Below are 128654 nucleotides of genomic sequence, written 5' to 3'. Positions count from 1 at the left end.
GCGGAATCAACTTTCTTTAGATTCCCTTCCCTCCCACCCCCGCAGCCGCCTCTCCCACCGTAGTCAGGAAACGGAGGTGGTCAAATATTTGTCCAAGGAACATCTGGAATTGTGGGGAGAGGGGCGAGGCTGCAGCTGTGTCTGAGCAAGCCACACACCCCAAACCCCACACCCCTCAGGCTTACCTGCTCAAGAGCAGTAAAGCCTACAAGGACCGCATGAAGCAGGGAAGGGGTACACAGTAAGCGCTCGGTACTGAAAAGAGACTGTAATCATGGCACACAGCTGTTCCCTTTTGTTCCTCGTGCTAGCCTTACCCAATTAGTCACCCAATTTCTGTTGATTCTGAGTCATAACTCCCTGAGAATGGGACGGTAGACCCCGCATCTAGTAAAGCTCTCCTAAAGGTAACGAGAAGTAAGGGGATGTTCTGTCTCACCAGAGGCAGTGTGCCAGGGGCACCAGGCAAAGGATATTATCACAACCTTAGACCCCTTGTGTTCCTATTTCACAGGAAGAAACTGAGGATCAGTGGAGTCATTTTCTGATTGTCACATGTTGGGTGGGAAGGACTGGGAGGTACTACTGGCATCTACTGGTGGGTTGAGCCCAGAAGTGCTGCTAAATGTCCTATAGTGCAAAGGACAGCCTTTCCGCAACAGAGCATTATCCAGGACTGTATTAGTCTGCTTGGGCCACTATAACAAAAGATCATGGATAGGTGGCTGAAACAAAGTTTAGGAGGATAGAAATATATTGAGGTGCTAGCAGATTGGGTTTCTGGTGAGGACTCCCTTCCTAGCTTGCAGGTGGTCACCTTCTCACTGTGTCCTCACATGGCCTCTTTCATGTGTGGAGGGAGAAATTTCCTGTGCTTCTTCCCCTTCTTATAAGATCCGCTTTATTGGATTCAAGCCCAACCCTTACTACATCACTTAACCTTCATTACCTATCTCCAAATAAAGTCATATTGGGGGTCACAGCTTGAACATTCGAATTTTGGCAGGACACAATTTCAGTCCGTAATGAGGAGCAAATGTCAGTGGTGCCAAGGCTGGGAACAACCTTGTTCTATTTGTTGTTTGCTTCCCTGCTGGATCTTACAAGGAGGCAACATCTGGTTGTGCAGAGAGCTGGAACCTCTACAAATAAAAGTAGGTGGTGACACCTTCTCAAATACCATTAGCACCTCACTTTACCCATATGAACAAAGGTAAGTTGAGATGTGGATGGCAAGCAGTGGTCTCAGCTCACTCACTTGGTTCTTCACATGTCCTAGTCCTTTGGGCCACCTGTGAATAGTTATAATTGCAATGTTAAGCATTCTAAGCCCAGGGTTTATTGTATATAAACTGAAGTAAAATGAAGTGTCTCTTAGAAAAAGATAATTCCATTAAGCATGTTGACCTTCCTATGAACTGAAGATTTTTCATCTGTAGCAAAAGTTTAATATCTTGAAAGTCATCTGAAAGAATGTGAAAGACCCTCACACAAACTGTGAAACTCTGGCAAAAGGTATTAAAGACCTACACAAATGACAAGACCACCCAGGTTCCCGGGAAGACACCTCTGCATTATAAAAAATGAGTTTTTCTTAAACTATACATGTAAAAGCTACTCCAATCAAAATTCCAATGGGGATATTTGTTGTTTTTATGTTGAGGAACTTAAATTTGATTCTAAATGTCTCCTGCAACTCTCTTATAGTTTTACTAAGACTAAAGGTACGATGAGGGATCAGAACTTATCTCACTGCTTAAAAAGAGGGACTTCCTTGGGATTTGCCTGCCTCTTCAAAGAAAGCTAAGAAAAGGTGTCACCCATCAATTCTGAAAATGACTTCTAAAAGCTGTTCATTAAAGAGGTAGGAAGTGCTAACACAGACTTGGAGATGGGACTTGGGGTAGCCACCTGGGAGCTTGCTGACCAGATCTATCACACAATATCACAACAGGTTAGAAGCTCTAAAGCTTCACCAGTGTGTATTCTATACTTAGGATACCTCAGTTTGGACTGGCCATATTTCAAGTGATCAACAGCCACATGAGCCCAGTGGTTATCCCATTGAGCAGTGCTGAATATAAAGTCCAGAGACTTGCATATGTATGCAAATTCAGTACACGATAAAGGTGGCATTTCGTTTAAGTGACAAAACCAACTAATAAATGCCACTGGGATGACTGGAAAGCCCCAGCCACCTTGCCCATGTTCCTGTATCCTAACAACTTCAGTGTCCCCACTTACCAACTGCCAGTGCAAGTCTTTATTTGTCTAAGGGCTTTTGCATGTATCTGGAGGCCACTGTGTCATCTCAGGGAATTCTCTCAGGAAGAGCCTTCAACTAATGCCTGACAAGTTGGCAAACCGATACTCCAGTTCCTTCCATCCTGGGTGGTGTAAATCATGCACTGATTCACAGTGGGAGTAAGCTCCAGTTGCCCAAAGAGACTGACAACACACACACTAGCTGTCTACAAGTCTACAGGCACTGCCTTCCCTTGCTTACTGCATTTCCCCAACCCCTACAATGCAAAGCGTTTCTTTTTACCTCCCCCAAAAATTACTTGCACTTGAATCCCTGGGTCTGCTTCTTGGAAACCCAACGTAAGAAAATATCCATTTAGGAGGGAAAAAAATTAGTTTCCTGTCCTCACATTATGCAGAAAATAAATTGTAGATAGATTAAACACTTAAACCTAGAAATCAGAAGCACACAAAAGTATACAGTAAAAGACACTGTTAGAGGATGATGCATTTATAATTAAGGAGTAGAGAATGATGACTCCCAAGAAATACATAAAACCCAGAAAACAATAAGGATATAATGAAAAAAGGAAGTTAAAAAATTAGAGGCAGACCTGGAGTAATACATATTTATATATAATTGATCCAATAGAAACACTCCTCTGCAAGGCAGCTCAGCTTGGTGCCCAAAGAGATCACAGTCCTTGATTTCTCCTGCAGGGGAAAGGGTGAGCATGCGAATAAGCACTGGCTTTCCCAGATGCATGGAGATGCTACCCAAGGGGCTCAGGTCTTCCCTGCCCTGTCCACAGTACTGAATTGTAAGCTACATGACTGGAGGGCAGCAACAGGCTGAGAGAGTGGCAGACAGCATTCTCAGGGGTCTTTAAAGGCATGCTGATCCTTCTAACTGCATTGTGGACTCCATTAGGAAACTCACCCATGAACCCCTGGGAATACCTCACTTCCAGCTGGCCCACAGACCCCCCAAGCGCTCCACATGCCTAACCCCACCACCCCCAGCTTCGTGTGCATGCTCCTGACAGTGGCAGCAGAGCAAACTTTGGTAGACAGCTAGTGAGCCCCACAGAAAGCTGGCCCCTCTCTGTGGGGCAGGGAGAGACCACAAACTTGGTAATGCTAAAGCTTTAGCACTATCTTTGTGAAAACAAAAGAAAAGGCTGTCAAACCCAGCCGGGTGCCTTGCAGGATCCAGAGGCATATAAGCTTAAGAATTCTGCCACAAGAGGGAGCAAGACACAGAGAGCTGTATCCATATAAGGTTTGAGATAGCCTCAGAATCCCTAGCAGGGCTAGCAGGAGGGATCTCGGAAGGAGGAATCTCCGAAGGCGGTTAGTAAAGACTGGAAGAGATGACTGCTACTTCAAAACGATAGACAACGATGCAAAACTTCAAGCAGCATGCAAAATCAAGGTAACACAACACCACCAAGGGATCGCAATAATCTTCTGGAGGCCAAAGCCGCAGACACGGAGATCTGCAAGAATTCATCCAGGTGTTTTAAGGAAACTCCATGAGCTTCACAGACAATTCACTGAAATCTGGAAAACAATACATGAACAAAATGAGAAGCTTAATGAAAAGATAGAAATCATAAAAAACAGATTCTGGAGCTGAAGAATACAATGAATGAAACAAAAAATTCAACAGAGCATCAGCAGCAGTTATATCAAGCAGAAGCATCTGAGATAAAAGACAGGAACTTAGAAATAACCCAGTCAGAGGAGAACAACAAAAAAAGAATGAACAAGAGTGAAAAAAGCCTATGTGGTCTATGGGTTCAAAAGAGCCGTTTTGTGAATTAATGGAGTTCCAGAAGGACAACAGAGGGAGAAGGGAGCGGAAAGGTTATCTGGCTGATAACTTCCTAAATCTGTGGAGAGATTTGGTTATCCAAGCTCCTGAAGTTCATAGGTCACCAAACAAAATCAATCTAAGGAGACTGTCTCCAAGACATGTTATAATAGAATGATCAATAATCAAAGACAAGAAAATCTTAAACACATCAAGAGAAAAACACTCAAGTGCATATTGAAAATTCTCTAGGATAGCTCATACAAAAGGTCACAAAAACAAGTATTAGCAAATTTAAGAGGACTGAAATCACTTGAGAATAGGCCTGGCTGTTACCCCATAAGACATACGCCTTCTTCCCAACTCCTGTCTAGAGTTCCATATGCCCCATAAGCAAGGAAAACAATGAACACATATTTGACTCTACTATCTGCATCATCCCTTGTCCAACTGTTAAGAAGAAAAATAGATATGAGTGGGGTGAAGAGAGAATTAAGGCCAGTACAGCCCACTAAAAGGGACTCAAAATGTTAACCAGTTAAAATTAGAAACTGAGAAAAGACTCAAAAGTTAATGAGTTAATCAGTTCAAGCTCAGAAGACCAGGAGCAAGTTGGCCTGAAATGTTTGAATATTCCCCAGATAAGGAAAAGTATTTGAGCCTAGCCCATGTCTTCATGTATCAATTAGATCATGCCATTGTAAGATTTACTTTGCCTGCTAAAAGGCCCAGCTATGAACAGCATAATAAAGACAGGAAAGATTCCACCTTAAAGCTAAAATTGCATTTTAAAACCCAAGAACTTAAGAAGTAACTTAACATACTCTTCAGCAAACAGACCATAACTCAGCCCACCCTGGAGGCAGAGCAGGCAGTCTTGACTGACAGGCTTCCAGACTGGGAAGCTGCTATCCTGGGAGGGAATCAGAGCAGTAAATTTCTTGTGTTAAGCTAATTTTGCAGAATTACATGGAGGACTGATAAGAAACTTAATGACTATAAACATCTTGAGACCACCTAACAGTTCTACACCCCTAGCCGTTTGTCACATTCCTGAAAAATCCTTAAAAGGGGGAATCCCCAATCTTTCAGTGGGCACCTCTTTCCGAGGTCGACCACACTTTTTAAGTATATAGACTTTCCAACCTTTCAGGGCACCTCTCCTCCCTGAGGTCGCCTGTACTTTTTCTCTCTTTGAGTAACTTTAATAAAACTTGTACTCTGCCCTTCAAGTCTTCGTTGCCGCGGGGACAAGAACCGAGGAAAACACACAACACCCCCCTAATATATTTGGGGTTGCGTGATTCAGATGGATTTCCATCCCCAGTAAGCCGAACTCTCCCCCCAACACAATCACCTACCAAGTCCTATTATCAGGTAGAACGATAGATCTGAGCAGCCAGGGAGGGGAAGACAAGACTCAAGGAAAAACCGCCCAGGTAGGGCATTCCACGTGAAGTCAACAAAGGCTTTGCAGGGGGATAACCTCCGCGCCTATCAGGATCAGCCCAAACCAGTCCCACCCAGTTCTCAAGGCAGGTGCAATGGAACAAAACTAAGAACTGCCCAAACTGCCCTTCATCATAATTTCATCAAAATAAAATTGAGGTTTTGTTCCTCCCTACCTCCATAGGCTTTTCTGTGTGCATTTTGGGAAAAGACAGGCGCACCAAGAGGAGCTGTTGTATAACCAGAGCTGTCAGTCAAATGACCTCACCCTGTCAATCAAAGAAGTGTCTCCAGGTTAGGTTGTGATAAACAGACCCTCCCCTTAAAGTACGGTGCCTGTGTCTTCCTTGACTCTGACCCCTTCTCTCTTGGAGTGTATTCAAATAGAACTTCAGCTCGGCTTCGCTGTTGTGTCTGCGCCTTTCAATTCTTTGTTTGGGTTGGGGGCTGAGGGGTGGAGCACACAAGAACTGAGGAGAACCAACTCGACACACAACGCTAATATTTTCTCCTTTGTTCAAAAATACTTCATTAAGAAATGAAATGCCACGTTCCATGCTAGGCTTCTTCAAGATGAAGAGGGCATAGTTCTACCCTCATGAAGCATACAGCCTGAGATGTAGAGAAAGATGAGTTAACCAGCTGAGTAAAATAAAGATTAAAATTTTTAATCTGGGTGGTCATTCCACTCTACTAAACTATTAACTAGTCTCTGAGGAATGTTTAAAGCAATGTTTTTCAATTTTGGTTGTGCATTAGATTCACACAGGAAGATGTTTTTTAAGAAAAGATGCCTGGGCTCTGCCCAACAGCAATTAAATAGAATATTTGAGGATGCAACCCAGGCATCAGTACTTGTTAAAAATTCTCCAAGTGTTTCTAATATGTAGGCAGAGTTAAGAATCACTGGCTTAAAGTATGTCACATCATTTGTCATAGTATGTTCGGGCATTATTGATGTAGAATAAACTTAAAATTTCCAAAATTTAAACACAATTACTTTCATGTTAGCTATTGGACAATAAACTAGCAGTTGTTCATACTTCCTGTGGTTAATGAATTCCCTCTTGGCCAAGAAATGAATAATCAAGTTATTGACAGTTAAGGAAGAAAATCTAATCTACAGTATGAAAATGGCTTCCTCTGAGAAAGTATGTAGTAATAATTACCTAATCAGGTGCCTCCCTCATATAAAAGAGCTGCCATGCCTTGGCATTTGAACAATCCATGTAAAATCCAATTGCATTTTAACATTTTGATTGCTGGGTGTGCTATTTGGTTTGAAAGGCTTTGATTTATATTCTTGTATAAGAACTACTTTTTACTATCAGGTCAGCAAATCAAGAATTTCTTTCATAAAAGTAATCACTTTTTTTTTCTGAGTAGTTACTCAAAAATATCCTGTGGCTGAAAAATACAAGCATAATTTCTTCTAAGCCCTGGACAATTTGAAGAATTTGAAAATCTTCTCACATAGTGTTAAACCTTTAGCAGCTCTTCATAAAACTTTTGATGTGGATTCTTTTAAACTTTTCAACCTTCAAAAGCTTCACCTGTATCAAGCAAAGGACCTTGAATTTTCTCACATCTCATGACAGAATTAAGCTTTGAGCCTGTCAGAGGACATACTGTTTAATTTTTGGTCTGTGATAGCTATTTTAAAATGTTGTTTCAGAATCATTCAGCAGGAATATAATGGAGAACAAGATAGATGTGGGTCCCCGGCTTCACAGAGGTTTCAAGCACTGTTTAAAACTTCAGACTATAAAAGCCACTGGGCCAGAGAGAACCTCAAGATAGTGTTTTTAAGCTGCCGCTGTGACCCAGGAACGAAATCTCCCTTGGACTTCCCTCGTCAATTCCACTTTCTTCACACCTTTTTGTCAGGCACCAATTCTCTATTCCACAGAGGCTGCCTTGGTTCCTGCTCTTAACACCCCTCTCCTGAAATACTGCCTGAATCTTAATGAATTGGTGTACCTGATGGCAGGCTTCAAGCTGCCGTTCATACTCCCTAGCAGGGCACTGTAAAAGGAAATCTGATCACATCATTCCCAGGTTTAGGGCCTTTCTGTGGTTTTCCTCTATTCGCAAAAGCCTTATTATGTCATGTCATAAACTCCTTGATGATCCAACCCCGTCTAGCCTCCTCTCTATGCCTGTGTGTCTCCACCCCATTTCTCTAGCACTCTCCCCAAATACACACACACAGGCACCCTTGTCACCCACATCAACCATACTGATCCACAAGCAGTTTCCTTAACGTGCCACAGTGTTTTCATTCTCCCTTGCTCACACAACTGCCCTACCTAGCTGAAAGACCCACTTCCTACGCCAGCCCTCCTTTCCCTCATTATTTATGCTTAGAACTTACAGCTCCAGTTCTATGCACTTTGTTTACCACCTATTTGCCACATTGTCCCTTGTATGTACCTCTAGTCCTCCAACACTTGTAAAACAAATTTGGTGCCATGTGACTCTCTCCATTAGCTTGTAAGCTTCTGTAAGCACTTGGCTCAAATGCATCTGGAGCCACAGCTCTCAGCCCATAGTATGTGTTCAAATGCTTGAAGCCTTGTAGTGTACAGATTTGCACCTAGCGACTGTCTGACCTTGAACAAATTGATCTCCATTTCTCAATTTCTTCCACAATAAAACACCCATAAAAACATACTTCATAGGATTGCTGTGAGAATTAAATGACAATGCAAATAAAGAGGTTAGAGATCATAGTACCTCACAAAGAGCATTCAAGTGAAGCTGTTGCTATTATCATAAACCTTTTAGTAGTATAAGGACATATATCTTAGTGTGCAAAGAATTTATGCAAACTTCTAAGAACTACAGAAGATTTTATGGTGAATTGGACTGACCAATTGGGTTAAAAACAAAGTGGGGTCAGGGGGCAGTGGTATGAACTTGGCATAGGGCCTCGTATTGGGGATAGCTCTCACCACTGAGAACTTTATTATAATCCAAATGGAAAACATGACTGTACCAAGCCTAACCTTAAAATGGGCACACAGAAAAAAGGAAACACTGGAGAATAGAACACAGTGTCTTTCTGGGAACAGTTAACTCCTTCTTGAAGAAGCTGAAATAAGTAAGAGAATGTGGTTGTTCTATTCCATAAAAAGATGGCTTGTGGTGAGTCTTCTTCCATTTACAGAGTTCTTACTGGGCCCTGAAAGTTAAAGAGCTGTAATTTTCTAGTATATCAGAAGTCCATTATATTTAGATATTAAAATTACAATGATTTTCTGCCATTGTTAACTATCCTATTGTTGATTTAAATAATAGCATGATTGTCACAGAAAAGAACTAATATACACTTTCTTTAAAAAGCCTATATAGTCTGGTGTTAAAAAACACAAAGGTATATAATTATCATATATTATATTATGGGTTTCGTCCATTATAGCTGTGTCCTACAAAGGTTCTCTTAAAAAGTTGGTCACCCTAGACTAGGAATAGATTCAGATTTTAGAGAATCTACTTCACTGATGTTCATGGCTGAACATTTTCAAAAGACTGGTTTTGTAAAAAAATGTTCTGATGGCAAGGTGATTCAGTTTTACTGGTTCTCTTATTCCAAAAAAGCTTTGTCTTTATTTTGTGTTCATGTGTATTTTTTTGGTAGTAATTCAACAGAATCACATATTTGCAAGTAAAAAAAAATTCAAAGATTGGAAGAATATAAACAGAATTTGTGACCACTAAGACTCAATATTGCATCATGTTTTCTAAAACAGAAGGGTTTAAAAAATACTCAGACTGATAGTTTACTAGGTGATGGTTAACGAGAGCAATAAAATTAGAGAAATAAGAAAGAAAGAATATTTTGCCAGCAATTTGAGATGTTGTTATGCTTTGTGCAAAAAATAATCTATCTCTTAGAGGATCACAAGCAAGTGTTGAATCCCTAGAATCTTCCCAGACTTCAATGAATTTATAGCTTATGATAATGCTGACATAGCTGATCATAGAAAGTGATCTGTGCCTTATGTGTGTAATAGAATTTAAAAGGAATTTATGTCAGTAGGAAATCTTGCTAGACCTGAAATACCATTGAGAATATAAGGAAAAACTCTTCCTTACTTTGGGATTGTAAAACAGATGCAACCCATTATGAACAAATATATGTCATATTATAAATTATATTCTCATTTAGAGTGTTGTCATAACAATATGAGAAATATTTCACTTTATTGAAGTAAAAATAAAAATCTTTACGTGGCCATGCTTAGGAAATTAGTAACTGGAAAAAGACGATATTGACATACAGGCCTGTGGCCAGAAAAATGATAACCGAGCAACTACGACTGTTATATTAAAAGGTAGAAGCTATCATTTCCTCCCCCCAAATAATTATCCCATGTTTGTGCCCTGTTCTGCTCATAATTTCATATGCAAAACTTCTGCATCTATGAATTCAAATATAATAACCGTTTAAAATATTTTATAAAGGACTTAAAAATTTTTTGCAAAAATCAATGAGCAGATGGGCTATTCTCATGTCTGTTCTAAAAACATTGTAAACACAGAAAGATACCCAATGGATCTGTAACATCTTTCTATGTTGACAGACAGTAACTGTACCAGTTGAGGGGAGGATTTAATAATGTTAGTAACTGTTGAATCACACTGTGTTGTATACTTGAAACCAATGTAATATTGTATATTGACTATACTTCAATGAAAAAAAATACACTTAAAAAGAAAAAAGGAAGTACATTTGCTGAAAAAAAAAAAGATACCCAATGGACATGAGGTTAGATACAATCAGGGCCTTTCCCAACACAAATGAACATTCATCAAATGCTACTATATATAAATCAAATAAAGGAGGAAATATGTTGTGCTAAAATCAAAAGCATCTTGGTGCAAACAGATCACACATTTTTATGCAACTTATCAGTGTGAGATGATATTTGAATCAAGTGAAGAAAATCACAACATTCTCCAATGAGAAAACCTGGCAATATATAAAGCTTTGTGCTTATCTGAAGTCCTATCCCCTTGCTTACAACAAAGGAAAAGAAACTTCTCAAGTATGCTTGGTATATCAGCAAAACAAACAAGTACACCCTCTGAATTAGAATATTAAAAAGTTAAGAAATTAGAAATGTATGAATCACTGGATTATATTATCAATTATTATGGGAATAGGCATACTTAAAAATATTAGGATGTTATAGATACCCTTGTTTCACTTTCAACATGTATAAAAAGTTCAACTGTCTTCAGATTTTAATTGGTGGAAAAGTATTTTCAATGAATACATCTGATGTTAACAAGCAGCCACTGACTTGACTCCCAAATGTTCTGGCGATTTAAGTCCTGCTGAAATTCCATCTTCAGTGATTTTAAGCAGCATGCAATATCAACAATTCATATTTTAAAAATCATCATCATGTGTGGTCTTCTACAAGTGAGTCATGAATTTTGCTTAAAGTAATTAAAAATTATTTAAGATAGTCACTGGCTTGTGAAAAATTGTAAAACATGGCAACTCTGCATTGTAAACAGAATACACTAAAAACTGTACTTTAAAAATATTACTGATGTTTGCTTTCACTAAGGCCAGGAATGTAAAACAGTAATAAATTCTGGTGTGGTTATAAATATTATAGTTAAACTTAAAATAGTATTGTGAGTTTTAACAGACCTATTTTTAATTTTCAGTATGTTTTTCAACTACTTTAACACTGTAGGGAAAATTACCCATTAAAAAAATTCATGAAGGTATGTATGTACAGGTGCACATTTTCACTTTCAATAAATTCAATAAATTTTTCTTTCTCCAGATCCCATATAACTTGACTGGCCACTGGTTGTCCCCTCCTTATTTTCCTGAAAGGTCCCAACATTTTGTATATTCATTTTCTCACTGAATGTATTTCCTTTCTCTAAATTTGTAGCAGGATTTCTCCCCAGAAACAATCCTGAGTCTGTAAAAAATGCTATAGCATGTTAAATTTGGGAGCCATCAAATACCTCAGTAAATGGGTACTTTTGCAAAATCAGTCTTGCTAAAATATCAAGGGAAAGAATAAAATTCATAGATAGGACAGTCCAGAAAATGAAAGGTTCAGTTCTTGCTATTGAGAGATATGCCTCCAGAGAAGGTTCAGAATAGCAGGCAGAGCCACAAGAAGAAAGCTTTTGACTCACTCTTGACAAGGTACCACACTGGTCCCAAAGTCCCCAAGGCACTTCTTCAGGAGGCATATCCTGCTACCACATTGACCTATTAATGCTAACTCAATACTAAATTGTGTTCTCTCTCTTCTATGTTGGTATAGAGGGGTCTTTTGTTGGCAGGATTGTTTTGTCCTCCCAAGAAAATAAAGGAGTTTCTATTATGTCTCCAATATATATACAAATATATATATATATCAGTACCTCTCAGAAATTTTCTAATCAGTAATCCCTAAATGTCCAAAGAAAGCAAGCCCCTATCCTGAAGATAGAGCACAAAGCTGTGTCTCCTGTTTTATTAAATGTATATGGATTTTCTATTCTACTCCATATCCCATGCCTATTTTGATTTATTAAAACATAGTAAAATATTTGAACATATAAGAAATAAAGTAAATATTTTATATAAAAATCACTCGTTTCTTACTGTGGGATTGAGTTTGTTCTCCTCTGTTCTTGTCCCCAGTGCAACAAAGAATTGAAGGGCAGAGATACAGTAGTGAAGCAGAACAAAAGTTTTATTCGAATACACTCCAAAGGTGGAGTGGGCTAGAGTCAAGGTAGGTAAAAGTAGGTTTATTTGATTACACTCCAAGGGAGGAGTGGGCCAGAATGAAGGGAGATAAAGGTAGGCTGCTTATTTTGAGGCTTCTTTTAATGGGGTTTTTGGCAAGGCAGAGAAATCCTTGATTGACATTCTTTGGCCTTGGGGGCTTGATCCGATTGGTGGATTGAAGACACGGGCTGCTCTGACATTTTTTTATCTGGGGAATTTTTGCTGTCTGTGGAGTGCCTGTGCCCTTCAAGTCGCTCTCAGTCCCTTTGGCTTCATTTAATTAGTCCTCAGGGTTATCTCTGACTCTGGTCTGGGGCCTTATCTGATTAACTCTCTTAGTTCTTGGTGGGCCCCACCCTCTTTTCATCCAGCTCAATCTGTCTTTCTGCCTAACATTACCACTTAGCAACTGAGGTTCCTGGAAGATCAAATTTATATACACTAAGACTTGGTGTAGGCGGTGGCACATTGACTATCATATTCCTGAATACCTCACAGGGAATAAACTCATGTCTTGGGTTTTCAGCCCAAAACTTATGCTTTCTCATTTTAGATTCTATTCCATACTTAATATAAAAAAAAACCTGACATGTTTTTATCTTGTGACATCAGGTACCCTTGGCATACTTTAAGGGTACCCAGCTTCAGAAGTAGTCTGTTTGGTTTAAGTTCGTAAAATGTTGTTTCCTAAACTTGTAGAAACACTATAAAGAGAAGCGTGGAGCTTTGTAATGCATTTTAAAAAGCAAAGTAGGGCTAAGGGTGTTTCCAGGCATAGAGGAAGTCTCCATATCATCCTTGCAACTTTTCTGTAAATCTAAATCTCTTCTCAAATTAAAAGGCTATTTTTAAAAATTCCACCTTTAACAACTGAGGAGCCAAGGGCCAGTACATGGCTATGACTAGTAATATAATCTGAATGACACCAGTTCTTAAACTTCTTTCTTGTGCTTAAGCTACTGTAGTTTTTGGGTTCCAGTTTGTCTATTTTTGATAGTTTTCCTATCTTGACCCTGTTGGGAATAATGGGAAAAGCAGTGTTGAGGCATTCCCAAGGACCTGGGTAAACAGGTCTACAAAAGAGGTAGCAATGAAAGGGAAGAAACTGGAGAGGGTGGGAAAACCCTGGAACTCACCTCTAGGCCTGCAATTCACTAAAGCAAGAAAGTAATGGTTCAGTAGCTACAGGGCAAATAGATAAAGTCGGAAAGAAAGTCTAACAATAGACCCTAATCTGGCCGCTTCTCCACCAAAACAAAGGAAAATCATTAACTCCTCAGAATGTGGGGCCAAGCTATACTCCAGAGACTGGAAAGTTACTTAAGTGGGTCTTGGGCGCTTGCTCTCTGGCGGGCTCGCCTTGGGGAGGGAACACTGCGCATGCAGAGAAGGCGGCCGAGCGGGCGACGGGGCGTACTGCGCACGCGCATCTCTCATGGGCGGTGTCTTTTTTTTTTTTTAACTCCCGGCAGGTGAGAGGGCCTCTCGCCCCGCCCGCCGCGCGGCCCACCCCCAGGGCGTTGCCATGGAGACCCTGCGGCCACAGGCCGCCTGTGGCAGCGCCGCCCGCCGGGTCACGTCTGCGGACCTGGCGGCGGCCACGGTGGGAACTCATGGAGCTTTCAAGAACCTCCGTGGTCAAGACCGAGAGGCGGCCGGGCCTGGGCCGTTGCAAGCATTTCTTTTGGCTGGGCGTCGTCTTCGACACGGTGGGTGCGACCGTGCTGTTCACCGGCGTCTTCGCCGACCTGCTCTTCAGCGACCTGCTGCTCTACCTGGGCTCCATAATCATCTTCCTCAGCCTCCTCTGGTGGATCTTCTGGTACACCGGCAACATCGAGCTGACTACTGAAGAGACCTTGAAGGGGCCCTTACGCGTGCCCTCGGCCAGACCGTTGGAAGCCCTGACCCAGTCCGTCAGCCACCGCTTCTTCACCATCGGCAACGTTCCCACCACCCTCCTGCGGATGCGGCAGCAGCGCCGCCGCCGGCGGTTCCTTCAAAGGACTGCTTCTCTGAGTATGACGGTCTCGGGCCAGGTGGAAAGACAGATGGAAAAGGAGGACCAGGACAGAAACGGAATGAAGAGTGTCCAGGAGAGCGGTGACGCCCAAGAAATTTGCAGAGAGGGTCTGAGCCCCAAACCTAAAGCCGTCAAAAGTTCAGAGGGAATTCCCACCCCAGGCCCTGGTGATTGTCCTCTGGGCCCTGAGGCTGGTCTGCCAATGTTTATTAAACGACCACCGACACATCTGGTGCAGCCTGAGTTCACGTCATCTTCTCTGGACCAGCCTCTGCATCCAGCCATCCTCGTTTCTAAGAGTCAGCCTCTAGTTTCTTTGGCCTCTAGGAGCCAGTTTCCTCCCATCACTTGTGTTTCTACAGGTCAGTTTGCTGTTCCCTTATTCTCTAGGAGTCAGCCTCTGGACATCCTTACCTCCAAGACTGCAGTGTCCCCAGCCTCACAGAGCCACCTTGTGCCTGTGGCCCCTGTGAGCCACCCCTTGGTACCTGTGGCCTCTGAGAGCCACCTCTTGGTGCCTGTGGCCTCTCAAAGCCACCCCTTGGTACCTGTGGCCTCTCAGAGCCACCCCTTCATAACTGTGGCCTCTCAGAGCCACCTCGTGGTGCAAGTGGCCTCTCAGAGCCACCCCTTGGTGCCTGTGGCTACACAGAGCCAGCTCCAGAATCTTTCTCAGGCCTCTCAAACTCAGCTGCCACCTGTTCAGGCTTCCCAAGCCCAGGCTCTGGCCACCCCGCCTTCTGTGATCCATCTTCTGCCCACCCAGTCTTTTCAGACCCAGTCTGTGAGCCCATTCTTTCCTCCAGCTGTCCAGAACTTGCAGACTCTGCTTCACACCCAAAAGACCTCCCGAAAAAGCTCTTTAGTCCAAGAGATTTCTCTCGGCCAGTCTTCATCTGCTCAGGAGTTTTACAAGAAGCCAATTGCTCAAGCTTTTGAGACACCAGCAGATGAGAAGCAAAGTCAGGAGGCCCCTGAGTCCCACGCTCCAGCTGCTCAGGCCCAACAGTCAGTGTCCCCCGAGAGTGCACCCCTCCCCCGCTCCGGAGAAGAGAGGTCGTCCTGTCTAGTGCAGAACCAGACACCAGCCATCTGAGTGCCGCTCAGGCCTATGCCAAGTAAGTACCTTTGGAGGAATCTTTAGCTAAAGTATTGCCCGAGTGTTTCCAGGTCTGGGTTCTGGTGTTTTCTTTACCCCCTCAGTTCAAAAAAAAATCTAGTGTTGATGAAGTGGTCTTTTCCTTCAGGGATTAGGATTAGATCTTTTGAACTTTGGTAGGTTTTTGAAACTAGTGCTTTCAGTGAATAAGTGCTGGTAAGGTTTTTTACCTCCTCTTCCAGACAGTGAGATCGGTTTCTTTTATTTAGGCTTAGTACAAGGAGGTATTTTCCTCCCTCCCTTCCTTCCCTTCTCCTTTGCCTTCCTCTAAGGTTGCGAGGGAGGAGGGGATCTCTGTAGTGTTTCTGAAACAAGATGATTTTAGGCGGTACAAGGACACAGCATTCAATAGCAATGAGCCTTCCTCTAGGAAAGCTACTCCCTTTTCAGGTATTTTTCAATCTTTTTTACTATACCAAGAAGAATGTCCTTAGCTTGGGGTAGTGACTCTAATACCTCTCTAATACTTTGGTAGGTAGCAACTGCACCCAGCTAGTATTTAATAGCATTTGTATTGACAAAGTTGTTTCAACAGATAAATAATAGTTATGCCAAGTACACAGTTTTTCTGTTTACAGTAGTGATGGTTGCTTTTAAAAATACCTTTATTTAAGTTAAACATTTTACATGAGTCAAAGGTTAAAATTAATAGTACAGTATAGTGAAACTTGGAATATTCTGAAGTTTGGAAAACATTTGGCTACTTGTAGTTTACACAAGACCCTTTGTGCTAACCTGTTTGATGAACTTCAATTTACTTACAGTCCTCTCCAATTCTCCTTTAAAAGAAAGTATATACACTCTCTAGGTGTACACACACACATATTATACAGATAATCTGTGGGGCAAAGCATTTTGGTTCTTTAGTTTTGTACAATTTAGGTGCTTAGATTCTAACGTGAAATACATTTAATTATTTATGTTATTTTCTATTTTAAAAAGAAAAAAAAGAAAAAATCAAAACACTGATGAACCATAATAGTCCCAGAAGGAAAGGATTTCATATTACTAAAAGAGATCATTAATTTTTTTCCCATTCATTCTATTCTTTCAGATACTTTATATGATTGAAATAATTCTCCATGTAATTCCTGAAGGACACTTGAGCCCTTAAGTGCCAGGAATAATGATAAACATATATAAAGACAAAAGGAGGCAGACCTTGCCATCAGAAAGCTTATAGACTTTGTTCTGTAATTCAGAGGAATGACTCTAAAGAGGAGAAAATTTTAGACAAGGAAGGAGAAGAGGTAGGTTGTTGTCTACCTAATAATTCTTAGTGGAAGAATTTTTGACAGTAAGAGCCATGCAGTGCCCTTCACATATCTAACTCATCGACCAGATGTTCATTGAATTTTTAGCACTGCCAGGCATTGTATTAGGCACTGAGACTTGGAGCAACATAGGATGCCCTGCTGTCCAAGCCCTCACTGTTCATCAAGGGAGACAGACGTAGGATAACTAACAGTGTGCTGTGAGAAGTCTTTCAGAATACAAGTGTGAGCTGGGTGAGGGAGTTTTTTGTTGGATCCTAAAGTAGGTGTTCACTGGGTGAAGGAGATGGGAAGAACATTCCATGGGAAGAGAAAAGCATCAACAAATAGGCAATGAGGTGTAACCGTCCATGGCTTTCTGGGGACACTTTTGGGAAAGGATAATCGGGGTGGGGGGTGGTGTAGGGATCTTTGAAGGCTTTCTAAGCAGAGTAACTTGTGTTCACAATTCTACCTGTGGGCTTTGTTACAGAGTAATGGCAATAGGCCAGTAATTAGAGAATAATTGCCCAGCTCTCACCCAGTTACCTCGAAGCTGAAAACAGACTGCTCAGGTGCTCCCCAGTTTCTAAGCAAAGTGTAGGCTCCATGGGTATTCATCATGGAAAACACTCTCAGGTGTTTATTTAGTTGTACATAACATTTTTTTTTTTTTTTGCTACAAAGATAACATCAGGTAGAATAAACACCAAATATTAGGACACATTCCTTATATTGACTGTAAATTAAGTACTTATCCAAAATAGGGGTTGACAGATTTTTTTTTTATAAAGGCCCAGATAGTAAATATTTTTAGGCTTTTTGGGCCAGAAGGCAAAAATCAAGGATTTTTTGTAGCTGCTTGTATACCAAGAGAGGAAACTGCATGGGCACATGTGTACATGTGTGTACGCAGGCACACACACGCACACACCTTTGCCTGGGGTACTGTGTAAGCTACTTTGACTCCAGGTGAAGTCATTTACCTGACCAAGAGCAACTGGCCTGAGGGAGAGAGGGAGAGGGGCCTGACAGATCAGGCCTACAGCCAACAAGGTATATTTCACTCTGCCCCAGGGACACCTAGAGCCAAGGGTGCTATCCTCTTCTCTTGGAGAACCTGGCCATCTCATATTGGTCCAGGCCTGTGGAGAGGTGATATGCCGAATCTCTGACTCCCAAATTGAAATTCCGCCATTTGGTGCCTGGCATATGCCAGTAGCAGAGTCTAGAATGTGTAGGTGGTGGTGCTCAGGCCCGGAGCAGACTGCTGACCAGACAGACAAGCACTGGTTTCTCTTGGGGGAGCAGGGGTCGAAACTAATGCCCAGGCTTGATCTTTGAGGCTCACAGTGCAGGCCCACAGCAATACAAAAATGCAGAGTGGGGAGGGGTGTACTGGCATATACTGGGTAGAGGCCAGAGGTGCTGCAGAACACCCTACATGTACAGGCCAGCTCCTCGAAATACAGAATTATCTGCCCCAAATGTGATTAGTGTGAGGCTGAGAAACCCTAATCTAAAATACTAAATCGTTTCTTTATAGTTCATGAGGTTCTGAAAAAAGATGTTATTTTGATCCTCAGATAACTCATTGCCTCTTAAATAGCATGTTATCCCTGCTAGGCTGTGAGGATCCTATTCATCTTTGTATTCCCATTTTGTATAATTTTGAATCAACACACACATATGGGGCATTTATTAATAATAATAGCCAACATTTATTGGGTATTTACAACATACTACACTACTGTATACTACTGTATTAACTAATTTACAGGCATTATTTCATTTGTCAACAATAATTAGGTCTCTACTTCAAGGAGGGTAGGTTTTTCTCAATGTCACACAAATGGAGGAGCTGGAATTAATGTGTAATTTATTATAAGGTGTATATTATAAGTTTCCTTCCAAGTTAAAGTTATTAACGTGCCTTTTTCTTACCTGTTAATTGTAACTTGAGCTGTAATACTTGAGATCATTCTCAGGGTTACTTACCTATTTAAAGCTTTACTCCCAGAGAGAGAACAAAAATCAACAACTCGTAAATATTTTGTTCTGCTCTGTTTATAAATATCATCTCAAAAGTTGCTTTCTTCTTTCCAGACCTCACCAGTGTTGCTCCAGACGTAAGTGCCAACTTTATAAAGCACAAGTATGTACTTTAATCTCATTTGGAAACCTCCTTCTGGAGTCCTGACCTAAGTCAGACCAGCAAACTAGACTGCCTTTACCAAGTATACATGTTCCAGTATTGGGAAGAATTTTCCAGCTTTAGATAATAAAGTTATTTATTGCCAGAATTTTAAGCCATAATAAACTATGCAATGCCAAATGAACTCTGTTTTAAAATAAGTTGGTTTTTTAAAATAGACTTCTTTAGTGAAAGCATTCCAGCGTTCCAAATGGAAAATAATGTCTCCCATACACTGGGTGAAGATGTAAGTACAGTTCCCAAAGAAATGGGCATTGAAAAATGTAGCTCCTTGTATTTAAGGATACTTTGTGACCACGTTAGCTATCAGAAAGGTTAACACAATCAATGCAATAAAACATGCTACAGTTTGTATGTTTATCTGATTTTGAGTTTCCCTTTTTCCCCAAGGACTTAAAATTTGCTGACTTGATTGCATATGTTAATGATAATCAAGTAAAATTCACCGGGGAATGCCCTCCTCCAGTGTTCTTCCTTTGTATCAGTGGATTGTTTATATAAGTCGGCTGTACTATTGGGATACTTTTCTTTTGAAATGTCCAGTTATAGGAAGGGGTATGATTTAAGGTGGTATGATACTTTTGATCAAAACTTCTAAAAATGTTACCTGTTTTTGTATTTCTTCCCTTTTTCTGTGCTGTGCTTCAGTATTTCTATATTTATAATTAAAAAAAATTAACTCAAGCTGGAAGGCTTTATGCACTGCACACTTGGAAAAAAGAAGGGTAGAAGGATATCATGCTAAGTGAAATAGCAGTCACAGCAAGGCAAATATTCTTTGATTTCACTTACATGAGATTTCTTATGTGAGAGAATCAAATTCATAGAGACAGAAAGTAGAAGATAGAATGGTGGTTGTCAGGGGTTGGGGGAAGTGGGAAATGGGGAGCTGTTTAATGGGGAAAGAGTTCCAGATGAACAGAGTTCTGGAGATTGGTTGCACGACAATGTGAATGTACTTAAGGCTGCTTAACTGTACATTTAAAAATGGTTAAAATCGTACATTTTATGTGTATTTTACCACAATTTAAAAATTAGTGGATTAAGCCAACAATTTATAAATTATAATGGTGTTTATGAATTCCTTTTTAAGTAATAAATACACACAACAGTTGAGTTTCTATATATATAATTCACCAGGTAAACAGTTGTTTTAATAACTCAAGACCTATTGTTAGGAACTTAGAGAAAATTCACCTTAATATAGCACAAAGCAAAGGACTAGATAAGTGCAAAGGACATTGTAGAGGGCTGTATGTGGACATGTTTTGCAGGAACCTACAGAAAAGCCTTTTATCTTGCAACAGGTAACTATGGTTATGATTAGGTTTGATATAAGTCGAGGTGGTCCTTAAGAATGGTGATTGGTGAACCTCAAGTGCTATCTACAGTGCTTAAAAGCAGATGGTCATCTTAAAAGAAAAATAGAAACAGCTTTAATCATCTTAATATAAATGTTTATGTATTTTGAAAACACTAAACTTTTCTGGTTTATGTTTTCCATGTTTTAAAACAAGTGTTTTTGTAGGATAACCATTTTTAAAACTTGTATCTTTGACTAGGTAATATATTTCCATATTATAAAACATAAAAAGCATCAAGTGGCACATAGTGAAGTCTCCCTACAACCCTCAGCACAGTGCTAGTGATAGACATAAAAAATGTTATTAGTTTCTTATAAATCCTTTCAAATATTGTATAGTATATATCCATTATATATATATCATTCATTTATAGATAATAAGGTGCTTTTATATTCCAGTGTTTCTTTACATACTGTTCAGCACTGCATTTTTTACTTTCCTGTATCTTGGAGATCTTTCTGTTTTGGGAGTTCAAGAGCTTTCTTTTTTTAATTTAGTTAATTAATTAATTTTTATTAATTTTTAAATTAAGGTATCATTGATACACACTCTTATGAAGGTTTCACAAGAAAAATAATGTGGTTACTACATTCACCCTTATTATCTAGTCCCCGCCCATACCCCATTGCAGTCACTGTCCATTGGTGTAGTAAGATGCCACAGAGTCCCTACTTGTCTTCTCTGTGCTATACTGTCTTCCCCCTGACCCCACACACACCATGTGCACTAATGATACCCCACAATCATCTTTTCTATCCCTCCTCACCCGTCCTTCCCCACCCCTCCCCTTTGGTAACCACTAGTCCCTTCTTGGAGTCTGTGAGTCTGCTGCTATTTTATTTCTTCAATTTTGCTTCGTTGTTATACTCCACAAATGAGGGAAATCATTTGGTATTTGTCTTTCTCTGCCTGACTTATTTCACTGAGCATAATACCCTCTAGCTCCATCCATGTTCTTGCAAATGGTAGGATTTGTTTTCAAGAGCTTTCTTACTCTTTTTTATGAACACCTAATATTTAGTGGATGTGTCATAATTAACGTGTTTCCTATTGATGGACATTTTGGTTGTTTCTAAGTGTTTATAAGCAATAATAAATTTAGACCTAAGAGATAGGGACCAGTCAGCTACTAATGATTGACAATTGACTTTAAGAATCCCAAAGGCCAAGAGTCTAGTCCCTCACCCCTTCCCCCATAAAACAAACAAATAAAATCACAAGTGACCTGCCCAGGATCACATAGTTAGTGGTAGAGGTTGGACAAAAATCTGACAGCCCTGAGTTGTGTCCACTTTCCAACAAATCAGGTAATTATCATTTCACTGCATTCTAAATACCCTTCTTAAAAAGACTATCATCTTAGAGGTCTGAGTTTCTGCTCAGGAAGGATAATGAAGCATTTTACTTTTCCCTAAGCACTAAAGCATTTTAACTTTTAAAAAGGTAATACATGAACATGATTTTTTAAAAAGTGAAGTAGTACAGTGAAGAATAAGTCTTCCTCCAACTCCGGACCCCCAGTCATCTGTGGCCCTTTCCCAGAAACAGTCATTGTTACCAGTGTCTGGTATACCTATCCAGAAAGTCTATGCAAAACCCAGCATACATATATGTGTGTGTGTGTACTTTAAAAAAAAAATGTAAATAGTGGTATACTGTAATAGTGGGATCTTGTTTTGTACCTTCTCTTTTTTTTGCCCCCTTTTAAAATTTCTCTAAAGTTGTTAATATGCAAGTTAAATGTGATTTTATAGGTTTGTAAACTTGAAGGCTGAAATCATCTCTCCCCCCCTTTTTTTTTTTACCCTATCACAGAGAATATAAAATACACTGACGTTTTTTGGACTTAATTTTATTCTTCTAGTAATTAAGGTCATCCTTGATATCATCCAATAACAATCAGCATATGTTCTGTTCAACACTATTCTAAGCATTTGATTTAGTGGCTCTGGTATAGTCAAAATCCTGTTGTGAAACGTTAGAGACAGTGACAGTGAAGAACAAAATAACAAAGTTCAAATCTTCTCTTGTTTACTTTTGGTCTTACCCAAGATTTCTCAAACTGGAGTTACTAAGATGTGCTTACATTGGTTTATTTTTTATTTAGTACATACTAAGTACTAGGTACTACATGGAACACAAAGAGATTTAGTTTCTGAAGAAGTCATTTCTTTTCTGTTTTACTATCATATTGCAAGAAATTAAGGGGCTAAATGGTCCATAGCTCAAGCCCTAAGTAGGCACTGGTTGCAATTTTTAAAATGAAAAGGTTAGAAAGTCATAGGAAACAAGTTATACTCTCAGTAATAGGATACAAAACATGCAAGATGTTACTGCTAGGCAATTAATAAACTACTTTTCTACAATAAATCCATCTCTTCATCTCACAGGACAGTTTTCACCTGACTGCAAGTACATCAATATTTACAGGAACTCTCAGTAACTGGCTGCAACTATCTCGTATTTACAGGAAAATAAATGGCAACTACTACTGCCATTTACTGAGAACCTACTCTGCTTGCTCACTGTGCCATACATTGTGGTCTGTGCTTTATGTGCTCTAAGCTAATCCTTAACAATAGCTCATAAATAGCTTGAAAAAATTAATTGTTATCCCCATTTTATAGATAAGCAAACATTCTAAGAACATAAAACATTTGCCCAAGCAACAGAGTAAATGACAAATAGGGATTTGAATCCTGCTCTGTGGGATTTCAGGCTTTAAAGGGTGAAATCTCAGCAAAATTCATGAAACAATTCCACTATAAAAACACTTAAAAATGAATCTTGTTAATGTGATAATTTATCCTTACCTCATTTTATATAAGTTAATATACTTCATTGCAGTAAACATGAAAGACTATATGGTTTTTAGTTATCTGCACAAAGGAAAGAAAACTGCATTTTGACATGCTAAATATCATAAATTACATCAGAGTGTAATTATAGACTGTATGTGGTACAACTAAGGCCTCCACTACTACAGGCCACAGATCCAATTTCCCACCATCTAAAGGTCTCCCATAGCTTGACTTCCACACAATGGCACAGGGGCCATTAACTTTTAGAAAAGTAGAAAGGGGCAGTAATTAAGAACTTAACCCTTTTTTTTCTGTAGTAGTCTGGATCAGAATGAGAATACTTTTCTGGTTCTTCTGATTGGGACTGAAGGGGATGAGGAGGCAAGTTTAACTCTAAGCTAGGTCAAGGCATACTGCTCTAGAGCCTAATGCTGTTTCTGCCATGCCATTCTCCTTAACGTGCATTTATGTCATACAGTATGTATTTACCATACTATTTTAATAAATGGGGAAATGGACCATACACTAAACACAGTTTTAAGGCTTTCCTTAGCCTCTGTTACAGAAGTAAAGTTTTGGTTAAATGATTAGGTTTGGCGAAAATTTTCTAGTATCATTATCGGATTATACCATGGTGAATTGTTAAACAATGTGTTGCTTCTTCCAAAACTTAACATCCACTCAGTTTAGATTTCTGTACCTTTGTGTCTTGTTTTGCAAAAGGACTAACATAGAATAATTTTAATATAAAGAAGGAAAAGGAATGAGTATTTGCATTACAATAGGATTCCAAGATGATCATGCATTTGTTCCAGGATTCCCATTGTCAATTGATCCTCTTCATCTCCATCAACACCAACCTTCTCCAAATGACTATCGCCTCAATCTTGAACTGTTAAACTAAAATCCTAACAGATACACCCTTTTCTACAAACTTTTCTACAAACAGATACACCCTTTTCTACAAGACACAGATGCTGCTCAACAGCCTCCTCCCCTCATAAAGTATTATCTGGCCCAAGTTATCAGTAGTGCCAAAGTTGAGAAACTTTGCTTTGTACTTGTTTGTACTGAGTCAAGGAAAAGTCTAAATGAGTGATCTTGGGGAATGGGGTGAGGAATACACACACACACACACACACACACACACACTAAAGATACACAGTTGAGATCTTGCATTAATGAATGGAGTTTTTATAAAGACAGTTGACTCATAAAACAACTGTTGGCTCTTTTTGGAAAGGGGAAAGGAACAAATGGGATGTCTACAATTGGTTTTGAAATTTAGAAATTGTTGATCTGGATCTTCCCTGCCATTCAACCATTTGAAAACAATTTTTGAACATTAATAACGAACCTCTCATCCACTGCAAAGATTCACTGGAAGCCGTTTGGTACAATATGACTTCACCTCACTATATTAGAGAGGATTCGAGGAGGGCACTTGACTCAAAGCTTGGCCAATGAGCAATTCTTCTCTGTTGCCTGAAGATGTCCCTGTATCTTTAGGACAGATTCTCCTTTTCTGCTTGGACTAGCTCAAGATCATCACTTTCAGGCCAAGAGGCTTTAACCAAGAGAACTGCCCTAGGGATGATTGTAAAATTTATCTCTGGGGAAGACTGCTCTTTTGAAAAAACAGTTTAATGGGTCTTCTGGGTATATGAAAGTAAAGCAAAAATTCATTTACAATTACAAACAACTAACAGTGATGTAAAAGGGATGACCGTATCATGGGCAAGGCTGCGTCTCTGCTGGCAGCATGTTAGTGCTTGTTTGCTTTTTTGTTGTTCCTGAAGGAGGACTCTTTATTCAATGATAACTGAAGACAAAAAGAGATGAGACTCTGAGGAAGGGAAGACTGGAAAAGCGAGGCTTTTATCCTGGCAAGATTTGGCCCAAGGAACAGAGTGAGTGAGTAGAGGATCCCCAGTGAAGGGACATGACCAAAGAACTCAAAGAGTGAATTACGTTCTTTAGTTTTAAGATGTGAAAAAAAAATTTTAACCTGGAAGCCTAGTCTTAGCTGTGCTTTGGGAAAAATAAGAAAGGAGCTGTGTTCAAGTTTAAGGAGAAGATAGTGCTGGCAGTGCATATTGGCACAAGCACTTTGGAAAGTTCTTTCACTGTGTCCTGTATATCCTCCAAGCCAAAAATTCTACCTGAGAAAAATTGTTGCATGTATGACTTAAGAGGTTATACAAGAATATTCATAGCATTGTACATAATAGTTTGTGTATGTGTGTGAGAAATCTAAATGTTGGTGATAGGAAAATGGATATATGAATTGTGGTGTATTCGTAAAATGGAATGTTATCTGGAAGATAAGATAAAACACAATTACGTTAAACAGGATGTATTCTGGGAGCATAATGTCCATTGAAAACAAGCAGCAATATAATACAGCATGGAAATAATTTTATCATCAAAATACAAGCAAAAGTAAGTAGTACAGTGTTTAGAAATATATAGTGCAATTATGCAAAGAAAAGTTGAACTGATTTTTAAAAATCAGGGTAGTGATTACCTTTGGGAGGAAACAGAAAAGGTGGGATCTGGGTGGAGCACACAGGGAGCTTCTAATAGCACATGTTAATGTTCCTTTTTGAAATTGGGTGGTACAATCACAGATATTCATTTTATTGTTTCATAACTTAGATGTATTCTTTTGTACATGTGTGACTTTTTAAAAATGAAAGAATAAAATAATTGTCAAATTATTTCTTACTGCACCCAGTCAGAATGGCTACTATCCAAAAGACAAGGAATAGCAAGTGTTGGTGAGGATGTGGAGAAAAGGGAACCCTTGTGCACTGTTGGGAATGTAAATTGGTGCAGCCACTGTGGAAAGCGGTATGGAGTTTCAGCAAACAACTGTAAATAGAAATACCATACAACCCAGCAGTCCCATGGCTGGGAACTTAACCAGCAGAAAACAAAAATCTCTGATTTGAAAAGATATTTGCACTCCTGTGTTTACTGCTGTATTATTTACAATAGCCAAGATACAGAAACAATCAAGTGTCCATCAGTAAATGAATGGATAAATAAGCTGTGGTGCACACATACAATGGAATATTATTCAGTCATCAAAAGAAAAAGCAAGCTTGCAATAACATGGGGGGACGTAGAGGGTATTATACCAAATAAAATAAGCCAGGCAGGAAAGACAAATACCATACGATTTCACTTACATGTGGAATCTAAATTAACAAAACAAATGAAAACAGAAATAGACTCACGGACACAGACAAGACTGGTGGTTACCATTGGGTGGGGGTATGGAGGTAGGGGAAAAGGTGAAGCGGATAAAAAGCACAAAATTAAAACAATAAAAAAATAATTGTCAAATTGCTCGACAATACAGTTAAACTTCTATTAACAGTGTATGAAAGTGCTGATGAGTTGTGATTTAACTTCTTTTCTATCTTTGGGAATGGAGTGGAAGAAAGTCCCCTTAAATATCTATCTTGAAGCATCTTTGTGAACTAGGGTGCAATTTCCACTACTCTCAGGACATTGATGATTTCTGCCCAACATTCCGCAGGGACTTTATGGCAATGAGGGAAGAAATGGTGGGACCTTATGGACACAGCCGACAATTGCTGATTTTACACTGTTGCAAAACAGAACTTATTAAATGTAACAAATTGCTATAGTGTTTTAATGTCCTTTTGCTACTTCTATATAGTATCCAAAGGTTGCAACACTTTCTCTTCTTCTGAACTGAGTGAGGGGCAGTCATTTCCTTCTGCCTCCTTCCTAATTACCAGGCGTGGCACGTGCTGTTCCCTATCCCCTTAGGGAGACCCTTTGCTGCTTTGTTGGTCTGTCTGACTCCCTTAAAATTTTAAGTTAAGGGCTAACTCCTCTGGGAAACTCTTCGAAAGCTGATTTCTCATTCCAGCAGCACCACAGCTCTGAGGTGTTTTGGGAGTCTTCATCAAGCATCAGTTTCCGTGCGGATGATAAGGTCAGCTTGGGTGGCTGTGAGGATGATGCCGTGGGTATAGAGCCCAGGCCCTTGAGCCAAGCAGCCGAGTCCGAGTGCTCGGCCCGCCCCATTTCTCTGGGTTTGGGCTGATCACAGGGCCTCAGTTTCTTCAGTCTAGCAGGTATGCCGTAACTCCAGAAAGCTAACGCTCGGGGAACCCCGCCGCCGCTTAGCACCTCCCACGTGTCCCCGCCCTTTTCTACGATCTCTCTGCGCCCGGTACTCGGGCCGCCCTCCCCGCGGCCCCTCGCTGGCAGGAGAAAGTCCTTTAAAAGGCTGAAAGGACCTGATGCAGGGCGGGGAGGACAAAGGTTGGCGTGGTAGCCCGCCGAGATCGCCACGCTTTCCCCACATGGGGCTCCTCATTGGCTGGAGGTCGCCGCTCGCCCGCGCGTCTTCCGGGACAGAGGCGGGACTAGAAATCACGACTTCCGGCGCGAGGCCAGTCGTCGCACTGGTCAGGCCCAATGGCGGCCCCGCTGCTCCACACGCGGTTGCCGGGAGATGCGGCCGCTTCGGCCTCCGCAGTCAAGATGCTGCGCGCATCGACTGGGTAGGGGTCTAGGACGCTTCCTTATGCGTGTGTGGGACCAAAGCCCAGGACCGGGGTTAGGGATGCGCATCTGAAATGTGGGACAGCTAATGGGAATCAGGGAGAGCAAAGGGTAGCGCGTCATCTTAGGGTCTCAAGAGTGAGCCCCTGACCCGAATGGGTAATAACGGTGGGAGAGCGGCTGGAAAAAATGGGTCTGTTCAGTTTCACTGGTACCCTTTTCTCCTCGCTGGGCTCCCTCACAGCGTCCCAGGCCTGGCGCTGCCCTCTGCTCCTTTCCTCTTCCCTCCTGCTTCGTCTCGATTTGGAGAGTTCCCCGGTTTGTTTCGATTGTCAGCCGAATGCTGCCACTGATGGCAAATTTAATCTTAAAATTTTTTTTTGTTTGAAATTTGTTTCAAGACACTTCTTTAACCGTCCATCTTGCTCAACTTTTAAAGGTCCTAACCCCCATAAAACCCTTTGAGAGTCATTAGCAGGATGCTCGTTTCACCCCCACTAATCTGCTGTGTCTAAAAGAAATTTTGTAAACCCCTTACCGTAATATCATTCGTAATATTTATTAAACACCTTTTTTGTTGTTGTTAGATACTGGTGGACGGGGGGCAGTATATCTAAAGGGAGAACATCCCTGCTCTCAGCAGAGCTTACAGTCTTAAGGGGGGAAAGACAGTAAATAGGCCAATAACTGAAAGAACAGCATGATTTCAGATAGTAATCATTTCTGTGAACAAATAAAAACAGTGGTGGGAGTGGGAAGGGAGAGGATGGGGATGGGTACTTTAGATTTCTGATGGGGAAGGCCTCTGACATTTGAGCTTCAACTTGAATGAAGACAAGAATCCAACCATTGACAGGTCTGGAGAATGAGTGTTGCTAGTGGAGGGAACAGCAAGTGAAGTGGGAATCAGCTTGGCACTTTTGAAAGGATGTTATGGTGGTGGTGGTTAGTAAGTGATTAGGGATGAGGTCAGAAAGGTAGACAGGGCCTAGGACCTTGAAGACCAGGATAGTTTAGATTCTAAGTGAAGTGGGAGAGTAGAGTAGCATGATCTCTAGTTTCTGAAAGGTCACTATTATATCACTAGGTGAAGACTGGATTCTTGGGGGATTAGAGTGGAAGCAGGCCAGTTAGGAGGCTTTAGAAGTAATCCTTCTGATACTGGTTCAATAAAATTGGCTGTTAGAATTTTTATTTTTATCTGTCATGTGCTCAAAGGCTTGATAATATTGGTTCTACAGGCTGTCAGATATGCTTGCATTAGAAAATGATTTCTTCAATTCTCCCCCAAGAAAAACTGTTCGGTTTGGTGGAACTGTGACAGAAGTCTTGCTGAAGTACAAAAAGGTAAGAGGAGGTAACAGGTGAGATTCAGTTTTTTTTTTCCCAGCCGTATTGAGATAATATTTACATATCTGAGGTTTGTTTTTTTTTTTTGGTCAGAGTACATTTATAGCCATTATACTAAAGACCAGTATCAGTCTTAAAATCAGATATTTAATAACAGCAAGAGGCTGTCAGCTCAGAATTAGAGTAGTAACCTCTGCTGAGGTTTGACATCTTCCAATGCTTTTTCGTAGTATCTTTTAAAAACTTTTGCAAGTGTTAAAAAAAAAAATTCATTAGATCAGATAATTTTATTTCTTGAAGAATTATCTAAGCATTACTTTGGGAATATAAAACAGTTCTATTAATAGGGATTTTTTGATTTTGTGTTAGTTTAGAAATGATTCTACTAAATCTAAACAATGGAGGGAAAAGAGTGTCTATTTGTATATGTAATACATATTTATATCGACATACATGAGTGGATAGTATATTGGGGTATTGACTATTAACATTCCATTGTTAGTACCCAAGTATACCTAATATGAACGGCCTTTTTGTTGTCATTTTCTTTTTTGCAAAAGTTTTGCTGTTGCTCTTTAGCAGGAAACCAAAGCAAGCAAAATTTTCTTCTTTTTCCCTTCTTGTCTTAAGGGTGACACAAATGACTTTGAGTTGTTGAAGAACCAGCTGTCAGATCCAGACATAAAGGTAATTAATTTCATGTTTGATCATCAGCAGAGCCATTGCCACTTTGTACAGATGTTAGTTAGCACCTTTGGTCTATAGACAATCTATAGAAGGATTGTCGATTGTTCTCTCTATAATGCCTTCACACTTCTGTGGCTTTCACCTAGGGCCCTTTGGTGCCTGAGGGCACATTTGACAATACTGGAGACATTTTTGGTTGTCACAACTGTGGGAAGGGAAGGGTGCCACCAGCATCTAGTGAGTGGGTGACTGGGATGCTGCTGAACACCCTGCAAGGCACAGGCCACCTTCCACAACAAAGAAATGCCAAGGCCAATGTGTCAGTAGTCCCGAGGCTGAGAAACCCTGCTTTCATCTTTCTTGCTAGGACCTCTGTCCTCTATGCTGAGTGAAAATCTCCTGTCTTTTCAATGCTGAAACAAAACAAATCCACAAAAGAGAAAGTGTTCCAAGCTATTCCTCCTCCAGCGTTTTTGGAAATGGTTTAAGATACAACCTGTCATGTAGTAACAACTCAGCGTTTGTCTCCCTTTTATGTTGCCCTTAATGTTTGTGTTTACCATGGTAGTGGGAGTCAGCTTGCCTGGGATAAAATCCCAACTCCATTGTTTCCCAGTGTGTGCTCTTGGGCAAGTTGTCTAACTTCTCTGTCTCTGTTTTCCTCTTTGTAAAACCAGAGAAACAGTTGGGATTTTTTTAAATGTCGAGGTTTGTAGAGAGTCCAATGAGTTAATATATGAGAAGCATGTAGAACAGCCCCTAACTCAAGGTGAGGTGTTAGGGGCTGTTCCTGCTGCAGTCCGCGTGTTCTCGTTTCCCACTCCGCTTTAAATCTACTCCACTCATTGCTGTGACTACCGTGACAGGTTACAGTGCTGTTTTTACTTGCTGATTTCAGTGAACTTCTTTTCCAAGCCTCACACCAATTCCTTGTAGGAGTTGCCGCTGTTTGTTGGCTGCTCACTTTTTAAAACCCTTCCTTCAGTTTCTGTGATCTTCCTGTCTTATTGCTTATCTCTAGTCATTCTCTCAACAGGTTCTTAAACGTGGTGTTGATTGGGTTTTCAAACTTGACCCTTTCCTCATTCCACAGATTGTCCCTGTGTGATCCCCTTAGGCCCCAATGGTTTTGAGATTTACCTGTGTCCTGACTCCCAAATTTGTATCTGTAATTCAGGTTGCTCGTGGGCACCAGACATTTTTCTTAACTGTCAACTCACAAGTGTTAGAGGCACCCCAGACTTAGCCTCCTCACTCTCTCAAACCTGCTCCTTCTAAGCCTTTTTATGTGCTTGACTGACTGCTTACTTAGTTCTTGAGTTGGGAACAGCCCCTTGGACCTTGGAGTCTCACTGGACTTTATCACCCCTCATAACCATGGAGTCACCAGGTCCTTTGAAGAAAAAAACCTCTCAAGGCTTCTTGTTCTGTTGGTGCTCCCTTGTCTGTATTCTTCCGATAACCTCTTTCCTGGGCTCTAGGTTCCCGTTCTCCTTTCTCGCATGACCTCCTGCCCAGTGTATCCTCAGCAGGGCAGCCTAAATAATCTCTAAAGTATGGGTTAAATGCGCCATTGCTCTCAGAAAAAAGGCTCAGGGAAGCAGGAAGGATCAACTTCTTAGCATGGACTGCAACTTTTTTTTCCATGTTCAGTCTTACTAGATACTTTATTTCACAAATTTGCTACTTCTCTTCATCTTTATGCTTTTGCATGTGCCTTTTCTTTTTGGCCAACAGGTCCTCTGTATCCACTTTGTTAACCAGCTTGAGCTGTGGTTGCCTGGCTACATGGCCTCTTCCCTCCTCAGTTACTAGCTTTGTGACTGGAGGTGAATCATTGTACTCTGGATCTCCATGCCCCCCTCTGTAATGTGGAGACCAGTGGTAGTACCTCCCTCATGGAGTGATTGTAAGGATTAAATTAGTTAATGTAGGTTGAAATCTTAGAAGGTTTCTGGCATATTGTAAGTACTGTGTCATTTCTACAAAATTCCCATGCTTTGCGATCCAGCTGAAATGTTATCTTCTCCAAAGATAAGAGCACATGGTCGTTCATTCAGTCCACTCCCCACATTTCCAGCAGATCTTTCTTATTATAAATCTAGCTGAAAAGGACTTCAACAATTTATGTGGTCCCCTTTGCTCCCCAGATTTATCTGTTGGCTTGCTCACCCTATACTGAAGCTGTACAGAACTGCTTTGGTTTTCTGAAAATGTGCTTTCCCCTCTGTAAGGAGTACAGTCCCCAGAGAATACTCACTCTGTCCAAAGACAGCAGAAGCATTGCTTCCCGTTTAAAGCTTTCCCTGACCTGTGCCTTCTTCACAGGTCCGAAGGACCATTTTCTTTTTGTTCCACTGTACTTTGTATCAGCACTTCTCATTCTTGGTATCTTAACATCAGTTGTGTCTGTTAGTTCTGAGGGGTATTGCAAGTAATTTGCTTCTAATAACAGTTCATTACCAAGGCACTGACGACTGTAGCTGGTTTACTTTTACTTTAGAAAGTGAAGCTGTTTAAATGTTATCCTTTTAATTTTGTTGTACCTTTTTTAGTGGGAAAGGGATAGGATAGAGCTAACTCATAATTATTTGCATGTAATTTAGCTCGTCTTCTGTGCCTCAGGCCTTGGTGAGCCACCATTAATGTTAGCCTTAATGGTTGTGGATAATGTGAAATTACCATAGTGCAAATAAGTTATGATTTACTTTATTTTACTGCCAGTTTACTTGGGGTTTCATCAGAAAATAGCCCCATTGAAGTTTGTCACAATAATGATGCATAGAAAGCACTCAGTGGTTGAATGAGGGTGAGGACAGAGGTGGTGAGCTCCTTCTGTGTGTGGAGCAAGGCATTGTGGGAGAGTATGTGGGACATAGGCTTAGACTCAGATTTGAACCTGCTTCTTTATTGGCTTCTTGGTTGGACAAGTGCTGATTAATTTCTCTTAGCTGGTTTCCTCAACTGTAAACTGGGAGTAACAGAAATCTTTTTGGAGGGTTGTTACGTTTAGGAAAAGGTGCATTATGGATGGCATTGAACACCATGCCTGGCACCTGATGTGCTCTCACTAAATGGTACTCTGTAAGTAGTCTGTAACTGTAGATACAACTGTCTGTCACTATAGGTACAACACTATTGCTTCTGTTTATGTATCTCTTTCCCATATGGAGGGGTTAATCAGCATTAACTATTTTTCCAATTTGGGGGCTTTTTAGTTTTTTCTTGTGTATGTTCTGTATATGCACAAATACAGTCTATTTTACATAACTGATATTATATTGTATACATGGCTTCTTTTCTTTATTTAGCAATTTTTCCCATGTCACCAAAAGTTACGAAAAGTAATTTTATTGCCTGAATACAGACTTTGTTGAATAGTGGAACATCATTTATATGTAACACATCTTACCATTTAAAACGTTAGATTTATTGATGACTAGTTAATCAGCTTAGACTGAATGTCATCTGCGTGCTTGTACATGAGCACGGTATAGAGGAGAGAGAGGTACTGTTGGTCCTTGTGGTCTTGTATTTGAATCTGCTATAATTCTGCAGTTTAAAAACTCAGGTGTCAGCATTTGAGTTGTTTTCACTTTTTTAGGGCAAACAAAAATGATTAGAAGGAAATATTCAATTTCTTTTTTTTGTATATGAGTTACTACATTACTTTTTCTTAAAAACAGGAAAACCTATTATAATTTTTTTCCATTTTGATACAGACATTTTCATCCTAATTTGGGCTTAAGTCCAAGTTTGTGACTTTTTCTCCCTAATTTTAATATTATTGATAGGTGACTGATGCAAGATAGTATCACTTCTTTGTTATTTAGAGGATTTGTGATTTTGAAAGTACTTTTCTTTGTCTAACTTAAGGATGACCAGATCATTAACTGGCTGTTAGAGTTCCGTTCCTCAATCATGTACTTGACCAAAGACTTTGAGCAGCTTATCAATATTCTGTTGGTAAGTTCACCATTCGTTTCACTGACTAGTATGTGATTTAGTACTTTGAAAACAGTATATATTGTATCATTAAATTGTTTCTTTTATCCTTCTCTCCTTCCCACCTCTAGAGACTGCAGTGGTTAAACAGAAGTCAGATGGTGGTGGAAGAGTATTTGGCTTTTCTTGGTAATCTTGTGTCGGCACAAACGGTCTTTCTTAGACCATGTCTCATCATGATTGCTTCTCATTTTGTACCTCGTAAGTGATTCCTCTTGGCTTGCTTAGATTTTTCATATTTTAAATATCCCTTTATTAAAATTCTGCCTTCCCAGTACACTTTAGAGATTGTGCCACAACAGAAGATTCCAGGATGTATATTGGCAGTAATTCTGGTACCTGTCTCTTCTCTGTAATGGCCTTTGTGGAAATGTCTACATTTGTTTGTTGCTGTGATTTTTATGGGTAATAATTTGCTTTAGAATTCAGGAAATTTTTAGATGTTTAAAAACTCTGAAGTTACTTGATGAAAACCTCTCCCCCCCCATTGTAAATTTAATCATCACACTAAGTTTGGACAATGGAAAAAATCACTTTTTTGTGTAGCTGTTGATTGTTTAGGTCAATGGCAGAAGAATAACATATTTTGTTTTTCCCTCAAAAGCCCGAGTGGTCATTAAGGAAGGTGACATAGATGTTTCAGATTCTGATGATGAAGATGATAGTAAGTATAAAGAGGCCTCTGCAGGACCTATCTTTATATGGAGGTTGTAACAAATGAGAACATGTGATGAAATCTTTTTGTTATATATAGCATTAACATGCAAGCAGTTGCCCTTAATGCATTATTTATATATAGTTGACCCTTAAACAACACAGGTTTGGTCCACTTACAGGCAGAATTTTTTCAGTAAATATACTGGAATTTTTTTTTTCGAGATTAGTGATAATTCGAAAAAACCTTTTCTCTAGCTAGCTTTATTGTATAAATACAGTACATAATGCATATACAAAATAACATGTTAATTGTTCATGTTATTGGTAAGGCTTCTGGTCAGCAGTAGGCTATTAATAGTTAAATTTTTGGGTTGTCAAAAGTTACGGATTTTTGACTGTTGGGGAAATGGGGTTCAGCATCTCTAACCCCTGCATTGTTCAAGGGTCAACTGTAATTAGTCCATTTAGTCTTCATTAATAGTTGGTTATGGAGAAAAATCTTGACATTATTTTGCTGGTAAATGATTGTTTTGGTTAGCAAGTGTTTTTAGCTTCCAAGTACATACCTTTTAAGTTTTCAGTTCTATTTTGATGCTCATACTCTCACTTTTCACCATACAGATCTTCCTGCAAATTTTGACACATGTCACAGAGCCTTGCAAATAATCGCAAGATATGTCCCATCGTGAGTATATACTTTTGTTACTTACTTTTAATCATGATATTTAAGTCTCAAAATTATAATCAGAAAATTACAAAAACATTAGCATCAAAATTCAAAGTTGTGTGCTACATGTTTTTGTATCTTGTTGATATAACATCACATTCTACAGAAGAAATGGCATTTTAGTTCTCTATTCATTGTCTTTATTTATTTTTCAAAACTTGTGTGCGAATTCTTCCCCAAATTTTGTATAGTGGTTGGAATTTTGCTTTTATCTCCAACAGATATGATATCCAAAAATTTTCAGTGAGAAACTTCAGTGTGTTTGTGTCATGCCACCTAAATAAAAATTGCAGTTCTAAGAAAAGCTTTTAAGGTGTGTGGGTTTCTTTTGGAGGGGTGGACTTAAAGTTCCCTCTGTGTATTTATTATTTGCTAACTTTGAAAAATTGAAGTTGATAATTGTTTCTCCTTTTAAGAAATAATACACGTGTATAGTGGGAAATTTTAAACTGGTTTAAACTGAAATTTTAAAGTTTAGATTTTAAACTGACACTCTTTGATGTTTTTGTTGAAAAAGAATTTCCCTTAATTTGATGTTGATATGAAAGTTAATAGAAACTTATTTTCCCCTAAGTTATTATAGATTTTCGCTGAAACTATGCATTTAAGTTCCAATTGTTTGAGGTAGGATTCCCCTTTGCCTCCTGTATTTGTATTTGCTCTTAGAAAAGAAATCCAGTTAACATGGATGGGTTGATTTTTATTTTTTTATTTTTTTAAATAGGACACCATGGTTTCTTATGCCAATACTGGTGGAAAAATTTCCATTTGTTCGAAAATCAGAGAGAATATTGGTAAGAAATCTTTTCATGGGAAAATGAAAAAGTTTTGTATGATTTAGTTTTAGATGACAGTAGGTCTTTTTCTTAAAAGTTGTCTTCTAGGGTTTAAACTACAGACTAGGAATTTGACTTTCTTAGTGACTAAGCATCCCCAGTGCTCTTTTCTCCTACTCTGATGTACAAGCGAAGGGCAGAGTCCATTTCAGAAATATCTGGGTAAATATCTTAATGCTTATACAGGTAAAAATGAGTAGAGTAGTTCATATTTACCAATTATAAACATGCCTTATTTGAACATGAAGGCAGAGATCTCTGTAGGTGAATTATACTCAAGTTTTTTGTGCAGTATTTAGATTATGTGTGTAGTTTTCAATAACGAATAGTGGTTCACTCCTAAGCATCAATTATTTTTTCCTAAATGAGGTATTCCAAGTTTTAATAAGGGGTTAATAAGTTTGCTAATATTTGTGAGGGTATGCTTCAAGAGGAGTGTTACACACCCAGTATCTCTTAGGAATGTAGATGCAAAACATCTCAACAAAATACTAGAAAACTGAATCTAGCAACATATGAAAAGAATTATGCACCAGAACCAAGTAAAATTTATCCTAGGAATTGATTTAATACCTGAAAATCAATTCATATTAATATACCTTATCAATAGAATAAATGAAAAGAACCATGTGATCATCTCAAGAGATGCAGAAAAAGCATTTGAAAATACCAAAACCCTTTCATGACAAACACAGAAGGGACCTTTTTCAACTTGATAATGATTATCCATGGGAGGCTCCCAACTAACATAGTCAGTGGTAGAAGACTGAAAGCTTTCCCCGAAGGAACAAAACAAGGGCATCTGCTTTTGTTGCTTTTGTTCAGTATGTACTAGAGGTGGTAGCCAGGGCAGCTAGGCAAGAAAACGAAATGACATCCAGGTTGGAAAGGAAGAAGTACAACTGTCTCTGCAGATGACCTAATTTTAAATTCAGAAAAGTCTAAGGAAGGTACAAAAACACTAATAAATGATTTCAGCATGGTTACCGGATATAAAATCAATATACAAAAACCGGTTGTGCAGGAAAATTTAATGGGGGAAAGAATAGTCCTTTCAACAAATGGTCTGGGACAAGTGGATATCTACATGCAAAGAATGGAGTAGGATCCCTCCTCACCATATAAAAAAATGAACTCAAAGTGGATAAAAGACCTAAATTTAAAAACTAAAAAAATTCTTAGAAGAAAATATAGGTGAAAGTTTTTGTGACCTTGAATTAGGCAACAGTTAATACACATGACATCTGGAGCACAAGCTACTATGAAAAAATAAATCGAACTTCATCAAAATTGAAGTGTGTTTCACAGGATGCCTTCAAGAAAGTGAAAACATAACCCAAATAATGGGAGAAAATATTTGCAAAACATAAAATGGATGAAGTATTGTATCTAGAATATGTAAAGAACTCTTAGTAACTCAGTAATAAAAAGGCAAATAACCCAATTTAAAAATGGGCAAAAGATCTGAACAATGTTTCTCCAAAACAGATGTACAAATGGCTAATAAGCACACAAAAAGATCAATATCATTAGTCATCAGAGAATGCAAGTCAAAACCATAATGAGATACCACATCACACCCATTATGATGGTTGTACTCAACAAGACAGACAATAAGAAGTGGTGGTGAGAATGTGGAGAAATCAGAACTCCTTGTACCTTGCTGGTGAGAATGTAAAATGGTCAATGGTGCATCTGCTTTGGAAAAGCCTGACAGTTCTTCATAAAGTTTACACAAAATTGCCACATGACCCAGCATTTCCACTCATAGGTATATACCCAAAAGAAGTGAAAACATGTCCACACACAGACTTTTACATGACTGTTCAAAGCAGCATTATGCATAATAGCCAAAAGTATGGAAACAACCAAAGCTTATCAACTGATGAATCAACAAAAGGTGGTATGTCTATACAATGAAATACTATTTGGCAATAAAAAGGAATGGCTTACTTGCTACAACATGAACAAATCTTGAACATAATGCTAAAACATGACATATAAGATTCCTTTTATATGAAATGTCTAGGATAGGCAAAATCAGAGAGACATAAAGTAGACTAGTGGTTACCTAGGGCTGAAGGGAGGTACATTGCTAAAATACAGTTTTTCTTTTTAGGGTAATAAAAATGTTCTAAAATTGATTGTGGTGGTGGTACGACTGAGAATATAAAAGCCATTGAAATTATATAAATTCATACTAAATGGATGAATTATATATGAATTATATCTCAATGTTTTAAGAAACGACGTGGAAATATACAAATCATTGATGTAATCAGATTAATTATACTGAACATTGCATGCATAGAGAAACAGTATAGTTTATGCTGCTGGATAGTCTGTTTTTTCTTTTTAAATAATTGAAATTAAAGATTGTGTGATTAGTGTTTTTTGCTTACATAATTATGAGCATTTATTCTCTGCTGAAATGTTTATCTTTGTGTTTTAGGAATGTTATGTTCATAACTTACTAAGGATTAGTGTGTATTTTCCAACTTTGAGGCATGAAATTCTGGAGCTTGTTATTGAAAAGCTACTCAAATTAGATGTAAGTATTTAATAATGTTTTTTCCTTGATTTTCACTTTTTGTATTTTATTTGTTGTAATCAGGATGTGAAGCAATAGTAGCAACAATGGAAATGAAACCACAATTCTACTTCAATTCATTTCATTTCTTTGAACTTCATGATGTGCTGGAGTTGTTATCAGTCCCATCTTTCATGACAAGAATAAGGCATTAATTAGATAGTCACACAAATGTAAAAGTACATTTGTGGTAAATGCTATGAATGGTACACATGCATTCTGATGAACTAGAAACCCTGATACAATTGAAAGTCAGGAAGGCATTCCTCAGAAGTGATGTTGAGATTGTTTATACCGTTATTTAAAGAGGTCTGCCATGAGGTACAGTGGGAGTGGAAGCAAGTGGAGTCTAGTGACAGTGTGGTGGAAAGGTGAACTGGTCCTTAAGACTGGGTTGGAAGTGGAAGTAGGAGTAAGGGAAAGGAATCCTTCAAAGGTAGCTAGCTCCCTGTGGAGTAGAATCTCGGTGTTGCTGTTAACAGTAATATGAGAAGTCAGGAGAAAGGTGGAAGGTGGTGTGTTCCATTTTGGATGGATTGAGGTACAAATGGGCGAGCTGGATACTCCCTAGATGGTCGCAGGTGCAGGTAGGGGAGTGAGAGCAAGCCTGGGGCATCTCAGTTTAGGACAGGAGAGAGCGAGCGTGGCTACCTGGTGAGGATTTATAAGAAGGAGGGCTTTGTCCAGCAGTGTGAGATAACTGCTGACATTCCTGGGAAGATGGAAAAAATGAAAGTCCTTGGATTTGGTGATTAGGAGGTAGCCTGTTGCTGTCAGTCTGGAGGGGGAAGTGCATTTCAGGAGAGAGCCTGGGTGGTTACTAAGTGGGCTATGAGAGGCGTCGGTGAGAGTTTGGTATAAAGGGGGGATGCAGCAGGGGTGAAAGGTGCTTGGGGTTGGGGAGACTTGAGTGTTTTGGACTGAGCATGCAGAAGCTGATGGAGAGAGTGTTGACATTTTAGGGGAGAGACTGTGATGAGGCAGGTCCGGGAAGAGTTGGAGGTTGGCAGGCTGGCAGGTGGCTCACTTGGAGTCAAACCTCTGGCCAGTTGCATGATCTCTGTAAAGTCTTTTCTCTGGTATATACTCACAGGACATTTAGGAAGAGGGTCATCTATAGATAGTAAAAAAGGTATGATTTGAATGGTATACTAAAAAAGATGTATGAAGTTTATATACCAAAATCAGTATTCAAAGACTCAAATTTGACTTGGATTTCATCATTTTCTGCTCAGTTGATTGATGATGTGTTATGGTCTTGCACATAGTAAGAGTTGGGAAAAGTGTTGGATTTGTTGAAGCTATGTAATTTAAATCAGCACACAACAGTTCATGTTAATTTCATAAAAGAATATAGTAAAGAGGGCTTGATTTATAATCTTGTTAATTCCTTCATGACCCAGGCTGGTTTAAAGGTTTGCACCGTAATTGTGCATTGAGTCACAGTGATTTATAGGTGCTGATCTGGACACCTTTAAAGTATGTATATCAGATGCATTTTCAGTCCCCAAGAATGTAGCTGTATTTTAAATGCCTTCTTATTCTTTTATTGTTTTTCTTTATTACATTGTAGGTGAATGCGCCCCGACAGGATATTGAAGATGCAGAGGAAGCAGCAGCTCAAACTGGTAGTGGAAGAGATGCCCCAGAAGGACTGTTTAATATGGTCAGCATTTATTAATGAAAGCCCACGTGTGCAGTTCCTAATTGCAGAGGGTGGGAAGAGACAGCTGATGGCCTCTCATCTTTTTCAAGGCTCCCATCTTTTAGGTTAAAACAGTAGTTCAGCAAACTCAAGAATGATTTCTTAAATGAATAGTTTGCTCTCGTATTGCTTACTGCCCGGTAGAGTTTCTTTATTTCCAAGGCTTTGAATTTGGGTTTGGGGAAGTATGTTTTATTTTTATATTTAATGTTTGTTTTTGCAAGCCACAGATTGTTCATGAGGGACTGAGAACTAAAAACGTATCGGCTTGACTCTGTTTTACAAGTTGTATACCTTAAGGCAACACTTTTCTACCTGGGACAGTCTTTGTGTGGGTGCTCTGGAAGGAGAGCCTTTGGGACCAAGGGTATGAGGAAGCAGGGAAGGGCAGGAAGGATCTAGGTGAGAGTGTGGCCTCCCTTGGCAGCAGCTACAGCCTCATCCCACCAGCTGCAGCTCATCCCATATCTGAGGGTGATTTACCCCACAGAACTGGTCCCAGCTTGAGACCAGGGAGTTTATCAGTGAGTCGTCAGTTCTGATGGAGAGGGGCTGGAAGGAGGGCAAGGGCAGTTCTCTGGAGACGGGGGGCAGCTGTGAGCTGTTGTGGTCAACACAGCAGCTGGGAGTTGGGTGCCCTGTCCTGGGAAAAGAGGCCTGGCACCAGCAGTGCCCCCCACAGTGGGTTCCAGGGGCTGGGCTATGTCTGTGGTGTTTGCACGGCTGTACTCTTAAGTGGGTCTTGTAAATGAGAATCACAGGGGCTCTGAATCTGTGCTTTTATTTTGAATTTTTTACATGGTTCTGTTGAACAACTCTGGTTGAGAGATCCTTCCTGGAAAGCATCTATTAGTACGTTTTTGGTGTTTTTTTTTTTTTTTAATCTTTTAAAGGAAATAACCACCTTTGAGAGTTTTCCCACTAAACTACTCATACACTGGATTTGTTAACATCAATTTTTACTTTATCTTCACAGGATGAAGATGAAGAAACTGAACATGAACCCAAGGCTGATCCCGAAAGGCTCAATCAGATGGCACATCCGGTAGCTGAGCGCCTGGACATCCTGCTGGCTCTGCTTTTGTCCTACATTAAGGATGTCTGCTACGTAGATGGTAACAAGCTTTGTACATTATAGAATGTTTTACAGTACAAAAATACTATACTACAGTGTAAAAATATTATAATATCTAATACTGATAGGAATCTTGTAAAAATTACTATTTTGATTCTGAGGAAAAGAAGGCTTAGAGAGTATTACTTGCCACTGTAACATAGCTTGGAAATGGTGGGACCAGAATTTGACATTCAGGACTGGGTATTTGTCTCAGTGCACCTGATCTTTTCACTGACTATTGTATTAGAAGATAATATATGCAGTTTGGTCAGGCTTAGGAGATCAGATTACACTCAAGTTCAAGACACTTAAGAATGGTGTGGGGGACATCCATCTGGGGCATGGTGTGGCGTTGCGTGCGCAGGGTCTTGATGGCATGGCTATGTCATGTTCAGGTACTGCAGGACCATATCCATATGCTTTTTGCCCCTATGGGGTTTTCACTGTGCAGGTTTTGCCAGGAAAAAACAGCTTTTTTTCCAATCAGGTTGCTAAGATTTAAGAATGAAATTTGGCCACTCGGATAGTAGGATTTGAATCTGAGTTGACTATGTCTCTATTTTGACTTTTTTGCTGTTGCAAAAATAACTGATGTTAGAGAAAATTTACAAACTACAGGAGAGGATTAAAAAGGGCAATTTAAATGGCCACATTCCCATTATTCAGAGAACTGTTGTCAGCATTTTGATTTGTTTTCTTGCTGTTAGTGTGTGTATATGCATGTGTTGTTCAATGAATTTGGGGGTCATACTGTGCGCTGTTTAATAATCTGCCCTGTTCACTGTGAATATTTTCTCATACCATTCATTGTTCTGAAGTAGTTGTGGTTGATCACATGGATCTAACTGATCTGTTTTTATCCTCCCCCTTTTTTGCCATTATTATAAAATAACAGTGTAATGAACATCCTTTTACATATTTCTTCAATTATTTGCTTGTGATAAATTCCTAATAGTAGGGTTACTGGACCAAAGGGCTTCTGTTTCACGAACGGTAAAATTGCCTTTTAGAAGGGTTCCTGTTTAGGGCATCATAGCAGTGTGTGTTGGGGGAGGGTCTGCTTCCTTTCCAGTGCTGCATTATTATACTTAAAAAGGCAAATCTGTGCAAATGAAAGTGGCATTTTGCTTTAATCATAGCTGAATGGATGGTGTTGTGTTTCTTAATCGTATTGTTTTCTTTCTAAAAATTTGTTAAATGAAACTGATAGCTTGAAAATATATTGATAAAACTGAAATGCCAAATTATCTCTGTAGGTAAAATTGATAACAACAAAACAAAGGATTTATATCGAGATCTCATAACCATCTTTGACAAACTCCTGTTGCCCACCCATGCCTCCTGCCATATACAGTTTTTCATGTTTTACCTCTGTAGCTTTAAATTGGTGAGTATGTCATTACCATTAGCTTAGCTTATTTTATTCTTGCCCAGGTTTTCCCTTAAAAACTGGCAAGAGGGAGCAGGGAAAGGAAATCATGAGGTGACTAATTCTATTTCTGTGTTCATTCTCCAAGTACCTCTAATAAAATAGCATGCCCTTGTCGACCCAGGGAAAGTGGGGAGGGGGGAGCACACCAGCCAATGCTCTGACAATGTCATCCTGCATTTTCCACTAGGTCCACTAGGTGATGCCGTTCCCTTTAATTCAAGCCTTTCTCTATGAAAGTCTCACACGGGATATTTAACTGTTCTCTATGCACTCTCAGTTGATCTTGGGACAGTATTGGTCATGGGTAAGAGGGTTATACACAATCTGCCCCAAAGTATGTGTTAATAGTTTTGAAAAGGGCTATTTGGGAGAAGTTGTAGGTTATATTTTTTGTTAAAAAGAAGTCTAATCTGTCCTTTCTTCTGTGATCAGCATAATTAGTTAAACACCGATTGTACTTGAATCCATAGTTCTGTTTCTGGTTAGGTTTACTATGTGCAAAGACTGGAAGGAAACTTTGCACTGTGAAAGGTACTGCAGGAAGGGTTCCCTTGTGAGCGTGGATTATCACGTTTCCAGTTCTGGCTAACCGTCAGAATCCCTTGGTACAGCTTTTAAAATAGGCAGATTTCAAAGCCTTGTTACAAACGTACTGAATCTGTGTGGTTGCTTTTGATGCCTGGCTAGTTTGGGGATCCATTGGCTAATTTAACATTGAGGGATGCCTTTTGTTTTTAGTAGTATAGTCTCAAGGTGTTTCAAAATATAAGAACCATCATGACTACTCATTATTTATCTAGCAGCGTAATTGAGATATTAGAACCTTTCCATATTGGTGAGCTATCAAAACCTTAGGATTTTGATAGCCAGAATATTTTAAGCATAAAAAAGATCAGACCAACACCTTCTCTTTTTATAGGGATTTGCAGAAGCATTTTTGGAACATCTTTGGAAAAAACTACAGGATCCAAATAATCCTGCCATCATCAGGCAGGCTGCTGGAAATTACATTGGAAGCTTTTTGGCAAGAGCTAAATTTATTCCTCTTATGTAAGTAATCTAATCTTTAAGTTCTTTGTCATGTTGTGCTTTGAAAAGATTATAGCACCTTCACAAGTCAGAGAAATATCTGCCTTATTTCTTTGGTCTGATTTTAAAGTGAAAAAAAAAAAATCTCTTCCCCTACTCTCTGCAGGATGATTGTACGTCCACGAGGCAATTTTGGAATAAATTGTCTCCTTTTTTAGATTTTAGACTTCATATGCAAAGCTTTTATCATCCGTTCTGTATGGTTGCACATGAACATGAAGATCTGTTTGTCTTCATGGGTACTATACAATGTTGTATACTGTTTTGATTCTTTTTATAGGTTTGTCATTTTTCATTTGCATTCCAAATCAGTTGTATCTGTTAAAGCTGAAGAACAAATCCCTTTAAAGGTAATAGAAAGATCTATCTAGGAGGTCAGCTCTGGGCCTGTTTCTTCCTGTGATCCATGAAGATATGTTTAGGCAAGGATACGATTAAAAACCCGCAACAACTAAAAGCTGTGTAGCCATTCTGTCCTAAAAGGTTGACCACAGGACTTAATCAGAATCCCATAGGGCATAGTGAAATCAGTCAGACTGTGTTTCCCTTGTAACATTGGTAAACGTACCCTGTTCTTTGGCCATACTCCCTACAAGAGCTTGGAGGCCATTGGAGAAGCCTTTTTGAGTTGATAAGGAGAAATAATCTTAATACCTTGGGAATTGAGGCGTCTTTATGGGTGCTCTGCCTTTTAATCAGAAGGCTGTCTTCCTACTCACCTGTCCTTTTTCCTCCTTCATTTGTGTCTCCTCTTTGCCCACGGATAATATGGGCTGACCTTTCTTGGTTTGTAATGAGAGACAATTGTGTGTTTTTTTGTTTTTTTTAAATAATTATTTTTTATTGAAGGGTAGTTGACGCACAGTATTACATTAGTTTCAAGTGTACAACACAGTGGTAGAACATTTATATACATAATTCGAGGTTCCAGCTATCACCCTACCAAGCTGTTACAATATCTTGACTATATTCCTTATGCTATACATTACATCCTGGTTACTTATTTATTTTACCATTGGAAGTCTGTCCTTTTTTTTTTTTTTTTGTGAGGGCATCTCTCATATTTATTGATCAAATGGTTGTTAACGACAATAAAATTCTGTATAGGGGAGTCAATGCTCAATGCACAATCATTAATCCACCCCAAGCCTAATTTTCGTCAGTCTCCAATCTTCTGAGGCATAACAAACAAGTTCTTACATGGAGAACAAATTCTTACATAATGAATAAGTTACATAGTGAACAGTACAAGGGCAGTCATCACAGAAACTTTCGGTTTTGCTCATGCATTATGAACTCTAAACAGTCAGTTCAAATATGAATACTCATTTGATTTTTATACTTGATTTATATGTGGATACCACATTTCTCTCTTTATTATTATTATTTTTAATAAAATGCTGAAGTGGTAGGTAGATACAAGGTAAAGGTAGAAAACAGTTTAGTGTTGTAAGAGAGCAAATGTAGATGATCAGGTGTGTGCCTGTAGACTATGTGTTAATCCAAGCTAGACCAGGGCAATAAAACATCCACGTATGCAGAAGATTTCTCTCAGAACAGGGGGGGTGAGGTTCTAAGCCTCACCTCTGTTGATCCCCAATTTCTCACCTGATGGCCCCCCTGCGACTGTGCCTGTCTTAGGTTGTTCCTCCCTTGAGGAATCTTACCTGTCTCTGGCTAACCAGTCATCTTCCGGGGCCATACAGGGAAATGTGAAGTTGGTAAGTGAGAGGGAAGCCTTATTGTTTGAAAAGGTTAGCTTTTTACATCTTTGCATATTTATGCCCTGTGGCTTCTATGCCCAGCATTTGTCTTGAGGTATCTTTACCACTTGGAAGAATTATGATACTCGGTAAATTTGATACGAGGCACGAATTCTATTTAAGGGTTGTAATTAGGAAGGAAGAAGAAAAGCTGTAGAAGTAGCAGGCGGAAGAAAACATGGGAAGATTGATTATTTCTTTGACATATCTTCTTGTAGAGTACTTCAGCATGAATAGGTTTTAAGCTACTACTTAAATTGCGCACACACATTAACATAATAGGAGTATAGTTACATAACCAAAGCATATCTGTAATTACCAGCCATCTCCAGTGAAACCAAGAAAACCAGTTAGGCACCTTAGGCATTTGTGAAAACTTATCTATGACATGGTGGATATTGTCCAACTGAACTTGAACAGTCTGAGAGAAATCAGACAAATTAAAACAACCCATTCCTGGGGACTGTTCACATGCCATATGTTCTTTTAACAGTAAATAGTCTGTAGTTGTAAGACTTTGGAGCGGTACAATTTGCACTTCTCCAAATTCTTGGTTGAGTTCCAACAGTATAGATCCAGTCAAATTTGTTGTTTTACTGTATGCACAGGCCAGCTTAGATATCTCCTTCCTCATTCCCATGGCAAGTCCAGGAACGGGTGGGATGAGTGCATCTACAGCTGTTGCAGTGCGTGGATCTTTGTTGGGGTTTTTTGATGATCATCTTCTGGCATGAGTCTTCCCGAGAGTGCTGATGTTGGAAGTTCTTTTTCATATCGTATCTTAGTTCATTTTTGGGGTAGCCCAATTAGGCTTTGATCCTCTGTATAAACACAAACAGACCCTTTGCCTACACTTTTATATGCCCTTTATACCCTTGTGTAGAACTCGTTGGAGGTTACCACACAGGAACTGCCCTTTTTTTTTTTTTTCTTTGTTTTTGGTATCACTAATCTACACTTACATGACGAATATTATGCTTAATAGGCTCTCCCCTATACCAGGTCTCCCCTATAAACCCCTTTACAGTCATTGTCCATCAGCATAGCAAAATGTTGTAGAATCACTACTTGCCTTCTCTGTGTTGTACAGCCCTCCCTTTTCTCCTACCCCCCCATGCATGTTAATCTTAATACCTCCCTACTTCTCCCCCCCTTATCCCTCCCTACCCACCCATCCTCCCCAGTCCCTTTCCCTTTGGTACCTGTTAGTCCATTCTTGAGTTCTGTGATTCTGCTGCTGTTTTGTTCCTTCAGTTTTTCCTTTGTTCTTATATTCCACAGATAAGTGAAATCATTTGGTATTTCTCTTTCTCCGCTTGGCTTGTTTCACTGAGCATAATACCCTCCAGCTCCATCCATGTTGCTGCAAATGATTGGATTTGCCCTTTTCTTATGGCTGAGTAGTATTTCATTGTGTATATGTACCACATCTTCTTTATCCATTCATCTATTGATGGACATTTAGGTTGCTTCCAATTCTTGGCTATTGTAAATAGTGCTGCAATAAACATAGGGGTGCATCTGTCTTTCTCAAACTTGATTGCTGCGTTCTTAGGGTAAATTCCTAGGAGTGCAATTCCTGGGTCAAATGGTAAGTCTGTTTTGAGCATTTTGATGTACCTCCATACTGCTTTCCACAGTGGTTGAACTAACTTACATTCCCACCAGCAGTGTAGGAGGGTTCCCCTTTCTCCACAGCCTCGCCAACATTTGTTGTTGTTTGTCTTTTGGATGGCAGCCATCCTTACTGGTGTGAGGTGATACCTCATTGTAGTTTTAATTTGCATTTCTCTGATAATTAGCGATGTGGAGCATCTTTTCATGTGTCTGTTGGCCATCTGTATTTCTTTTTTGGAGAACTGTCTGTTCAGTTCCTCTGCCCATTTTTTAATTGGGTTATTTGTTTTTTGTTTGTTGAGGCGTGAGAGCTCCTTATATATTCTGGACGTCAAGCCTTTATCGGATGTGTCATTTTCAAATATATTCTCCCATACTGTAGGGATCCTTCTTGTTCTATTGATGGTGTCTTTTGCTGTATAGAAGCTTTTCAGCTTAATATAGTCCCACTTACTCATTTTTGCTGTTGTTTTCCTTGCCCGGGGAGATATGTTCAAGAAGAGGTCACTCATGTTTATGTCTAAGAGGTTTTCGCCTATGTTTTCTTCCAAGAGTTTAATGGTTTCATGGCTTACATTCAGGTCTTTGATCCATTTTGAGTTTACTTTTGTATATGGGGTTAGACAATGGTCCAGTTTCATTCTCCTACATGTAGCTGTCCAGTTTTGCCAGCACCACCTGTTGAAGAGACTGTCATTTCGCCATTGTATGTCCATGGCTCCTTTATCAAATATTAATTGACCATATATGTCTGGGTTAATGTCTGGATTCTCTAGTCTGTTCCATTGATCTGTGGCTCTGCTCTTGTGCCAGTACCAAATTGTCTTGATTACTATGGCTTTATAGTAGAGCTTGAAGTTGGGGAGTGAGATCCCCCCTACTTTATTCTTCTTTCTCAGGATTGCTTTGGCTATTCGGGGTCTTTGATGTTTCCATATGAATTTTTGAATTATTTGTTCCAGTTCATTGAAGAATGTTGCTGGTAGTTTCATAGGGATTGCATCAAATCTGTATATTGCTTTGGGCAGGATGGCCATTTTAACGATATTAATTCTTCCTAGCCACGAGCATGGGATGAGTTTCCATCTGTTAGTGTCCCCTTTAATTTCTCTTAAGAGTGACTTGTAGTTTTCAGAATATAAGTCTTTCACTTCTTTGGTTAGGTTTATTCCTAGGTATTTTATTTTTTTTGATGCAATTGTGAATGGAGTTGTTTTCCTGATTTCTCTCTCTGTTGGTTCATTGTTAGTATATAGGAAAGCCACAGATTTCTGTGTGTTGATTTTGTATCCTGCAACTTTGCTGTATTCCGATATCAGTTCTAGTAATTTTGGGGTGGAGTCTTTAGGGTTTTTTATGTACAGTATCATGTCATCTGCAAATAGTGACAGTTTAACTTCTTCTTTACCAATCTGGATTCCTTGTATTTCTTTATTTTGTCTGATTGCCGTGGCTAGGACCTCCAGTACTATGTTAAATAACAGTGGAGAGAGTGGGCATCCCTGTCTAGTTCCCGATCTCAGAGGAAATGCTTTCAGCTTCTCGCTGTTCAATATAATGTTGGCTGTGGGTTTATCATAGATGGCCTTTATTATGTTGAGGTACTTGCCCTCTATTCCCATTTTGCTGAGAGTTTTTAACATGAATGGATGTTGAACTTTGTCAAATGCTTTTTCAGCATCTATGGAGATGATCATGTGGTTTTTGTCTTTCTTTTTGTTGATGTGGTGGATGATGTTGATGGACTTTCGAATGTTGTACCATCCTTGCATCCCTGGGATGAATCCCACTTGGCCATGGTGTATGATCCTTTTGATGTATTTTTGAATTCGGTTTGCTAATATTTTGTTGAGTATTTTTGCATCTACGTTCATCAGGGATATTGGTCTGTAGTTTTCTTTTTTGGTGGGGTCTTTGCCTGGTTTTGGTATTAGGGTGATATTAGCTTCATAGAATGAGTTTGGGAGTATCCCCTCCTCCTCTATTTTTTGGAAAACTCTAAGGAGAATGGGTATTATGTCTTCCCTGTATGTCTGATAAAATTCCGAGGTAAATCCATCTGGCCCGGGGGTTTTGTTCTTTGGTAGTTTTTTGATTACCGCTTCAATTTCGTTGCTGGTAATTGGTCTGTTTAGATTTTCTGTTTCTTCCTGGGTCAATCTTGGAAGGTTATATTTTTCTAGGAAGTTGTCCATTTCTCCTAGGTTTCCCAGCTTGTTAGCATATAGGTTTTCATAGTATTCTCCAATAATTCTTTGCATTTCTGTGGGGTCCGTCGTGATTTTTCCTTTCTCGTTTCTGATACTGTTGATTTGTGTTGACTCTCTTTTCTTCTTAATAAGTCTGGCTAGAGGCTTATCTATTTTGTTTATTTTCTCAAAGAACCAGCTCTTGGTTTCATTGATTTTTGCTATTGTTTTATTCTTCTCAATTTTATTTATTTCTTCTCTGATCTTTATTATGTCCCTCCTTCTGCTGACCTTAGGCCTCATCTGTTCTTCTTTTTCCAATTTCGATAATTGTGACATTAGACCATTCATTTGGGATTGCTCTTCCTTTTTTAAATATGCTTGGATTGCTATATACTTTCCTCTTAAGACTGCTTTTGCTGTGTCCCACAGAAGTTGGGGCTTAGTGTTGTTGTTGTCATTTGTTTCCATATATTGCTGGATCTCCATTTTGATTTGGTCATTGATCATTGATTATTTAGGAGCGTGTTGTTAAGCCTCCATGTGTTTGTGAGCCTCTTTACTTTCTTTGTACAGTTTATTTCTAGTTTTATGCCTTTGTGGTCTGAAAAGTTGGTTGGTAGGATTTCAATCTTTTGGAATTTTCTGAGGCTCTTTTTGTGGCCTAGTATGTGGTCTATTCTGGAGAATGTTCCATGTGCACTTGAGAAGAATGTGTATCCTGTTGCTTTTGGATGTAGAGTTCTGTAGATGTCTATTAGGTCCATCTGCTCTACTGTGTTGTTCAGTGCTTCCGTGTCCTTACTTATTTTCTGCCCAGTGGATCTATCCTTTGGGGTGAGTGGTGTGTTAAAGTCTCCTAGAGTGAATGCATTGCAGTCTATATCCCCCTTTAGTTCTGTTAGTATTTGTTTCACATATGCTGGTGCTCCTGTGTTGGGTGCATATATATTTAGAATGGTTATATCCTCTTGTTTGACTGAGCCCTTTATCATTATGTAGTGTCCTTCTTTATCTCTTGTTACTTTCTTTGTTTTGAAGTCTATTTTGTCTGATACTAGTACTGCAACCCCTGCTTTCTTCTCACTGTTGTTTGCTTGAAATATGTTTTTCCATCCCTTGACTTTTAGTCTGTACATGTCTTTGGGTTTGAGGTGAGTTTCTTGTAAGCAGCGTATAGATGGGTCTTGCTTTTTTATCCATTCTGTTACTCTGTGTCTTTTGATTGGTGCATTCAACCCATTAACATTTAGGGTGACTGTTGAAAGATATGTACCTATTGCCATTGCAGGCTTTAAATTCGTGGTTACCAAAGGTTCAAGGTTAGCCTCTTTAGTATCTTACTGCCTAACTTAGCTCGCTTATTGAGGTGTTATATACACTGTCTGGAGATTCTTTTCTTCTCTCCCTTCTTGTTCCTCCTCCTCGATTCTTCATATGTTGGGTGTTTTGTGCTGTGCTCTTTCTAGGAGTGTTCCCATCTAGAGCAGTCCCTGTAAGATGTTCTGTAGAGGTGGTTTGTGGAAAGCAAATTCCCTCAGCTTTTGTTTGTCTGGGAATTGTTTAATCCCACCATCATATTTGAATGATAGTCGTGCTGGATACAGTATCCTTGGTTCAAGGCCCTTCTGTTTCATTGTATTAAATATATCATGCCATTCTCTTCTGGCCTGTAGGGTTTCTGTTGAGAAATCTGACGTTAGCCTGATGGGTTTCCCTTTATAGGTCACCTTTTTCTTTCTAGCTGCCTTTAACACTCTTTCCTTGTCCTTGATCTTTGCCATTTTAATTATTATGTGTCTTGGTGTTGCCCTTCTTGGATCCTTTCTGTTCGGGGTTCTGTGTATTTCCGTGGTCTGTTCAATTATTTCCTCCCCCAGTGTGGGGGTTTTCAGCAATTATTTCTTCTAAGATACTTTCCATCTCTTTTCCTCTCTCTTCTTCTTCTGGGACCCCTATAATATGGATATTGTTCCTTTTGGATTGGTCACACAGTTCTCTTAATATTGTTTCATTCCTGGAGATCCTTTTGTCTCTCTCTATGTCAGCTTCTATGCGTTCCTGTTCTCTGATTTCAATTCCATCAATGGCCTCTTGCATTCTATCCTTTCTGCTTATAAACCCTTCCAGAGTTTGTTTCATTTCTGTGATCTCCTTTCTGGCATCTGTGATCTCCTTCCGGACTTCATCCCATTTCTCTTGCGTATTTCTCTGCATCTCTGTCAGCATGTTTATGATTCTTATTTTGAATTCTTTTTCAGGAAGACTGATTAGGTCTGTCTCCTTCTCTGGTGTTGTCTCTGTGATCTTTGTCTGCCTGTAGCTTTGCCTTTTCATGGTGATAGGAATAGTCTGCAGAACTGGGACGAGTCACGGCTGGAAGGACTTCCTTTCTTGTTGGTTTGTGGCCCTCCTCTCCTGGGAGAACAGCGACCTCTAGTGGCTTGTGCTGCGCGCAGACAGGGTTTGTGCTTCCTGCCCGGCTGCTATGGAGTTAATCTCCGCTGTTGCTGAGGGCGTGGCCTAGCTCGGGCAGCTACTCCAAAATGGTGGAGTCGGGTTGGAGCAGGAGCTGCTGGGAGGCTATTTATCTCTGTAAGGGGCCTCTCTGCTCCCTGCAGCCCAGGGGTTAGGGTGCCCAGAGATCCCGGATTCCCTACCTCTGGATTAAGTGACCCGCCCTGCCCCTTTAAGACTTCCAAAAAGCACCCGCCAAAACAAAACAACGACCACCGAAAAAAATTTTTTTAAATTAAAAAAAAAGAAAAAAAAGGTGGTCGTTCGTTTTTCTTTATTCTCCGGTGCCAGCCTCAGGCCTCTGCTCACCGGTCTTTCTGCCCTGTTTCCCTCGTATTGGGGTCCCTATCCCTTTAAGACTTCCAAAAAGCGCTCGCCAAAACAAAACAGCAAAAAAGCAAAAAAAAAAAATAGTCGCGCGCTTTTCTTATGTCCTCTGTCGCCCAGCCTCCAGTGCCTGCTCACTGTTCTTGCTGCCCTGTTTTCCCAGTATCGAGGGCCCTGCACTCTGGCCCGGATGGCTGGGGCTGGGTGTTCGGCAGCCCCGGGCTCCGTCTCCCTCCCTCTCTACCTGCTCTTCTCCCGCCCGGAGCTGGGGGGAGGGGCGCTCGGCTCCCGCGGGGCCGGGGCTTGTATCTTACCCCCTTCGCGAGGCGCTGGATTCTCTCAGGTGCGGATGTGGTCTGGATATTGTCCTGTGTCCTCTGGTCTTTATTCTAGGAAGGGTTGTCTTTGTTATATTTTCATAGATATATGTGGTTTTGGGAGGAGATTTCCGCTGCTCTACTCACGCCGCCATCTTGCGCCCCCCTCTCCAATTGTGTGTTTTGATGTCACTCTGACTTTTTTATGAAGCAAGTGAAGTTGACCTGAATTTTTTTTTTCTCTAGTACTGTAAAGTCATGCCTAGATCTTCTGGTTAACTGGCTGCACATATACCTTAATAACCAAGATTCAGGAACAAAGGCATTTTGTGATGTTGCTCTCCATGGACCATTTTATTCAGCCTGCCAAGCTGTATTCTACACTTTTGTTTTTAAACACAAGCAGCTTTTAAGTGGAAACCTGAAAGAAGGTCAGTGATTTGGAATTGATGGGTGGGAACTGGATTTTCCTTGTAGACTAGTCACCTTGTAGAATGGGGATTCATTACTTTCCTGAGAATTTGATGGAACCTAAGGAGGTAGAGAACTGCACATGCACTGGAACTTTTACAGATAACTTCCAGCAATTTACATGCTCCTAGAATGACCGGAAGCCACCTCTTTAGCAGTGGGTGATTGGAGGCTGAGTGTGCCCTTTCTAGAGTAACTGTCACATGGGAAGGCACTCTTCATAGCGGAGGCTGAGCACTTGCTCTGTGTCTGCAGGGTGCTCAGAGCTTTCTGCACACCCCGCCTTGCTCTTGGAACTGCCCAGTGATGGACAGTGCCATTCCTGCCTTACAGAGGAGACCAAAGTGTGGGAAGCAATCTGTTGGCAGGGTAAGAAGTTGAAACCAGGTGAAGACAACTCTAAAGCATGTGGCCATAACAGTTAAGCCCCTCAATCTAAAGAGTTAACTGAAGAAATTATTTAAAAACTCAGTTTTGCTGTTTTCTAAGGATTGTTTATATAATTCAGATTTACCAAATGAAGCTTGTTTAGTGGGTTAGTGCATTTTAGTTGAAGATAGTCCCCAGGAACAATCTCAGTTAAATTGTTTTGTTTTCATGAATAATTCAAGTGGTTTAATAGGCAGTTTCCCCTAGCGTTTCAAACCTCTGCACTGCTGACATTTTGGGTGGATCATCCCTTGTGGTGGGGGCTGCCTGTGTGGTAGGATGGCCAGCTGCATCCCTTGCCCTCTACTCACTAGACTCCAGTAGCACCTCTCCCTGCCTTCTGTTGTGACAGCTGAAACTGGCCCCAGAGACTGCCAGATGTCCTCTTGAGTTGAGAACCATAACTCTGAACCGAAACTTGTATGTTTCAGTTGTATTATACGTAATACAGTTGTATTATACGTTGACCCTTGACACAACATGGGGGTTAGGGGTGCCGACCCCTGCCTCACTCAGTTGAAGATCTAAATACAACTTTTTTGACTTCCCAAAAAGTTAACTAAGAATAGCGTGCTATTGACTAGAGGCCTTAATAATAACATACAGTTTATTAGCACATACTTTATATGTCACATGTATTATATACTGTATTCTTACAGTAAAGTAAGCTAGAGAAATTAAAATGTTTTTCAAATTGTTGCAAATCTCCAAAAATTTTTCCAATATATTTATTGAAAAAAATCCTCATATGGGACACTGTTGAACACTCTGTTGTATACTTGAAACCAAGGTAAGACTGTATATCAGTGAAAAAAAAGAAAAAGAAATCCTTGTATAAGTGGACCCACACAGTTCAAACCCATGTTGTTCAAGGGTCACCTGTATTTACTTATGTCCCATATACTTTTTAAAAAGATAAGGGGTTAAAATCAATTGTGTGAACTAGTAGTAGGACAAGGTTTTATCACACGGTAAGTAAGATCTCTGCTTTTCTTTGTATAAATGTTGAGTCTTAGGTAAAGAGAGTATGTTTCTTGCAAGCCATGGCATTATCCTGTTTTTAGTTATTGTTATCAAAATGTACATCAGAGAATCTCCTGAGAAAATATACTTGAGCACAACTTTGCTTAACTCTTAAAATAAATATGCACCTTTGTTTTACTGATCTGGGAGACAAGTGTAATAATTAGCTCCAGGGCAGTGGGATCTGTCTAATTTTTCTTTTACCTCCATAGTTTCCTTATTTAAAAAACCCTGAAAAAAAAAAAAACTAATGCATACTTAAAAAACATGCTCAACTTCACTAATATTTTAAGATATTCCAGTCTTGCTAATTTTGCTTGCCAGTTTGGCATATACATACATACATATATATATATATATATATATGGAATTCAAGGAGGAGAAATTCAAAATTGTACTGTCTTTACCTCTAGGGAATGGAGACTCACTTTGTTGCTTCAACTTCTTAGTGATTTCATGATTGTTGGGTGAAATCAAATCACATGGTCTTTCTTTTTCCTCTATAAACTCAGCATATGCTGAGCTTACAAATACCTGAATTCCAGATTGTCATAAGCTTATAGCCCACTAGGAGTGTGTGCTTCTTCCTGGGTCTTTAATGGAATAAACTGTTTCTTTAGAAAAGTTCAGTTAGTCATAAATGAATGTGGGTAAGCCTAGTATGTTCTTCTGGGATCTACATTGTGTGACTGTCTATGTGGACCTTTGTTTAAAGCATTTCTGCGAATAACTTTTTTAAAATCCTTTTTTTAGTGTGTGAAACAATGTTGCTTAAAGAGATCCTAGACTGTTTATGTTTGTAACTTAAAAAAAAAAATCTTGATTTAATCAAAGGTTTGAGATACCTTCAGAGTCTCAATTTTGAACGTATAGTGATGAGCCAACTAAATCCTCTGAAGATTTGCCTGCCTTCAGTGGTTAACTTTTTTGCTGCAATCACAAGGTAAATTATTTGTTCTTTACTGGTAGAAGTTACTTAAAGTAAATTTATGTTAGTATTAGCATTGTAAAATTCCATTAAGTTTCTGTGAAATTATTCAATAAAATTAATAATGAACATTTAAGAATCAATAACCCAATAACTGCAGGAAAGTGCAGTGAAACGATTGTCCTTAATACTTTGGTGGTATTAGAAATGCTACTACTCTTTATCCAAAGAGAGTAATTCAACAGAAGCCTAGGTACTTTGAAATAGGTAAGGCAACTAGTAAGCTGAGAGGTACAACACAAAGGTGTTTATTAGAGTGACTCCTGTGATAATAATAAAAATAGACTGGACTTGAGAGAAATATACAACAATAGGAGATTGGTCTTGTGAGGGCCAAATTACTGCAGGCTTTGTAGCTATAGCTAATGCATAGCATTTACTGTGTGCTCAGTACAGTTCTAAGCACTTTTCCCAGAACTCACTTAATCCTCTGTTCTCTGTTGTTACACACACAATCCTCTGTGTGTTAAACAACACAATCCTCTGACTCTGTTGTTAAGCCCTGTTTATAAGTGGAAGATGGAGGCACAGAGAGGTAAGATGACTTGGGTGAAGTCAGCTAGACTGTGCAAAGCTAAAGTTTGAATGCAGGCAGACTGGCTCCTTTGTGAGCATTCACTGATTATTCTGCTTCAAGTAGAAAGTGAAATGGAGACCTTGAGCATTTAATCAGGATTGTCAGGATAGGATCATAGCTTAAAATCTTCAACAGATATGAGTCTGTTCTACTAGAAGACAAAAATAATTCTTTCATCTCTTAGTTCCCTTTAGACAGCTTGCTGCTCTCATTCTGCAAGCTTATTTTTTCTTTGATGGGCCCCTAATTCAGGGTATTTCTGTTTCTCCTGAGATCTCACAAATGATAATAAAGAATTAAGAAAAGGAATAAACCAACAAGCAGTAGCCTTCAGTGGTGAAAGATGCCCGTGTGTTGCAGGAAGGCAGGCAGGAGTAGGAACGGATGAAGCAAAGCAGAGGCACCCCAAGTAGAGGGGTGCAGTTGATGAGCAGACTGGTCCTAGGGGCTCTAGATTTGGGGTTGGGGTTAGCAGCAGAGGTTGGGGTGAGATGGGAGACTGGGCATAAGAGATGGAAATGAAGGTTTGTGCCCAGGGGCTTGTGGATTCATGTCTGTATCTGCTGCCTTTGCTTCCCTGACAGTCGGAGGAGATTCATACTGACTCACGCAGCTGTGTTCTGACTGGAACTGCTGCGTGATGCTCTGCTGGTTATTGTTCCTTGACTCTTCGCTGGGAGTCATGCTGTGTTTGTTTCCCAGCATTGGGGACAGCAGCGGAGTCACACTGTTGTGTGTCCTGTCACCCAGAAATGGAGCTGCTAGGCTGGAGGGACATGCACAGCTTCAGCTTTATCAGTCATTGCAAATTGTAATCCAGTGAGGTTCTGCCAGTTTACCTTCCCACCAGGAGTGAGGAGTCAAATATGATCCTTGGCTGATGAAATAGCAATCGACTTCTGTTGCTTGAAATTGCAGTTGTGATCTGAGAGCAAATCTGGAATGGATCCCATGGGTGGGAGGTGGGAGGTAGGGCGTGGCTGAAGTGGGCTAATCCCTCCTCTCAGAGAAGCCGTCCAGTGAGTGATCTTTCACACTAGGTCATAGGAGGTGGCCGCCAGCAGAACTGAGTGTAATCGTCCTCTTGGTTTTTATTACGAGTTCTTCAGTCCGTTTAACAGCATTCCCTCACTATGCCTGTTCCTTTCTTTGCCATTTTCTGAGCCTGTGACTCAGTCATCCCATGTCTCTCCCTCATTACAGTCCTATTTCTTCAACAGCCACTATCTCCTCACAGTATATATCCTGAGTCCCATTGTCACCAACCCCGATTCCCTCACAAACAGTAAAAATAAATAAGTCAGCTGTATAGTTTTGCAAGCTAAGAATTTTGCCTTGAACACATTAATTTTTAGTGAGTTGTGCCTATTAATACTCTAAGCCCACTCTCATATTCTTTTTTTTTTTTTATTAAGGTATCATTGATATACACTCTTATGAAGGTTTCACATGAAAAACATTGTGGGTATTACATTCACCCATATTATCAAGTCCCCCACATACCCCATTGAAGTCACTGTCCATGAGTGTAGTAAGATGCCACAGAGTCATTACTTGTCTTCTCTGAGCTATACTGTCTTCCCCGTGACCCCCCACACACCATGTGCACCAATCATAATACCCCTGAATCCCCTTCTCCCTCCCACACCCCTCCCCTTTGGTAACTGCTAGTCCCTTCTTGGAGTCTGTGAGTCTGCTGCTCTTTTGTTCCTTCAGTTTGTTTTTTTTTGTTATGCCCTACAAATGAGGGAAATCATTTGGTACTTGTCTTTTTCCGCCTGGCTTATTTCACTGAGCATAATACCCTCTAGCTCCATCCATGTCAATGAAAAGGTAGGATTTGTTTTCTTCCATTGTGTATGTGTACCACGTTTTTTATTCATTCATCTATGCCTACTCTCATATTCTTAAGGTGATAGCCATATTTTCTTTATCCTTAGCAGACTTGTAAACAGCAGGCCTAGGGAGTAGTGCCCTAAAAGCATTCTCTTCTGCTTGCTGTCTGTTATTTTCTCTCATGCTGGTTATGTTGGGCGATATCTCTGTGGTCAGTATAGTTGACAAACAGCCATGTCCATGGCAGAGTAACTCCAGCGTCTGAATCACTGTTTGTGTTGGTGGTGTTGTTTTACAGTAAATACCAGCTAGTCTTCTGTTACACTATCATTGAGAAGAACAATCGCCAGATGCTGCCAGTTATTAGAAGTACAGCTGGAGGGGACTTGGTGCAAACCTGCACAAACCCGCTTGACACCTTCTTCCCCTTTGATCCTTGTGTGCTTAAGAGGTAGGTACTCTTAGACAGTCAACCTGTTGGTGGTGAATTTAAATCCGTGTGTTTGCTTTTCCCAAGATTGGAATTTGTTTATTCGCTTCTCATGGTCTCCTTGCACGTTTCCCGGGCCTGAAGCAGTGCGTGCCATCAGAGGCTGCTGAGTGCCATGGGCATGCTTGGGTTTGCCGATCTCTGCCTCAGTGGGCACTCAGATTGACGCCAAGGGCTTTCATTTACTTCTTGTTTTTCCTTAAACATATTAAGGGGCTGGGGATAGAGGTGCCCAGATAGGGAGGGAGGGTGCTGCCTATTCATGGCTCTGCCAGGTGACTCATTCTCTCTGCTGGAGACCACATCCCTTACTGTTGTACAGGGTAAACAAAAACCAGTCTTGTATCTGGATGGGTAATTCTGAAAAATCACCAAGCCAGGCTTAACTTTGCATTTCTATAAGGAGGCAAGATTCTTATCACAGTTTTTAATTAATAATATGACTGTTTGAGACTATCTGGTCCCCCAAGTCTTGGTTGAGTGAAACCAGATTGGTCTTTTTTCCCACTTATTTTTAGTAAATTACTATAGGAATATAAAAAAAGAATTTCCAGAATTTCATTTTCATTTGGGCATATTGTAACTCACTGTCAGTCTTTGCAAAGTTGAAAAATAATTTCACTTAAAATGAAAAGATGAGAAATAGTAGTTTTAATTCTCTGTCTGTGAGTGTATGTATGTTGGCACCATTCTTATTTGAACCATAGTTTTCCTTCATCATTTTGGGGAGTAGGTCTTGTGAGAAAAGAGCTAAACGTCTTCTGACTTTCGCTGTAGTATTTACCTTTATTTTGATCTTTGTTGACAGGTCAAAGAAGTTCATTGATCCTATTTATCAGATATGGGAAGACATGAGCGCAGAAGAGCTTCAGGAGTTTAAGAAACCCATTAAACAGGTAAATTTGTGATTGAACACACTTCTGGGGATCTCCAATGAGGTTATGGATCATAGTCAGATAGTAAATAGCAGTGTTACACTTACAAAATACATTTTTAAATTCTGCCTTTACAAACTTCCAAATTCAGGTTATGTTCTTGTGGAAAGAAGTTCTGGGTTTTTCATGAATTGTTTAAACCAGACACATCACAAGCTGACTTAGGGAAATGAAGGTTAATTAAGCATCAGCTCAGCAAGTTTAGATCTTTATCACTTGATCATTACCACCAAGTAACAATCTCAGATTTACTCGTGAGGAAATCATCCCTGAAGTTAACATTAATTTTGTATCCTTCAGGAGTAGGTGGTGAAGACCCAGGCCTGCAGTTCACCCTCCAGTGCCTGTCAGGTGGAGCTAACTGCCGGAGAAGAGAATTAGAATCCGATAAAAAATGTCACATCCGTTTCTAGGTGGCACATTTATTCCTTATTATAAAGGCAGCTTTAATGTGCCCATCTCCTTTTTCATAAGGAATCATTCAAATGTTCATTTTTTGTCTTTACATTTTGCATTTGGAGGGAATCATTCGTTCATTCACATGTTGGTAGATACAGAGGTTATAACATTAAGCAAGGATGGAATAGCATGTTACCAGCCCTCCTTGAGATTAAAATCTGTTAAAAAAAATTAGACTTTAAATAGTGTGTGATGAGCAATTGTGTGGGTGATTCCTAATAAAGAAGTACATTAGGGGAAGCATTTGACAATTTATTTCCTTCACCCTCATCTTCCCAGAAGGAGCACATTCCTGAGGAGAAGCATTCTTGAAAGCTTTTCAAACTGCCACTTGTGATCTTTTTTGATCATCTCTGTTCTTTACACAGGAGGTGGTGGAAGATGAAGATGATGATTTTTTAAAAGGCGAAGTTGGGATTACACCCACCTCCTTTGACACACATTTCCAAAGTCCTTCAAGTAGTGTGGGCTCCCCACCCGTGTTATACCTGCCAGACCAGTCCCCTCTAACCGTGAGGATCTGTGACTGAAACAAACATTCTTCCCCATCTGGCCCTGCAGGACCAGGAGTCCTACTGTTTGATCTTCACATTGAACTGGAGTGAGTACAGGCGTCCTGCTTCCAAGTCAGACCTACTCTGGTGTCTGTACAGACATGTTTGGGTTTTTGGTTTTTCCTTTTTGCTCCCATACAAACAAAAGGAAAAGACTGAATATCTTTTCAGTGTGCACTGTTTTACAGTGTAACTGATGATGACTGCTGAAGACTTGGTCTGTTTGTTTAATGCATACATTCTGTGTTACAGCTTTTTGACATAATAATTGTGAAATTTGTAATACTGGCAAGACCCTATTTTAAAAGATTGCATTTTTAAAATAGGTTTTTGTCAGCCATTGTTACAGGTCTTTGTTGATTTGATTTCTGTGAAAAATCCTCTAGGACACTATTTGAAGTCTTTAGCATGAGTTTGTTTTGAATACATTGTTTACCCTCCTCTGTTACTGTACCTGGCTTCGGGGTGGCAGTGGGGTGCAGAGTGGACAGGAGGAAAGGGGAAAAGAGAAGGGGGATGGCCAGGGCTGGTCCCAGATGCTGAAAGTTGGAGCTGGCACTGAAGGACATCTCCTGGGACTTCAGAGTCAATAAAAAGCCTGGAGGGAAGAGAGAGGATTTAGAGAAACAGAATTGGACAAACTGTACATGGGTGAGTATAAAAATGAATTTAAAGAAAAATGGAGTTCCAGGTAAATGGAATTCATGTTGACTGAAAGTGCGGTAGAGCTTTTATGGGCCAGTACACAATATTGTACCTGGAGGTTCCCAGTAGTGCTGTAAGAACTGCAACTGCTTGCTGTTTGAAGTGGAATGTTACACTGAATTTTTTTTCTTATTTAATTAGAATCAGTTGGTCATCTTGAGAATTTCTTCACAGATGGTGGTGGGGTGGGTATTTTAGGGTATTTGGTGGGATGGTTTAGGCGGCAACAAGAGGCTGAGGTTACAGTTGCTGTCTCCATCTACTATTCCTGTCGTGGATTTCTGCTTAGTGAAGTCCTCCTCTGGCAGGGCTCTTTTTGTATTTTTATAACTAAACACTGAGGGAGAGGAGTCTAAACAACCTCGCTTTATAACGAATTTGTGCAGGCACTGCTAAGAGTCATTTTGAAGTTCATGTACATTTTAGCTTCATTCTTATTTGTGTACTTCTTTGTTACTTGTTCAAATGGACATCTTTAAACATATTTATTTTTCTACCACTTTTCCTATTTATTTAAAGGCAGGCAGTATTTTTCTTGATCACAAATATTTTGTAATGAAATAATTTCTCTTTCGTAGGGCTTTGTATGCTCTTGTATAATTATATTGGTGGCAATGTAGGATTCGAATTTCAGTCTGTAAATACGTTTTTGGAAAACATTTTTATTGCTTTAAAAAGTTTTGGATATTGGTGATTTTCTTTTGGTGACTTGGTGGAACCTTTAGGTTCTTCCTTTTTAACTGCTGAGAAAAGGGTGGGGTTTTTGTATACTGGATAAAATGAATGAAAATGTGTCCACAGAAGTTAACAGTGAGTGGGGTCTTTGTGGCTTGGGAAATAGTTTTAATGTAAAAAGATGTATTTACCAATGAGCCTGTTTAATTTCGAAGGGGTTTAACAAAAAAATCCATTGTGAAAATAGAACAATGACATGGTTAATCTGGAACTTTTGTTCTTATGTCAATAAAGGGAGGTACCCCAAATAAAGAGGCACCTCACACAAATGTTCTTTTGATTTGTGTGTTTTTTTTGATCTACTGTGTTTTAATGCACTATTTTGCAATAGAAAACACAAAAGATTTTACTGCATTTTTGTGTGATTGCAAGTGCTCAAAAATTAGTTTCATGTCAGTGATGAGAGTGGCTTCCAGGTGCATCTGAAGTGTCAGTGACTCTCTTTGGTCACACCCAGGTGGGAGTGACTGAGGCTTGAACTGGTCCAAAAGAAACAAACACTTCTTCAAAAACTTTACATACTTTGAAAGAACAATGGGGAAAAAAACCTGACATCTTGGAATTACATGAAACCAATGAATTTTCTGTCCCTCTTACTGAAAAACAGGCTTTTGATTGGGGTAGGAGCTCGAGGATCCATCCTATTGTCTGCTGTGACCAGTGTCGCAGTGTCAGAGCTGGTTTCTCTTTCTAACCAGCTTTGTGACCTTGAGCATTACCTAGCCTGTCTGCTCCACTTGATTGAGCTGTGAAATGGGAATACCTACTGTAGGGCTGTGGAGATGCCATGAAAATACATGAAAAGTCAGTTACTAGCTGTTAGGCTACCTTGTTGAGAAAGTTTAGTAGGGAGCACTTTCTTGAAAGGTCTTTTCCAGGCAAAGATAACCTCCATTTTATCCACATGACCTCGTTGGTACCAATTTAAGAAATTTCAGCTGGAGAGGAAGAGCGCTCCGAGCCCCTGCCAGGTGTTGCTTATTATGGTGGTTCTTAACTCTTGCTGCTTCCTAGAATCCCACTGGGAATTTTGAAAGCGAATTGGAGGTGGAATGTAGATGATGACATTGCAGTAGTTTTTGCTCTATGTGAGGTGACTTCTTGCCGGTAAAACTGCAGTATTTCCAGAATCTCTCACCAGGCCTTAGTGCAACTTCATACAATAGGAGTTTCCAAGGGGTAGAGAGAAGTCAATCTCCGTATCAATAGGAAATTACTAGAGCGAGCAAGGGTTTACCTGGACGGGAGAGGTTGGGTGGGGGCCTCTTCTGCAGCCAGTCGCGAGAGACTGGAGAGCAGAAGTGGACTGGACTGCCTGTAAGAAATAAACGGGTTTCTTCCACTTTATTCCCCCTTTGACTGATTTCGGTTTCAAAGGTATTTTGCCCCGGAATTTTCCCCCTCCCCCTGCCCCAGAGTTACACTTCCTCTTCATTTCACCACTATGTCCTTGTAAAATTACTTTTTTGTTCATGTATTGGTAGCACTGGGTCTATTTGAGTAATATTTCCAAGTTTTAGAAGAGCACCTCAAGGCGAGAAGCCTCGCACCAGGGTACCTAACACTCAGTAGGGACTGCACGGCCTCTTGCTGACCTTGACTCTAGGGTCCTTAGCCCACTATGAGTGCCCACTGGATGCCGAGCCTCAGATGTTGCTTTCTAAACGTGTGGGGCTCGCACAGTTCAGGCTCTATTTTCTCGGTTTAAGATGGTTTCATGTTTATTATTCTTTGAACCCGATCCTATGGAGCAGCACAGCAGGTTCCCAACTCCGGTAACTTCCTCGGGTCACTGTGCAAAGCAGAGCAGGTATGACGGAGTCGAGGCGTTCGGCCGCACGGCCGGCCCACAGCTGGGCGCCGAGGGCGTCGGCTCTCGCGGGAAGGGCAGCTGCGCTCCCGGCAGCTCCCTATGCTTTCGGGACTGCGTTTCCCAGCGCCCCTTGCGGAGGAAGCTAGCCGTGGCCTGTTCGTCGCGGGTGGACTGCGTTTCCCGTGGCGCCTTGCGGCCCCGCTCCAGATTTCCTCCGCCTCTTGGGGCGCCGCGGCGGCGGCCGGACCCGGCTTCTCGGCGGCCCCCGAGGCGGGGCGCGGCGCGGCTGGGCTGCCCGAGAGCGAGGGCGAGGTCGAGGGTGAGGGCGGGGGCGGCGGGCGGCCCGGGGCTGGAGCGGCCGCCTCTGCGATGCCGCTGCTCGTCGAGGGGCGGCGAGTGTGGCTCCCGCAGTCCGCCGGGGACCTCGTCCGAGCCCACCCGCTTCTGGAGGTGAGCGGGGCCCGGGGCTTCGAGGCTGGTCCGGGGGGGTCTGCCAGGCGCACCGAGCCCTCCCTCCCCGCCGCCGCCGCCCGCTCTCCCGAAGTAGGTGCTGAGCTTGGCCCAGCTGAGACGCGTGGGCGCCTGCGGCATCCGTGGAACTTTTAGTTCCTCGGGACCTTAGCGGGCACCTGCGGACGCCCCTTCTCCAGAAGAGGGGACGAGCCCAGAGATGTTAGGCGACCTGCCCACGGTCGCACAGCACCGCGGCTGTAGGACGGCCCGGACCCTGTGACCAGGCAGCGCGGTCCCATCCGGATCCGGACTTGCCCCGTGTAGGCAGAGCTGCGCGACCGCCCTTGCTCTCAGGCCCCCCCGGGGTCCCACCGCGGCGCACGCTGCCTTGTCCTCGGTGGGCAGGAAGCAGGGGGTTATCTCAGGGGAGGCGTGGGCTTTGGCAGCGGCGTCAGGGCCGGGCCCCTGCTCTTCTCCCGCGTTCCCTCGGGGCTGGGTCTCCTGCTTATTTTTAACCGGAAGAAAGGGCCTTCCGTGCCTTTCCCCAGCTGGGGAGAGCTGAGGACCACGCCCTGATGGAACGGTTTTGTTTTGTTTTGTTTTCCGGCTTTTGTCCTCGAATAGATCTTTGAACCCTTAGTTGATGCTTACGCAGACTGTGTGGAAAGGGGTTCTTACCGTCAAAGAAAGTTGGGACCAGCCCTCCCACTTGCCCCAGATCCAGCTAAGGAGGAATTAATCAATTCATTGATTTAAGGGGTACATATTGAGTTCCTGGTGTATGCTGGGTACCGTGTTCATTTCTACCTCCGCAATCAAGGCATTTGCAGCGAGCTAGCGGGGTTGGTTTTTAATAACAACAGCTCAAATGCCATAAACTGCTCAGTGCCTGCCATAAAGAAAATATGTCCCTTTTCACTCTGGGTTATGAAGCAGAGGCACCTGGTGGGTCTGTAGGCTTAGGTAAGGTGTCGAGATTGCCTGTGTAACCATTGCAGTTTGTAATTGTTTTGTGTGCATACTCTGTTTACTCTCCCTTGACCTGTCCCTCAGAGCCTGGGGCAGTCCTTGGCAATGAACCTGAGCTCTGTAAATATTTGTTACATAAATGAGTGAGCAAAATGTCCCCTGAAAATGACCCAAAGGATAAGGAGGGGTTACTGACAGAGGAAGAGGGGGGCAACTCTAGGTATTTCTCAACTTGCAATTCAAGAAAACAGTAGGGATATTAGGCAGCACACGCAGCGGGGGGCAGTGGCGCTGAGCACTGTGTTGAGACAGGAGGCATTGTGCTGAGTACTTTCCTTGTCACTGTCACACCATCAACTAAGGAGGTCAGAAGTGGGACTCACCAAAGGAAAAAATTTCAGCTGCCTAAAGAATTTAGGTGACACCCTTTTAAAAACTATTCAAGTATAGTTGATGCACAGTCTCCTATTGGTTTCAAGTATATAGCACAGTGCTTCAGCAGTTACCCACACTTATAAATCCTCACCCCAACTAGTGCAGTTACTCTCTGTCAGCACAGGAAGATGTTACAGAACTGTTGGCTATACTCTCCATGCTAGGTGACACCCAGTTTTTCATCTGTTTGAAAATTTCTATGATAAAAGATCAGTCTCACGGCTGCACACCAAGTGGTCCCATTTTACAGATGGGGACTGTGAGCCAGAGAGCTTGGGTGAGTTGCCTAAGGTCCACATCGTGGCAGCAGGGAGTCCTTTTGTCTCGGGAGCTGCACTACTTAGTACAGTAGCCGCTGGCCACACCAAGTGGTAGGGGCGTGTGGTGACACACCAGGTGGCCCACCTTCTTGAAGGGAAGTTTGGCCTGTTTAGGGAGATGTGGCCTCGAAAGGCAGGGTAGTGGAGACCAGTTTGCCTTGCAGGTGGCTGTTTACACTGGTCAATTCAAATTAAGTAAAATCTGAAAATCAGTGGCTCAGCTTCACTGGCCACATTTCCAGTGCTCGCCAGCCACGTCTGGCTTGCGGCTGCTGCATGAGACAGCTGGGGCAGAGTGCATTGCCGTCGCGGCAGTGAGTCCCTCTGGGTGCTGCTGTCTGGGCCTTTGCTTTTCCCCGGCCCCTGGATGCTCAGTAACCAGTCCTGCACATCCCGTTCAGTGGTTCCACAGAATTCCACCCTAAGAATGTACCGCAACTGAGTTCCTGCTCTTAGGCTTGCAGGATATTTATGACCATTGGCCATTATGAACATTCACAGAGCTAAATCTTTATAAGCCCCTGTGATTGTTCCTACAAGTTCCTGGACTAAGGTTTTGTAAGCAGGAAAGTAATGTAACAAAATCAGTGTTTTGAAGCAGTGACACTGGTAGCCATCAGGGAGGACAGAGTGGGCAAGGGGCTGGGGTCAGGGTGACAGTCCCCCTGCAAACCTGGCCTCAGCTGACCCTCACATAGCCTAAGGAGTGGCCATTGTCCCCCCATTTGTCAGAGGAGGAGACGGGAGCACAGGGGGTCAGCAGCGTGCCCAGGGCCTCTCGGTGAAGGTTGGGGGTCCCCAACCCCAGCACTGTCTTGCTCTGTATGGTCCACTTGTAACCCAGATGGCAGGAACTTAGCCGTAGATAATGAAGGACTGAGGTGATGTAGCGTGAGTGGGAGTGGGAAGGCGGGCCTCAGTTCTGAGAGCTGCACCTGTTAATTGTTTCTTACCACTGTGCTGTGCAGTTCAGAGCACTTTCTTGCTGCCCTGTGTTTGAAGTTTCTTACCACTCTGCTGTGCAGTTCAGAGCACTTTCTTGCTGCCCCGTGTTTGAAGGAAGAAGTGACACTGTGTAGCAGTGGGGAGTGGTCATCCTCGGGGGTACATCTAAGTGATCAGGGATCAGCACACCACAGCCCCAGGCCAAATGTTGGTGGATAACCCATGAGCCAGGAGTGTGGCTCTTACATTTTTAAACAGTGGGGAAAACAAAAGAATAACATTTTGTGATAGATGGAATTATGCAAAATTGAGGTTTCAGTGTCACCCATAAATAAAATCTGGGGGGACACAGCCCCCTCCATTTGTTTATGTGTTGCTGGATTGCTTTGAGGCAGAGCTGAGTGGCTGTGACAAGAGACCATATGGCCTGCAAAGCCAAACTAGTTACTCTTGGCCCTTCCCAGAAAAAGTTTGCCGAGCCCTGGTTCCAAGCACGGTGCTGTTGACAGTGGCTGGGAGAGGAGCATGAGGGGTGGCAGGGGGTAACTAACAGGAAAGAGGGTCTTCAGTGCATCTCAGTGTCCAGAGAACATCAGGAGGAGGAAACAAGGGCTCCTTTCAGGAAGGATGTGAGTTCATAAAGTGGGACTATGTTTTTCCACAGAGAAGTTTAGCTAAACTTTTCTTCCTTTCTTAAATTGGAAAACCAAAGCAACATACTGTCTTTGTGGCATTTTCTCTTCTGATCATTTATGTTTCTGCTTCTTGGGGAAAGAGTAGAAGCTGTGTGCTTGGGCGAAGCTGTGATTTTGGTCTGGGGTATATGCAAGTGATGGTTCACTTCTCACCAGTAGCTTTGCTGTTGGGTGGGGACCCAGTTTTGAACCCCCTCCTCCTCCCGCAAAAGAACAAACTAAAAGGTGAGTATTAAAGGATGATAAAGAGGAAGTTCTGCTTTCTTCTTTACCATGTTTTGAGAAACGGTGAGCTGAGACGTGGTGTGAAAATGGGGCGCGCTCGCGGACTTGGTCGCTGCGGTTCAGCCAGCCGGCAGCCCTGTGTGTCAGACTCCCAGCCAGCACAGCTGCCTGGAATTCCCCTCATCCTTAGACTGCCTCTGTTGAGGGGCCGGCCTCATTCTAATGGCTGCCTTGCTCCCAGTTAATGGAAGCTTATTAAAACAAGAAGACACTGGATAATTAGGTTGATCATTAAGTTTTTTTACATGTCCTGTATTTTGTTAACTAAGCACTAACCTAAATTAGCACCTGTCACAAGAAATGGCGAGATGCCTGTTGTAAGACTATAAAGATATTCTCCAGTCTAGACAGTACGAGCACTCCTTGCATTTACACATTTGGATAGGAATGGTTTGTCGAGGAATTAATTTGTTGCAAGTAAGAAGGAAATCTATTTTAGTCTATTAATTTGACACTTTTGAAAAAAATGTTCAGTTTTCATTAAAGAATTTACCTGTGCACTCTCCCCCGCAACAGGTTTACTGCCCAGGAATTTATACAAATATTCAGCTAGGTAAAATTTTGACTCCTACTGTTAACACAGCCTTCGGTAAGTTTGCTTATTTTTGAGGGTTTTGTTCTTTAGTTTAATAACGACGTAACTAGGTCATAGAACGCGTGCAGAACGGGGAGATGACGGCAGCAGGGTCACTCCCTTGTGTGGGAGATGCATTACCTCCCAGGGTTCTTTCCTGCGTGTAGCAGCATTTCACATTGCTGTATTACCAGCATATTTATAGCCTAAAAGTTTTTTCTTACACTTTTGTATCTTGTTTCTCAGTGAAACTATTTTCAAGACTATTTCCCCAGTCTTCGTTTTCCATGACTGTGCGCTTAGCAGTTGTGACTTGGTTCCGCATAATTGCTTCACTTTTCTGTTGCCACTCTGGCTTTTGCACCAGTGTGTGTGTCGGGGCGAGCGCATGTGGAGTTCTCTCCCGGGCACAGGGGTCCCGATGCGGGACGGCCACATGAGGGGCAGGGCCAGTCGGAACCGCCCTTCCTCTTGACGGAGAGTTGAGAAGGGATGTGGCATCCGAGCCACCTGCCCCCTCCACTAGTCCACATTATCTGATTGCCTTTACAATTGCAAAATTGTGAAGCGGCTCATCCTCTTTAGTAAAGAACTGTGGAAAGAGAGTTTTGCAGTTTATGTCAGAGGTACTAAAATCTTGTTTTTTAGTTTAAAAGAAGAACAGAGCTTCCTTGCTTCCTTCCCGTTGCCCACACGGTAGTTTCTGCTGCCTCATTCCCTTGGCCTTTCTGTCTGTTCCGCGATACACACACCTCCTGCCTTAAGGGGCACCTCCTGCCCACATCGCCAATCACTCCATCCTCACTAATTTCCATCACTATTTTTTTTTTTTTAATTAAACAGGAAAGAGCCAGACTTCTCAGAGGTCAGTCTGTTCAACAAGTGGGACCCCAGGGCCTTCTGTATGTTCAGCAAAGAGAGCTTGCAGTAACCTCCCCAAAGGATGGTAGGTTAGGAAGCAGTGAATTGGGCATTATCCTAAAAGGCTATTGGATATTTTATTTTATTTCTTTTTTAAACAGGCTCCATCTCCATTCTGGGTTCTGATGATGCCACCACTTGTCACATTGTGGTCCTGAGGCACACAGGTATGATGAGACAGACGAAGGAAACCATTCCGCACACTGGCCCCCCGCTGGGGGCCGTTGATTCCCCAACCCGAGTGTCCTGGTGTCCTGTGTGCAGCCTGGCTCTGCTCACCTCTGTCCAGTCTGCGTGGGCTCTCCTGCAGCCTGGTCAGAGGAGCTGGCTGGGCAGCACAGACTTCTCTGTTTTATTCCTCACAGGTACTCAGAGAGGAGGCGGTCCTAGTGGACAGGAGTGGGCACGCATTGCTCCCTGAGCTCGCGTCGGGAATAACAACTCATTCCACCCTTGTTCTCCAGGTAATGGGGCTACCTGCCTGACACACTGCGACGGGACCGACACGAAGGCTGAGGTCCCCCTCATCATGAACTCCATAAAGTCCTTTCCCAGCCACGCTCAGGGTGGAAGGTGAGCGCCACATTGCTCTGTTGTGTATCGAGAAATGTGCCCCGTCGCATAAAGGACACATCTGTGGACGCTGTGCCACAGCGTCACCATCTTAGTGGCTGGCTTGCTCCCCAGAGCAGGACTTGGCACAGCACTGGCCCCTCAGTAGCTGTTGAGAGAACGAACTGGGTGCTGGGTACAGGCAGGGCAACAACGGTCCTGGACTGTAAAGGGAATGTTTGACTTTGAACCTGTAGTCTTATCTTCAGTAATTACCAGGATCTTATCTTTAGTAAGTTTCATTTTGCGTTAGATATTCATGTAACAGACGTTGCCTTGTTACCCCCAAGTGCGGGGTGTCCCCTGCAGCGGATACTTGCTGAATGGGCCCTGTGAGCAAGCACTTGGAGGTGCCGAGGACAGAGGGGAGAACGGAGTAGACAAACCCACCTTTAAGGGGTTCATGTTCCAAAGCAAGGACACATTAGGCAAAGTAGGACGTGAATGGTGGAAAGGACTGTGGAGAAGAGCAAGGCAGGGAAGAAACACGGGGAAGGGGTGGGTGAGGGAGGGAGGGGCTGCAGTTTTGAATGTCAGTGGCCTCCCCGCAGAGCCGGTGCAGGAGCTGGTTTGGGGCCATGCACCGCAGCAGAGAACCCTCTGGCTGGTTCCCGCCAGCGTGACACCCTCCGCCTCGCGGGCGCCGATACAGATCTAGCTGCTGCGGGGTCACGCTGCTGGCTGCCAGCGGCTCAGGCCTGGCTGTGCATCCAGTGCCCACACGCCTCCCCTGCTTCTCTCCTTGGGCAGATGGTGCAGGTACCGCCTCGTGGTCTTTGATGTTTGAGGTGGCCCCTGAATGAGCTAGTTCAGTCAGCCACAGACTGTTAGATGCCCACGGATTTAATAAAAGCCTGTCAGTTTCACTAGTGTAACACAGGTCATTTTTTACATTTAGTTCTCTTTCTGCCTGGGTCCGTGACACAGGCGGGGCCCCTCCATGCGCCGCCGCAGCTGGCAGACGGCTTACTGTACACTGGGTCCCGCAGACTGCACAGCCAGACTGGGCCACAGCCCCAACTTCACAGTTCTCGGACTGTGGTTGGAGGTCTGCCGGTCCCTAGAAGGACAGACTTGGTCACTCTGGAAGGTTGTCTGCAAGTCCTGCCCAATGGGCAAGGACGTCCCCCAGGGTCTGGCAGTGCTGTGGTGGTCGTGGCTCCATCTGCTACTCAGTGTTTATTTTGAGGCCATGTGATACTTTGCCCTGTGCTGTTGCAAAGAAGCTTCTGGTTTGTTCTTCAGGAAGATTTTGTCTATTAATAGGCAGTATGAAATACAGCCCCACCTCCCCAGGTTGTCACAGGCTGTTGACAAGGGGTTTAGTGGACAAGTGTGGGAAACAGGGTGGGGCAGTTGGTTTTTAGTTGTCGGATGTCTTAGATCTTTGCTGGGCTGATGGGCACGAGACTGTCCCTAGGAAGCTCACGGTGGGCAAGGCTTCGCAAGCTTATTTCACTGTTAAGAAATTCTCCACCTCATGTGGCTGATGTTCGGGAACACAGACTTTGGGAAGAGCTGGTGTAGTGGGTAAGCCCAGGCCTTAGAAACAGACCCAGCTTCCTTGTCTGTGAAAAGGAGATGATTCTGCTCTCCAAGACAGCTGCCCAGTAGGGGGGACAGCACCTGCCCAGGTCCCCTTACATCCCCCAGCAAGGGCCTGTCACCAGCAGAAAGGCCTGTGTCCCTTCCCAGTCGTCTCCCTCAGTGCCTCGTAAGCTGAGGCATTTAAAGAGGCTTTTGGAAGTACCCTGCTTCCGGTGGGAAATAGTGTGATAGACTGTTCCAGAGCAGGATTCCTACCCTCTGCCTCAGGCAGCACCATATATGTGTTAGGAGGTAGGTCCCCTCAGTCCTCCGGCATCTGGGCGGGGTCCCCAGCAGCCTGCCAAGCCTCCGCAGCCTCTCTTGTTCTGTTTGGTCCCTGTGTGCTGCACAGATACCTTCCATCTGTGCCGTGGCCTGAGCAGGGCCTGCAGGTGCTTTGCAGAGCCAGGGCTCATGGAGGCTGAGCGCAAATTCCAAGTGCAAGCAGCGTGCACCTCTGACCACTGTCCCATCTCTTTGCCAGGCTGGAAGTGCACCTCGTGGGAGGCTTCAGTGACGATAGGCAGTTGTCACAAAAACTCACCTATCAACTTCTTAGTAAGTTCAGTTTTTTCCAAAATTCAGTAAAAATTCTACCTATTGTTGTTTAGATGAAAATCACAATTAGTATAAGACCTAAGAGGAGTAACATAAACTGCTCAGCTTTCTAAAGACTCACAGGCTTAGAGCTAAATTTTCAGGGGGCTAAGGTTAGGGGGACAAGATTTTAAGATAGCAGTTGTCGCATTCCAAAATAGGACATGCTCTGAGTCATGTAACCAAAGACCCTTCTAAGCATAAGAGTCCATTTTAATCAGCATTTTTTCCCTATTAAATTAGCAAGTATTTTAGGAAAAAAGGAGATTGTTCTGTGTTAATTAGCCATGAGGTAGTGAGGTGGGCATATTCACACAGTGCCGGAATATACATTGGTGCAGCCTATCGGGAAAGCAGTTTGGCATCACGACTTGTCTCGAAAAGGTTCCTACTGTTTGACCCAGTGGTTTCCTTCTGGGAATCTTTTCTAAGCAAATAATCTGAAATGTGCACAGAGACTTATGCCCAGAGATGGGCAGTAGGATAATCTAGTGTCTATTAGTAGAATAGTAGTTCTGTAGCCATTAAAAAATAATACTTATGAAGAGGTTTGAATTACGGGAAAATATGTATGTACAAAAATATCAGGATATATTATAAAATTTTCTACCTGATATAAGCTCAGCTATGCACAGAAAGATATGGAAGAAAATATACTGAATGTTAACTGCTAGAATTATGGGCATTAAACGCCCATCTACTTACATCATTAAAAACTCATGTACCCCTTATACTCTCCTGTATTTTCCAAATTTTATGATGATTTTCTCTGAGCATCAGAGAGAAGAGTTACTTAAGAGTAAAGAAATCCTGTGAGTCAGTCTGTCCCTCCAACTCCTCAGAGTGGACAGAAACTGGAACGCCTTGGCTGCAGTTTCCTTTGGGTTTGAGGCTGGGAATGTGTCAGTCACTTGTAGGCAGGATTCTGCAGCATCAGGTCATGCCGTCTGGTCTCTAGATTGCCAGGTTGTGGCCAAAAAGCAGTGGGATGGATCTGCTGGCTCCTGTCCCTCCGTCCCCTTCTTGACTTGCTCAGTTTTGCTAATTTAAGGAACTTTTTTGACATTCAGCTTTAAAATTCTAATTGTAGGTGAATTTGACAGACAAGAAGAAGACATTCACTTAGTGACGTTATGTGTGACAGGTAGGATCCACCCTCTCCCAAAACAAAGCGGTAGCTTTCAGGAACTTCTGCCCTCGCTGGTAGGGTGGGACCTAGCATCAGCCCATCGTCCTAGACACAGTCGGTCAGTGTGGCTGGCTGTCCCACTTGCCCATCTGCTGTAATGGCTTTCCCCTCATTTTGCAAGTCCAAATCCTGCTCAGCCTCTTTGAGAGCCTGACCCCCTTCAGGGAAACTCATCTTTCCTTCCTTGGGATTTTCAAAAGTCTCCTCTCCTCCTGGAAGGACAGAACCCTGGGGGAGCAGCCCCCACGTGTGGCTGTTGCTGAGTGTACAGGTGGCAGGGGCATGAACTCTGGAAGTGGCTGTTGGTTCAGTACAGACCTAACTGCCCCGGGACTCAGCAGGCCAGTGGGGAAACTGACTTTTTTATTTTCTGATTTTCCCTCTCTTTTGCAGTGGCTTCTAGCATAGAAAGTGAAAGCAATTGCTTAGTTCTTAAAAATTAGGTCTTAATTTTTTGTTTTGTTTTGTTAGAACTAAATGACCGGGAAGAAAATGGAAACCACTTTCCAATAATTTACGGCATTGGTAAGCAGTATGTTTCCTTGATGGTTGTGGGCTGGTCATAAGCAGAAGGCAGGCATTGGTGAAAGGCCAGTGCAGCCAACTAGTGAGCCTGTTGCTTCAGTACAGCACAGGCCCTAGGTTCAGATCTATTTGCTCAGGAGCCCTGGGTGAGTAGCTTTCCTTCTCTAACCCTTATCTACAAAACAGAAAATTTCCAGGTCCTAAGACCGTGAAAGCAGGTAGCAAACGGAAAGCACAGATGGTGCCTCCAGTAAAGGGAGCCGCGTAGTGTCAGAGGTGCTCTGCACTCCTGCGACTGGCTGCGCCTTCTCCAGCCAGTGCCCTGGGGCTGGGGTGAGGCGTCTCCTTGTACACAGGGAACCAAGTAAGGTTTTGACTGAGAACAAAGATCCTACAAAGGAAGGTGTAGAAATGTCAGGCTACGGTAAACCCAGAGCCTTCCCCTCTCCTATGACAGCCCTGGACTCCTGAGGATATAGGGTGAAACTGGCTGCAGAGGGCTTCTGCCATATCTGTGACGTTTATTTAGCTGGGTGGTGGGTACACAGGTGGTGTTTTAATCTCCATAGTTTTGTATTTGTCTTTGATAGTAAAAATTAAAACCACCAGACTCGGCACACTTCTACCCCCAGCCTTTGCAGACATGTCTGGTCACAGGGCTGAAGGGAGGCTTTGCCTCGCACCTGCCTGCAGAGAGGGTGTGCTGCTCACGTGTGGGCGGCTCTTGGTTTGGAAGTCTTACCTAGTCCAGCTGAGACCTCAGTTATTCTCACTGAAAGTAGCTTTTTTTGAGATGCTTGGCTAAAAGGGTCACATTTTCCCTTTCAGGGGAGGTAGTGGTGGGGAAACTACAGACAATAGTTTTTGTTCAGTTTCTATTCTCATTTTGAAGGAAACTCATCCATTTTCTTTTTTTATGGTGGTGGTAGAAAGGTAAGAGTGCAAACTTTCCATTGTGTCTTTTGTCAGTTCACAGTCATCCTGTTCTCTCTCACAGCTGTCAATATCAAAACTGCAGAGATTTACAGAGCTTCCTTCCAAGATCGAGGTCCAGAGGAGCAGCTGCGTGCTGCACGAGCTCTAACAGGAGGACCCGTGAGTTTGAATCATCTGTGTGTTAAGGGGTTAAGGAGAAAAAAAGGCATCAGAACTCCAATTCTGTAGACCTTAGGAGTGAGGTTTATGTCAGGGACCACCACATTCTCTCTCTCTCTCATGTAGAGGAATAATGTGTAATTTGGTTATAAACTCAAGAGCCTAGTTGTCTGCCTTAAAGGTAGAGAGAGAGGTAATGTGAACCCCCTGCATCCGATCCAAAGAGAATGAACCCTCTTGGAGGTAAAGTTCCCACAAAGGAAGGAAGCCAGAGCAGGAAGGGGGACCTAGCCACTGGAGAGCGCTGTGCTAAGATGTGCCCAATGCCTGATGACCTTAGGCTGCTTTTTAAATTAAATAACACCTTAATTTTAAAAGATAGAAAAATAAAACCTAAGTCATACATGGAATGGATGAAAGACTCCTTAGAAATTCTTAAAGTTGTGGGAAAATAGAAATAGGATTCAGAGCAAAAGAAATCTCACTTATGAAATGCTGACATTTGCATTGGAAAATAATGCTTGGATGTAGTGATCCATTTTGCCAACCTTTTCAGGGTTCCTTTTGTAGTTTCTTAGTAACCTAATAGCTTTGATTTGGCTAATATGCAGAACATACTTCAGTTTCAGTAACCAAAATCGAATGTTGCTGGTTAAGCTGAAAACTGTTAGCTAATTTGGGAATACAGGGAGTTGATCATTTGGCAAATCAGCATTTTTACAAATTGGTCTTTTGATCTGCATTGTGAACTCTTAAGTTGCAAGGCACTTAGTTGCTTGGGTATAAATAACAAGGCAGTGTTTTCCAATGTGATGAGAACCGTGGACTTCAGAGAACACGGAGGTCTGAGGTCAGCTCTGAGGCTTACTGAAGTGTGACGGTGGGCAGGGCCCCATCTCTCTGAGACTCACATTTTCAACCAGGATGGGGAAAATGACATCTTCCTGCAGAATAGGGGTCAGGATTAAACAAAATAGCATGTTACCCACAAAGTGCAGTACCAGACACGTTGGAAGTATTCAGTAAGTAGCAGCTTTTGCTATTAGGAGACAAAATTTTAAAGCAACTTATCATCCAGATAAATGCTTAACTGTTAGACCACACTGCAGCCTGCATTAATGGTATGGTGTGAGATGCTGGTAACATTCCTTAAGTTCTATCCTTGAAATGTTCTTTTTTAGATGATTAGTATTTACGATGCAAAGACAGAGCAGCTTCGTATAGGACCGTATTCCTGGATGCAATTTCCACATGTGGATTTCTGGTTGCAGCAAGATGATAAGCAAGTACTAGAGGTGAGAATTTACAGGTTGGGTAAAAAAATCTCTTGGACCCTGGTTTCCTCATCTGTAAGAAAAAAAGGATTTAGACTAGATAATAGCTGCTTTTCCTTCAGTGAGTGTTATTTTTATGATGCCACTGGCAGACCCATTTAACTTCTATACAAGGGATAAGTAGTATCCTAGACAGACATTTGCATAAGTGAAATAAGCATCCAATGGCTTCTTTCCTCATCGATCCAGTATATCTCATTTCTTACGTAATATTACAGTTTATATGTTTGTATAGGGTCTGAAAACATACACAGTTTAAGGAACACAAAGATACTTTAGCTAATGTCTTTATCCAAGTAGGGATCAGAGCAAGGTTCTTCTCTCATGCCCCAAATCTTGTTTTTCTAGAACCTTTCCACTTCACCTCTGGCTGAGCCACCCCACTTTGTTGAACATATTAGATCTACCTTGATGTTTTTAAAAAAATACCCGTCTCCAACTAATGTGCTCTTTCCTGGAAATAAAGCTCTACTCTACAAAAAAAATGAAGATGGCTTATGGGAAAAGATCTCTTCTAGAAGCTACCAATAGGAATTACCAAAGCAAGTGGCCTTCTGGCATGACAAAGACCATGGTGGGGGTTGGAGAGAGTTCATATTTAGAATGTACATCTGTTAAGTCTTAGGTCTCCCCCCTTACATCTTTCAAATGACTTTCATTCAGATAACTTTCAAAATAAAATCTTATTTTGGCAAAGACATTTGTTCAGGGTTTTTATTGACTAAGTTGACATCCTGCCTTTTTTTTTTTTTTTTTCTGTTTAGTAATAAGGGGCAGAGAAGCCACCTGTCTTACTGTTCTATAAGCAACTATTTCAAACATGCAGGTATCTTTGATTCTGCAAATTAGTGAATAAAAGAAAAGTATAAGTTAAAAAAACACTGTTTAAAATGCAGGGAGAGTTTATATATACTTCTTGGCCCCAAAATACTTCAGAAGCATAAATCCAAAACTGATTTTATATCTATATATCTATACTAGATGAATGAGTTAAAAGGTTCAGAAAGAAAAACAGGGTTCTCATTGTTCTGCAATATAATGATATGCTCTCCTGTGAGACTAATTTAACCTGTTAGACAAAGCCCTGATAAATCTAGTTTTTTAGGTGTAAGGTCATTAAAATGCCCAAATTGTGATTATTATGCAAGTTGTATTTTTAGAAACCTTTATTTTTCTGAAGCCACTATCCCAAAGGACATCACCTTGCCAGATTCATAGTAAGACTTACAAATTGAACTCACTGGTAACAATTTCAAGAACCTTTATTGAAACCAACATTCAAATAGTATCTCAAGGGTGAAATTCTGTTTCAGCAAAACCAATTTAACAATTCCAAATATATATAAAAATATTTAAAAATTAATCTTGTTAAAGGTGATAATTTCCCCTTTCCCCGTTTTATCTGCTGTACTTCATTGCACCAAATAGGGGAGACTAATCATCTGCACCAAAACAAAAAAAAAGGAAAGTTGCATTTTGACAAGTGCAAATGTCAGAATCACATCAAATCAGAGTGTGATTATAGGCTCCATGTGGTGTGACTAAGGCTTCCATGGCTGCAGCCCACAGGCCCCATGGGAAGGCCCCCTACGGCTGGACACTGCGGGACTCAACCACACGGGGGCCACCACCTGTGACCAATGAAGAGCTGCAGGACTTCTAGAAACATAGAGACGGGCAGTAACTAAGGGCTAACTTCCAGTTATTTCAGCAGTAGTCTGCCTTGAGCAGCCTGAGAAAGATTACTTTTATGGTTCTTGTTTCTGACGTGGGCCCAAGGGGTGTGCTGCTAGAGGAACAGGAGCTTGGCAGCTCCCAGGTGAACCAGGTTGGAGGGGTACTTACTGGAGAATTTAAACTTAACCAGGTGCTACACAGCATATTTAAAGTGAGGCTCTTAAAAGTAGCATCTATCAGCTTTTCATTTATTAAACAGAAATGAGCAGAGTCTGTACTGTGTGCCAATTTAAAAGCTTTACCTGCATTTAAAAATATACACACGTGTGTATATATATAGTCAAGAGCCTTTAAAGTTACTCTTAATACGGGAGTCCTTTGTTTACAAATAGTATATAAAGGGCGAGATGGACTTGTCAGACAGAAGCACTGCCCAGGCTAACTTGCTTGACCATCTGCCACAGAGTGGACATGAATGGACACAGTCCTTACTTATGTCTCCAGGGAAAGCAGCAGTTGGGGACGGCAGGAGAGGACTTCTGACACTCTTCTTTACAATCCCACTGAAACCCACTCTCCTTCCAGCTAAATACAATCCAGCTGTATATTGCAACACACTTCAACCCCCTGCCGACTGCAGTAGGCAGCAGAGAGTGCGGTCTGCCTCTCTTCTGCACCAGAACAGCAGGGACCTGGAGAGCTCTAAAGAAAACTTCTTAGCAAAAAGTTACTATGTGCACCCTAATAACTTCTTACACCTATGTTTAGAAAGATAAGAGCAAATGTTTCAAGTGGCAAGCACTTGAAATTCTAAGTGTTCTTTGTGAGTAAAAAGTGTTCATTGTAACTTGGGGGGAATGGTATTTCTATAGCTGGGTGACAGAAACAAGTTGGTTCTACATACCCAGAAAGTTAGACAAGTCAACATCCCTCCTAGAAAGCCTGGCTTCCAGGCACACATCTGTATGAAAACCCCAGGTAAGCATGAACAACATAACTTCTTTTGTATGAAGTAGTATGTGGCACAGTTCGCACTTGCAGTATAAACTTCATCTTCCCTGAAACAACATTCAGTACAGTCTCCAACCAAACACTGAATTTTATCTTAAGCTGTCAAGTTCTTCTATATGCGTGTGGCCATCATCTGGGCGCTGGGCCCGCTTCTGGGGGGCCCCCATCTGCTCGGTTTCCTGAGCGGGGGAAGCCCCTGGGGGCCGCTCAGGGCTGTCAGCCTCCAGGGCATTTTGCTCCAGCCCGCCGGACAGGTGCTCCACCTTTTCTAAGTCTTCAATGTGGCTGACTGAGCTCGTCTCACTTAGAGCATCGGAACCTCTCAGGGACCTTCTAAAAGGCTTCTGGCCTAGAGGAGGAGAACGTACAGTGCCGGGGCTCAGGAAAGGGTATGCGCAGCAAAAGCTCTGTGCGCCAAGCACAGACCTACTTCAGCAGAAACCTCTGGAGCTACTGGCTCTGAAGCACTTCAGTGATGAGGCGAGAAGTGGGAGCTGACAGCACACCAACCTGCCCCTAAGGCTGGGAACTTGTGAGGTCCCCTTCATCAGGAAAAGCTCAGGAGAGTAAACAGGTTAAATGTGGTGCCAGCTCTCAAGACCCTAAATTCCCTCCCCGAGTGCTAGCAGTACTTCTCCCAAGGCGAAAGCTCAAGGCCACTGGACAGGTTAAAGGGACAGTTGGTCTTAACTGAAGAGAAATAGGGCTTTGGGCTAAAGAACCAAGAGAACAGGAAAGCAGGCAACTTCAAAAAGGAAAACTGTTAGATGATGCAAAGGTCTATTTTCCCAAGAGAAGTAAAGCCAGTTTTTTCCAGTGCTAACAAACTCAAGCATGGAGATGTACTGTACCTGGGAGTCTCTGTTTAGCTCGAGTGCCTGAGGGGGTCTGAGGCGGAGTTACTCCTGTTCCTTGTGCTTTGTAGACATACGTGTGTTCTGTGGACTCGAGAGAGCCTGCCAGGGAGACAGCGGGGTATGTGGAAGCTCCCGGCACAGGCGGCCCTGGGAGATGCCTCCCACTCAGCCTCGGTCCCTAATGCGCTTCCTCTAGCTATTCAGCCTTGCTCACTGATGGAGACTCCAGTACTCCTGACACAGGCCAGGGGCTGGAGAAAACCATCTCGTAGCTGTGCTCATGAAAAAGCATTTCATCTTTGTCTCCCCAAGTATCCCGTGGACATGTGAAAACACTCAACCCAAGAGGAAAATACTTCAGCAACACGGAACAGATGCCTCTTTGCTAAAGTCTGAGGCTTGGTAGGTTTAAGTCAGAGCATCTCTTGTGGTCATATGATAATGTAGCCCTCATTTCCTGGAGACGGGGTAAGGATTGGGGCCCCAGGTCCAAGGAATTACTCCCCCTGGTAGAATAAGAAAGGAGGAATCCTGTAGTTGGATGTCATCTTCCCCAAATCCCAGCAACCGGTACCGGTAATACTTGGTGGTTGCCTGGTTTGAAATAAAATGGTCCAGTGTTAAGGGCTACAGTCTTCTAATTTCCCCCACAAAAGCAGCCCTTTGCTGGGGTGAAACTCTGAGGACTACAAGGAGTATCAACACAGAACCAAAATGCCAAGGCACACTGTCTAGACTGAATGCTGAGTGAACACGTCCTCACTGGACTCCAGGAGGCATGGGTGACGGGCATCTGCTTAGGCGCCCTTCGGGAGAGGGAAGACGACAGTCCTGGGCAGACAACTCCTGTCTCCTCAGAGTCCTGTACGCTCCCAGTACTAAGCCATGGGGTATGTACAAGGTGCCTCAGCAGGTGTGTGGGATCCCACAGCATCTGGTCAAAATGCTCATGCTTAGTGAGGCCTGGGAGGAAGTGAGTTGGTCCTACCTGCTGTTAGGTTGAAAGTTCTTCCCTTCTGTGAAGCTTGTACTGGAGAAAACCAATTCAGCACAGTTCCTACCACAGGGATCTGCCGCAACACTCCCTACAAAATATAACATTGCTCAGGACCATCGTGTTGAATCCAGCTCCCAGTCTGACCCAAGCGGGAGGCCATCTGCAGCCTTACCTCTTCCATAAGGCGCTCCTCGTTTGCCCTCTGCAGCTGAACCTGAGCTTCCTGAATTCCTTTCCGGACCACTTCGGTCATGTTTTCCAGAAGCTGTGTTAAGACAAAGAAAGGCATTACTAGGTTTCTTGCCTGGGGCCTAGAAGAACTATTAACACAGCCCTGGGGACAATCTTCAAAAGTATGTGAGTAAATGGAATTCTGCACTTTTTTTTTTCTTATTGACAGCTTTATTTATGTAATTCAAATACAATGCAGTTCACCCACTTAACATGTACAATTCAGTGGTTCTGGTATATTTAGAGTTGTGAATCATCACAATTTAGAACATTTCCATCAAACCAAAAAGAAACCCCATATTCATTAGCAGTCACTCCCCATTCCCCTAAGTTCTCCCAACCCTAATAATTTTTTTTTATTAAGGTTTCATATGAAAAACATTGTGGTTATTACATTTACCCATATTCTCAAGTCCCCACCACAACCCCACTGAATTCTGCACTTATAAACATCAGTATAAAAATAAATCGAAGAGGATAAAATCCTCAAGGAGATCTAGGCACATATATTGGTGACAAGCCTCATTTGCCAAGGAACAGAGAGGCTATTTCAACTGTCCCCTGATCTGAATGTCGTATAAATATAAAATAGACACACTGCTCAACATTTGTGGACACAGAAAACCACATGGCCCAGGTTTCTGTCTTTCAGGCCTGTGGGGCTTTGGTCCCTTTTCTCTCTCCTGAGTGACTCCTGGTGACTCAAATCCCTGGTTTGGAGAACATCCCTTAGGCCTCACAGCCTGGTCCTCCATGCCAACTGGCCAGTAGAAGCAGGTCTGTTACGGATGGAAAGTTCTGTGATCACAAACACATGCCTCATTTAGCCTCAGGAGTCAGCTACACCCAGGAAGTCCTCCTGACCCTGCCAGACAGGTGAATGTGTCCTGACTTCTCCATAGCACTGCCTACCTCACGTGGTTGAATGGATCTTTCCCACAGGCCCGCAAATCCATGGAGGGGACACAGGGTGTCAAATCCACCTGGCGTTCCTGACGCCTGGCACAATGCCGAGCTCACAGGAAGCATGTAAAAACTTAAGGGCAAAGAATGAATGAACAGACATTTCCTGAGGGTAGCTTCTTCCTTTGTGACTCTAGCTAGTTGCCCAGGGAAAACCCAGAAAAGGATGAGACACTGATTAGTCTTACAGACCCTTGAGTTTTCCTCAATTTCTCGGGCTGTGACTACAATGGTCTCCACCAGTTCAGTAACATCTAGGTCGTCAGTCGCCATGCCAATGTAGATACAGCTCTTCATGCTTTTATACTCAGGGCCTGCAGGAAGAGACAACAGACTGACCTTGGTCCCAAGTCCCCTGCTTGATTCAGACACAGCTGCTCTCCAGTGAAACGGCATGACCGTACAAAGGGGCCTCCAGTACAGGGCGAGGACGGTGGCTCCGATGAGGCCGTGGGCAGCCCAGAGACACTGCACGGGGGGAGGGTGGGGGTGACCTCCCCTGAGGAGAACCAGCCATTTCCTCCAAGGAGACAGAGCCCATTTCCTTAAGTCAATTAGAAGATGGCCTTCCAAAGTCCCCAGGAGACTTACAAAAGCAGTAATTACCCATTTTAAATGTAAGGTCAGATTCCAGTTCATTTAACTTTTTCAGGAGTCCAGCATGGATTTTTTCCCCTTCTGGATCTAATTTCAAACTGCTCTTATCATCATTAGCATGTTCATACCTATAAACAATACAAAATAACAGTATTTCAGTCTAAAAGAGCAGGGCTGCACACTCCAGTTTGAAAAAGACAGATACACCCCTATGTTAATCGCTGCACTATTTACAATAGCCAAGATATGGAAGCAATCTAAATGTCCATCAGTAGATGAATGGATAAAGAAGATGTGGTACATATACACAATGGAATATTACTCAGCTGTAAGAAAAAAACAGATCCTACCATTTGCAACAACATGGATGGAGCTAGAGGGTATTATGCTCAGTGAAATAAGCCAGGCGGAGAAAGACAAGTACCAAATGATTTCACTCATATGTGGAGTATAAGAACAAAAGAAAACTGAAGGAACAAAACAGCAGCAGAAGCACAGAACCCAAGAATGGACTAACAGTTACCAAAGGGAAAGGGACTGGGGAGGACGGGTGGGAAGGGAGGGAGAAGGGCAGGAAAAAAGAAAGGGGGCATTACGATTAGCATGTATAGTGCGTGGGGGGCACCGGGAGGGCTGTGCAACCCAGAGAAGACAAATAGTGATTTTACAGCATCTTACTACGTTGATGGACAGTGACTGTGAAGGGGTATGTGGGGAGGACTTGGTGAAGGGGGGAACCTAGTAAACATAATGTTCTCTCTGTAATTGTAGATTAATGATACCAAAAACAAACAAACAAACAAAAAAAACAGGGCTGCAGCGGAGCATCAGCCACTAGGGTTACCAGCTACAGGGAGTGAGACAGACGGGCAGGCACAGGAGCAGCGCCAGTGCCTCACCATCAAAAACTTTCAAGAATGCACAAGGAAAACCCAAGTCTCTAGGTCCATAATATTTAGAGAGAAAGGTCTGAAAATCTCAACACCTGTAATAGAAAAAGGAGGCTTCCCTCATCCTGAAGAGACGGGGAGCCACCAAGTCCCCCCCACCTCACAGGACAGAGGGGCTTGCTCCACTGGGGAGCTGGACTCCTTTCCTTGTGGTCTGTGATTCTTTAGACACCGCGGATAGTAACCATTAACCATCTGTCAGCCTCTCCCCTCATGTACCTTCTCCTGATAACCTCAAGCTGGCACAGAAAAAGAACAGCTCTCACTTCACTGAGCACCATGGCAGGCCATGATGCCTGCCGCTCTGTGCTTTGTAAATGCCCAGATCATCTCACTGAATTTTCTTGAGACGTGTACACTGGGACTGCACGTTCACCTGAGATCTCTAAGCTGGCTCACAATGACTCATCCATGGTGTCTGTACAGCAACAGGAGTTAACGTGCAGTGGCCACTGAAGCCATACCTGACAGCCCCTATGCCAGGCCAGTTAGGGTCTTCCACATGTAAGAGCCCTGCGGTTCCTGTCACCTCCTGCTTGAACTCCTCTCGCAACTGTAGTGTGCAAGTCAGGACTGGCAGCTTGCTCCGTATGCAGGCCACGAGCTGATCCACATCCTCTCCCCGAGTACCTAAAACTGAAAATGTTCACAGAATGTTGGAGAAATGCTTCAGGAATGGCTACAGATGAGATGGCAGTCTCCAACCTCTACCATCAGAAAGGTCCCCGGCTCTAGAGACACACAATTAGCTGGCACTGAGAAATTAAAAAAAAAAGCCACTAGATCCAGCTATGCAAGAACAAGTGTTAAAAATTAATACAGCTGGCTGTTCCAGGTGTAGGCAGTTTTTCTTAAACAGAGGACATAATTAGCCCCTCTGATTTAATACACAATGAGATCCATTGTAGAATCGGCTTCTCACAGAGACACTCTGCTTAAGTCAGGTTATAAACATACCGCAGGTTACAAAGAGGCAAGCACACGCTTGTCTCTCTACATTAACTTCATGAAGAGAAATGGACTTTAGTGGGTCTGTGGTGGGAGGCTACACGTCTCTTCTGAAGGTCAGCCCGAGGGAGCTCAGGGCCCCACCACCTTTCCCTGTGACCTCTCGAAGCCTCAACACAGTCTGCCTCGGGGTCCTCGGATGGCTTCTCTGGTTTCTGAGACTAAGCCCCTGGGGTGGGAGGGGCTTGGGCTGAGGAGGGGAGACGCCTACAGATCCGAGGCCACCAGCCTTCTTCCCAATGGCTTTTCTTTGCAGGACAAGTGTGTGCATTTCTCTACTTTGATGTCTTTGAGGAAATATCTTTCCAAAAATATTGAAAACATCTCATGAAAAACCAAACATTTTCTGAAAATGTTTAAGGCATCTCAGAAAAAAGCACAACCATATTTTTAATTCTTTTTCAGCTTATTGTTAACTCCTAGTATATAATATGCCAAGCACTATCTAAGGCATTTCGTATGTGTATCTCATTTTAATCTTCATACTGCTACCATGCGGTAGTGGGGAACAGGTCTAGAAATCAAGTTACTCAAGGTCCCACAGGTTATGAAGTGGCCAGGGGGATATGTACCCGGGATTTTGTTGTAAAAATCCATGTACTTTCAGTGTACTGTTTTCTCCAACATCTAAAACAGTGAATTTCAACCTTTGTTGGCCTATCTGAATCACCAGGAGAGCTTTGAAAAACACAGATGCCCAGGCTCCATTCCAAGTAAACCAGAATCTGTAGGTGGTGCCCAGCCTCTGGGAGTCCGCAAGCTCTGCAGGGACTCTAGTGTGCAGCCTGGACTGAGAACCACTGAAGAGAAATCAGAGGTCACAAGACATCAAAACACAGGAATTCAAGTGACTTCAGGGGTTCCTATTTCTGAGAAGTTATCCTGTAAGGCTAATTCACTTAGATTTAGCCCAAAAGAAAAGAAAAAGCCTCTCCAAGAAGAGAGGACAGACTATGACAAGGGAAAGCTGATCCATCTCAAACCCGCAGCCTGGACTTCAGCAGCCTGTCCCCGCTGTTCCCCAGGAGTACAGGCATCGGCCGAGCTCACTCACCCGCCGCTGTCAGCAAAGGGCTGAACCGCACGCACACACCCTCCACCTCCAGGTCCACGACAGTGAGGCCGCTGGTGGGTACCAGCTGTTTCAGCTCTTCTCCCAGCTGCAGGGACAAGGGTGGAGTGAATATGCTCCGCAGGAGGGAATCGACATCTTCAGACCTTCCCCCACCCACTTAGCCCAACCCAGGAGGCTCGTGGACAGCTAGTTTCCTTTAATTTTTTAAAAATTCTCTTTGAATAGTTATGGTAACTTAAAAATGGTGAATTTTACATTTTTTATTACTAAAAAATACAAGTTCATTGTAGAAAAATCTAGGAAATACTGTAAACCAAAAGAATAATATAACAGTTACCCACAATACATCTGAGAAACCCCCACTGTTAGCTGACATATGGTACCCACCCTGGGCCTTTATGTGTGTGTGTATATATTTTCTGTTGTCATAAAACATGACATTCTACATGCTGTGCAGTAACCTGCATTTTCTCATGTAATTTATGATGACCATTTCCCTTCTACTGTAAACATCCAGCTACATGGTTTATGCTATTTTGAATGTCACTTCTTGGATGTACCGTAACTTACTCAACAAACCCCTGAGGCTGGGTATGTCCCACATCTTGCTAGGATTGATACTACTGTGGTGAACATCCTTACATTGCTTAGAACATTCTTTAAACTAAAATTTTGGAGGTTTAATTTCAGTGTCAAAAGGTAGCTGAAGTGTAATGCCTTTGATGCGTACCGCCAGAGGTGTTCAGGGGTCTCTGGTTTACGTGCCTGCTGACATTGCCACGGGCGCTCATCAGAGTTCCCGCGTGGCTGTGTGGTTCCTATTCTGCAGGCTGTTTCACAGTTCAAACAGCAGCAAGGAAATGCTCACATGAGGACATGGAGGGAACGATGCTGAGAGGACTTGCCGAAGTCACACAGTGCAGGAGGCAGTGGTCTGATTAAGTAGCCCCCAGTGAAACCTAGCACCTTCCCATGAAGCTCCCGGACTCCTGCGGGTCTGATTTCCCAGACATGACCACGTGTCATCCCAACCATCTGGGAGGTAGGAAAGAGTTCACAACCACCATTCTTACCCAGCGATTCAGTGCATCACATGAGTGTCTCTCTCGGCCAACTGTGGAGGGAGCCATGCTGGGGACAGAGACAGCTTTAAGCCCTGGATCTGACACCAAAACATAGAAAGGGGATTCACTCCCAGAAACACAGCAAAAATATGCAGCTTCCCAACCCCATTTCACTTAGTGCCTAACGTTAATCCAAGAGAAAAGTCTCAAATGGTACAGAAATCAAATGTGTATCTCACAATGAATGGCTAACAAAATGTGGTCTACCCATACAAGGGAGTACTACTTAGCCTTAAGAAGGAAGAAAAGTCTGTCACATGCTCAACACAGATGAATCTTGAGGATATGATGCTCAGTGAAATAAGCCAGTCACAGAAGAACAAATACTGCATGACTCCACTATGTGAAGAACTTGGAGCAAATTCACAGCAACAGAGAACAGAGTGGTTGCCAGGGGCTGGGAGGGGAGGAAATGGGGAGTTCCTGTGTAACAGACACAGAGTTCAGATCCACACGATGAAAAAGTTCTGGGAAGCTGCTGTACAACAATGTGAATACACTGAACACTACTGAAATGTACAGTTAAAATGGTTAAGATGGTAATTTTTATTTTTTACCACAATTAAAAAAATGTGGATCTTATAGAGGGTTTAGTGTTTCCACATTTTCCTCATGAAAAATTTAACACTTGAATATTTTCACATGAGAAAAATTCTTAATTTCATTTAAAAAGTTTACTTTTCAAGGATTTTTGAGTTATCAACTATCCTACCAAGCACTGTGCAAAGTAAACCAGAGAATCCAATAGCATCCAGACTGGGGCTTCACGCAGAATTACCCTCCTGGGTGCCTACATGGGCCAGGCACCAGTCCAGGAATGTGGGAATAAGGCAGACAAGGTTTTTGTCACCTTGGTGTTTACATTCTATGGAAGAAAAACCATAGAGAAAGAAACGAGATCACTCTGTTCCGTTGTTAGTGCCTGAAAGATGGTGAGGATGCTAATGTAACGTGAGGGAGTCACTTTAGACAGGACGACACAGAAGGGTTCTCGGAGGCGGTGGACCCCACGGAGACCTGAATGGTGAGAAGGAGCCAGCCAGAAGCACGAGGGGAAATGAGTCTGGAGCAAAGGGAACAGTAAGTGTGAAGATCTTGCTCTAGGAAAGTGGAGTGTTCTAGAAACTCAGAGTGGACCAGTCTGACACAAGCACAGTGAGCAAGAGGGAAAGTGGCCTGAGAGGAAGTTGGAGAGGAAGGCAAGGGCTAGAACCCACAGCCCTACAAGGCCTGGTGCAGAGCCCGGCCCTTCTTCAGCTGAAACAATAAGATACCAAAGGGCTCTGGGCAGGAAGTGACACAATGTGACTTCTATTTTTCACCCTCACTCTAACTGCCATGTGGAGAGTGGTCTGGAATGGGAAGTGAGATCACGGGTTTGAGGGGCTGTGGCTGTCTAGGTGAAAAATAACAGTGCCTTGGACTAGCCAGGTGGCTTTGGGATGTTCTTTAAAGAAGAGGTTCCTGGATCCAACCTATGCAATCAAAGTATCTAGGTAGTAGTGCCCCCCAAACCGTATTTTCAGGTGACTCTTTCTCATTCATTCCAGCACTAGTCCAGGGACTACCATTTGGAAACCACTGGCTTAGTCATAGTAAAATGCTAAGGCCTTTAGGTCTGGAGTTCTTGTGAAAATTACTGATTTTTTTTTTCTGAAATGATGATTAAGGATTTTAGCATTCAAAATATTTTGTAGTATCAATTTAGTTTGAAATGGTTTAAAATTCAAAGCCCTTAAACATGGATAGAAAAAGAACGCATTTTAACATCACCTACCCGAGCCTGGCAATTCCTGGAAAAATCTGAACACCACTACTGGAGAACTGAGTTCATCTTCCACCTGAAAAATGGAATCTGATATTACCAAGTAATAGTAAATCCCAGATATCTATAAAATGAAGCAGAGAATTTGCAAATAGGCTAGAGGTGTTGTGTTTTCTTAATGGCACACAAAAAAGTTCAAAGGTTAACTTCAGTTGCTAGAGAAACAAAAATCAAGCACTTAGTACAATTCTTAGAAATCCTTATAAGCCAGTTCCAAGAATAAACTGCTGAATTATAGTATTCAACTGGTATAGTACTGGTACATTAAAATGAAAGGAGGAAAACTTAATAACAGGTCTAACATTCAAGATCAAAAAAAGGAACAAGTGGAACTAGAACCAGTGTTGAGAGCCAAAGATTTCAAGAATCCAGAAACTAACTCAAGCAGGAAGACTGGAACCATTTATACTCATAGAAAAAAAGCAAGCAAGCAGTTTCCTCACACTGTAAACTTTCAGACCAGGAGGCAAGTCCTACTGGCAATGCAGATAACCATGTAGTCTAGAAGTGAATATTTATTTTGTAAATCACTGAAGCAGTACTTATATTCAGGACGGGCATTGGACAACTTCATGACGGATTTTGTAACAGATGAGAACACTCCCTGCACTAAGCCAAGCCAGCACGAAGTCCACGCGTTCCACAGAACAAACGCTGGGGGGCCACCTGCTTCGCCATGGGTCAGGACACAAAGGGAGTGGCACTGCCCTTGGCAGATGGAAGTACTGGGGAGGGGAGGGTCACTGGGCGGGGGGAAGATCTCTAAGAACTCAACAGTCCCAGTACTACAAAATTCTAGTCATAAGACCTGCTTTTCAAGGCTCTGCATGTGATGTTTCACTCATGGAAATGCTAACTTGGAAAGACAGGAAGTAGGTAGCCCCAAATCTTCTCTACTAACTCTTCAAAGGACCATGGGGATATGATTCAGATCAAGCAAGTTGTACATTCAAATCTGCCAATTACTTATTGAGCTGATTCCTGTGCTTTCACATCTCTTATCTAACTTCACATAAACAAATCTATTAGTACTTTTGAAGTTAGAGGGACTTAAAATTCAAATCGAATGGAGTAAGCCCAATAAAGTAGGAACAAAGTGACAAACTTCTACACCCATTCCCCCATCCTGTTAGGATAAGGCAGAATGATTTGACTGCCAGACTTTTATGTATGGTCTAATATAATAAGTCTTTTGTTTCTTGTTTCCTTGAGCTTGGTGGTCTCAAATGTCAGTGTGCCTAAGAAATACTGCACAGGGTTATGTGCAAAGAATTCTGGTTCTAGCAAATACTGAAATCATCAATTCTAAATATCTGAAATGCTGGGTAAAACATAACTGATAAATAAAAAAAGTTTAAACCACTGCTAAGCTCACAAAAATGGTGAATCCAGACAGACGAGAAAACAGAATATGGTAAGCTGAACTGCAGGGTCTGAGGAGGGAAGCACACATGGGGCCTGGAACTTGGCTTCAAGTCCAGGGTCTTGGGTCTTAAGGCCCATGTGAAGGACAGTGGTGAGTGTGCATTAAGCCGGGACCCTCGAAGAGTATCCCTACCAGAAAGATGGGGAGAAAAACCACCCATCAATCAACAAGAAAGCTTAACTCTGTGTGAGGCTCTGTATAGGGAGAAAAATCCTACTGTCAGGTGTGCACTGCACCTGACTTCAGTGTCCTGTGTGGGGCAGGCTTCCTAGAGTTGTGAAATGAACTTAAGGAAATGTACCCAGGTCAGTCAGACAAGAAAAGAAATACCCAGGTCATAACCAAAGGCACAGCACACAAAGGGAGCAAGAATCAGTGGACACAGCTGAGGGAACGGTCTGTGTCCTTTAGATCTGAGAACTACAAGCACTGGAAACCGGCTCTCATAACCACACTTACACAGAGAAATGAAGGACCAGAAACCATGAAAGAGGATTAAAGAAGACAGAATGACTTGAAAAAGAAGAGAAGAACTGAAGAGAACATCCGGAAATGGAAAAGTAGTCAACCCAAAGTAAAGGCGCCATGAATGGGTTAAACAGCAGGTAGATGCGGCTCAGGAGCAAATTACTGGTCAAAGAGCTGGAGAAATGCCAAGGAAGGCAGCAAAGAACGATGGAAAGGACCAGAGATACTGACAGAAGATGGCACAGTGTTCAATACATAGTTAACAGAAATTTCAGAAGGTAAGATGAGAGAGAGAGGTCATATTTGAAAATGAATTTTACAAGATTAAAAAAAAAAATAAAGGTATCTTCAGGTTAAATAAGCAAAGTCCCAAGCAGGATTAAAAAAAAAATCTTCACTTTATCATTATATATATATATATATATATATATCAAATATATTATGGTGAAGGTAGAACACTAAGGACAAAGAAAATCTTAAAAGCCAACAGAGATGTAAACTGGCTCCACAGGAGCATTTGGAGATTTCCAGGTCTAAGGTGACAATATTAGCTTTTCTCCTTACATGTTGACTTTAGGATGTAACCCAAATGCTGGATGGGAGTACAGTAAAATAACAGCCAGTAGTGCAACTGCTGAGAAGGCCTGAACTGGTACACTGATAAGACAAGGTCACAAAGGCCACCCTCAGAGCCTGGAGAAGGCCTTGGTGATGCCGGTGGGGAGTGCGGGACGTGGGTCTGCTTCTGGGGAGGTGAGAGGCTCCTGAGGGCTCTCCAGATGGGAACTTGGAGAAGGGAATGACTGTGCTGTAGAGACAGTTGTTCTGTGAGGGCCTGGGTTCAGGTCTCAGCTTTGCCGCATACCAGTTATGGGACTCTGGACACATAACTCATCTGAGCAACAGAAAGGGGACTAACACTCTTCTAGTGACTTGTGAGGAGTCAAGGACTCAGTATCCATGGAAGTGCTAAACAAATACTGTGGTGAGAGCAAAGTGACTCCGACCATTACTTTTATGATGACTTACCATCTTAACTTTGCTTTTCTAAACATGATCTGATACACCCCTTGTAACAAGCCAAAAGCCACTGGACCAGTAATGTCCCCTGTAAACTAACCTGAGAGAGAATGGTCTGCTGGTTAAGAACCAGGGTTTGGAGTGTGAATCCCAGCTTTACCACTTCCTGGCTGCGCGGCCTGGCAACTCACTTAACTTATCTGTGCCTCAGTTTCCTCTGCAGTAAAAATGGAAAAGCTACTGCAGCCAACTCATTGATTAGGTTTAATTTATTCACACTTGAATACCTACTCTATACCAAGGACTATAGCTGGCATAGGACATAAAACCATATAAAAACACAGACAAAGTCCCTGCCTTTCTGAAGCTTCTACAAGAAAAAACAGACAATGAACAAACATATGAGATGACTTCAGGCAGTAGTAAATGCAGTGAAGAAGGGAAAACCCTGGGCATTAAGTGTGTATGGTGGTGGGGGTTGTTTTACACAGAATGGTCAGGGAAGGCCTGAGGAGGTGATATGTGAACAGAAATGTGAAGGATGAGAAAACAGGCATGAAAAGATCAAGGGGAACAGTGTTTCCAGGTAGAGGGGACAAGTACAAAAGAGGCTACTGTGAGGATTAAATAACGCATGTAAGGTACCAGCACTGTGCCAGGTACACGGGCAGCATTTACAAAAACAGCAGCTGTGATGGCCACAGTGACTGCCAGGCCACGATGCCTCAGGGTGCCTGCCATGTACTGTATCCCTTGCTGAGAAAAGCAGCCACTGGAAAGAGGGATGGAGCAGGGCTTATGTGGACCATATGTGGCCTTACAAAGATGCTCCAAACCAACTGGTGATTAACTAGTCGTCAGATCTTCCCTGTTTGGAGGAGAAAGAGAGAGGAGAGGCAACATGAGGAAGACCATGATGACTCTCAGCAAGGGAGGGACAGAAAGTACACAGGGCCAGCACTGCCCTGATTCCAACCAGCTGCTCACTCTTGTCCTGCTTTTGCGGTTCTCTGTGTGTAATCAAAGGAGTCTGACATGCCATCCCTGACTGCTGAGCTTGCAGGCTTAGGCGGCTGAGAGAATGACTCAATGTCCCAGGGCCCGCCATGGGAGGGCTGAAATTGGAGCCCAAGTCTCCCAACTTATATTCATCCCTCTGCTTCTTCAGTAGTCCTCTCTCCTCTTCCCAGATAGAACTCGGTCAGCTCCATCAATGACTAGGCACCGTGCCCCGACTCAGAAGGCCACATGGAGGCAGCCCCCTTTTCAGCTGCTTAACTGACAATGTGCTAACAGAGACAAACTGCACTAACTTGATCCCCAAATAAGCTCAAATAGTAGTTTTAAACATAACTGTACCCTGCACAATTGTCTGAGACAAAACATGAAAACATTCAAACCCAAAGTGATAGAACATCCTCATTCTACTGTCTAGTAATTATGCCTCAAGGAGCAATTTGGTAGATTCCATTGTCTTTTAAGAAGATACCAGGGGAAGACAGGAATAAGGGCACTTGTTTTCCTCCTCCTTATTCTCCTTTGTGCAAATGAAAATTCTGGGGTCAGAAGGCTTCAGAAAGAGTAGCCTGAGGCATCCTGAGAGATAAAATGATTTTTCATTTCAGGAAGATGAGCGTTCTAAAATCACTGGGCAGGTGAAGTCGATGGTGTTTATTAGATCTTTGTGTAACTGTAAGGAAGTTTTAATGGAATAAAACCATAAATGATTATACAAAAAGCACTGTATGGGTTCAGTGTATGATGTAAATTTCTAGTCTTTATGCTTCCTAAGGAATTAGGTCATCAGTACATGCATGATTCTCTTCCAAAGAATGTGGTTTTACTGGAGCTGCCACAATTCCACTGACATGCACCAAATCTGGAGAAAATCTAAGTTGATGTTAAAAGTTATTTACTTCAAAACAGCTCAAATTATATACTATACCAAGATTTTGATGTGGTTCACTTTCTTCAAACTTTCTTGCAATCGTTGACTCTGCAAATGATGAAAAAAGGCTATGTAATTTCATTAGACTGACACAATATATTAAGAAGTGGTTTTCCTAAGGGTTTTTGAAGGTCTGCAAACAAGGTTCTCAAGCAGATAAAGCCATATGCATCTTTGAGTTAGGCTGCCAATTTTTGTATTTCAACATCTGCAAATATTCTTCAGTCTTTCAGTTAAGAGTTATAGTTAGTGGTTCCAGAAAAGCTCTTTCTAATGAGACATATGTAAATTTGTCATATGAGCAATATAAGTCATTCATTCAAAAACTATTGAACACAAGGTTACAAAACCAGAGATAAGTGGGACTACATCAAACTAGAAAATTTCTGCACAGTGAAGGAAATCATCAACAAGATGAAAAGGCAACCTACTGAATGGGAGAAAATGTTTGCAAATAATTTATCTGATATGGGGTTAATATGCAAAGTATATAAAGAACTCTTACAACTCAACAACAAAAATGAAAAAACCTTCATAATCTGATTAAAAAATGGGCAGAGGATCTGAATAGACATTTTTCCAAAGAAGAGTCAGAGCTGGCAAAAAGTATATGAAAAGATGCTCAACATCTGTAATCATCAGGGAAATACAAATCAAAACCAGTGAGATATCATCTCACACGTTAGAATGGCTATTATCAAAAACACAAGAATAACAAGGGTTGGCGAGGATGTGGAGAAAAGGGACACTGTTGGTAGGAATGTCAATTGGTGCAGCCACCATGGAAGGAAATATGGAGGTTCCTCAAAAAATTAAACATAGAACTACCATACGACCCAGCAATATCACTTCTGGGTATTTATTTGGGAAACAAAAAACACTGATTTGAAAATATATATGCTCTTTCCTGCCCATGCCCACAGCAGCATTATTTTCAATGGCCAAGACATGGAGACAACAGTGTCCACTGATGGGATGAATGGATAAAGCAGCTGCGGCATATTTTTACAATGGAATACTATTTAGCAAAAAAAAAAATCCTGCCATTTGTGATAACACAGATGGACCTTGAGAGGATTATGCTAAATGAAATAAGTCAGAGAAAGACAAATACCATATGATCTCACTTATTGTATGTATTATCTAAAACAATTAAAAAAAACCAAGCTCATAGTTACAAAGAACAGATAGGTGGGTGCCAGAGACAGGGGGTGGGCAAAATGAGGGGAGAGGTCCAGAAGGCAAAAATTTCTGGTTATAAAGTCCGTCCTGGGTTTGTAATGTACAGTATGGTGACTATAGTTAATAATACTGTAATGCATTTAAAAGTTGCTAAAAGTCCTCATAAAAAAGTTTTGTTTGAACTATGCATGGTGACAGACATTAACTAGGACTTTATTATTGTAATCATTTAATAATATAAACAAATATCAAATCCTGTTTTATACCTGAAACTAATATAATGTTAAATGTCAATTACACCTCAAACAAAACAAAACAAAACCATTACTAAGTGCAAAGTGTGCAAGGCACGGTACCCAATGTTGGCGGGAGGGGAGGTCCTCATGAAAACTAATTCCTACTACATTGTTACAGGGGACCTGACAATCTAGTGAAGTTGAGGGGGGCACATGGGCCACTGTAGGTACAGTGCCTCCCAGTGCCTGGCACTGAGTAAATGCTCAGTGACTGTTCCCTCTGAAGATGACACAGATGATGAGGAAGAGGAGGAAGCTGACCTTTGCTCTCAGGGCACCTAAGACCTGTACACAGATAACCATATCTGTTAAACTTCCATGCCATTTAACATGTGCATTTAGCAGTGGTGAGTCACCAGGAGGACATCATTCAGGTCCTCGGGAGGGTCTGAGTGCAGCTGCAGTGGCTATTTGCAGGAGGTGCCAGAGCTGCAGCACCCTTGGGGTTTGGGAGTTCATGTTATCATTATTTTCCTGCACTCCAGAAGCCAAAGGGAATTGGAAAAACTCTCTCTTGAGTGGACAAACCTTCCCCAAATTGGTGAAGTTACTGTGGCAATAAAGTTACACAGCTTCTCCTTCCAAAGAACCAAACCACAAGAGGTGAGGCAAAAGCCCAGAGAGAAAACTTAGAAAAATGTGGTACTTTTGTGAATGAACATAATGAACACAAACCTTAAAATTATTTAATGTAAAAATCAAACTGCTTCATTTAGAATGCTTCTGTTACATTAGAATCTCACATTAGAATGAAGTCTCCTGACATGATGAACCAAAGGACTACAGCTACAGTAATAAGAAAGTACCACTTTTTTTAAATATAAAAAGGACACTTGAGGAAGTGCTAATTCCCAAGAATATATTTAAAACAAAGATTTCTTTTTAAATTTATTTGCCTAGCTTCCTATATGATTAGGCACTGCTATAAGAGCCTTACATGTATGGACCCATTAAGTCCTTGTAGTAGTTTTGTTATGTCATCATCCCTTTTACATGTATGAAACCAGAGGTGTAGGGAGGCACTTATCATGCCTTTTATATTCAAGCAAGACTGAGCTCTCAAATTGCATTAACAGGACATTTTTCGCTTGCTAAACTGCAGCACACCCCACCAGAACACCCCAAAAAGTGAAGCAGAACTGTCCCAGAGCCTTGCAGTTTGGGAGACCAAGCCAGCTGGTATTAAAAATCTACGTTATCTGTAATTCACCACCAACCTCAAGAGTCAGGCCATCCAGTGGGACACTTGCTTCATCTGGACACAAATGCTGGGACCACCCCAGAAGTTTCTCCCAGAACTTTGAACAAGAAGTGTACACATACAGGGCAATTAGTTTGCCTGCTTATAAGACAACAAGGTACTGGGTAGAGGTAAATCAATGAAGTATTTTTCTGTCTCTGCTTTTGCCATGGAGTACATATGACTCATTCAAACCTCAGGTTTCTACTTACCAGCTGACAGGCATGCTTAATTCTCTCCACAATCCCATCAAGTCCCAAATATTGTAAAGATAACCACAGTGGCAGGGCACGGAGTTTGTCTGTTGGCTTATTTGATGTAAGACCGGCAACTAAAGTCTAAAAAAGTCAGTATGGGTTTGTTAATCAAAGCCAAAGAAATAAAAAAGCAGAATTAACTTTTTACATTTACGACACACTTAGTACATGTCAGATGCTATGCCAGGCACTCGGCTTGTATTACTCATCTGATCATCCAACAAGCCCATGAAGTAAGTATTCCAGGCAACTTGGCTCAGAGACCTTGACTCGTCCAAGAGTTCATGGCTAAGACGTGGAAAAGCCAGGATGAGAATCCAGATGGGTCACATCCCAGAGCCAGAGCTCTTAGCCACTCAAGAGGCAGCCACTTATGAGGCTGCTCTGAGCATCCTTGAATACCTGGCCATTAGCAACTGAGCAAGACAAGAACTGTTCTAGCAAGAATCACTTAAAGTTTATTTTGCATGTTCCTATCACTGATTCACTATCAAAAACCACTGCTATGCTTTAAAAAAGTCACAACCTTCTAGACAATGCAGATAAAGCTTGAACTACTCCAACAGTAATACTACTTCTAGGAAGCTAGGCTAAGGAAATAATTTGGAACACAGAAAGATGCTCATTATTTGATGCTCATTATTTCATTAACAAAAACTTGAAAACACCATGAAAGTTCACAAATGGAGACTGATTAGTGTATTTAAGCGACAAGATATTATGCAGTCAAAATATCAGAACAAGTTCCTCGCTTGCTAAACTGCAGCACAATCATGTTTTTCACAACCGGAACACCCCAAACAGTGAAGGAGACCCAGAGCCTTGCAGTACGGGGAAAATAAATAGAAAAAATATACAGTACAAGTTCATTTATATTAAAAACATTTTTTTTAAGTCACAGAAGTGGCAAAGGAAATCTGTCACTTTTTCCTTTGCTTTCTGTTCTTTGGACCCAGACCTAATAATGACTAGCCACTCCCCTCTACCTCAGCTCACCAAGGCAGGGTCGTCATGTTTATACAGGGTGACTGCAGGGACAGCAGGCAGACCCAGCCATGGGCCCGGAGTCAGTGTCATGCTGTCACACTTGGTTGCGGCCTACCAGAGAGAGAACGACTTTTTGTTAGACTATCAGAAGACACCAAACCCAGCACCCTCCTCCATTCAAAAAAACTGTGAAAAGCCATCAGGGAGTAAGTGATACTAAATTCCTTGTTATAAACACAGTATTCAGTAAATCAACAACATACCAGCACTGATGAGGAGACGTAACCTAGAGCCAATGTTGCCAGATTCACACTAGAAGAAAAAACACCAATCTAAGAACTAATCATTTACTGCTGCTTATTCACTAAGTATATACTTAAAAAAAAAAAAAAAGGCTGTGCTGTTCCAAGCTGACATTTAAATGTCTTTTAGTTGTTATTAGCTTTTGTAACAGTAACAGAAAATGTGGATATGCAAATTTCAGGAGAACCTTGAAATGCATTTTAATCAAAACGTGTTTCAGGGGAGGCCTCCTACTTCGTCAGTGTACTATCGCGTTTTATGTCTTGCACAGCTATTTGTGTTCCAGTCATCGTTCATTCCCAAAGGGATCAAATGAAAAGAACCTCCCCATATGAGGGGCTGGGTCTGAGCTACTCTGGCCACCCTGCACCTTCTACCCTCTTCTCGGCACTCCCACAGCTTTCTGGGGACCCAGTGTCTGCTCTCGCAGACCACAGCTTTGGGCAGAGGAGACACCACCTATTTGTGTCAGAGGTGGGCAAATAGCCCAAACTGGCAGAGCATTACTTTTCCCTGGCCACAGTGACTGGTCCAGTATGAGGCTTTGCTGGGACTTCTGACCCACTGGACACAAACCTGGAAAGAAGGCTGGAGTTGCTGCAGCTACTTTGCACTATAACAGTGAAGTCTCTCTATGGACGAGCCAAAAGGGAGGAAATAAGGCCAAGTGATGGGGTAAGAGGCAGTAGGAAGACTCTGAGTCCTCCTGTGTGGTGCTGTACCTAAAGCCAATCCTAAGACTGGTCTTTTCAGTTATGGGAGCCAATAAAACCTCCTCTTGCTTCTGTCAGTTTGGGTTCTTTTGTTATCTGTGACCCCAAGAGCCCGTGGTGACAAACGCCTGACACGTGAGAGCCTGGATCTCTGCTCTCCACGAGAACTGCAGGCAGAGCCGACCTCAGGCCCCACTCACCCCTCCACGTGCAGCCACACGCCGTACTGCTCACACAGTTCTTTCAAACGCCCAATCTTATCCGTGTGCCCTACGGCTGCAGTTCCTAAGATAAAACACAAAAAAGGATACTGAAAGGGACAAATATTTTCTAAGTCTTTACATGACTTTTCCAAGTTATATTCACAAGCATTTGTAACTGTTATAGACTACATGAACTGCAATTAATATGAAGTCTGTTTTATCTCATACAGACAAGCTATAGTACTTTCATCCTGGTAGCACTTGCCCAAGATAGCTATTTCCGCTTTATTACGTTTTGTCACTTTCTGGGTTATTTTTATTTAGATGTGTCCTCTATAAGAAATACATATATAAATTTGGGGTTTTATTAACCCAATTTGAGGGTTTGTTTTCATACAGAATAGGCATTCTGAAGCCAGTTTAAACACATTAAACACTGGAAGCCATCCCATGGGGATCTGTTTACACTGGTCTTGCTGGGCAGATCCCTCTTCACAGAGCAAGAGGAAAACATGGAGCCATGGGCTCTCCCAATGTCCTAAACGTCCAGTTAGCAGAATCTCCCCTAGTAAGACTTTAAATCCCCACCAACCGCCTCAACAAAGACTACTAATGCAAGTGGGTCCTTCGCGAGGTTTTTCAGGGAAAACGTTTCCCCATACACAATTCTGTCTCAAATTAAAAAAAAAAAATGTAATGAACACATCTGGTTTAGCTGAAACAAGATCAAAGGCGAATGCAGGGTTGGGTCACTTGGCCCTTCCGTTCCATCAAAGCATAAGGCACAGGGCTGCATTCCAGTGACTTGACCACACCGGATTCTCTTCCTGCCTTTGGGCAGTCTGATGGCTCACCTCTGGGATGCACACTCTGGCAAGAGCAATGTAGTCACCATCAGGCTGGCAAGTCATCAGTCACATGTAAATTGAAGCCTCGCCCATCTATCAAGTGACTAAATATGAGTGGATTTACATTTCTTTTTAAACATACAATATGCCAAGTTATACCACAAGTGGTTTTCCTGCTAGCAATAAGATAGGTATGTTTTTTTCCCTGTTTATTCTTAATTTTAAAATAATCAGCTTTATTGGTTGAAGTTTATCTTACATAGAATAAAATGCTGCCTCGCCCTAGATAAACCTGACCTGTTTTCTGTCACTCTAGTTCTATCTTTTTAATGGAATCATACACTATGCAACTTGTTTTGTTGTCTGGCTTTTTGTACTTAAGAGTTTTGAAATTATTCAATCAGATCTCCCCATGTTGACATGTTGTTATGTATGTATATGCTATGACATGTGTATATGTTTATCAGTTATTCCCGTTAACCGCTTAGCATACCATGATATATACCACAATTTATCCTTTTACCAGATGAAGGACATCTGGATTGTTTCCTGTTGCATACAATTCTTTGCGTGAACATGTTTTCATTTCTCTTTGATAAATACCTAGAAGTGGGACTAATGGGTCATATGGTAATTTTATGTTTAACCTTTTGAGGAACTTACAGCTTATACTTCATATATTTTCTTTGGTGAAAATATCCAAAATCTCTTGTCATTTAAAAAATTGTATTGTTTGCCTAAATACTGAATTATAAAACTCCTTCATATATATATATATATACACACATGTATATATACACACATATATATACATACACATATAAAGATTTAAAAAATATATATATAAAGTTTTATATTTATTATATATATTTTAGATACAGCTTGTCAGAAAAATGTTTTGCAAATATTTTCTCCTTGTCTGTAATGTGCCTTTCCACTTTCTTAACAGTCTTTTGAACAACAAAAGCTTTTAATTTTTGACAAAGTCCCATTTATGGTTCATGCCTTTTGTGTCCTAAGAAATCTCTGCCTAACCTAATGTTACAAAGATCTTCTATATTTTCTTCTGGAAGTTTTGTTTTGGCTCTTATGTTTAGTCTATGAACAATTTATAATTAATTTTTGTATGCAGAGTTAAAGTTCAATTTTCTTCCACATGGATATCCAACTGTTCCAAGACCACTGGTGGGAAACTATCCTTTCGCTCTTGAAATTACTTGGGTATCTTTGTAAAAAATCAAGTGACTATATACATAGGAGTCTTTCTGAACTCTCCATTCTCTTCAGTTAATCTCATACTTTGCTTGATTATTTGTAGGTTTATAGTTAAAGTCTAAAAGTCAGATAGAATAAGCTTTCCAATTTTGTTTTTCAAAATTGTTTCAGCTATTCTTAGATCCTCTGTATTTCCACAAAAATTTTAGAATCAGCTTATCAATTTCTATAAGAAATTGGTAGGTGAATATTTTGATAGGGATTGAGTTGAATCTATAGATTAATTTGGGGAGATCTGATTGAATAATGTTGAGTCTTCCAACCCACGCACACTGCACGTCACTCCATTTATTTGGATCTTCTTGAACTTCTCTCAGCAACATTTTGTAGTTTTCAGTGTATAGATCTTGCATCTTGCCTATATGTTGTTAAATTTATCCATAAAGTTTTCATCTTTTGATGCTTTTAATGAATGGCATTTTAAATTCAATTTCAGTTGTTCATTGCTAGTATGATCCTGTAACCTTGATAGATTCTTATTTTTTCCAATGGCTTTTCTTTGGTTTCCTTAGGACTTTCCATCTATACAGTAACACCATCTGCAAATAAAGTCAGTTTGTTTTTCCTTTCTAATCTGTGCACCATTTAATTATTTTTCTTGCCGCTTTGCACTGTCTAGAACTTCTAAGTGCAATGCTGAATACAATAAGCAGAGCAGAAAGTGGGAGCTGACCTATCTTCAAGGTGGACTCTTCGTGTGACATTTACAAATTCAATTTAGAACGGAAACACTTATAGCCTAAGGGAAAACTTAGCACAAACAAAACAACTCCCAAAACAAATGATTAATGGGAATCAGAAGGAGCCAACTTTAGTGTGATTTTCATCAAAATGCTGATAGACTATCTTAAACATGTGGCACATTAACATTTCTTAAGCCATTTTTAAGCTAAGTGCCTTGTCTCTCTCTTATATGTCCAAAATGGAAGATTTGGGTTTGTGATACCTACCAGCATTTGCAACAAGCAACAGAGGCAGTTTTCCTTGTTCTATATCATCTTTAATCAGTTTCTCCAGGAAGGCAACATCCTGGGATTAAAAAAACAAACCGCAAAAAATAAGGTGCCAGCATAAAAGCTATACAATGAAAAACTGTAACTTCCAAAAGAACAGATGACTCTCAAAATAAATCACTCAAGTCAGTTCTTAATTCTTGATAATTCTTCCATTTCCTCTAGCCATAGATATGAAAATCAAATAGTTTTCTTTTGAGGACTAACTAGAAAAATCAGTAAATAAGATTAAAATTAAAACTTTATATATAGGACCAACATTTCTCTAGTTTTAAATACTCATGCTTAAGAAAATGATCTCTCAACTCCTCCAAAATAGCCAGAACCGTATCTGTAATATTACTCATTGATATATTTGAACCAGAAAACCCAACTACCTTGAAACAAAGAAACGCAGAACCCTAAACATCTCTTTTGCTTCTGGCTTCAGCACAGAAAGGCTCAACACTTGCATGTTTAAACATAAATGCAGAATCCAATTTTGATTACAATGAAGAACCTCATTTTCAAAATCTGCCCATTCATAAATCCAGGCAACGATAACCATTTCAAAGGATGCACTTTAGAAGGAATTTCTGGTGCTTAACTGGACGCCATGTTTCTACTGACAGCAGGCTATATAGTGATTACAAGGTTCTTTAAGGGCCAACCTTCATGGGCATTCAAACCTGGAAGCATGTATTATACAATGGAAAGATCTAAGCAATAAATGAATACACTAATAATTATCTGGAGGCCAGCAAACAGAACTTCAATTGAAGGAAGACACAATTTCAAAACACAATTCTGTATTATTTTTCAAACCAAAAGAACTCACCATCTGATGCTGGGATCCAAACATAGTGTTACAGGGCACACGACACAAACAGGGGAAAGGCAAGCCAAGCTGCAAGAAGAAACACAATTTTACAAGACAGACATTAGTCACCACTTACTTATGCCCCCCAAAGATTGTTGCTCTAAGAAAAGTCACAGTTATTCTTCCTAAATAATCTCTCATTAGAAACTCTTAATATTACATATTGATGTTAAAGTACATCTCTTAGTCAAGCCAAAAAAAGGATGAATTCCCAGGAGCTGAGATGTCTTACAAGAGGATACAGACAATGTAAAATTTCTAATGAGTTAACAAAGGAGCAACTATCAACTCATTTTCTAAATGAGTAACTATCTTTGCTATATTCTAGAATATACCAAAAACAAAAACACTTCCAAACTGAAAAACAAGTGAGCCCTGAGCATTCTGGGGGATGATTTAGGATCCTTCCTCCAAGCATGAGTGGTAAAGAACACCAGCGAATGGCATTCAAAGAACAGTATCTTATTTATGGGTCTACCCACTCCTAAAAAGCAGTAAATATGGACTAGCAGACTTACATTTTGTAAGAGAAATGAAATGAAGTCAGTGTTACAGATGGAGATAGTAATTGTATTTTATATTCCTCATTTTTAGCTTCCAAATCCTTGAGTTCATACTTTCAGGGATTTTTTTAAATGGTTACAGCATACTGCTCTGTATAACCAAGATTTGGTAGTATTTAAAGATAAAAAATTTAATAAGCACTTTATATACACTATTTACCCTTAAGGGATTTTTCTTGTAAATTATGAAAATGAAACTCAGGTAAAACCATTAAAAAAGAAAGAAATTAAGAGTGAAAGTGAGCCAATGTAATAATGTGCATAAACTACATTTAAAATAGAAAGGGAAAAAAGTAAAAATGCCCCCCAAAAGCCACTGATCCACCACTGTTCACAGTTTAGTATGTAACCTTCCAAATGTTTTCTAGGGGTAAACATATTTTTCTAGATATTAAAAGTATACCTATATATGTAATAAGCATGTACACATTAAAAAAAATCTGAATATGACCATCTTATATATACTGTTGTCACCTGCCTTTCTCAGTTAACAGAATACCTTTACTTATCTTTTGAAAACTGGATTACTGTCCCAAGACAGCCTGGGGTCCCTAAAAGCCTGGCCTTCAGTAGGTATTTAATAAGGAATTGGTTTCATGTTTCCACAGAGATGTTATAAAACTCCCTATTCTGTACACCCTCAAGAAGAGGACATAATTTCTTACCACCAGTGATCACAACTCAGAATCAACCTACATCCCCAAGTTTTCCCCCATAGGGACCTAAGTTTCTCCCCAGGATCCCTCCACCTTACAAAAGACAAACCCTCCAATTCTATGGGTTTTGCTTAAAACATTCTTGGCCAAGAGGCTTAACAATTTCTTGCTCAAGGTAGCCCCCTACATGCACCATGAACTTAAAAAATGGTAATGCTCTTTGATCTAGTAATTGTAGATTGACTGAAAATCTGTCTGAAGAATATAACCCTGAGCACAGAAAAAGCTTTATGCACAAAGACATCCATAACAGTGCTCTACAGAGAGCATTCACCTGAAAATGGTCATAGGAAGCAAAGAATACAAACACTCTAGCTGTCCTAAAGGGAAATAGTTAAAATAGCACGTATTTATTTGAAGGAATATTGTAAAGACATTAACAATAAGCTTTACTTTGAAGAATTGTTAAAACATGATATGCACCTGTTACAGTAGTAAGAGACAAAAGCCAAATATTACCATGTAAAAACACATGCTCTTTGATTAAAGTCTGGAAAGAAACAAAGTGAAATGTTGACTGTGGTTGCCTTTGGGCAACTTAGAAAAAAATTTATCTAAATTCATGAATATACATTTACATATTTTCTTATAATAAGAAACAAGCATGTAAGGAAACCACCTTTCTTTTCACAAAAAGAACAGCAGCTAAAGAAAAGAGTTTACCCACTTTAAAAAGTTCCAGGACAGAACAAAACATCATTTCTTTAAAATATCCACCTAAAACCACATTACCTGGTTACAAAGGTACTGGCCCAGGCCAGGCCTAGCAGCAGCACTGAGATATATAACGGGTTTCTTGTTACACAACACGTTGAAGCCATCCACTACAAAGTCTTCATAACGAGAATGAATGGCAAGCGTACAGATCTTGGCAAGTCCTTCTCTTTCTTCTTCATGGAAATAAGCACAGCCATTTTCATATCTGTTAAGACATCCACATATCAATATGTTATCTTGGTTAACTCTGATTTTATATCCCAACCTTACAATCACACAAGTACTCCTTTTCTTAACTTAGAAACCATCACCTAGGTGAGTGAAAGGAGACAGGAGTCACCCTCATCTTACACAGCTGACAGCTCCGTATCGCTAGAGGTTAGAAAGCACAGGGGCAATGAGCCTTCGTCCAAACCCAAATCTTTGAAGAGCAGACTGTGAAAACTAGCAGAGAACAGGAGTCCTTCAGATCTAAAGAGGCTAAAGATCATGGTTTTGGCTGATTCTACAAGAAGGCTAGCACTGGATAAGGCAGGCATGGTTTTTAGCAGAGTTTCAGCCCTAAAACATGCAAAGTAAATAAAATTATCAAAAACACTAGTCAGACTAAATTTTGCTTTTGCTATTATCTGCTTCGGGCCTTTTATTCTTTTTAATCTCCCAGGAAAGGGGAGAGAATTTCAATCACAGGTGTTGGATTTTTATTAGAATAGAAGAAATTTTCTCCTTGGTGACAGGCAAACTTATACTCTCGCCAGGCCAAGCTCTTTCTCAACATCTGAAAGTGATTCTCCCAAGCTCAATGTTCCAATGTCAGGCAAACAGTCCTTTTCCATAAGAGCAAATAGCATAAACACAAAAGTACTATTAGTCCTGTCTTCTACTGAATCCTTAACCTGCTGTAATTCCTTAATAATGCCAACTTTACCAAGAATAAAGCAAACTTCAATTTCAAAACACATACTCATTTTCCTTATGACAGCATTTCCCTTCTACTCAAGCATGAACTAATACTTTGATTAAAAACATTTGAATGATTCCACTGCTCTACCTTCTATCAACATGTGCCTGTTAGGAACCCTAAAAGTAAGAAATTGCAGACATTATCCAATACATCTGTGCTTATGTTCTCAGCTCTTTACATATATTAGTTCATTAGCTCATTTAATCCTTACAACAATGCCATGAAATACATATGAATGCTATCCCCATATAACAAATGAGGAAATTCAGGCATGGAGAGATTAAGCAACTCTTTCAAGAGGAAGGGGTAGAAGCAGATTTGAACACAGGTAGCAGAGCTCCAGAAAACAGATCCTTCACAGTCTATACCCAACTCATAAATATCTTTACTGGAAACTTGAAACTCATAATTTCTTTACCTGAAAATTCTGCATAGCCATAAAGTAGTGTCTGAAAGTATCCTAGTTGTAAGTTTCCTCAGTTTCTCTTTGTCCAGAGTTGAAATATAAGCTCCCAGACTATGTCCCAACAAAGCTATATGACCTTGTTCTCCAATATTCTGGATTCTGTTAATCAAAATTCATTGGATTTAAAAACGTATTAGTCAAAGCATAAATAAAGAAGTAAAACTCAGAGACACATTATTCCACAGAAATTTCTGTTGGACTTGAAAATCCACTTAATGGTCTAAATGGCAGAAACTCAGATAAATTTGAAATTCAGTGCATATAAGATATTGACAGTCTAGCACAGAAAAGTATTGTTAAAATTCAAGTCCTAGGAGAGAAATATCCTTTTTATCAAATACCTACTAAATACATAAACTGTTTTTGAATAATTTCCTAAATTAAAAAAAATTAAATATCATCTGTAAGAACTATGGAAGGTAGAGAGCTCAGATAAAACGTGCAGATATCAATTTTTTAAAGAATCATTAGGTGAAGATCGATACCCTGCATTAAACAGCTATTTGTAACAGTAGAGCAAAACAGTAGGAGCTAGACATTGTTTTACATGTAATTATAATGGATGGACTAATTTCCCTTATAAAGAATAACTATAAGTCAACTAGAAAAAGACAAAAAAATCAAACAGGATACTGAGCAAAGGAGATGATAGTTCATGGAAATATAAATGGGTCATATAGAAGACACATACAGAAAGGCACATGACCTGGTTCATAAAATGTAAGTTAAAATTATGCTGAAATATCACTTTTTACCTATTAGACTGGCAACCATCCTTACGCCTGCCAACAGGCAAATGTGGAGGGAAAGAGGTACTCTCATACACTACTGGTGGGACTATAAACTGGCACAATTCCACAGAGGGAAATTTGGCAATCTTATTAAAATTATAGGTGCACAAACTATTTGGCCCAGCAATTCCATTTTTAGGAATTTAGTCTCCCAGAAACACTTGCTTTTATGAAAACCTGACAGATGTACAAAGTTATTGGTTGCAGCAATGTCTATAATAGTAAAACACAAATAGGACAGTTAAATAAAATGTGGTCTATCTATTCAAAGTAAAACTAAACAGTTCTTAAAGAAGAAAACTCCTTGTGCATTGATATGCAACGAACTCCAAGACATAAAAGAAAAGGGCACAGACAATGTGCACAGTATTTATGTGCTGGAGGGAAGAGTATGGGCTTTGCTTGTGTACACATTCACATAAAATACTGCTGAGAATACATAAGAAACTGGCAATACCATAGATCTCTGTGGAGAACCAGTTAGGGAGGCAGAGGGAAGACAGAATATTGCCTTTGTATATCCTCTTTTACCTTTTGAAATTTTAACTTCTTGTTCAATGCATTACTTGTTCCAAAAAACTAAATTTAAAATAAAGACAAAATGAAACTAAATAAGTAGTTACATAGAGGAAAAAATAAAAATAAAATAGGTGCTTTGCAGACAATGTGGACTGCCATCAATCAGTTCAGCTGCTGCAATTCTTAGCAGATGCAGAAACACAGAGGCAGGAAAGCACACAGCAGTTATTTTCTAGTCCCATTGTCAGCCCCTCTCTAAGAAACAACACCATAAAAACTACATTTAGTTTTAGTAAATGCATTCCTTCTACAAAATACATTATCTAAAATATATAAAAGTCTCTCTACAAAGAAAAAAACAAGCATTGTTTTAGTATCATATGTAATGCTGAATGAAACATAGCTTATTATTTCAGCAACTTTTAAGAATGCAGTGACTATCAAAATCAAGAACACATTCTTTCAAAGAGAAGCTGCCAACCATTCTCCATTACCGGGCACTCGGGGGCTCCTCATCTTCATCTCCATGCATCAGATTCTGAACTAATTGGAGGATGCTCACCATATCCTGTCCACTGCAGAATAAAAAAGAGTTGGGCAGGTAGGACTACCACACATGCCCCACCACTCTATTTCTCTCATCCAAACTAGTTTTGGTAAGTTTTTTCCTAATTGAGTAACTACAAGAGAAAAGAATGTGTTTGAGATACAGAATACATCTTTAAAAATAAACCTCAGTATTTACTGAATTCTGAATACAGCTTTGTGATTAAATCTTCTACTAAAGATGAGATTAATCAAAAAAAATTTATCAGTACTGTTTTGGCAATATTTTCTACGTATTCATTTGAATCCTGAAGAATATTTAATAAGTGTGTTATAAGAGCCTAAAGAGTCCTTTTTAGATGCTGGAAGGTCACAGTAGCAGCAAAATATTAATGCCACTGGTACATCTAGCTTCCTTCCATGTAGGAGTGTTGTCTATTTGTTCTAACAGACTAAAAACAAATAACACAGGCATCATTTATTACCACCTCTTCCCCACCTGGGAAACTAAAGAGATCCAGCAGAACATAAACAGATTTACGTGTATCCAAGATATGTTACTAAATGCTCATTACAGAAGACATGAAAACCTAGGAAAAGAATGTGAATGGCTAAAGTAGAAAGCAATGGCAAGGCAACTTGTAACACACATGATGGAAAAATATCATCACTCCATTGATGAGAATATGACTTATAAAAAATTCTCTTTTTTGAAAAAGAAGCACTGTCAAAACAATGCCCCAGTATTCATCCTTCCCAAGGTATTGACCATCATGCGGGAGGGGCTCTGGTCCTTGGACACCGCGTGAAGGTTAGGCATACTTGGGTACTAGCCAGGTGACCGTGAGCAAGCTATGGAAACAGGCTAAGCTCCTATATCACAGAATCATGAGGCTGCAACCAGACCGTGCATTCAAAACATTTAACGCTGTGCCCGGCATGGTGTTCTCTCCGATGCGGGCTCACATTCCCTTCAGTAGGCCTTCTACAATTCATCCAGATGCACTTCTCAGCTGCAGAACATGCATCACATTCAGAGGGATTCAAATCAGCACCATCCACACTACAAGTAGGAGAGTCTATTTAAAAATATTAGCATCTGGGTGTTTAGACGTGACATTTATCAGCACATTGTGATCCCTCCTCCATTCTTGTCTTCTGCAACCTTGTGCATAATTAAATTCAGGTCAAAGGACAATTTAAGGGAGGTGTACTATTACTTATATGCAGTTTCCTGGTTATAAAACAAAAAAAATGTGCTTGTCTGAGGGAAGCTGGTCTGGGACTTTAATTCCAGATTGAGTGCTATCATTGTATGAAAATTTTAGTCAGATAGCTACTTATTTTTCTGATATTTTTCCCTTCTAGTCAAACCAGACTTGACAGATTTGCTTTAGTTGCCAAAAAATAAGTCACTGCCAATAAATGATTAAAATTGGCATTTTCCTTCATTTTAATATATTATAAAAATGATAAATCTCATTAAATTCTCTCACAATAAAGCTCAGTCTACTGAACAGATTATAGGTTTCAAGAATGAACTATGATAGTTGAGTTTTAATTAAAAATTTATGCATTGTTTTTGAGCAATGTTGTATTAAATTCTGAATGCAACGGGGAGAGGCAGGTAGGCTCGGCATTACCACTATCTAGCTAACAGTATTGCAGTTTTCTGATGTTTGTTACACTACACACAACTCTAATTTACTTTGTTTTCAATAAAACTAAATTGTAAATCAACAATGATAAAATCTTGGTTTAAAGAAAACATGTATCCTAACTAAAGGTACTTATCTTCACTGCCACCTACCTGCCTTGGAGTGGCCCTGGAATATCCCCTGAAATGAGCTTCTTTTCATTTTCTTCCTCTGTTCTTCTACTTTAAAATAAAGGAAATAAAAAACTGTTTTTGTTTTTATCATATCAAATTTCTAACATTTCAGCATGCAAACGTTGACAATGTTGCCTAGAACCTCTCAGTACTGATATGGGATCTGAAACACATTTATCACATCTCTCCCCCCTTCTCTCCCGCCAGCCCTCAGCTAGGGTGTATGAAGGTTCAGGAAAAGAAAACATGAAGGAGATAATAATCAATCCATTTCTTGGTTAGTTGATGCTCTCTGTATAGTTAGAAGTATTTATAGATGCAAATCAACATATTAAGTAAATGAAACTCGTAATAGGCAGAACTGAAAATTATTAAGTCCTGCCCCTCAATTTCAAAACCCTTTAATTACAAAGCACCTTCCACCCAAGGCAAACATCAACTTTAAATGAGCCAAAGCTAAGTGAGACATTCTGAAACCAAGAGGTGTTATTAATAGCAGGAAACCAGTGCCACCCATTTCACAACAGGTTGAACATGTGTAATGGGTCACTTCTGCTCCGCAGGCTCACCTCTGACTGTCCTCTAGCATCTTCATGGCCTCCTTCAAGTTTTTTCCCATTTCAGCTAATGTAGGGTCTGCTATCTGGGAAACAAATAAAAAAAAAAGGTCCAATTTTAATAGTCCCTTATTACTTCAATAATTCATCCAGAAAAAAATGAATGCAACTCCATTTTCTTCTGGATTTATTATAAATTCATGGATTATTAAGTACATTTGATTTAATTCCAGTAGTACAAACATTTAACAAATTCTACTGGCCCCACTCCCCAGGGGAAGCCACTTTTAAGTCTGACATATACTTTCTAAATTTTCACCTTACCCGTATGCACCTCAGCAACTTGCTTTTTTCTACTTTCTAGTGAATATGGTTTGATATTAGTATGTCCACTTCATTCTTCTTAGTGGTGACACCTTATTCCATTCTATGGATGTATCACTGTTTAACCAGTCCTGAATTAATGGACCCTTAGGCTATTCCAGTTTTCACTATTAGAAGCAATGTCAGAAAAGTATGCACAGTATGCTGCTGTAGTGGATGAAAAATGCCTCTCCTGCCCACAAGACATTCACATTCTAATCCTGGAATATATATTGCAGATGTTATGAAAGATCTTGAGAGGGCAAGATTACCTTAAATTCTTCAGGTGAGCCCTAAATGCAATCACATGTATTTATGTAAGAGAGGTAGAGGGAGACACCAACTGCCCCTCCCACCTCCCCTCACCCCCACACAGACAGAGAAGGCAGCTGTGTGAAGATGGAGCAGATGGAGATTTGAAGATGTGGGCCTTGAAAACTGGAGTGATGGGACCGCAAATGAAGGAAGGAGCACTGGCAGGCAACGTGAGCTTAAACAAGAAAGGGAGGGACTCTTCCCCAAGCCTCTGCAAAGAACTCAGCCGCGCCAACAATTTGGCTTCAGGCCAGTGGTACTAATTTCAAACTTCTGGGCTTTAGACTGTGAAACAATAGGTTTCTGGTCTTCTAAGCCATCTAGTTTGTGCTAATTGTTACAACAGGAACTAACTGCCACAGGAAACTAATATACTCATAAATCTGCAAGTGCTTCTGTAAACTGGACGCTTACACAAGCTGTAACAGTGACTCCCTGCACAGAAGGCCTCAGAAGTCTTTTCAGGTCACACCCGTTCCTTTAGTACCAAGTGGACATCTCTTTCCCATTCAAAAAAAACAAAACCTTAAAAATCCTTGCAGAATTAAAACACACACACTCATTTTCCTTTCTTCCTACTTAATCTCTGTAGCAATTTTTAGGCAATTTTGTTGCCTTGAATATATGATGAGTTGGGTTATAAAAAGTTATAGACGCTGTCTTCTGTTCCCTTCTTACTCTTCACATTTGCTGCTGTTTCTAGTAATACCTTATACAGAGTAGGTGTGCAATAAGCTGCATTACATTTGTTAATGCACTACCTTCTCAAAATTGTTTTTAAGAAATTCTACTCAGTTTATCAATGTAAGTATCAGAAAATGTTAATTCTAGAAGGGCCCTTAGACATCTGGCCAGGGATTTTCCACCTGTGCTCTGAGGCTTAAGACTCCTTGGAAGAATTTTGGGAAGGAGAGTTGGGTAGGCGGCTCCCTATGCTCACCCTCTGCCTCCATTAAGGAGATCAACTCTGTTTTATGATAGGGCTTTGAGTAAAGTTTCATTTGTAAGAAATTTCATTAAAAAGAAAAGAAAGTATATCAGGAAAAACATCTGATCCTGGTCTAACATTTTATAGGTAAGGAAACTTAAGACTTCGAGGGGTAAAGTGACTGGCCTAAGGTCATGGAGCTAATAAATGACAGAGCTGCACCAGAAGACTGGTTTCCTGCCTTCAGACCTCTTTCTAATCACACTGACTCCCACAGGGACTACAAAATAGTCATGTAGCCACATCCAACAGGATTTTTACACAAGGTAGAAAAATCATTTTAAAACAGTGTTTCCAATAAAACTTGCCATTTAAATGTACCCGTAATATGGGTTAGAAAGCAATCTACAAAGGTTTCAGGGCTCCTGGTTAATGACTGTGAGTAGGATGAGGAACAGATCGTGGTCAAGAGAATTTCTCTAACTCCTCAGTCTATGGATCGTGTTCCTTATTATCCTCATCTCCTGTGACACTCTAGTGTGTCCCCGATCATCTGGCCAAATGAAAAAAACAATTTTGCTTGGTCACTCACACCTCAACGTCTCGTGCTTGTAACACTTGTTCTGTGTGAAATGTTCTTGTGCCTTTTGTCTATTGCTAGCTACCTATTAAATCACAATTCAGTACTTCCAAGAAACCTTTATGGGTATTTTCACTCTTTCACATCTCTCTAATGTTACTGATACCATTCTTTATAAACGAAAAGTCTGGACTCAGTGCCTGACAAAAATGTCTGTGTTCATGGGGACAATGAACACTTGAAACTGGGGCCATTCTAACATGCAACTGCTGTTTATCCTCATGATTCCTTACTCCTTTGCTGTAAATTGCTTTACAGATGATCTTCCCAGTTCAGATACTCTCTTCAATTAGATTTTAAGCTTCTTGAAGGCAGCAACTCAGACTCCTACAAATTTTTTTATTAAAATTTTTTAAATTAAGGTATTATTGATATACCTCTTAGGGAGGTTTCACATGAAAACCATTGTGGTTACTACATTCACCCATATTATTGAGTACCCCCATACCCCACTGCAGTCACTGCTCATCAGTGTAGTAAGATGCCACAGAGTCACTACTTATCTTCTCTGTGCTACACTGTCTTCCTCATGATCCCCCCAACACCATGTGTACTAATCTTAATACCTCTCGATTCCCTTTTCCCTCCCTCCCCACCCGCCCTCCCCATCTCTCCCTTTTGGTAACCGCTAGTCCCTTCTTGGAGTTTGTGAGTCTGCTGCTGTTTTGTTCCTTCAGATTTGCTTTGTTGTTATACTCCACAAATGAGGTAAATCATTGGTACTTGTCTTTCTCCACCTGGCTTATTTCATTGAGCATAATACCCTCTAGCTCCATCCATGTTATTGCAAGTGGTAGGATTTGTTTCTTTCTTATGGCTGAATAGTATTCCATTGTGTACCACCTTTTCTTTATCCATTCATCTACTGATGGATTTCCACCAACAGTGTAGGAGGGTTCCCCTTTCTCTGCATCCTTGCCAGCATTTGTTATTCTTAGTCTTTTCAATACTGGCCATCCTCACTGGTGAGGTGATATCTCATTGTGGTTTAAATTGCATTTCCCTGATAATTAGTGATGTGGAGCATCTTTTCATGTGCCTGTTGGCCATCTGAATTTCTTCTTTGGAGAATTGTCTGTTCATATCCTCTGCCCATTCTTTAATCAGGTTATTTGCTTTTTGGTTGTTGAGGCATGTGAGTTCTTTATATATTTTGGATGTTAACCCCTTGTCGGATATGTCATTTTATAATATATTCTCCCATACTGTAGGATACCTTTTTGTTCTGCTGATAGTGTCCTTTGCTGTATAGAAGCTTTTCAGCTTGATGTAGTCCCATTTGTTCATTTTTGCTTTTGTTTCCCTTGCCCAAGGAGATGCAATCAGGAAAAAGTAGCTCATGTTTATATTCAAGAGATTTTTGCCTATGTTGTCTTCTAAGAGTTTTATGGTTTCATGACTTACATTCAGGTCTTTGATCCATTTTGAGTTTACTTTTGTGTATGGGGTTAGACAATAATCCAGTTTCATTCTCCTGCATGTAGCTGTCCAGTTTTGCCAACACCAGTTGTTGAAGAGGCTGTCATTTCCCCATTGAATGTCCATGGCTCCTTTATCGTATATTAATTGACCGTATATGGTTGGGTTTTTATCTGGGCTCTCTAGTCTGTTCCATTGGTCTATGGACATCTTGTGCCAGTACCAAATTCTCTTGATTACTGTGGTTTTGTAGTAGACTTTGCGGTTGGGGAGTGTAATTCCCCCAGCTTTATACTTCCTTCCCAGGACTGCTTTGGCTATTCATGGTCTTTTGTGGTTCCATATGAATTTTAGAACTATCTGCTCTAGTTTGTTGAAGAATACTGTTGGTATTTTGATCAGACTCCTACTAATTTTGACTTCTCTTCTAGGACTTGAGTGTCTAAAGTCAGCTTGAAACTTGGATTGCCATGTTACGGCATAATGTATATCAACACACTAGCTGTAAGTGCAATGCAGCTAATTTTTCCTAAAGGATTGGAACATATTTTTCAGTTAAGAACAAAATAGCTGACCTGGGTTAGAAGCCACTTATTATGAAACAATACTTATTTTTCAACACCAGAATCACATGTGGTGATGAGATGCTTACACATAAAAGGCAGGAGAGAAATGCAGCTTGCTATTCTCCCATCTGAATCTCTCGCCACAGAGCACACACTTCTTGAGAGAATGGCTTACACTGAAAACTGTTCTTGCTCCTACTCTCTTTTAGGGAGTGAAGTTGGGGGTGGGGTGGGGGGAGTAGGTGGGTATGGAAAATAACATTTCTAGTTAAAATTGAGTAAATTAAATGTGAATATGAAGTGATTCCAATGCTGCAGACTCTCAAGTGCCTGCTGTGTTAAGTGGCTTACCCCAAATCTCAAGCATTAGCAGGTGCAGGAAAATATTAGGCTGTAAGTCAAGGAATGCTCTAAGAAAAATTCGTTTATTAATTGTTTACTTAAAAATAAAAACCACCAAACTAAAAAGCATTTGTACAGCAAAGGATACCATCAACAGAACAAAAAGGCAATCTACAGTATGGGAGGACATATTCATAAATGATTTACCTGATAAGGGGTTAACATCCAAAATATATAAAGAACTCATACAAATCAACACCAAAAATATGCCCAAATAACCCAATTAAAAAATGGGAGGAGGACCTAACAGACATTTTTTCAAAGAAGAAATATAGATGGCCAATAGGAATGTGAAAAGATGTTCCACATTGTTAATCATTGGGGAAATATAAATCAAAACCACAATGAGGTATCACTTCACACCACTCAGAATGACCGCTATGCAAAAGACAGTAACAAGTGTCGACGAGGATGGGGAGAAAAGGGAACCCTCTCTTACACTGTTGGTGGGAATGCCATTTAGTGCAGCCACTGTGGAAAGCAGTATGGAGGTTCCTCAAAACATTGAAAATAGAAATACCATATTACCCAGTAATTCCACTCCTGGGAATTTACCCAAAGAAAGCAAAATCCCTGATTTGAAAGGAATATGCACCCCTATGTTATTGCCACATTATTTATAATGGCCAAGATATGGAAGCAACCAAAGTGTCTATCAATAGATAAAGTGGATAAAGAATGGATAAAGAAGATGTGGTACATATACACAATGGAATATTATTCAGCCATAAAAAAATCCTGCCATGTGCAACAACACGGATAGACCTAGAGGGTATTATGCTAAATGAAATAAGCCACATGGAGAAAGACAAATACCACATGATTTTACTCATTTGTGGAATCTAAAAACAAAATGAAGAAAATAGCAGTAGACTCATGGACACTGAAAAGTGACTGGTGGTTAACATAGGGGAGGAGTTAGGGTCAGTGGGAGGGGAGGGAGAAGGGGATAAAAGGGCACAAAAATTCACAATCATACTGTAAGGTGGTAACAGGGATAGTAGTACAGCATGGAGAATATAGTCAATGATTCTTTAACATCTTCCTATGTTGAGAGATAATATGCACTAGTGGAGTTGAGGATTTAATAATATGGATAATTGTTGAACCATGTGTGGTATATGTGAAACCAATAAAAGATTATATATCAACTATACTTCAATTAAAAAAAAAAGAGGGTGGTCCTTTGTCAAAACCCACTGGACTATACACTGAAGATGTGTGCACCTCAATGTATGCACACATTTTATTCCCTCAAAGAAAAGAACTTTAATAAAAAAAAAAAGTAAAAACTAAGCCTCCATAAGTTTCTAGTGAGAGCAGCCACTACTCTTCCTTATTCACACTTTGTGTCTTCTGTACCTGTGACAGTGGCAGACAGGGTGGCTGTGTGATAAATGTTAATAAACAGTAGCAGGGCAACAGAGACCTAAATGAGATAAGAATTAAGCTGTAAAAGGATAGCTTTTATTCAGTATTTAGAAGTATTTAGAAGACTGTTCTATGATAGAGGGAAGACAAAAACAGTATACTGTGCCAGGTTCTAGGAAGAATGTCCTATCATTTCTTTTAATCCTTAGCACCTAGCACAGGGTCTGGTGCAGAAAGATGGCTCAATAAGGTCTGCAATCCTTGATAATAGTACTAACACTTACTGGGTTGCTTACTATTTTCTAGGCATTGTGCTAATTAATACCTTAAACGCATTACTTCCTGACTGACCCAAAGGCACGGAGTTAGTATGCTTTAGAGCCAAAATTTAAGACAAAGTCTGTATCACCCTAGAACCAGTGCTCTTAACACTAGATAACACTTGAGCCTCAATTTTCTCAAACAAGTAAAGGAGCTCACCCTGAAAAAGCTCTGTTCAAGAACCATAGAGCTAAGGTCTCATTTTAAATACGAACCTCGCTTGCTTGTTTTCACAATATTTATATATGATATAAATAAACATATCAGAAAACTCTTCCTGTAAGTAAAATTTCTATTCTACAAATTTCTACAAACCAGATGATCATAAACTTATCCAGAACCATGGACTGTTCAGAGCGACAGGGAGTACTATTAATAATTAAGCCAGGACAATAGGCATCAACCAGGACTATCCTGGGCAAACCAGGTGGTACCATTACCCCAGCCTTCCCTAAAAAGTTTACTTCAGCTCTTAAACCATCATTCCAACTAGTGAAGCCCATGCAAATATTTTTGGTGAGGGTTGTTTATGAGTTCTAAGGTAAAAGGAAACAAGTAATTTGAGGGTCATGGACCAAAGTGCTGCTATTGCCTAGGCATCCGTCTCAATACTCAAGGAGCACACAGTATTGCTACAACGACTTCTTTTCCTGCCTACAAACATATCCGAACACATTTTCCCTCATTTACATTTTGAGTGAAGTGATCCGACTAAAATTCTGGGGTCTCCTAGAAACAATTTTTGGAAAAGGTCTCTTTATTAGCAAAAAAATTGGCAGATCCCAACTGCCCCTTTGAAGCTAGCTGGTGCTTGGTCTTAGCAAAAAAGTCGGCAAATCCCAACTGCCCCTTTGAAGCTAGCTGGTGCTTGGTCTTCTCCTTTCTTACTATACATAAGCAAGCCAACTCGGGTTGTATTGCACGTGAATGTGGTGATTTAAGATGCTTTTCTAGAAAAGGGAATGTAGACAACTCAGACTTCTGAGTCGGACACCCAGGACCTCCTCTCATCCTTGGTCCCTAAGGGTCAAGAGAGGCTTACAGCAATTATCCTGTTAAAAAACAGAACAGAAAAAGTGCAACAAAACATTTCTGGAGTATGCATATCCATACATATATTTTCTGATGATGAAACCACTATATGCCCATTAGTGACAGCCCAGAAACAATTTGGCTGTTAGTCATTAGGCTGCAAGTTTATAGATTATGTTTCAGCTACAGTTGATTCTGCTGCATAATGAAGCAGATTGGGTATTTCTGCTTTAATCATATCTAGCATAGATACATGGTATGGCTTAATGTAACTTCAAGGCTCCTAAGGAGAACCACTGAGCTGTTTGTACAATAACTCACAGAACAGAAACACTTCATTTTGTAATATAAGCCCCACCGTTTATCGTCTTATCTGCATCTTTTCAAGAATTGTTTTTATACTAGCTGATTTTCATCACTTTTAGTCAGTGTGTAATATTAAAATATCTTGCCACTATCAGAAGAAGAAATTTTACACTGTAATGTTAAAATAGCATTAATTAAAGTTTTCACAATTTAAATGTGAAGGAAGTCAAGAGTCAAATGTAAGGTAACACAACAAAGGAGGTCAGGGAGTAATTCTCAATTTTTCAAAAAATCTAGCAGTTAATTATAAATTTATCTGGAATAAGGCTGCATGGATTAATGAAAAAAATCACTTATTTTTGTTTTTGGCTAGAATTATACCAACTCAGTATGAGGTAACACTGGTACTATTCCTACATATTATTTGGAATACATTCTATGATTTTGTTCTATTTCACTTTATAAAAACTGCTGGTCATGCAACCTGCTAAACTCATATGACATCCCATATATACGATGAAATTTGCTTTGGAAAAAAAAAGCATGTAATGGCTGTTGGCAGTTATTAACAATGAGATTAACAATCATTTGTTAATAAAGTTAATAAACTAGTAAGTTGTTTATAATAACCTTTCAAATGCAGAAACTACAGTAGAAAAATACACATCTTAAGGCATAAGATTTGGGAGCTACTCAGCAGACTCATAGACTACAAGAAGGGACTAGCAGTTACCAAAGAGGAGAGGTGTGGGAGGGCGTGTGGGGAGGGAGGGAGAAGGGGATTGAGGGGCATTATGTTTAGTATACATGGTGTGGGGGGTCACAGGGAAACAGTGTAGCACAGAGAAGGCAAACAGTGAATCTGTGGCATCTTACTACACTGATGGATAGTGACCGTACTGGGGTATGCCTGGGGACTTGATAATATGGGTAAATGTAGTAACCACATTGGTTTTTCATGTGAAACCTTCATAAGAGTGTATATCAATAATACCTTAATAAAAAATAAAAAAAAAAGATTTGGGAGCTACTGCTTTACAGACATTTACAAAATTTTCTCAGCTTTCAAGCATGTTTAATCCAGCTCTCATCTACACCTCAGTCAAACCAGTTTACCAATGTGTGACAATTATGTATTTATTTTCACACAAATTAGGAAGAAATAATAAACATTACTGCTTAGCAAAATCTAAATTAAAAAGAAAAAGGCTCTTGGCTAGGAAGAATTAGTATCGTCAAAATGGCCATTCTGCCCAAAGCAATATACAGATTTGATGCAATCCCCATCAAATGACCAACAGCATTCTTCAACGAACTGGAACAAATACTTCAAAAATTCATGTGGAACCACCAAAGACCCTGAATAGCCAAGGCAATCGTGAGAAGGAAGAATAAAGTGGGAGGGATCTTGCTCCCCAACTTCAAGCTCTACTATAAAGCCACAGTAATCAAGAGAATTTGGTCCTGGCACAAGAACAGAGCCACAGACCAGTGGAACAGAACAGAGACTACAAACATTAACCCAAACACATATGGTCAATTAATATACGATAAAGGAGCCATGGACATACAATGGGGAAATGACAGTCTCTTCAACAGATGGTGCTGGCAAAACTGGACAGCTACATGTAAGAGAATGAAACTGGATCACTGTCTAACCCCATACACAAAAGTAAATTCAAAATGGATCAAAGGCCTGAATGTAAGTCATGAAACCATAAAACTCTTAGAAAAAAACATAGGCAAAAATCTCTTAGACATAAACATGAGTGACTTCTTCATGAACATATCTCCCCGGGCAAGGGAAACAAAAGCAAAAATGAAAAAGTGGGACTATATCAAGCTGAAAAGCTTTTGTACAGCAAAGGACACCATCAATAGAACAAAAACGTACCCTACAGTATGGGAGAATATATTCATAAATGACAGATCCAATAAAGGGTTGACACCTAAAATATATAAAGAGCTCATACACCTCAACAAACAAAAAGCAAATAAGCCAATTAAAAAATGGACAGAGGAGCTAAACAGACAGTTCTCCAGAGAAGAAGAAATTCAGATGGCCAACAGACACATGAAAAGATGCTCCACATTGCTAGTCATCAGAGAAATGCAAATTAAAACCACAATGAGATATCACCTCACACCAGTAAGGATCACCACCATCCAAAAGACAAACAACAACAAATGTTGACGAGGTTGTGGAGAAAGGGGAACCCTCCTACACTGCTGGTGGGAATGTAAATTAGTTCAACCATTGTGGAAAGCAGTATGGAGGTTCCTCAAAAAACTCAAGATAGAAATACCATTTGACTCAGGAATTCCACTTCTAGGAATTTACCCTAAGAATGCAGGAGCCCAGTTTGAAAAAGACAGATGCACCCCTATGTTTATTGTAGCACTATTTACAATAGCCAAGAAGTGGAAGCAACCTAAGTGTCCATCAGTAGATGAATGGATAAAGACGATGTGGTACATATACACAATGGAATATTATTTGGCCATAAGAAGAAAACAAATCCTACCATTTGCAACAACATGGATGGAGCTAGAGGGTATTATGCTCAGGGAAACAAGCCAAGCAGAGAAAGACAAGTACCAAATGATTTCACTCATATGTGGAATATATGAACAAAGAAAAACTGAAGGAACAAAACGGCAGCAGACTCACAGAACCCAAGAATGGACTAACAGTTACCAAAGGGAAAGGGACTGGGAAGGATGGGTGGGAAGGGAGGGATAAGGTCAGGGAAAAAGAAAGGGGGCATTACAATTAGCATGTATAATCTGTGGGGGGGGGGCATGGGGAGGGCTGTACAACACAGAGAAGACAAGTAGTGATTCTACAGCATCTTACTACACTGGACAGTGACTGTAGTGGGGATTGTGGGGGGGACTTGGTGAAGGGGGGAGCCTAGTAAACATAATGTTCTGCATGTAATTGTAGATTAATGATAACAACAACAAAAAAAGGGCAAGGGGAAGAGGGACTAGAATGTGGCAACAGAATGTAGATCTGGGGTTCACTGCAAAGGGGCACAGGAAACTTTGTAGGGAGATGGAAATGTTTCATATCTTGATCATGCCTATGGTTACATGACTGTAAACAACTGCCAAAACTCAAACTGTATAAATAGAGTGGGTATTTTTATTGTATACAAATTGTCCCTCAATTCAAAAAATGGATGGTGAATTGATTTAAAGTCAATTTAAAAGAAATTTTAAGCAAATAATTGTACAAATGGTACATTGATGTGGCAAAACACAAAGATGGTATGTGAATAATTGCTGTTTGGAAAATACAGAGCCTAAACCTTTAAAGAAAAGCAGCCTTCAGAAAAGAGGAAAAAAGGAAGTCTAAAATTTGATTTTAAAATATATAAATCACGACATTCATCAATAATAGAAGCCTATGATACTGTAGATTTAATGCACTGTTTATTCAAGGGAGGAATGTTCATAATTGGGAAGTCCTAGGGCTACTGATGGAAAAACTGAAGCATGTAAGAATACTGGCTGCTTGATCAGAAAGATCTTGGTGTTTACAACGTGTGCAACTGCCTTGCCAATGGGTTTCAGCCCCGGGGAAGTTCGCTATGGATTCAATGTGATCAAAGAAATTGACAACAAAACGTTCTTTGGGGTGAAAGGGTTTATTACCCGGCTTGTTTTCCCAGCGGTAGGTCAAGCACTAGCATCTCTGCCTCTGCCCAGAGAACTGGGCGGAGCTCTCTACATAGTACAGTAAATAGCTTACTGCTTAAAGGTGTGGAAGCGGTAGCCTAAGAAACAGGCCAGCTACATCATCAGGTGGTTTGAGTTCAGTGAGGATCCTGGCCATAGGAACCCCAACTTCCCCACAGGAACAAATCTATAGAAAAAAATCACTACCTTTCTTTGGCTACTGCACCAAATTGCTATGTTTCTAACATAACTGCTCTTGCCTCTGCAGCTTCCTAAACAAGGTTAATCTGGTTTGTGAGAATCACACAACTCTCAACTCTCCAAAAATCATAAATTTTCTCCCAGGTGAAAACAAACTGGTTAAACAAGAACCCCAACCACTACATGTCTCTGAGGAGCAGGTGCTCCAGGAACACAGCGTTGTTTATGAGCCAATAATGAAGAAATGCCAAGGATTCTCTACAAGGTTGATACAGTGCTTTGCAAACCTGGCTTACCTTACTAGAGACCAAATTTCTATATCTGTAAAAATTTTTGCCCGATTTCAACAGAAAATAATTAAGAACTTTTGTCTCTGTCTTCTAAGAATCAGATACTCTTGGAAAATCGTATTTTTAACTATCATGGACTCTATGCTTGAGTTTGTGAGAACATGAACACATACTGTAATTACTGGTTCAATAAGCATCATGATATTCCTAGTTGAAAGGGGATATGCAAATATTGCATAAAGTGTTAGTATTTAATCTTATGAATTCCTCAAGAAGAGGGGCAGAAAAGAACCTACAGGAAAAGAAAGGGGCAAAAATACACAACAAAATGGTAAAACCCTAGCACAGATAAGGAGGTAGCAGTAGTAACATGAGATCAAACCTGTCAGAGACGGACATATGTTGAGGGAAATGAAGGGCATTCGAATCATTTTGATTTAAGATGTGTTGAGAATCCAGGGACCTAAGTTTTAAAAAATGTATTCACAGAGACTACTACTTCTATAGAATCAATTCAGTGGGACATTATGAGTAAATGCCTCCCAACAACCACACAGATGGAAAAATACCATACATCAAGCAAGCTCTATTTCTAAAAAGTTTACTTGTTTATCTGGAGTCACACACATTCTGGAACAAAAAACTACTCAAACAGAAGCATGATATCACTGGAAAAAGTCTCTCACTGAGATAACACTTCTTATAAGGAGTGTTTTCCTAGGTCTTATTGGGGAATCAAATCAGAAAGACAAAGATATCCACTATCCTTATTGATACCATTCTTTCTAAAATTGAATTGGAATTGTGTAGGAGTAATGTTACCAGCCTTATCCTAAAAACAGTAAGAGGAATTCTGAGGAAAGGAACCCATCAATTCCTGAAGCCTCTGTGCATCCATTATCTTCTCACTTTTAAGGTTCAACTGTGTGAAACTGCCAATATTCAACTGTTTTTAATGCACAAAAACAGCAATTTCATATGATCTCACCTAATACAACATCTAGTCTAATAGGTAACTCAGTTCCCCTAAGATCCTGAAAAGCTCACTGTAGCTAAATATTCATTGTCACTGAGGTAAAAGCAAAAAGGCTTTATTTTTAGCTTCTTCTGTTTTTCTGTATATAGGAAAAAGGTTATATTAGTAAAGTTTATTCCTCGCTTAGTCATTTGAAACTCAGAACACATTTTCCACAGAAACAAAGAGGAGACAAGGCCCCTGGTTAGAACTCAAGGACTATCTAACCTGAAAGCAGCTAGATACTTAACACTTGCCACAAAGCAAAAAACTATTGCAATAGTAAGAGCAATTAACAAAAGCTTAATTCAAAATAATTTTATGGCCCTTGAATATTGCTTAGAAAGAGTGGACCGATTTAAGCTAGATAAATCAAATTTCTGAAGGGAATTTTTGGACATTTTCAAAGTGACTGGAGGTATCTTTTTTTTGTACTTGATTTAACTTAAAAAGATTAAATGGCTTTCCCTTCCTTTATGTTCTACAGGCAATAACACAAGGCACAATCATATCCTAAAGTAAAAATCTACATTATGTTTACAATTTTTAAAAACTCTAGAAAAGCCATGATTCTGAACTAAATATTCTACCTAAAGAACCTCTTCCACAAAGTCTTTCCTGGCCATCCACTCCATGCATTCCATTTGTTTCTTAATCTCTGCTATAATTTTTTACCGCTCTTTAGACAAGGATTGTCTATACATGTATGCCCCTTACAAGAACATAACCTCCTGCAGGGGTCATGTCTTACACACTGCGTCTCCCTCAGCACTCAGCCCTGAGCTTTGACCAAAGCTGCCTTCAGCAAAAACAGATGAAATTAAGACCAAGCAGCTCCTATCTATAACTCATAATCCTCGATAAGGAAGAACACGTAAGGGAGTGGAGACAGTCAGCAGCTCTGCTACTGACCACCTATGAAATCTTCAATAAATCAAGCACCAAGGCCATAAATTTTTAGGATCAGGAACTTTGTAACATGTTTACCCAGACACACAGCATTTGATAATCATTTACTACTTATCCACCCGGCACCTGTATGCAAAATCCTCCCATTCCAATGATACAGGGATCAGCTTTAAATGAACACTAAAATGACAGGCCAGCACCTGCTCACAGAAGTCTCCCTCTTCTATATAAGGGTGGGACCTTCAAAGGCATACCACAGAACTGGTCATTTCAATCTTGGCTACCAGGGATTCTTTTCGTAAGCTTCTGAAGTAAAAAGCTAGAGTAGAAATTCTGGTAGCCCATATCAAAATGATCAGAATGTTCCATTCATGCTTCTGCTTTCATAAACTCAAAAACAGTAAGGTTATAAAGAATTTTCCAAAATCATGTCCAAAGTGGGGAAAAACTTAGCTCAGGATGAGTACAAGAAACAAAAGTGGGTTGGGTTTTGATTATTTAGGCCAGAAATAGGGTCAAGGTTGCCTCTTGTAGAGCCAAGAATTAGATATGGAACAAATTGGCCCCCCTCTATAGCACTGTTCAATAGTGGTGATGAAAACATTTTTATCTGCTGTGTCTGGTACTGTAGCCACAAGCCACATTGCGACTGCTGTGCACTTGAAATGTGGCTAGTGTAACTGAGGAACTGAATTTTAAATTTTATTTAATTTTAATTAATCTGAAGTTAAATAGCCAAATGTGGGTACTGGCTACCATACAGGACAGTGCAGTTCCAGATTCTCTCAGAGGTTCACAACCAGAGATCCTCCTTCTCCCTCCCCAGGGGACAACTCCTTCATCTGGACTCGTTTCTGGCTGTGACACTACTGGGACAGGGTGCTACTGGCACCTAGTGGGTAGAGGTCAGGGATAGTGTAAACATGCCACAATGCACAGGACAGCCTCCCGCAAAAGAGAATTGTACAGTCCAAAAGGCCAGTATGCTTAGTTTGAGACAGCGTGTTCTAAGTTTACACAAGGTTGGAATTAAAGTACGTACAAAACAAACTGCAATACACCTTGTCTAAACACAATACCCAGGAAGAATGAGATTTTCCCAGCAAAAGGGAAAGGTCTGGGCTGGTCTACAAGTTTATAAAGTTGCAGGTTTTGACCAAAAAATGTATGTAGGTGTGTTGAATATTAAGATTTTCAGCATCAGAGTAATCACTTCCTGTGGCATTTGGAAAGCTTTAATATTAACATAGGCAAACACTGAGAGACTGTAGTATAGGGCCTTGTTTCTTATGAGCTGGACAGTTTTGGGAAGCAGAGGCGCCTGCTCCAACTCTTCCGGTTTGAATCCCTTGCCCTTTCAATTGATCTGTCTGGTTTCTTGAGACATCACTAATTTCAGATACAAGAAAACAGATATTATTGTGAAAGAAAAGCAAATCCAGACAAGAAAGTGGCTCTGTCCTCACAGGTCAGCCCAGCCACGTATTATCTAAAGAAAAAGGGAGGGTACAGAATTATATTTGAATCAAAGGAAAAGTACTGATTCTATTAAATGATGGTAGCATACTGCATTTTAGAGTGAGAACAATTACTTGAAATTAGAGGATGGGTATCAAATCACATTGTGGTTTCTGCAGCCACTATAAATTATGCAAGGATCAGTTTAAATGAGATCATTTCAGAACTGCTCAAACAGTTCTCAAGTTTATATTAGCAATGTAGAATTTGCCCCAGAATAGTCTGTTCCTCAAAGAAACAGGAATAACAGACACAATTCAATATTTTACCCTCAAACTTTTTCAGAACATAAAATCCTCAACATTCGTATTGCAGCAATGCTGCTTCTTTTCTGCCCACTTGGCACCAAAAGAAATTGTTCATTACATGTAGTCCTCTATTGCTTCAGAGAATATAAAAATGAGACACAGTCCTAGGTCTGAAAAACTTACATTCAAACTTTCCACACTGGCCTAAGGCAGAAACTTCCAGCCTACACACTCTGAATTCCTAAAAGATCACTAAAATTTCTGTGAATGCTCCAGCCTTAAGCATTCTGCAGTTTCAGGACCTGTGCAGATCTGCCTTTGGAGAGTTTAAAATCTTTCATCATGAATTTACAGTTAGGGAGCAACCACCACAAGGTACTAATAAAATACCAGAAAAGTCGTTTTTAAAGCAGGATTCCAACACACTCCGTTTTGCAGATCCTATAAAGAACTATGCTGGGAGGAAAGATCACCCCAGTTCTTCAAGTTCCTAACTAAAATGACACAAAGCCCGTCCCAACTTCTTACGAAACTAGAAAGGAAACAACACTGAAGGGACATTTTTAGCATAATTTTGTATTCAACCATTGGTGTTATACATGTGACCTAGGCCACGGGTTGAGAAGCTCACCACTACCGACTTTTTGAGCAGATAATTCTTCAGTTCGGGGACCGTCCTGTGCAATGCCAGATATCATGTAACATCCCTGGCCTCTACCCATTGGGTACCAGCAGCACCTCTCTACACCCCAAGTTGTGACAATCAAAAACTGTCTCCAGACAAGTTGCCAAATGTCCCCGAGGAACAAAACTGTCCTGTGATTGAGAATCACTGATCCAGACCCAAACTCAAAGTACCAAAAGGTAGACACTGCACTAACCAAAAGCCCAGAAAGACTATTCCTAGCCAGAAAGAAAACGTAACTTTACCAACAGGCGATGGAAGAAAAACATTCATCTTTTTGATTGCCTTCCCTCCAATCTATGAGAAATAACCCGGGGAGGCCTAGGCTATACCACTGCGTGCCCATGAAGACGTCTGGCTGAACTGGTATAATTAGTCCCTTCAACTCTTCAGTGACAAGCGAACACATCTACAGCAGCTGCTACATTGGAAAATGACAAAATCTGTTACTTCTGCCAATTAAAAATTAAAATAAAGCAGTCTTAAAACACTAGCATTGTTTCTACTCTACACGCTCGAAAAATTGGGTCTGCACAAGCAGACTCCCAACCCTGACCAAGGAGAAGGGCTTTGGGGGAGGGAGGGATGTCAGGTTCTGAAAACAGTTATAGAAAAGAAATCCAAGCACTGGCTGTCACTTACTAGCCCTAGATCCGGGACAATTAGAATCCATTTTATATGCCAGAGCAGTTGGCCAGGGACATCACGCTGCTGTTCCCCCAAGATGAAAACAGAGGAAAGCGCTGCTACCAGCGGATTTCAGACGGACACGAGGGTCTTCCCTAGCCACGGAAAGGGGGAGCCAGAAAGCTGCGGAGCAGCAGCAATCCCCCAAACGAAATTCGCCAGCTACAAAAGACCCATATCTTTCTCGACGTCGGGGGTCTTACAGATGTTCACAAACTACAGCGTCAGAAATCACGTGCAAAGATGATTAAACACGCCGGCCCCGCCCCCCAAAGGTTCGAATCCGGGGGTCGAAAATTCGTATTTTTGCCAAGGGCCCCACTTGAGTCTTGGGCATGCTTAAGTTGCAAAACCACTACGTTAACATTTTTCTTCCAAACCTGGAGACCACAGAAAATCTGCAGGTTTGCAGCTGGCTCGGAAACAACTGGGGCTTCTTTCCAGTCGCTTCTGGGGCCGCAAAGTGTTCTCTGTGTCCTCCGAAAGGGCGAGCTCAGCTCAGGCAGGCCCCACGATCCGCCCCGCGGCCCCCGCACTGGACCCCGGGCGGAACCCGGCCCAGCCTCTGCCGGCTACCGGGACCCAATAAGTTCCCGGCCCGTGACGTGACCAGGCCTCGGCCGCAAGCGCCCGGTCGGACGCCCTCGCGGCCAGGCCTCCTCGGGAGGGGCCAGTGAGCCCCCGGCCCTCTTCCCGGTCACAATGGCAGCTCGCGGCCGGGAAACAGAGCCATGGAGGCGGGGACTCCGGGCTGCAGCGCCGCTCCCGCCCCCGGTACGGACCTTCTCCAGGGACGCGTCCATGGCTGAGGCGGCCTGATGGAAGCCCGGCGGTCCCGGGAGCTACTTCCGCCTCCCGCTTCCCGCAGCAGTCTCCACGCTGGCAGAGCTGACGTCCCCGGCGCCCGCGGCCGGCGGGGTGGAGACGAGGAGGAGCTGCCGGGTGGCGCCGCGGGGTGGGGAGTCTGCGGGACTCGGGGAGGCGGGGCGGGGCGCCGCGGGTGGGCGCGGCCCTCTAGGCTTCCGTACCTGCCGTGACGCCGGCCACCCTAACGCTCCCAGGTGAGGAGGGGAGGATGGGCGGTGAGGCCTGCCGAATTCTTTTCAGAATTCTGTCAAGGCAGAAATATAATAATCACAGACTATCACTCATGTCGTAAGAGGCTGGAAATACTAGTGACGCACCTGTATTCCAGGCCTAGGCTTTCAAGTTCCCCCCACTGTCACCATCCCTCAGGAATGGAATAGGCCATTCACCACGGAAGGGCGGGGCGAGGGCTCACCCCTGCGCCTGCGCAGGATCTACAATTGCGTAGGTGTTCAGGGCTTCGCTGGGTACTGGCGCTGGGTCCTAGGGATCCATTCTCTGAAAAGGCGCTGATAAGAACTGAAGTCTGGTCACTTGTCTCAGTCCATACCTCAGAACTTTAAACGGAAAAGCCTTTGAGACTGGTTCAGCCTCCTCCATCATGTCAAGCCACAGTATGACTTGTCAGCTGATGACAATAATGGTAATTGGCCATCTGCTGCCCTTCCACGTTATAGGGCAGTAGCTCCATGATGTAGAGATCATGATAATCTCCATTTCACAGTTCCAGTCCAGGTAGATTCGGACCCAAGTACCCTG

General features: G+C 41.2%; 4 protein-coding genes across 17 annotated transcripts; 3 read left to right on the top strand and 1 right to left on the bottom strand.

Moving 5' to 3' along the window:
• Window positions 1–13746: 13746 nt before the first annotated feature.
• Window positions 13747–19885, top strand: LOC118928540 (uncharacterized). 2 transcript variants are annotated; one of them, XM_036917877.2, is made up of 3 exons: window positions 13747–14651; window positions 15096–15407; window positions 18808–19885. In XM_036917877.2, the coding sequence occupies exons 1-2, from the start codon at window positions 13880–13882 to the stop codon at window positions 15383–15385; spliced, it is 1062 nt and encodes a 353-aa protein (XP_036773772.2). In that variant the 5' UTR covers window positions 13747–13879; the 3' UTR covers window positions 15386–15407; window positions 18808–19885. The 2 variants fall into 2 exon arrangements, with proteins under 2 accessions (XP_036773772.2, XP_036773771.2); XM_036917876.2 differs by having other exon boundaries at window positions 13747–15407.
• Window positions 19886–27480: 7595 nt separating this feature from the next.
• Window positions 27481–62029, top strand: RRN3 (RRN3 homolog, RNA polymerase I transcription factor). 2 transcript variants are annotated; one of them, XM_036917885.2, is made up of 18 exons: window positions 27481–27628; window positions 28871–28976; window positions 29610–29666; window positions 33543–33632; window positions 33743–33872; window positions 34276–34335; window positions 34950–35013; window positions 35780–35849; window positions 38344–38442; window positions 40055–40147; window positions 41163–41301; window positions 42560–42690; window positions 43655–43785; window positions 52801–52985; window positions 55312–55420; window positions 58177–58329; window positions 59177–59264; window positions 60131–62029. In XM_036917885.2, the coding sequence occupies exons 1-18, from the start codon at window positions 27543–27545 to the stop codon at window positions 60290–60292; spliced, it is 1953 nt and encodes a 650-aa protein (XP_036773780.2). In that variant the 5' UTR covers window positions 27481–27542; the 3' UTR covers window positions 60293–62029. The 2 variants fall into 2 exon arrangements, with proteins under 2 accessions (XP_036773780.2, XP_036773781.2); XM_036917886.2 differs by having other exon boundaries at window positions 27487–27628; window positions 28922–28976.
• Window positions 62030–63782: 1753 nt separating this feature from the next.
• On the top strand, window positions 63783–76801 carry NTAN1 (N-terminal asparagine amidase). 5 transcript variants are annotated; one of them, XM_036917889.2, is made up of 10 exons: window positions 63784–64019; window positions 69089–69110; window positions 69268–69333; window positions 69631–69739; window positions 71850–71923; window positions 73053–73106; window positions 73623–73676; window positions 74674–74771; window positions 75953–76066; window positions 76454–76801. In XM_036917889.2, exons 1-10 carry the CDS (start codon window positions 63939–63941, stop codon window positions 76634–76636), a joined length of 855 nt encoding a protein of 284 aa, XP_036773784.1. In that variant the 5' UTR covers window positions 63784–63938; the 3' UTR covers window positions 76637–76801. The 5 variants fall into 5 exon arrangements, with proteins under 5 accessions (XP_036773783.1, XP_036773784.1, XP_036773782.1 ...); XM_036917887.2 differs by having other exon boundaries at window positions 63785–64019; window positions 69089–69191; XM_036917888.2 differs by lacking the exon at window positions 73053–73106 and having other exon boundaries at window positions 63783–64019; window positions 69089–69191.
• PDXDC1 (pyridoxal dependent decarboxylase domain containing 1) lies at window positions 75981–127976 on the bottom strand. 8 transcript variants are annotated; one of them, XM_036917884.2, is made up of 23 exons: window positions 127811–127976; window positions 110141–110214; window positions 109551–109619; window positions 107689–107769; window positions 105837–105983; window positions 104470–104659; window positions 102417–102485; window positions 101537–101615; window positions 98461–98545; window positions 97508–97556; window positions 97254–97355; window positions 96213–96338; window positions 93280–93330; window positions 88373–88436; window positions 86545–86633; window positions 85451–85556; window positions 83853–84024; window positions 82448–82566; window positions 82034–82155; window positions 80820–80912; window positions 80639–80735; window positions 79645–79749; window positions 75981–76118 (listed from the first exon to the last, which is right to left on the bottom strand). In XM_036917884.2, the coding sequence occupies exons 1-23, from the start codon at window positions 127829–127831 to the stop codon at window positions 76075–76077; spliced, it is 2154 nt and encodes a 717-aa protein (XP_036773779.1). In that variant the 5' UTR covers window positions 127832–127976; the 3' UTR covers window positions 75981–76074. The 8 variants fall into 8 exon arrangements, 6 of the variants coding, with proteins under 6 accessions (XP_036773779.1, XP_036773773.2, XP_036773774.2 ...); XM_036917878.2 differs by lacking the exon at window positions 75981–76118 and adding an exon at window positions 77350–79142; XM_036917879.2 differs by lacking the exon at window positions 75981–76118 and adding an exon at window positions 77350–79142 and having other exon boundaries at window positions 109551–109616.
• Between the last annotated feature and the right edge of the window lie 678 nt (window positions 127977–128654).

The sequence above is a fragment of the Manis pentadactyla genome, chromosome 10, assembly GCF_030020395.1.
Source record: "Manis pentadactyla isolate mManPen7 chromosome 10, mManPen7.hap1, whole genome shotgun sequence".
NCBI lineage: Eukaryota > Metazoa > Chordata > Mammalia > Pholidota > Manidae > Manis > Manis pentadactyla.
Note: the sequence above shows the minus strand (reverse complement) of the source record. Positions and strands in the feature narration are given on the sequence as shown.

Excerpts from the sequence above, each read along its gene's own strand:
- PDXDC1 (XM_036917878.2), bottom strand. The coding sequence starts at position 127,831 with ATGGACGCGTCCCTGGAGAAG. Across the intron at positions 107,770-109,550 it reads CCAGGGCCACTCCAAGGCAG|TGGACAGGATATGGTGAGCA; the intron begins GTAGGTGGCAGT and ends TTTATTCTGCAG. Across the intron at positions 85,557-86,544 it reads GTGATGCACTGAATCGCTGG|CTGGGAGAAGAGCTGAAACA; the intron begins GTAAGAATGGTG and ends TTGTCCCTGCAG.
- LOC118928540 (XM_036917876.2), top strand. The coding sequence starts at position 13,880 with ATGGAGCTTTCAAGAACCTCCGTGGTCAAGACCGAGAGGCGGCCGGGC.
- NTAN1 (XM_036917887.2), top strand. The coding sequence starts at position 63,939 with ATGCCGCTGCTCGTCGAGGGGCGGCGAGTGTGGCTCCCGCAGTCCGCC. Across the intron at positions 71,924-73,052 it reads ACTCACCTATCAACTTCTTA|GTGAATTTGACAGACAAGAA; the intron begins GTAAGTTCAGTT and ends TTCTAATTGTAG. Across the intron at positions 73,107-73,622 it reads AGTGACGTTATGTGTGACAG|AACTAAATGACCGGGAAGAA; the intron begins GTAGGATCCACC and ends TTGTTTTGTTAG.
- RRN3 (XM_036917885.2), top strand. The coding sequence starts at position 27,543 with ATGGCGGCCCCGCTGCTCCACACGCGGTTGCCGGGAGATGCGGCCGCT. Across the intron at positions 27,629-28,870 it reads ATGCTGCGCGCATCGACTGG|GCTGTCAGATATGCTTGCAT; the intron begins GTAGGGGTCTAG and ends TTGGTTCTACAG. Across the intron at positions 55,421-58,176 it reads TTTTTTGCTGCAATCACAAG|TAAATACCAGCTAGTCTTCT; the intron begins GTAAATTATTTG and ends GTTGTTTTACAG.